The sequence below is a fragment of the Theropithecus gelada genome, chromosome X, assembly GCF_003255815.1.
Source record: "Theropithecus gelada isolate Dixy chromosome X, Tgel_1.0, whole genome shotgun sequence".
NCBI classification, from domain to species: domain Eukaryota; kingdom Metazoa; phylum Chordata; class Mammalia; order Primates; family Cercopithecidae; genus Theropithecus; species Theropithecus gelada.
In genome coordinates, this window is record NC_037689.1 from 107,659,310 (window position 1) to 107,803,488 (window position 144,179).

Genomic DNA, 144,179 nt, shown 5'->3' on the forward strand with positions numbered 1-144,179 from the left:
AGAGCCCATTTTTAATTTGTGATACCCTTAGGAGTGTCTTCCAAGAAATGTTCTGATTCTATATCTCATCCTCTCAGAATCTCTCATTCTTTTTAGTGTTAAAGGAAATAGCTAGCTAACTTGTTGATATGGTTAGGCTTTGTGTCCCCACCCAAATCTCATCTTGAATTGTAATCCCCATAATCCTCATAATCCTCACATTTCAAGGGAGAGACCAGGTGGAGGTAATTGAATCATGGGTGGTTTCCCCATGCTTTCTCGTGATTGTGAGTGAACTCTCACAAGATCTTATCGTTTTATAAGGGGCTCTTCCCCCTTCGCTCAGCACTTCTCCTTCCTGATGCCTTGTGAAGAAGGTGCCTTGCCTCCCCTTCACCTTCTGACCTGATTGTCAGTTTCCTGAGGCCTCCCTAGCCATGCTGAATTGTGAGTCAATTAAATCTCTTTCCTTTATAAATTACCCAGTCTCAGGTAGTTCTTTTTAGTGTATGAAAACAGACTAATACACCTGCCAAAGTGAAAGAAAAATTGATCCTACCAAGAAGGAAGAGTTAGAAGAGCCAACAGTTAACTAGGAGCCTCCTTCCTTGGTTAACCGTGAAGACTGTCGCCTCCTCTGTGAATTATTTTATTATTTAATCCTAAAGATAAATGCTAATAAAGGAATTGAAATATCTAGCAGTATGGCCTCCATTGGCCAGTGAGGGAGGATGAGGTATCGAAATTGTTTTTCTGTTTTGTTGTTGTTTTTAACCTTCCCATGTGATTCCTAAGTGCAGCCAGGGTGAAAAACCACTGGGAGAGATGAGCTTAACATACTGGAGAACATACTGGACTAAAGATCACAATGAATTTATTATATCAACAACTTAAAACTCTTCTGCTGAGCACATCTACAGAGGTGCTATATACACCTCTGTTACACAAAAGTTATACATTTCTTAATTACTGCTATTGTTGTGGAAATACTGCTTCAGTCATCGTCTTCAAATATGTAAATACAAGGGAAATAAATTTATTCCAGACAGTTCCAGATTCAGAATGTGTTATTCCTCCCAGAACAATGACACCGAGGACATCATTTTTCCTTTGAGGCTTTTACCTATCCTGCTGCTGAGCCATTTATGTGCCCTCTTTTTTTTTCTTTTTTGAGGTGGAATCTTGCTCTGTCACCCAGGCTACAGTGCGGTGGTGCAATCTCCGCTCACTGCAAGCTCCGCCTCCCGGGTTCAAGCAATTCTCTTGCCTCAGCCTCCCAAGTAGCTGGGACTACAGGTGCATGCCACCACGCCAGGCTAATTTTTTGTATTTTTAATAGTGACGGGGTTTCACTGTGTTAGCCAGGATAGTCTAAATCTCCTGACCTCGTGACCTGCCCACCTCAGCCTCCCACAGTGCTGGGATTACAGGCGTGAGCCACCATGCCTGGCCCCTTTTTTTGTTTATTATTTTAAGTTCTGGGATACATGTGCAGAACGTGCAGGTTTGTTACATAGGCATACATGTGCCATGATGGTTTGCTGCACCTATCAACCCACCATCTAGGTTTTACGCTGCACATGCACTAGGTATTTGTCCTAATGCTCTCCCTCCCTGTGCCCCTCACCCCTCGACATGCCCCAGTGTGTGATGTTCCCCTCTGTGTCCATGTGTTCTCATTGTTCGACTACCACTTATAAGTGAGAATATGCAGTATTTGGTTTTCTGTTCCTGAGTTTGCTGAGAACGATGGCTTCCAGCTTCATCCATGTCCCTGCAAAGGACATGAACTCATTCTTTTTTATGGCTGCATAGTATTCCATGGGTTGTATGTGCCACATTTTCTTTATCCAGTCTATCACTGATGGGCATTTGGGTTGATTCCAAGTCTTTGCTTTGTAAATAGTGCTGCAATAAACATATGTGTGTATGTGTCGTTATAGTAGAATGACTTATAGTCCTTTGGGTATATACCCAGTAATGGGACTGCTGGGTCAAATGGTATATCTGGTTGTAGATCCTTGGGGAATCACCACACTGTCTTCCACAATGGTTGAAGTAATTTGCACTCCCACCAACAGTGTAAAAGTGTTCCTATTTCTCCACAGCCTTGCCAGCATCTGTTGTTTCCTGACTTTTTAATAATCGCCATTGTGACTGGCATGACATACTTTCTTGTATGACTCTCTACAATGTACTCTTTACTAAGCACTTTGCTACCTCTTGCCTTTTTAAACATTAAATTATCTAAATATATTGCTGTGGTGTCAATGTTTTTCTATCAATTTTCTCTCCTATCCCATACCCACCTTTGATTCATTTGAATTCATTTGAAAAGACTTGAGAAATGTCTTACTACTGACACTGCTGCATGTAGCTCTTGCTTATTTACCCATCTGGGGAAACAGGATGTATTTCCTTTTTTAGAAAAGCCAATTTACAGATTACACTAAAATACTCCTCCTTTTGCATCACTCAGCTTTTTAACTTGGTAAGTTTTAAGAAATTTCAACAGCAAAGTTGTTATTCAAGGGGCATGATGGACTACAAGTGCCTTGAGTTACGTATATCTGCCCTAGATGTAAACTTCATTGTTTTTTGTTGGATGATATTTTAAAAGGATATAAAATAAATTGGTCTAAAGACAGAAGAAAGGGAGGGAGGGAGGGAGAGAGGGAGGGAGGGAGGGAGGAAGGAAGGAAGGAAGGAAGGAAGGAAGGAAGGAAGGAAGGAAGGAAGGAAGGAAGGAAGGAAGGAAGGAACGAAGGAAGGAACGAAGGAAGGAAACTAGAATGGGAAGTTCCTGTTGGAGAGAGAAGATGGAAAGTTTATTGACAGTGGAATAATGCTTTCAACATGGAGAGGAAATTTTCAATCCTATACCCAACCAAATTATCAGTTAAGGTCTCCAATTATTTCCCATTTATCCCTTCTCAGTAAGGTACTGTAGAATGTATTCTATCAAGGAGAAGTGATAATCCAAGTAAGAAAAAGACATGGGATACAGAAAACAGGAGATCCAACACATGACGAAGGTAAAGGGAAGTCTCAGGATGAGACCCTGCACCAGGGAAAGGAGGGCAAATGATCTGGTTCTAGGAGAGATTTTTTTCCAGATGAAATTGTTAGAATTCTTGTTATCTGGAAGTCGAGAGAGATTTAAGCAATTAGTTGCAGAGCCTGCAGTAGAATTAGCAGTAAGTGCATAGAAAACCAAGCAAATGAAAGAAAGACAATTATTAGTTCCAGTGGTTTAAAAGTGCAGAAGAAAATGAATCATTGTTTTCCCACTACTTTTCAGCTCTGAACAGCAGTTATTATAATGTAAAGACTTATTGATCTAACTATGCATTTATATTGAGAGGATGAGAAGTGTCCCTGTGTACACTGAAAAGTTGATAAAATTAAGAAGCAGGGATACAAGCATGTTATTTAGATACAAGAGGGTAAATACCAAAATAATCAACTAAAAGTGGTTGCCTCTGAGGCAGAGGAAATGGGGAGGATGAAGGCAGTGGATAGCTGTTTTTCAGCGACTTTGTGTAACAGCTGCCTTTAAACCTGTGCTTTTCAAACCGTGACTTACAATCTCTCTGGAGTGATGCTGTCCAACATGGACATAAAAATAAAAATCCAGGTCCTCAGTCATACTAACCACATTTTATTTTTTAAAAGATCTTTTACATTTTTGTTATTTTATTTTTATTTATTTATTTTTTTAGAGCTGGGGTCCCACTGTGCTGACCAGGCTTGTCTCAAACTCTTGGCCTCAAGCGATCCTCCCATCTTGGACTTCCAAAGTGCTGGGATTGCAAGTGCGAGCCACCGGGCATGGCCAATAATAACCACATTTTAAATGATCCACGGCCACATGCACTACAGTGGATAGTGCCGATACTGAATCTTTTCAACTTCACAGAAAGTTCTACTGAGCAGCACTATTTTACAGGGTAATTAAATCAATTTAGTGAGTCACAGCCAACATTTAAGTAAACGAAATAGAATAGAAAACCAGTGTGCACCTCATTAGTATTGTTTTTTCACAAAATATTTTCATAAAATGTGTGTACAGCATTGTGGATCACAATAAAAAGAAGTTTGGAAGCACTCCTTTACATTATGTGTGCAAAACCCTGATTAAAATTTTAAAAAACATAAGGGTCAGGCACTTTGGCTCACATCTGTAATTCCAGCGCTTTGGGTGGCTGAGGTGGGAGGATTGCTTGATGCCAGGAGTTCAAGACCAGCCTGGGCAACATAGCGAGACCCCATCTCTACAAAAAAAAAAAAAAAAATTGATTAGCTGGGCATGCTGATGCGTGCCTGTAGTCCCAGCTACTTCAGCGGCTAAAGTGAGAGGATTGCTTGAGCCCAGGAGAGTTCAAGGCTGCAGTGAGCTATGATGGAGCCACTGTACTCCAGCCTGGGTGACAGAGTGAGACCCTATCTCAAGACAAAAATACATAAATAATTAAAAAATAAGAGTCACAGACTCCTTATACCTAGTAGAATCCTCAACTTCTTGTGATTCATAGTCTCACAGCCCTATAGGAAACTCAGAACCTAGGGCACCATTTAAGAAAATAGAGCTTGGAACAGTAAGATCACAATACTAAAGCTAGACATGATGGACCATAAGGACTATCGTGTTCCCTATTTCTTCTGTCATTTGTGTTTCCCTTTTTGCAAAAGGCATCATTTTTGAAGTGTGTGTGTGTGTGTGTGTGTTTTTAATGGGAAGAAGAAACTGAGGCTAAGGCTAAGAATGAGATTGGCCCATGGTTACAAAGCTGGTGTCAATAAACCCAGGTCTCCTGACCTCTAGATCTAGAACTTTTTTCACAAAATCTTCAGGGGAAGTCAGTTCTTGAAGGCCCTGAGTATGCTAGTCAATACTTTAAACAACCTGACTGATGAACAGTGTCTAGATACAATAATTATTATGATAACAATAGCTAGCATAAGCTATTTTTCTAAACACTTTACATTTTAACTCTCACAACAATCCTATTAGGCAGATCCTATCAACCCAATTTTTCCAGATGAAGAAATGCAGCTCCAAAATGTTAATCAATTTGCCAAAAACTACAGTGGCAAAGCCAGGAAATAGAGCTCTTAATGCCATTTTATACACACCCTCATATAACTCAAATTAATTTCTCTCTAAAATATTAATTAGCCTAAAAGTAGCAGTTATAATTTGGTAGCACCTACTGACAAATCCATATTTTGTCCCAAAGTATCAGTGTTACAAAGGGGTTTTACTCTATTGACTGGATCAAAGTAACAGTTTGGGATTCAAATACTCTGAACTAAAGGATGGGACTATACAAGCCTGTTTAACTGCTTAATGCAATTCCACAAACTTGGAGATGAGTACTTTAAAAATATGTGTTTAAAACGTTGGCTAATAATCTTCAGACTTGGAGATTTTCTCTCAATGCATAATGAAGTACAAATTGGCTTGATAACATGGGTGAATTTATTTCTTAAGATTTGAGTGCAAACTTAAAAACAAGAACAAAGCTTTTCATCAAGAATAAACACAAAATCTCAACAATTCTGCAATCGTGCATTTTAACAGAAAGTACAAATATGAATACATTACAATTTGTAACTGCATTTAAAAATTAAAATATTTCTCTCCAAATCCAAAACACCACACAATCTTTATCTGTTCTCATCTTGTTACCTTAGAAACATTTGTCATATGCTATCAGGAAAATATAGGCAAGAATCACTAATCAGTTATTCATGATCAAAGAAACATGAATCTCCTTAACTGTGACTTTTTGAATCATTTATCTATATTTCTGAAATATCACACAATTATACCCTCCACTCTAGAGAAAAAAAAAGAATAAATACAAATATCAAGGAGGCAGGAACATTCACGGAATTAAAGCAAAAGTCACAAGTGTTTGACTTAGAAATGTCCATATTGTAGTAAATTTTTAAAGTACAACTTTATTTGATGGCTGACATGTATGTAATAATTGTGAGCAATTTAAACAGTATAAAAATGTGAGATCAAAATCTTTAGTCTTAAATACTTGAAAAGTCACTATGAATATGGAAAGATTTGCTTACATAAACATGTATATTTTTAGATGGAAAATCAAGGGGTAGTGGCATCTCCCTGGTCCCTTAACAATGTTTGGATTTTTGCAAAGAATTAGCAGCACCCAACCTTAAGTGTTAATGATGTGTTTCTACAGGACCTATATAACAGATCAGTTGGCAGTGTTCCAGCTTTTGGGAGTCGGGGGCGGATCGAGGGTGCAAATATCTGAGATAAGACAGTGCATGCACTCACACATTTAAAATCACCATTCTAAATGGGAAAAAAAAAATCACATATTGGAAAAGTCTAAGAAACTCATTCTTAATGGGTAAACAGCAGGGCAGGAATAAAAGCTGAATAGTAGTCTACTTGATGATAATGGTTTTTCACTCTTCAAAGGCAAGTTGGGAAGAATGAGAATACTCACATACACATAACTCCAGGGAAAACTTGCCTAAAATTTTACCTTGCAAAACACTGAACAGAAATCTTTACAAAAACCTTCATTCTTGTTTATAATACTTGATTTTTCCCTTATTACCACCATATGCATAACATTTAAGTATTTTCTTTATAAATATTTTAGAGCAAAAAGAATTTATTTTGTTGCAATGGTGGCCCACATCTGTACAAAACAACATAAGCAACTCACACACACACACACACACACATATATATGTATATATGCATATATATATAAAATGATTAAGAAAAAGTGCAAAGAGTAACAGTATTAAGATTTTTTGTGTTTTACAGTAACTATGGTTCAAGTGTGAATATTTATCAGGGATATATAATCCCAGGTTTTAATTAAAGATTCAAAAAGAAACCACACTCCCAAGTTACTGCACAAACATCAGTCCCTTATCAAGTAACTCTGCCCTTCTCCCAAATCTAGTATTTCCAGTTTCTAAGCTCTTCCCAAACAGGAAAAAATGGTAACAGTGTTTTCTTCCCTTTAACTTCCCAAAACTCATCCAAGTTAATCACCTGTAACTTCAAGCAAGATATTGGGGAAGTCATTCATTATAACCCGCTTTGCTAAAATTAAAGCAAAATGAAAGGCTTCCTGAAATGCAAACTACTGATCAAGAATCAAATCAGCAACAGCAAACAGACCTTAAATTACAAATGTAATTTACTACATGTACATTTTAAAATCAATCCCTGTTATCAAAGATAAATTCAGAGTTTAAATCTCTTTCCCAGGTTCAGTGCTGTGCAAGGGTTCTAATTCCAAATACTTACGATTTTATCATCTTTTCTAAGAGAAAATGTTTGCCTGTTAACTTTTTACCTTCCTGTCATTTTGCTCTTGGTCTCAGCTTTTCAGTTTGAATAAACACAGAAAGGCAATTTTCAGCATTTCAAACAATGTCCTTTCCTCTTAAGTCATTCAAATAATTACAGTTATTTTTAGATCTCAAAGTTTCAAAAAAGCAGCTCAATTTCCCTTTAAATATATTACTAGATATTTTTTGGTGTTGTATATGTTGTTTTATTCTTACTTTAGGCACTGTAATTATTCACAACATTACAATGACTCTATATCTAACCTATGCAACAATTATAATCTTAATACCTTCTAAGGTATTATTTGATTTTGTGTATTATATTACTATTGAATTTTTCCTTCAAGATAAATGGTTGGAAGAGAATTTTAAAGCCCTGCAGCACTTTTGCTTTGAGTAGTGTTAATACATATTTTCTGTCATGCTTAATATTTAAACTTCTTCTGAAATAGGAAGACAAGAGGCATTGGAAGCTGCGAATTTCCTCAAACTACATTCTACTCCAACTCCGATTTATTTTGTTCAACATTAAATATTTTTCTTTACAAAAACAAGTATATCTTAGGCTAATTTTTAAAAACAGAATTTCTGCTCTATAATAACACAGCTAAAGGGAAATAACTTTTCAATTTCAGCTGCACTAGAACTATGCAAAACTAAGTTAAAGTAAACTGGACAACAATTTTAATAACTTTTGGTTTTGTTTTCTTTTTACTGTATCTTTAGAATGATATACCTTACATTCTAACAGCTCAACAAAGGCTTAATATTCTAGAAGTGAAAAACCACCAGGCTACCTCCTGCACAACTGTCAATAAGAGAGCATTTTATTTGCCCCCATACATTCGTTCAATGTCTTTGAGGTAATGGTTCTTCAGCTCCTTCCTTTTCAGTTTGAAAGCATCAGTTACCAAACCAGTTTCAGGGGTCCATGGCTCTGGGCTTAATCGAACCTTGATTGGAATTTCAAATCGCTCCAATTTCACTGAAATTAGAAGGGAAAAGATGGGAGAAAAGGAGACGGGGGAAAGAGAGGAGAAAGGAGTAGGGACAGGGAAAGAAGGGGAAGGAGAAGCAATTAATAAAATATGAGTTTTTCAGGATTTACCTAGATGATTCAGGTGCTGAATCACCAATCACCACAAACTTATTTAATGGTATACTAGATAGTTTACTAATGCTACTTCTACCTTACAATTTCATTTCATATTTCTCAAAGTATACATAAGTTGTTTCAGTTGGATAGTTTTAGTCTATGTGGTTTTTAATATACATGCATATACACATTATACACACAGACACACACACACACACACACACACACAAACACACACATCTTCCTCTTCAGAGACTTTATATTTGCCTGAGATGGTCTTTCTCAATACAGTTGTGTGTCACTTCCATACTTTATCTGTATGTCTGCTCAAATGCTACCTCCCCAGAGAGGACTTCCCTGATCACTCATAACAAAAGAGAAGTACCTTTGTCTCTCTATATCTTCTTAACACTATGCTTTGTTCAAAGTAGTTATCACCACCCAACATATTATATACTTGTCTCGCCATGGAGGTAAAATGTAAGCTCCATAAAAGCAAGGTCTTTGATTTTTTCACTGCCATCCATAGGGTTGAGAGCCCTCCATAAATACATACAAGTTTATTAATTCATTCTACAGAAAATTCTCTAGACAAATATTCTTTATAAATTTTAATATATATTCAAATACAGATAAAAAAGGGGATTGTGAATTTCATATATTTAAATGGTATAAAACTGATACAATGAATATTGTATTTGAGTTAGACAACCTAATACATATTGGAAAAAATATAAGGAAGGACATAAAGATAATTAATGTAGTATTAATACTTTCAAATTCCATAAATTATATGCCATCAAGTTATTTATTATGACTACAAGGGTAATTCTTTAAATTATGGAGGCCTATTAACAGTAATGTTAATCAATAGATGAGCCTTGTTTTATGTGATTATTTAAAACAGCAATTGCCAAGAAGCAAACATTGGCACATTTTTAAAAACTACTAAAAAATAGCCTAGATGACTTTAGAAATGATTTGGTTTCAGTGGCAAGCACAAAGAACTCACATTCACCGAAGTTCTTTTCTAGTACTAGTCTGTTTTATGAAAGGTTGGTTGAACTAGTGAGTTTCTCACTAAAATGACAGAAAAATATAAAGTTGAGTATGAAAATATCTTTTAAATCTAACTTAGAACCAACTTCCTACAAATAATGCCTGAATAGGTCATAAAGGAACATAAAACTTGCTTGAATTAACCAAGTCTACTCTGTTAATAAAGTACAGCTCAATTACACAGAGGTTCATAAAATAAGCCTATCTGCTCCCAAGGTCACATTTAGAACTCAAGTAAACAGTTAAATTCTCAGGTATAGATTTGGCCCCCCAATTTTTTATTTCATTTTACTTTTCTTACATACATAGGTACTAGTCCAGAAACACTGACAAGATTGGGACAAGGCAAGCACATTATTTCAGTTGCACACAAGCAAATGAAAGCAGGCTGAAAACAATCTTTCTATTTAGTTAAATTCCTGCTTTAAAGCCAAAGAAATAAAGACAGCTATAGAGGTTTCATCTTGAAAATTCCTAAACATTATCTAATACCCCAAGCCATAGGAAGCAATGGGCTATCACAGTTTCCCGTAAATAGAATAAATTGCCAACAAGTGAGAAAGGTTAGGGGAAGGAAAAACAAACAAAACCAACAAAAATGTGGCATTTTTATCTGAATTAACTACAACATTATGAAACGTGACCTGCAGGTGGCAGCAAATATCGATTTTCATAGCCATTGGAAGTCGCTCAAATCACCCAAAAACAAGTATTTTGCATTCTTATGATACTATGTATACCTCACACAATTATACTTAAAATATGAAGAGGCCTGCTATGAAAGATGTATAACTTCCGACAGATTTGCTGAATATAATCAAAACTATTTTACACTTTTTTGCATAAGTCTCCGATATTATAATTTGCAAAATGTTGGCAAGATAAATCCTTTGTGGCACAAAAGGCTTATGATTTATACATTTAGCTCATGATTACCACTCATTATCCAAATCATGAGTTACACGCCTCACTCCAAGCACAGGAAAGTTATGAGGACCTAGTGGGTCCTAGGATTTTATTCTGCCTTCTAACAAAGTGGGATACAGCTTGACTTCCCCCATTGTTGCTTTTACACAATTAAATATGCAATGGAAAATTATTCAAGTCACACTCTAATCCATTAATATATTCAGAGGATGGCTAAGAATAACGACAGTGCACCTCTGATGGTTAGCCTTTTGGTTGAAATACGATATATTTCTTGAAATACTATATTTAAAGAAAATACTGTATTTGAAATGCTATACTTAAATACTTAAAGAAAATACTATATATTTTTGGGAATACTATATTGAAGGCAAATCAGGCTTTGTATCAAAAAAGGTTCTGGGAGCTTGGTGTCATTAATATGAAAGTGTGTTATATCAATAATATTATAACAAAACCATCTTGAAGAAGGAAATATTATGTCACACTGTTTTTATAGGTATAAAATAAGTAAGCTTTTTCAATCTGATTATGTTAATAGGCAATTGTCATTTAAAACTTTACAGTATCTAGAATTCAGAAAATTATTCTTGGGGAGAAATTAGTTTTCAGATAGAAAAACTATTACTACGAACTATATTTTTAATCCCAAACGGAACCTAAGTAGTTAATATTTTTAATAAATAAAAATAATAGGAGTCCAGAGTTAGGGAAATAGGTATATTCATGTATCTCTGATCGGAATATAAACCAGTTCAGTTTTCCTGGGGAGAGGCAGCAATTTGGCAATGAGGAAAAAAGTCTTTAAAATATATATTCTCTTTGACTCAGAAATTCTGTTTCTAGGAATTCACACTAAGAAAATAATCACATAAGAAAATAATTGAGTATACAAGATTCGTGTTATATTTGTTTACAGTGATGGGGAAGAAGGTGAAACTCACCTAAAAATATAACAGGGACTTTAAATGGCTATTTATGTACTGGGACTATTTAGTATTTAAAATGATACTGTAATTTTCTATTTACTGACATACAAAAACTTTGATTATGTTGACAGGTTAAGTATATATACCAAAATGTAATCTCACCACCCAAAGATAAACTACTCTCAAGTGATTTTGACTTCCTCCTTTATAATATTCTGTTGTCCAATATTTTATAATGAGTATAGATAACCTATAATCAGAAAAAAATGGTATTTTTATTTGTAAGAGAAAAACAATGGGTTAAAACTAGGTTAAGAGCTTCCAACAGAACATGAAGAGTATACAGTTTTTCTCTGTTCTGCCTAAAAAAGAATTTAAATTGTTTAGAATAATTTAAAAATGAAAAAGGTATTAACCACCAGGCAAAAAGTGAAACAAGAGAAAAAGAGCACTGAATGAGAAAGTGCAACAAAATCTTAGAAGACAAAAAGCAAAGGAATGTTTGGTAATTAAGTTAAGGCTGAGGGATCCAAAGCAACTACCAACAAAAGAGGTTGCCAACAAGCAGCAAACTGCCCTCACAGTAGAGCCTGGGCAAGTGCCCTCTAAGCCTGTGCTTCTGAAGATAGAGATGAGGGGTAAAGCTGGAAACAGCAGCACCAGGCTCCAGCCTGTTTAGAGAATAGTTCTCCCTCACCCTGTGCTGCTCTTCCCAAAGCCATTTGTAGGCAGGTCTACTTTTTGGAAAAACTGAAGCAGAGACTCGGGACTCAAGGACATTAGGTACAACAGAAGGAGGGAGTAAAGCTGAAAAGAGAAGGATTCAGTGAGGGTGAGACCCACTGCTCTCCCATCCCCCCAGTAACTCCTTTACCTCTTTTGGGTACCAGAATTCTGGCAGTCAGGCTAATATCACCGGGGAAGAGACTGGAGAAATCTCCTTTGGAGAAATAGAATGACTTAAGAGAAAAAGACACTAACATTGGAATGCCTTTTCAGTGAAGCCCAGTAAGCTTTCCAAACAGTTTTTTAGTACCTGGTTCTTAAATACGGACATACAAGGATCAGCAGACACTTGCAACTCAATGACCAAAGCAAGCGTAAAGTGCAACTTGGAGGTAAAAGAGACAATAACAGGAGAGGAAAACTACATTAAAAGGATTCCTTTTAGTATCCTCAGAGGAATAAGAGACAATGCATTAACTGCATCCATGAAAGAGCAACAGGGTGCTATTAAAAGGAACACTGAGAGGACAGGAACAAGCTCTTGAAAATTAAAATTCTGATATTGGAAATTGGAAATTCAGTAGACAGAAGAGATGATAAAGTTGAGAGACTCTGCCAGAATATAAAACAAGAAGAGAAATAAAAAATTTTAAAAAGGATAATAAAATTAGAGGATGAAAGCTGGAAGTCCAACAGCCACATAAAAGTAGTCCCTGGCCGGGCGCGGTGGCTCAAGCCTGTAATCCCAGCACTTTGGGAGGCCGAGACGGGCGGATCATGAGGTCAGGAGATCGAGACCATCCTGGCTAACACGGTGAAACCCCGTCTCTACTAAAAAATACAAAAAACTAGCCGGGCAAAGTGGCGGATGCCTGTAGTCCCAGCTACTCGGGAGGCTGAGGCAGGAGAATGGCGTGAACCCGAGAGGAGGAGCTTGCAGTGAGCTGAGATCCGGCCACTGCACTCCAGCCTGGGTGACAGAGCAAGACTCCGTCTCAAAAAAAAAAAAAAAAAAAAAAAAAAAGTAGTCCCAGAAACAGACATACAGGGTGGGGGGAATTATGGGGAAAAAAGCAAATGAACAAACAAAAGATAAATTAACACTTCCCAGAACTGAAGGGCAGAGATCTCCATATTGAAAGGGCCCACCCCAAGTATGCGCAATGATAAATGATCAAAGACCCACACCAAGATATATCATTATGAACTATCAAAACACCAGAAATTAACATAATGACTCTGAAAGCTACGAGAGATAAAATAGATCACACACAAAGGAATGGGAATCAGGATGCAACACTGGAGTTGGAAGACAACAAAGCCAAGTCTGCAAAGTGTTCAGGAAAAATGATTTAGAATTTATCATTCTAAGCTATGCCAAGACACATCTCAAGGGTGAGGACAGAATAAAAACATATTCAGACATGCAAGCACAGTCTCAAGAATTTACCTCCCATGCACCTTTCTCAGGAAGCTGCTGAAGGATGTGCTCTACCCAAACTGGCGAGTAAACCAGGAAAAAGACAGATATGAGATCCAGGAAACAGGATCCAACATAGGAGAGAAGCAAAGGAAATTCCCAGGATGATAGTAAAGGGAAGCCTTGGGGAGCAAATAGTCTAAATTTCAGTACAAGGATAAAGGGCTCTAAGAAGTATGTCTCTGAAAACAAAAATACAGACACACTATCCTTTCCTGTATTAGGGAGAATTTTTACAATTTTATCAGAGTTTGGAGGAAGAGTTAAGAACAGGTATACAAAAATCTAATGAAGAGAGGAAATTTTAAGATCCAGGGAAACACAAAAAATTGTCCAAGAAAGGAAATATAATCATAAAACACTATGTAATTCAGCTGTGAATATTTTCATAGTCATAATGGAAACCTGGGGATAAAATGCGAATTGTACTATATATTGGAAAAGAAAAAGTGTGGTGGGGAAGGGGAGGAGAATGGTAATAAGAAAGCTAAATCATCTTCTATGGTTAGTGGTCCATAAAAGTCTACAACATCATAAATGAAAAATTCAAGAAGGAGCAATATAACCATTTTCTTTAGAAAAATGGAGACGAATGCCAGAAACTTTAAAAAAAACAACTAAAGTTGAAGACAGATGAGACTTGGGGAAAAGAGGGATACAATATGGGCTGCTTTTTGTTGCAAGTCCATAATACTGATATTTTTAAAACGATATATACTTGTTATATTGATAACATTGAAACTTAAAAAAAAAATGGAATCCCTTGTTGGGAAAAAGGGGGGAAAAAGCCTACTATTGAACTTGAGCATTAATTTTTAATCTCTTTAATTTTCCAATCAATGTTCCAATAAGCTTTGTCAGTCCTTTCTGCTAATGTTAAACTGCTGATTACTCTCTTTCCTGAAACTCTCTTAGCAGTGCTCTGCATGGGCATTGCTCTCCTGGCATCTTGCCAATCATGCTTCCCACACACATCTCTTTCTTCATCCATTCCTTATATGCTGGTGTTATCCAGAGACCCATCTGCAGCCTCCTGTTCTCCCTTTACAATCTCGCCCAAGGTTGGCCCATCTTCTTTCATGGTTTCAATTATCCCTGAGTCTATAGTATAGTCCAGGCCTCTCCCAATAAAATTTGGACTATACACAACCGCCTGCTGGGCATTTTAACTTTGATTATCCAAAAGATGTTTCAAACTATGTGTGTCCCATACTGACCTCATCATCTTCTTGTATATGCTGGCTCTTCCTCTTGTATTTTCTAGCTCAACCAGTAGTAGTATTTACCTTGTCACTTCAGCTACAAATCTGGGGGCTATCCTAGACTCCTCTTTTCCTTTATCTACATTATCCAATTAATAATTAAAGTGTGCCAATTTTGCTTCATAAACGTTTCCTGATTCCCTGCTTCCGGCCCTCATTACTCACCACCCCCCAGTCTAGGTATCTCCTACAGTCTTCTTCAACTGGCCTTCTGCCTCAGTCCAGTCCCCCTCAAATTCATCTTCAGCACGGCCTCCAGAGTGACTGCATCTCTCCAAAATGCAAACCTGACCACACCACTAACCTAGTCAAACCTGCCAATGGCTCCTCACTGCCTACAGGATTACATCCAAATTTCTGAACACAGCATAGAAGGTACTACACAACTTGGCCTCTGCCAACCTCTACAGCCTTACCTCATACTTTGTACTGTACCAGTAACACCAGACACCTTGAAGTTCCCTGCACACATCATCCTTTTCATACCTATTTGCCTTTACTCATGTTGCTTCTTGGCCTAGAATGCCCAACCTAGTTAACTTCTAATTAACCCTTAAGAATAAGCTTAAGTGACATCTCTTTCATGTCCTCCCAAGTAGGTTAGGCACCCCCATCTGTGGTACCATGATTCTCTGTTCATCTCTCTATTGCTGTTAAGATTGTTGTCTCTCTCATGTGCCGCTCTCACCTGATAATGAACTACATGAGAGCAAGAAATGAGTCTTACTACTTTCTGTATTCCTAGTGTGTAACACAATTCCTGGCATATACTATATAAGCAGATTTTCTCCAATTGGTTATTAACGTACCATCTGAGACAGTCCATTTACAGAGCCAAAGTATACACACAAAGCATAATCATGGTTATAACACTACTAAACTTAGAGTTATTAATTTCTGCTTTGCAGACACAAAGTAGATTTATATAACAGATCTACCCAAAGATGGACCATTCCAAACACAGGCTAGATGACCACTTTGGGAAAGATGTTGAAACATGCAATAAAGAACTAGATAGGTTATTTTACCATACGACACTGAAGGATCCTTCCAACATGGAAATCCATTATACATATTTAAGAAACAGGTTTCTTAAAATCCTGTATTTTATTATTAAAGCGAACATCTTGAAGAGCCTAATGCAAAAGACATCATTAGATGACTTTTAGGGACTACACCAGTCTAGCAATTTCTTACTTACTGGCATTTGCAGCTTCTCGAATTTCTTTCAGTATTTCAGCTTCCATAGCAGGATTATTGCAGATATCAACCCAAGTTCCTTCTACCCCTTTCTGTTGTGCCAAGAGTGTCAACCTTTTCTGATTAGGAACCACAAAACTGATCACATAGGACTGGTCACTAAAAAAATAGACAATAAAATAGAAATGAAAGCATTGAGAAAAGTTATTCATAAATTAGTCAATGAAACAGTACAGTACAGATAAAGTTTCATTAGGAAACAATAAAACCCATAGTACCAGCATAAAGACAGACATATAGACCAATGGAATAGAGAAAATAGAAGTAAACTCTTGTATCTATGGAGAAATGATCTTCGACAAGGGTGTTAAGACCACTCAATGAGGAAAGGACAGTCTCGTCAACAAATGGTACTGGGAAAACTGGATATCCACATGCAATGAATGAAGATGAACCTTTACCTTACAACATATACAAAAATTAGCTCAAAATGGATCAAAAATCTAAACATTGAAGAGCTATTAAGTTGGTGAAAAAGTAATTGACATTAATGGCAAAAACTGAAATTATTTTGCACCAATCTAATAAAACTATAAAACTGCTAGGAAAAAAAAAACACAAGAAACACTTTATGAGAATAGATTTGGCAATATTTCTTGGATGTGACACCAAAAGCAAAGGCAACAAAAGCAAAAACAGATAACTGGGACTGCATCAAAATTAAAAACTTGTGTGTATCAAAAGACTCAATCAGCAGAGTAAAAAGACAACCTATGGAATAGAAAAAAAGATTTGCAAATCATATATCTGATAAGGGGTTAATAAACAGAATATATAATTTCCATAATTCAATAACAAAAAACCAAACAGCTCAATTAAATAATGAACAAAGAACTTGAATAGACATTTCTCCAGAGATAATATATGAATGGCCAACAATCACAGGAAAAGGTGCTCAGTGGCACTAATCATTAGGAAAATGCAAATCAAAACCAAAACAAAATATCCCCTCACACCCATGAGGATGACTACTATATAAAACAAACAAGTGCTAATGAAGAAGTGGAGGAACTAGAATGTTTGTGTACTGTTGCAGGAATGTAAAAATGGTGCTGTTGCTATGGAAAACAGTATTGCTCTTCCTTAAAAAATTAAAAATAGAACTGTCATATGATCCAGCAATTCCACATCTAGGTATCTATCCACATAACTGAAAGCAGGATCTCAAAGAGATATTTGCATACCCATTTTCCTAGAAGCATTATTCACAACAGCCAAGAGGGGGTAGCAACCAAAATGTGCACTGACAATGAATATATAAACAAAATACATTAATGGATACAATGGAATATTGTTAAGCCTTTAAAATGAAGGAAATTCTGACATGTACTATAACATGGATAATCCTTGAGGACATTATACTAAGGGAATTAAGCCAATCACAAAAAGACAAAAACTGTATCATTCTACTTATGTGAGATTTCTAGAGAAGTCATATTCATAGAAACAGAAAGTAGAATGGTGGTTCCCAGGGGAAGGAGGGAGGAGGAATGGGAGTTGTTGTTTAATGGGTATAGAGTTTCCATTTTACAAGAAAAAAAGGTCTGGAGATTGGCTGCACGCCAATGTAAATATACACAACACTACTGAACTGTACATTTAGAAACTGTTAAGATGGTAAATCTTATGCTATATGCTTTTTACCACAATTACAATTTTTAAAAAAGAATAAAATCCATAAAAATAAGACATATCAACATATAAAGAAAATGGCTCAGTCTCAGGCTTTTGATTTAGAAAAACTTGGGTTCAAAATCCATCTCAACATGTAGTAGTTGTGTTACTTTTTTTGGGAAAATTACTTATGCTAAGTCTCAGTTGTCACGGATGTTAAACGAAATAACTTGTCGCATAGCTAAGTATTTAGCAAGATGCAGGTGTCCAAAAACATAGTTAACATGTCTGAGTTATCTCAAATGATCTTCGAGCTGTTGATTCAATAACTTTCATAAATGTACAATTCCCCAGATCTGATGAAAATTCTAAGAGGAGTCTATGTTACCCTTATGATAATACGTAATCACATTATTTTCTAAATATCTTTTGACTTATGAAACAAAAAATACAACTTTGGAAAGTTACCTTTTGGCAAAAGCACAGATGTTGTCAATAAGTGGACAATTCTTCAGTGCAGCTTCTACTTTCCCAAGAGATACATATTCTCCTGCTTGTAACTTCACTAGATCTTTCTTACGATCTGTAAGTCATAAAGAATGTTAAGTCAGCCATAGTTTGTTTTACTAAGGTATATGCAATTCTGACTGTCTTCTTTGAATATCATTGCCTTAATTGTTATTTACAAAACTACTTCTTCTAAAATTATTAGGTTGGTGCAAAAGTAACTGTGGTTTTTGCCATTACTTTTAAAATGGCAAAAGCTGCATATATATAATGCTTGCCCATACACACCAGTTAAAAAGAAAATGCCTAGTTAAATAAGTATTGGCTAAAAGTTACACCTTATACCCAAAGCTTTAGCATCTTATTATAATCTTAAATATTATAATCAATTTAATAGAAGGAACTAGGACTTTGGAACATTCGATTTTAATGGTAACTCTGCCTGATACTAGCTAAGTGATCCTGGGCATGTCAGTTAACCTCCTAATCCTCAAGTTTTATCAGAATAATGATGCCTACCTCATACAGATATATCCCACAATGTCTGGCATATAGAACACATTTAACACATGTTAATTCTCCTTCTCCACTTTTGACATTATCTTGTTAAAATGACAGTTCTCTAAGAAAGTGCTAGTACAGGATGGCACAGCTTGAATAATCATTACATGGCCTTGGAACCTTCGTGTGAGTGCTGATTTGCCTACCCATAGCCTGGGAACCCAGTCTACAGAAATAACCTTTGATTTCAGTGCAATTAAAGAACAAGGGGAAAATAAGCTTATTGTTTCTCAACTGAACCATGGTTCCTAGGAATTTCCCCAGCAGATCAAATTTCTAGATGAAGAACCAATTTTCCCAGGAAATCTCTAACTATATTCAGGTCAGATATCGTAAGGTCCAGCAATGGATTGAAATCAGTCACTGGATATAGGTGAGGAAACTCTATGTCTTAAAAAAGACCTGACTGGGCCGGGCGTGGTGGCTCACGCCTGTAATCCCAGCACTTTGGGAGGCCGAGACGGGCGGATCACGAGGTCAGGAGATCGAGACCATCCTGGCTAACACGGTGAAACCCCGTCTCTACTAAAAAATACAAAAAACTAGCCGGGCGCGGTGGCGGGCGCCTGTAGTCCCAGCTACTCGGGAGGCTGAGGCAGGAGAATGGCGGGAACCCGGGAGGTGGAGCTTGCAGTGAGCTGAGATCCGGCCACAGCACTCCAGCCTGGGCGACAGAGCGAGACTCCGTCTCAAAAAAAAAAAAAAAAAAAAAAAAAAAAAAAAAAAAAAAAAAAAAAAGACCTGACTGGGATCCTGCTGAGTGGTCCTCATCAGCAAGTTTTAACTTCTGCCTCATCCAAGTGAACAGCACATTCAGCCCATTTTGGAGTCATTTTTTGAACATAAAGGTCCACTTCAGTAAACTCAATAAGGACAATGCCAAAGTAACTGACATTCTCAGAACCGACTAGTGCTAAGAATTGATACTAATTTTCTAAGGTTCAGGCCTAGTTAGACCCATATAAATAGCCAACAGTAAAAAAAAAATATGAGCCCATGCTGCCCCATGGGTGGAGAGGTAAAGAATGAGGAAGGCCTAGCATAGAGTATGTTACAGGAAATAGTTATATAAAATCACATGTGGTTGACCAAGAAAGACCTCCTCTGAGCTCTTTTTGTTTTCTCATTACCAATTTGCTATTTCCCTGTCCATTCTCTCTACACTCAATGTTGCTGTGGCTAGTGCTGCTAGTACTTACACTAAGGTTCAGGCTCTGTTTAGAATTTTTACATCTATGAACTCATTTAATCTTAACAACAGCCCTATAAGGTTGGTATTGTCCCTGTTTTGCTGATGGAGAAGCTCATACATAAGTTAAATAACTTGTCCAGAGTTTGAACTAATGGAACCACCAACTTTATTAATGACTGATCAATACTACCTTTCATATATATTGAAGTTATAAAACTAAAGAAAACCATAAAAAGAAAACATTCTGACCTATAATCTGTAAACATCCATCGGGATGGAATTCTCCAATATCACCAGTGCAAAACCACCTTTGTCCATTTTCATCCACAGAATAATCCTCTGCTGTTTTCTCTTCATTTTTAAAATATCCCATGGAGATGTTCTGTCCACCAATTACGATTTCACCTCTGGGGTTTGGCTTGTCATTAATTGTATAACCGCCTGGAAATCATAAAAGTAAATTAGTTACTATTCTACAACAAATTTCATTAATTCTTAAAGCTTGTATGTTAGTATTTTTCTGCTGATCAAATTTTATACCACTTTATGAGAGAACATTAGTTTATATTTACTAAGATTTACATGAGGATACTGGGTGACTGTGATTTTAAAAACACCAAGAAAGGCTCAATGATAATCACTACCAACAATCACCCATCTCAAACCTTCCCATACCATAACATTTCACACTTAGAACACCATTAGAGCTTAGTGTTCATAGAGCTCTGTTAAGATAAAATCACCCCCAGGAAGAGTAACACTTGAAGCTGTTATATGTAAATTACTAACATACTGATATCAATGCATTTCAAATTTTTTCTAAGGAGGTTTTAACCAAAAAAAAACATGCAGTAAGTACCCAAAAATGGTAGCACCATAAAGTGAGAGGGAAAGGGGGGACTATGGGAAACAGTAAGAAAACTGTATTCATTTTACCTGCGGCCAGTCATGACTTTAAAAGTTCAAACACTAAACTAATTGACAATAACTACTAATATATTTTATCACTACTCATTACCTCTGTATTACTGAAGGAGGCTTACTTTAAGGAAAATATACAAAAATCTAAATTTGTAAACTAAGATATAGATTAGATTTTGTGTCATAAAAGGATTAAAATCAGGGTTCCTTTCAGCTGTTAGCTGCTCTGATAAAACTATTCAATATTTCAACATGATAAAACCCATTGTTGTATGTAAAAAAAAAAAAAAAACTGAGATCATTCCTACAGTATAAAGCCAAAGAGACTTCATAGCAAGGAAAACTCCAAATACATGTTCAACAATGGACCTACTCCCCAAAACTGACATTAAGGCCCAGTACCAGGAAATCAGAAAATAAAAATTATAGTAAAACTTGTCGAGGAGATTTTTGCCTTTAAACATTTCTGTGATTCCACTGCCTAACAAATAAAAACCTACCTAATAAAATAATTCTGATGTTGATGTCCAAAACACATACACACATACTATTTTCTTCAGATTTTCATGGTAAAATTGGAATGCCATTACCATGGAAGAAGGGAAGACTAAGTCTCAAGGTGTAAAACTCTGGCTTTTTAAAATGTGTTTTTAAAAAACAAATAGTCATTTGCTCATAGAGCACTGACAATAACACACATAAAAAAATGCTTTAGAAACTTACAGTTTATGTTAGATAAAAACGCATTCATTTTCTTAGGGTTTGGACAACCTAAGGGTTACGTCCTACAAGGTAAATTGTACTTTAAATTTTTAGTCTGTGGTTCCATCCTAAGGTAAATATTCTCTTTTAAAATCTTAAGCATTTTAATTATTATTCCTTTATCTGACATGGCTAGGCTGTTAATTATTTGTTTTATTTAACAATCTACTTTATTGTAGTTACTGTGTATGTTTAGTATCTTTCATTAAGAAGACTGGTTGATATTTGCCTTCAGCTAATTTATAGAAAGGATGATCCCCAATATCTCTAGGTTTCTTCTAAGTGGCTTGTCTCTGCAGGTACATATAAAAATTAAACTATACAAATAGCTGGACAGTTGAGTCTCAACTATGAAAATCTTTTCTGGGGTCAAGATCTAAGAAGTTGGTGTATGTTTGCAACCCATCATTCTATCCCCTAAAAATCTGGGGTTTCTTTCTCAGTCCAAACATTCTCACTAGTAAAGTCAAGTTTCAAGGATCCTCACCTTCTCTAAACCCAGAAAGCTCCAGTAAGAATTTTTTTTCTCTTTACCTTCAAGTATTGTCAAGCTCAGAATCATTAATCCTAGATTCTAGAGATTTTATTTTCCTCTTGGGAACCTAAAGATATCACTAAGGAAAAAGAACGCATGGGGACAGGCAATAGCAAACCAGCAGAGAATTATTTGCTTCCCCAGACTTTAACGAAATGAAAGTCATAAAGCTGACAGTAATTTTCAGCATATCTTGAATCACTAGAGCTTTTCATAAAATTCTTACCTTCCTGCCAGTCTTTTAGCTTAATTTCACAGCAAATAAGAGGGGCTCCAACTCTTCCAGTAGTATAGTCAGTTACTGTGAGGGAAAAAGTAACAGAGAGATTAACATACCACATTCCAGATTTGTACCAATGTACTGGGAATATTAGAGTTAGAGCCAGAGTCAGAAAAATGACAAAAGAAGGAGTGGAAAGTGTGATCATTTTTCAGTATTTCAACTCCATTTCAATAGTGCGATGGATTCCATTGTTGTTACATCATTTTTGCTTTTCATGGTTATATTTTATGTAATTAAGTACAAAGATCTGTTAAAGGAGGAGAGATGGCTCCACCGTTATCTACCTAAGATTGTCGTAACATAGATTTTAATCGGAATTCCTACTCTACCACTCACTGGCTGTGTAACATGGACAAGTAACTTAGCCTCTCTAAGCCTCCACTTCCTCATCTATGAAATGGAGATAGTAACAAAAGCTACTTCAAACAGGGATGTGCTGTGAGGATTAAATGAGATGATACATGGACAATGCTTAACACTTCTTGGCACAAGCTAATCTTTCAAAAGATGCTAGCTATTGTTATCAAACATCATCATGATGATGATATCCCTTTGCAATTTGTGATTATTGCTAGCAATAAACAAATATTTATGGACAGCCTATTATGTAAACAGCATTATATTAACTGTTGTGAAGAAAACACAGGAGAGATAAGAAGACCCTGCACTCAATGGCCTTAGGAATGAACTGGGAAGAAATGCATGTGAAACAATTCAGAGAACATTTAAATACTAAACTGCATGGCACTGAAGGTGAGCACAATAGCAGCTTAGAGACTCAAACAATCAATGTAAAATGAAGTAGTTGGGAAAGACATTATTGAAAAGTGGGCATTAAAAGATGGTTGTGATCAATTAGCAAAAAGGACATTCCAAGAGAAGGGAAAAGAAAATACAGAGCAGTGAGACCAAGAATGCCTTCATGAGAAACAGTAAGAAGATTGGCTGGTCTGGAGAGAAGAGCCAGGCATGTTTATATGTGGGGAATAATGGAAAATGATGTTGGATAAGTACACTAGCGTCAGATTAAAGATGTCCTGAAAGCTAGGTAAAGAGGTGTTTAGATTTGATACATCAGATATCAAGCAGTGGGTGAGGTGGATGTATCTAATAGAAGGATACAGGATACATTAGAAGTGATGTAATGTAGGCAGACACAGCTGTTAAAAGGCTGTTAGGTCAGGCCAGGCGCAGTGGCTCATGCCTGTAATCCTAGTACTCTGGGAAGCTGAGGTGGGTGGATCACCTGAGGTCAGGAATTCGAGACCAGCCTGGCCAACATGGTGAAACCCCACCTCTACTAAAAATACAAAACTTAGCTGGGTGTGGTGGTGCACGCCTGTAGTCCCAGCTACTCAGGAGGCTAAGGGAAGAGAATTGCTTGAACCTGGGAGGCGGAGGTTGCAGTGAGCTGAGATTGTGCCACTGCACTCCAGCCTGGGCGACAGAGCAAGACTCTGTCTCCAAAAAAAAAAAAAAAAAGGGTTTTAGGTCAGAGCAGAATGGAGCAATAAAAGGTTAGACGACAAAGGTGGTATGGAGGGAAAGGAGAAACCTAATGAAGGAATGATCTGATGACATTTAAAGATATTTTAAAATAAGCAATCAGATGACTTCAAAACTGATACCTGGAATGACTTTAAGGATGGTGATACCAGTCACACAAACAAATAATTTGTCAATAGAGAGACAGTTTAGAATAATGGCATTGATTTTGGACACAATGAGTTTAAAGTGAAAATAAGATTATCCAAAAATATAATTTCTATACCCCAGTGTTTCTCAACCTAAAGTGATTTTGCCCCCCAGGGGATATCTGGCAATGTTTGGGGATACGTTTCATTGTCACAGCTGGGGTGAGCCCATAAATATCTGCTTTGGCAACTAAATATCCTGCAATGCATACAAGAGTCCTCAACAACAAAGAATCATCGGATTCAAAATCTGAACATTGTCAAGGTTGGGAAAATTTGCTTTAGGCTGTTGAAAAATAACAAACAGGAAAGCAAAGAAGTCTGGACACGAACACAGATTTAAGGGGGAGCATAAAAGTGATACTTCATTTTTAATAGTACGGTTCTCCAAAGAAGCGATCATTTATAGAAAGAAGACTAAAGGACCAGGGTGACAGGATTTTGAGGACTGACTGTGTGGCATAAATATTTATAAGGCGACCGGGCATGGTGGCTCACCGCCTGTAATCCCAGCACTTTGGGAGGCCGAGGCGGGAAGATCACCTGAGGTCAGGAGTTCGAGAGCAGCCTGATCAACATGGTGAAACCCCATCTAAAAATACAAAAATTAGCCGGGCGTGGTGGCACACGCCTGTAATCCCAGCTACTTGGGAGGCTGAGGCAGGAGAATCGTTTGAACCCGGAGGTGGAGGTTGCAGTGAGCCCAGATCATGCCATTGCACTCCAGCCTGGGCAACAAGAGTGAAACTCCGACTCAAAAAAAAAAAAAAAAGGTATAAGGCTTAAAATTAAAGGGTCCACATGATACTTATAACTAAGAATTCATAAACTAAAACTACATTGATTTGCCATGAATCTGATATTAGTTAAGAGGTATTTTAAAGTTGCAATGAATCTGATATTAGTTAAGAGGTATTTTAAAGTTACCATGGTTTCCAAAGGTAATGCAAATATATTTTATTAGTAGCATCTGATACAGAATATTTACCACATTAATAATGCTTACCCTCAGTAACTGTCCCAGCACCACATGATTCTGTCAGTCCATAACCCTGGCCAATTGGGCAGCAGAAACAGACATTCATGAATCGGTGTGTCTGAGGAGATAGTGGGGCCCCTCCAGACAGCATCATGCGGACATTCCCTCCCAGCAGAGCCTTCACCTTTTTAAACAGTAACCTTGATAAACGGAGGATAAATGATTTTAATGTACGCATACATTATTCTTGGCAACGCACTAATTGATAAGCTCTGGGAAAGATTCCTCAACTGGTTGAACACCTCAATGTCAGAATCACGGTGAGAATGAGAGGTTAACAAGGCAACAACCAGTAACACCTTGAAAAAATGCCAGAAAAAACTCTTTAAAAATGAAGAAAGATAATGTGCAGTATCGGGAAACTATGCTGACACAAGTAAATGATCACTTATGTTATCTCGCTTCCAATAAAAAATGCTTCCCCATCCCCACTCCTCAGTATCACATTTAAAATAACGGTTATGTTCATACACTTACAACACTATTTTATGAATACAATAAATCAGAAACCTTCATGCAATGAAGGTCACTTTTTTAGTTAGAAATGACATTTTTTAAGCTCAAGTGTCTTGATTCAAAAGTCTATTTTAGTTTTTCTTCATGAGACTAAATGTTATAAATAAATCTTAAATACATACTCAATTATTAAAATCTGTTAAATTGCCAAGATCAGAGTCCTCTGCTTGCTGTATGAACAGTAAGACTTAGAATAAAAGAGAAATTCAACCTTATGATCATGGTGGTGATATTCAAATGAATTAAGTTTCCATATATTTATTCATCTTCTGGATTTAAAAGCATAAAAAAATTTAAAGGCTCAAACCACAGAGCCTATGAAATGTACTTACAGATTGCAAAGAGGTGCATCATATCCCTTTTTGATCTGTTCCAATTTGTAATCATATCCTATCTTGAACAGAGTTTTCTGAATATAATTCATCTCTTGGACTTTGCTCATAACATTCTTATAAATTCTATCCATGATTTCCTGAAAGTTAAACAAAATATTCAATAATCTGAAAAGAATGGAGACAGTCTTTAGTTGAAGATACCTTACTTGCAACATCTTGGGTAAAAGTCATTAGCATAATGGACATATTTGTTTCTTTAATTATATAATTAATTTCACTGACTACTTGTTCACTACTTCAGAAAGACTAAGGACAGCTATAGGGGTTTCTTTAGTTCTATACATTAAGTTAATCTAATTTTTTTTTTTTTTTTTTTTTGAGATGGAGTCTCACTCTGTTGCCCAGGCTGGAGTACAGTGGCAGGATCTCGGCTCACTGCAAGCTCCACCTCCTGGGTTCATGCCATTCTCCTGCCTCAGCCTCCCCAGTAGCTGGGACTACTGGCCCCCACCACCACACCCAGCTAAAGTTTTTGTGTTTTTAGTAGAACAGGGTTTCACTGTGTTAGCCAGGCTGGTCTCGATTCCCTGACCCCGTGATCCGCCCGCCTTGGCCTCCCAAAGTGCTGGGATTACAGGCGTGAGCCACCGTGCCCGGCCAAGTTAATCTACATTTTTAAGAAATGTTAGCTCGAGTTTAGAGAATTTACTCAGCTGTCACCAAAAAAAAAAAAAAAAAGAAATCTCTTTGTTACAATATATTCACTTATTGTCAAACAGTACCAAAATACCTATGTTGAATCTATTCATGATGCTTTTCTCTTTTTTTACTACAACTTTGTAATCTTCTTACAGCATGGCAGAAAGCATTAGTTTCTTAAAATCCTAAGTATCTATAGTTTAAGCATTTCTATTACATTTTAACAGAAGCAAAGAACATGATTCTTGCTCATACAAACTTGAAAAACTGGAGGTAGGACCAGGTTTAAGACATATTGACTCCAAGGTTAATACAAAACAAACAAAAAACCAAAGAGCCCAGACTACCACTAAATGATGTTATCTTGAAATTATTTAACACAAATTAACAAGAATTATTACATAAAGCACACCTGTTTATAAATACGTGTTTCCAAATACTTAAAATATCAATTATCAGTACAAATTAAGGTATGCTATAATGAATAACTTAATGGGCAGTTCTTTTAATATTAGAACAGAGCCACTCACAAATGAAGACAGCAGAACCATCCCTTAAAAAGGTTACCACAGGTCAGGCGCGGTGGCTCACGCCTATAATCCCAGCACTTTGGGAGGCCCAGGCGGGTGAATCGTGAGGTCAGGAGTTCGAGACCAGCCTGGCCAAGATGGTGAAACCCCGTCTCTACTAAAAATACAAAAATTAGCCGGGCGCGGTGGCAGGCGCCTGTAATCCCAGCTACTCAGGAGGCTGAGGCAGGAGAATCGCTTGAACCTGGGAGGCGGAGGTTGCAGTGAGCCGGTATCACACCACTGCACTCTAGCCTGGGTGATAGAGCAAGACTCTGTCTCAAAAAAAAAAAAAAAAAAAAAGTTACCATTACATAGCACTCAAGCATGGTACAATATTGTTTTCTCCATTTCCACAAGAGGAGTCACTACTATATAACTGAAATATTTCTCTACATCTGTGACAGAATCCCCAATCATTCCCTAGCAGGACTTGAACATCCTGTAACCATCCTTCTTAAAAAGCATATGAGATCTTTAAAAAGGGGGGTGGGGTGGGGGGAGGGGAGCGGGGGCAGGGGCTTGGGAATGAGACAGATGTGTGAGAACCATGTCTACTGTTCTTTCCAGCACTGGGTACTAATCAGAGACTTAGGCAAGGCCTTGATGAGTAAGGAACATAACACAGTTGTAACATGTTGGCAGAGTTTATGGTTAGCACATTAAGTCACCCTTTATCTCAACCTAACATTACATGATGTTCAATGGAGCCACAGCTGATAAGTAGTGACTTATTCTGAATTCTCATTGTGAATGTTATAGTATTCAATCAATCTTTCATTCTGACCCAGGAAAGAAACAAACTCAAATAACAGACTCTACCAAAAATAATTCTCAATAAAAAGTGTATTTCTTTTAAATGGCCTATTTCTGGAGAAATAGGAGGAGCTAAAAAGGAAACCCGATAATATTTGATGAGGTGCCAATGGACTAGCAACATAGGAGACCATTTACTATCTCAAGGCCTCAAGAAATAAGAAAAGTGTCATTGGAACCTGGATGAGGACTCTAGCCACGGGAAAGACCTGGTTACAAACAATGGGAAGGAGACTAACCAACAGAGTCTCCTGACAACTGCTAAAATTTGCAGCCCAGCAGGAAAGGAGCAAAGGTAATAAGTGTGCAGACTCTCTCTCTTTCTGCCCTCTGATCTCTCATGAGGGCCTCCAATTGGCCGAACCCAACCAGAAGTCATAAGGCAAGGACGCACTGGTAATTCGTGCATAGAATGTAGCCCCTCAAGACACAAAGTAAAGCAGGGAAGAACAGACAACGGGCAGTTAGAGGATAAGCAGCCTATGTGTTAACTGTGCTTATCCTTCAGGCCCAAAATCGGGGATCACTTCTTTTTTATTATTAATTTATTTATTTTATTATACTTTAAGTTCTAGGGCACATGTGCACAATACGCAGGTTTGTTACATATGTATACATGTGCCATGTTGGTGTGCTGCACCCATTAACTAGTCACTTACATTAGGTATATCTCCTAATGCTATAGCTCCTCCATCCCTGCACCGCACAACAGGCCCCGGTGTGTGATGTTCCCCTTCCCGTGTCCAAGTGTTCTCATTGTTCAATTCCCACCTATGAGTGAGAACATGCAGTGTTTGGTTTTTTGTCCTTGCGATAGTTTGCTGAGAATGGTTTCCAGCTTCATCCATGTCCCTACAAAGGACACGAACTCATCCTTTTTTTATGGCTGCACAGTATTCCATGGTGTATATGTGCCACACTTTCTTAATCCAGTCTGTCACTGACGGACATTTGGGTTGGTTCCAAGTCTTTGCTATTGTGAATAGTGCCACAATAAACATTCGTGTGCATGTGTCTTTACACCAGTTAGAATAGTGATCATTAAAAAGTCAGGAAACAACAGGTACTGGAGAGGATGTGGAGAAATAGGAAGACTTTTACACTGTTGGTGGGACTGTAAACTAATTCAACCATTGCTGAAGACAGTGTGGCGATTCCTCAGGGATCTAGAACTAGAAATACCATTTGACCCAGCCATCCCATTACTGGAGATTACTTCTTTAACACCTCAGCCCTTACCTCTTCCTATGTTATCTGATAAGGTTTGCTACGGAATTCTGTATGCTAGATAATAAAGCCAATGTATTGTTTTCCAAAATGAAATAATAACAAGAACATACAACAGTCCTAAATAGACAGCCATAGTGGTTAAGAAGACTGGTAGACTGATACTCCACCAGTATCAGATTGGTGGAGTTCAAACATTGATGCCATCACCTATGAGCTGTGTGGCTTTGGGGCAACTTTCCTTCTTTGTAAGATAGGGGTAACAGGGCCCACCTTGCAGTCTTAGAATTAAGTGAGATCATTTATCTAAGGCATTTCGCACAGTGCCTACCTAGCACATAGGAAGCACTGCACTAGCTATTATTAGCAACTTTTATTATGGTTTTAGTCCGAAGCCTCTTCTTTCTGTTTGAAAACTTTATGAATTATACAGAACCTCTAAATAAAAAGACAAAGTCTTCTCTGACCTATTCTACTTCTTTGTTATTTGGTAATTTTGCTATTAGAAGCTAAAACGACCATAAAGTATTTTCCATCTATAATTCTCAGAAAAATCTGGACTGAATACTTTCTTATCTAATCTCAGACTTTCCATATACCATAGTAATTCTGTGAAAGATACTGGGATAAGATTTCAAGTCTGATCATAATATAAGCAGTAGCGACACACAGTCTTTCTGGAGTTTCTGAAGCATAAAAAAGCTAGAAGATATTTGATTACACAAATCTGAAACATGGTGTTAAATGTTTCAAAATTCATCATTACAAGGCTATAAAATGTAACATCTTGTTGTTTTTTGTTTTTAAGGCAGTATTTCACATGAGGATTCTGAATATATAGAATTAAACATTTTTCCTTTGGGAGCTCTCTCCAATTTTCAGTTTACTTAATCACCGTAAGAGGGTTGGGAGGGCTTAGATCCTCGACCTTGTATATGATTCTTCAGCTCCCTAGGATGGCTTAAAGTTTCCTCATTTTTTAAATTAAGAGATTAAACAAGATGGTCTTTAGAGTATGTTCTATCTTAAAATGGTCTGACCAATTCTCACAGTAGGTAATCTGAACTAGGTCATTTTCATCACCTAATTTTCATGTATCAGCAAACTCAAACAGGCATACATTTCAAAAGCTTGCCATTTTGTCTTCCCCAGTACGGTACCTAAGATTTTAATGAACATATTTGCTATGATTTCAACAAGGTAAAATTATTTTAAAATGTAGACATATCTAAGAGTATTACTTTTTAAAAGGTCCAAGTACGAGCAATAAATTAAATAAACGATCCTCTTATGCTCATATTCATATTCTGTACTCACCGGAACAGCAGCCATAAGTGTGGGCTTCAGTACAGTACAGTCTCCTTTGCTTCCTTTTTTAATTTTGCTGGACTACATTAAAGAAAAAGTAAATATGATCAGGAAAACCAACCTTAAGAAAACATGTTGTAATTCAAGTATCAATAACAAATATAGAAGTTACACATGGAATTTGAGCTGTTATTGCTCTGTGATTATCTGTTAACAACTATCATAACCTACAAGTCTCAAGTGTAAGTACTTTAGTGCTACAGATAACTGCTTCTAGCACATTTCACCTTCCTTAGAGGAGAAACCTTGATCCAGGATAAGAAGAGAATGGGATATTTTGATGAATCAAACATTCTTATTAATAACACACTATCAAATACAGCACAGACTACTACTACATTTTCAAAAAAAAATTGATTAAGACAGATATAACACTAAAACAAACTTGAAGGTGATTTTAACTTTCTTTGATTAACCAATAGGCAAAGCCACATCTTAAAGACACGACTATATGGCCGGGCGTGGTGGCTCAAGCCTATAATCCCAGCACTTTGGGAGGCCGAGACGGGCGGATCACAAGGTCAGGAGATCGAGACCATCCTGGCTAACACGGTGAAACCCCGTCTCTACTAAAAAATACAAAAAAAACTAGCCAGGTGAGGTGGCGGGCGCCTGTAGTCCCAGCTACTCAGGAGGCTGAGGCAAGAGAATGGCGTAAACCCGGGAGGCAGAGCTTGCAGTGAGCTGAGATCTGGCCACTGCACTCCAGCCTGGGCGACAGAGCGAGACTCCATCTCAAAAAAAAAAAAAAAAAAAAGGAAAACTACTATGAACATCAATTAACATCATACTGAAACTCTAATTTGGTAATACCCTAGTTGGTAAGATACAGAGAACACTACCAGGGACAAAGTAGAGATACACATATATATACATAAATGTGCACATATTCTCTTTTTATCTTTCTTTCTTATACACATAAATACAATTTGGTATTTCAAATGTTAGATCAGTTGGTAGAAAAGTTGATAAAGTAACCCACTGAAAAAGCAAGATAAAAATAAAAATCTGCTATAACACAGTTCATTAGCCTGCAAGTTTAGGTGTTTGTCACACATTAGCCATTGCTAATACAGGAAAGAAGAAAACCAGCTGTTAAGCAGTGTAATCCATAAGAACTACCAGCTTGGCCATATAGAGGATGGTTCTCCTGATAGAACTAAGTTGCCTTTCTCCTACTTTTCTTTAATATGGATAAAGGAGATAAAATAACTTGTTTTACGTGTGTGCAAGGATGTGCAAATTTGCAAGTGGAAACCTACACAGAAACCAGGTACACCACACACAGGAGGGCTGCTCTGCAGAGACAAAATGGGCTCTCATGTCCTTCAGGTCAGAGTTGCCCTCTGCATGCTATTGACCAGTTCTTGCTACAGAGAGCAGTTCTAGGATAGCAGAAGCCACAAGAAGTCCTTCTTTGTTTTTTTTACTTAGTAACTTTATCAGTTATTTCGTCTTCTTGTGATCATAGTAATCCTGGTTATGACAATATTGCTATCATCAGTTGGCTCCAAATGTGGTGCTTCTAGTCTCCTGCGTCCTTCTGATTTCCTATGTGAGGGAAGTTCCTGTGTTTTAGATTCCTAAAGATTGAGAGTCTTTACAATAGTTCATTTAAAAAGTAGGTGTGAATTTTATTGAACAGGCTTCTAATGTACTAGCTTAGCCTAAGAGACAGCAAGAATTAAGTCAGACCAGCAACAGACTCCAACTGTCCCTCCTTTCCCACACTGAGGCTATTGTTCTCAGAAAGGCAGTGAAAAATCAAAGAGTGGCTAGTCCCGGCTTCCAAATTCACAAAGGGAAAAAAAATTATACTCGAAGTTTACTGAAATGTTTTCTACATTTTGATAATGTCTCTGAGCATAAGAAAAACCCATGACAATAAAACACAATCATCAGAGATTTTACTAAATTTTTTTTAGAGTTTAAGCCTCAATCTTATTGATAGGTCTACTTTGATTTTACTAGGTCAAGTTCTGTTTATCAACTGGATAGTGTATTTATTCATTCCATTACTATTCTAGCAGATTTTAAGTGTGAATTTATAGCTGAGTGGTATAGTCAAACACAGCAGCACCCTGTCATACAAAGATTGTGTTTCTTAAAGTAAAAACCTAGGAGTTGTTTGGAACAGAATGCTTTCTCACAGAAAAAGCCACTTTAAAAGGAGGCTGGATTCTTCTTTCAAAGAGAATCCAATGTGGTAATGACTAGGAGGGGACACAAGGGACATTCACGGGTATTGAAAATGTTCTGTTTTCCTAATCTAGATGGTGATGATCACAGAGGTCTATATGTATATATACTTATTAAATCTAATCAAGCAGTACATTAATATTTGTGCACTTTGAGTCATACATAAAAAAAAACACACAAAAAAAGGTGACTAGAATCTCAAGTTCAAAAAAAAAAACTATTTAACATTTTTTGTTTTAATAGTATACAACCTATCTAGCCTTTCCCTAAAATGGTATTTCTACAAATAAAGTATTACCATTTCTAACTGTGAACACCAAGGACATATCTTACCAACTCCATGCTCCATGGAGACTCAAACAAAAGGCAGCATTGCCGGGGTTGGGGGGGCGGGGCGTCTGAAAAACAACAGCTGGGCCCCCAGTGTTGAAGGAGCACAGCCACATATAGACAAGTCATTCCTACCTATACTCGCTTTATCTTTCAGCATCCAGAACCCCACAGCTTCTTTAGTGGCTTTTTTTTTCCCCCTATGCCTGGTTGAAGCTTTTCTACAGCAACTATTCCAAAGAAGACATAAAACAGAACTGTGGACAATAGTATTAGGTGTGTAATTTCAAATGGGTATAACATATATGAGTTAGCCCCACCCATTGTTGGGATTTCTGCTATGAACTACAGGAAGAAGGAAGAATCCTAACTTAGTATGGTGAGCTGAGACTACCTTTGGAGATGCCTCGGCCCTTACCAATAGAACTTTCTGTGATGATAAAAATATTCTTTATCTTTGCTGCCTAATATGGTAGCCATTGGTCACACCTAGCTATTGAGCACTTGAAATATGGCTAAAGCAAATGAATTTTTTTTTTCAATTTTACTTAATTTTTATTTAAATATCTGCCTAGTGGCTACTGTATCAGACAGCACTGCTCCAGAAAAATCTCAGAAAAACTGGGCCAAAACCCTAACATATGTCCTCCCAGAAAACCCACCAATGCTCCTGGGTAGTGTGTCAAAAAGGCTCACTGTATTTATATTCTCTATCATAGTTCTCAAGAGTAAAAATCTAGTAGAGAAAGATAAAAATAGTTATTCATTCTGAAATAATTGTAAGGCTGGGCGCAGTGGCTCACACCTGTAATCCCAGCACTTTGGGAGGCTGAGACGGGCGGATCACTGGAGGTCAGGAGTTCGAGACTAGCCTGGTCAACATGGTGAAACCCCATCTCTACTAAAAATACAAAAAAATAGCAGGGCGTGGTGGTGGGCGCCTGTAGTCCCAGCTACTCCGGAGGCTGAGGCAGGAGAATCGCTTGAACCCGAGAGACAAAGGTTGCAGTGAGCCAAGATCATACCATTGCACTCTAGTCTAGGCGACAGAGCAAAAGAAAAGAAAAAAGAAATAATTTAAAAATATATAGCTAAAGCAATGCTAACACATCCACAGGGTAATTTCCTATAGCTACATATTGTTCATGGAAGCTATTTTGATGTCAAGGAGAAAGCTTTAGCTGAATTAAAATATCTCGTGTCCTAGTATTATGTTCTCAGCCAAACTATGCAGCATCATATAATCATGCCAATATGAAAAGTTTGTCACCTGGTCAGAGAGTGTAAGTGGAGAAGAATATCCAATCCTGCAGCCATAGGTAAAGCAAGATATCTCTGCTGTCAGTTCTAGCACATGAGCCAAAGGCAAGTAGCCAATATATGTGTCCTTTGGTCTAAAACAAAATAAGAGAAATATTTTAACCATTCTTGAAAAGGCATTTGAAGTTAGAAATACCAAGAACTTTATCATTTTAATATAGATTGAGTTTAGAGAATGCTGAACATGAACTCTGATTTCTAAGAAGAAAGTTAAAGAACTATCTTACCCCAGTCCAGGTATTCTTTCACATTGGCCTGTCATTCCAGCTATCAAATTGCTATGATGCATCATCACTCCCTTAGGTCGGCCAGTAGAACCACTAGTATACATAACAATGGCCATGTCTGAAGGCGTTGGTCTACTTGGAGGAATGCCCACTAAATGAATGAATGAAAAACACCACATTTACTTCAGTTCAAAAGTTAAATTACTAAACAATAATACGATATTTAGATTTTGCATAATGATAAACTATCAATAGACAGCATTTGCTTTAAATCATCAAAATGAGCTGGGTGAGGTGGCTCATGCCTGTAATCCTAGTACTTTGAGAGGCCAAGGTGGGAGGATGGACCCCTTGAGCCCTGGATTTCGAGACCAGCCTGGTCAACATAGCAAGACTCTGTCTCTACAAAAACTAAAAAAGTTAGCTGGATGCAGTGGCATGCACCTGCAGTCCTTGCTACTCAAGAGGATGAGGCAAGAGGACTGGGTGAGCCTAGCAGGTTGAGGATATAGTGATCTATGGTCATACCACTGTGCTCCAGCCTGGGCTAGAAAACAAAAATGTTTATCAAATTCTGGTTACAGTGAGCATTTTGGACTCAATTTGGCCCATTTTCTGGATGTTTAACCTAATCCCTGTCTGTGCTTTGCCTCTCCACAGTGTTGTACACAGAGCAATATCGTAGAAAGATTTCTGGGACTTTGGAGTATCAGGAGGACAGAGTATTGTGTATAAACTTCTTAGGCCTCAGTTTCTCATCTCTAAAATAAGACAGTTGGACAGATTGTGGTTACTAACCACTAGTGGGTATCAGAATCACCTGCAGAACTTAAATAAAAGACTATTTCTGAACCCCCTTTCTGAAAATTCAGATTCAATATGTCTGGGATAGAACGAAGCTCCACAAGTGATTCTCATATATGCCCCTGATTGAAAACCACTGGATCTGATCTTTAAGGTGATTCCAATGCTAAAATTCGAAGGTGATAAGTTTTAAACAGCACCCTGGAGCTTCCACTTTCAAGACAGTGTATAGTGCTAACCTAGTAACCACTTTTCCTTCCAAGAATATACCAAAGTGGCTAAGAAGCCACAGATATATCATCAGAATTAAATACAAGTTTAACAGGGTTATCAGATTTTAAAATCTTTACACAAATTATTTACATTTTTATACACATTAAAATAAAATTATTTTAAAACAGTGAGCTATACCACTGAAACAAAGATAGTTACACTTAAACTGGCTAATTTTAATGCTTTTTAAAGATACAGTCATAGTTTATAAACCAAGCAAATAAGGACTGCATATTTCCTCTGATGATTAACCAAAGCAACAGCAGTAGCTAAATTCTTAATCTAAGCACATAATGTGATACTTTGCTTCTGCCCACTTTTAAGTAAATATGCAAAAAAGTGGCATCATAATAACTGTCTGTACCACAAAAACATATGTATCCTATCTATTGCAGAGATGAGTAGAACTAAGCGGGATATGTGGCCTATTACATTATTGCTCACACAAAATTATGAAGACTGCTGACCCCTTAGTTTGCTACCAACACCCTTTGGTGAATCAGCAGAACTGCAACTGATCCCTACCAATCAGGACTTTTCAGTCAAGTTTATCCCAGTCTTACAGGGTCAACCTGGTGTAGAGAAATAATTCTCTATGGGTCTCATGTTCCACACATCTTGCAAGCAGAGACATTGACTTTGTTCCAGACTATCTTTACAAGGATATTTGCAAAGAGATAGTGTCTCTCCCCAGAGCAAACAGCAGGCATGCTTACTGTCCAGTACAATAAGATAATAAGATATTCAGGCTCTTTAAGCTCAGAGTTCCTCTCTTATGACACAAATGTTGATATGATACTCTGGCTACTGCTACTGTTGTGAGTAAAAAACTGTCCCTCATCTCAGACCCAAAAGTCTATGGCCCTAAGAAGTTTTGCAGGCTCATCTGTTTGCCAGCAAGCAGGGTAAAACCTCAGACTCTCTGCCATTCTGGACACATGGCAGAAAGCTATAATCCATACCTGTTATTATAAACGCATGTTCATTCTCTAACAGTAAAATGTTCAGAAGCTGAGTAGTGGTTCGACCAACATTTTCTCCTGCAAAAATGTATCCTTTCCTCATTATAGTATGGTATTATGACCACCGCATTAAACATGATAAGAAAACTCTTCAAATGGAGTATTAATTTCCTCAACTCTCTGCCCTGATGGCCAACTGACATTTTGCTACAAGGTACACTTACTTGCTTTAAATGAAATACCAACTACCACTTCAGTGGTAAAATACATCCAAGCATTAATCTTGGTAAACAGTTTTGCATCCTCTGAAACATCCTTAAGATAACTAGCATTAAGCATTTATTTCAGAAAGTTTACTGAATGGAAGGCCTGAAATATTTTTCTTTTATGAGGCCCAAATTGGAAGGTTATAGTGGGTTATTTAAAAATGAAGAAACATTTGGCAGCAACTGCCATAAAGTCTGAACCACTGATTACATCTCAACCATTTAGTGAAATTTACTAACTTACTTTTTTTGAGGAGAAATGGAGGGAAAATCTTAATCATATATGGTCTTGATGGTTTTTAAAGAGTTTTAAACTTTTTTTTTTCAGTCAAAGAACTTTTGTGGATTTACTCATATCACTTGTTTCCCTAACCTACCGAAATAACTAACCTGGAATAGGTAAATAAAATTGTTTCTACTGCTGTACTTACAGTTTTCTGGGTTGGATCCCAACTCTTCTACTGATTGCATGCTGTGAATCTCAAAACCTTCCGGGTACTCTGCTTTATTGATAGTCTTATTGTCCACATAAATGATATGTTTTACACAACTGATATCTAACAATGCAGTCTGTTAGGCAGAAAGAAAAAAACCAGCTATTAAATTTGAGCCTGCAACAAAAATCCACTTACTGAATATTTTTCTGTCCTGCCAGACAATGCAACCATGAATTAAAAGAAAATTTCATATTTACCTTAAGTTTACTTTCCAGAAGTTCAACACTGGTAATCAGATAGGAAGCCTCAGATTCATTTAGCCCATGAACTACTGCTTCTTTGCCAAGTGTGGCATATAAAGTCACAACTACATAATAAAAATAAACAGAAATATTAAGTAATAAACATCTATTAGAAATGGATATTATTGAAGTCAGTCTTTAATAATAGGTACACTTAGAGACACAAAGACATTGTGTATTTTAATTTGATTTCATAGTCTCTGTCACCATCCTTCAACCTTGCTTCAAACTCCCTCGGAGCCCAAAGTTTTCCTTACAAATTCCCAGAACTCTCACTTCCTAAACCTGAAGAAACCCAGAAACACTCGCACTGCCACAGCTGATCAAAAATCTGTCAATTAAGATGCTCAAGGCCAATTGGTACTGGCTGAACTCTTAATTCAGGTCAGACTGGCCCAGCTAGAGCTTCCTCTTGATACACACTTTCATTGGCCATAGCCTCCAAAGAATGGATAAGTCCTTGAAAATCTTGAGGATCTTAAGTCATAAGATCAGCCACAGATAATGTCCTTACTCCTTCTAAGAAGCTGCTTTAGTGAGTCCAATGTCCAATGTGATTGGTGACCTCCACACCTTAATTAGAGAGATCAAGGAGATCTACTCCTTAGGAGCCACCAGAGATAACATAAACTTAAACCAAGATCAGTTGGAATCAAAGGGCATTTGCTAAACTTAGAAAGAACTGAAAATTCAGCTCTAGATTGGTAACTAGAAACAACGTGGTTAAAAATAGCCACTTTTCACAAGCTGTTGATCGTTGAAAGTGGGTAATGGGTACACAGGGGATCATTTTCATATTATCTATTTTTTGTTTGAAATTTAAGTTCTTCAATCCTACCCTACAGTGTTATATTTCATTCAACAAACAATGGAGTACTTAGTATGGAACAATACATTATTTACTTCTTAAACAGTGGCAACAACAAACGCTTGAGTATTAGAAACATACTCAATTTTACTTTCTAACATAGCTAATGCCAATTCCAGTTGTCACATGCATATTTCACATGTAAAATGGAGTAAGTCAAATAAGAAGTCTCAAAGTGTAGCAATGAACTTGAATTATCCTAAGAAATGGTTTTTTGTTCTTTTAATCATTACTCTTTGTATATCATCCCTGAAAAATACCCCCAAACTCCAACTCTTTCAGGTACAATTCATTTCCAATTGGAAAATAAAAGTGTAAATCATATCCCTTAAAGCTGCCAATTCCCATATTAGTTCTTACAAGTTATATTTAACAGCAGCTATCAGATATCTTTTAGCCGCAATATTACAAAATGTATTGTGGACGTAATTTCTGTGTAAAATGGCTAAACAACACCTACTCTGAAAACAGAAGCATCTCAAAACAATTTTCACATGCAAGCAAAGACTCTTCTCTCCCCGCTCCAAAAACACAAGGCACTTACGAGGAAAGTTATACTTAAAGCAGGTCTGTGCTGCAATCATCCACTCGGCCCTGGTCTCACAGAAGATGGCAATGGTGTTCTTTGGTTTTAGTCCCAGTGCAGTGAGTCCACTACCAAAGTTATTCACTCTGCAGTTCACTTCAAGGTAGTTCATCCATTTATAATTCCCAAGAATTAACTGTTAAAGTGATACATTCCCTAATATTAGTATATTCAAACAAGCAATTAAAATACTATCCAAAGCATAAAACTCTAAAAATGCTCTTAAGTGAACATAAAGAAGCTACGAACGGCTTCTGAGTAGTTTTACACAGCACTATAATAGAATGCCAGCATATTTAAAACGCACTCCATTTATAATAAAACAAATGTGTCTTACTTTTTAAAACATAAATGAAAAGCACCAAAATACTTTACCTTCTTAAAAACTTTTCCATTTGGCTGCATTTCATTTTCTTCACTTAGGATTTCCCTGGTCCCAAGGCTGTCCTTCTTCCCAAACTTGGATACAGCATGGTCAAATAATTTATCCAGAGTATCTGCTCCAGGGATGTCTATTACAGCTAGTGAGTCGAAGTGTGTGACAGAGCGATATGGACTTCCAGGTTTGTCTGAAGTGGGCTTAGCTTTTATTCTCTTTGCCATAGCGTTTTTCTTCTTGGCATTGGTAAGAAAATACCATGGAATAAATATAAGGGCACTGTATATTGTTATTAACAAGTGGACAGGCAGCAAAATAATGGTGAGTACATTTAGCTTAAGTTTCATAGTGGAAAGGCTTCTAAAATGGTGCTTATTTCTTGTTATTCTTTGGCTTTTGAAAGCCTTATTTTGCTGAAGAAGGCAATAATAGAAGCAGCAGTAAGAATAGCAGTACAGCCAAGGCAGTTCAATCTCAGTGATACAGATAAGTTAGTAATCTTTGGAAGCCGACAATAAAGTACGCCTGTAGGTGATGACAATGAATCAAGCAGAGAGCAGGAGAAAAAAAAAAAAAAAGAGTATTAACAAGTTGATAGCACAATTGATTTAAATACTCAGGTCTTTATTAGTTTACACAATTAATTACAGAAAGCTGAAATAACTGGTCTGAAAGGCTGGCATTTTCCATTTGTAATCATTATTGACATAAATGTCTTTGAGCACATCAACTTCTGAATTTAATTTTTTCCAGATTTCTAGGTGTAGTGGTACTCTGGCATATCATTCTGTGAGTTGAACAACAACCTTAATGCTTACGCAAATGCATGAATATGATATTTAAATCTGGCAAAACTTTGGTAGAATAGGGTATGCCAATGAGATTTTTCTTAAACATGTGCATGTAAACTAGACATCTTTAAATAGTGTTAAGTTTATATCCAAAGGCGGGGGGTGGGGGGCAGAAACTACCAACTTAGATTTACTTCTCAAAGGTCAACCCAGAAACATTATTCTGAGTTCTTCATTAAGGTACATTTCTCAGGTAATGCTATTTACTATCTCCTGTTTCCCATATGGGATCAATACAGTTGTAAAATCATTTCCTGTATGTCCACTTTGTGCTCAAAACTGCACCAGTTGCCTAGGAGTGGTAATACAAGTATGAAGTTGTATTAATTCCTGGCCCTTGGCCATTATAAGTTAACATTTATGAGTCAACTATCACACAAGATAGATCCAGTGTTTTTGAAACTGTTTGGGGGCATGGGGACAGGGGGTGCAACTAAACCATCTCTTCTAATAAACACTACTACAAACTGCCCATACATAACACTAAAAAGTGGAGTTGCTCTGGCCAAAACAGGGTTTGGGGATGTCTAGAGTCCTGCACCAGAATTCCCTGAATCCCAACTCCCAAGGTGACCACTAAAGCACTTCCACTGAAAAGCCTTGTGGTAATACATAACTAATACATAACTACCACATGCAGTATAGGCAGTAGTATAAGCAATAAACGCAAAAGGAGTTCACAGAAAGTGCAAAATGGCCAAGAGTAACTAGGAGAGGTGTTGTGGAGATTAGATTTAAGCTGGACCTTATGTTGGGCATCTAGAAATGAAAGAGGAATGGAAGGCATTCCAGGCTTAGGGACTGTACGAAAAAAGATACGAAGGTGGGAATGAAAGGACTTTGGGAGAATAGGAAGTACCAATAGCAAGGACACTAGTCTGACTGGGGCACAGCATACACTAAATACGCTAAATACACTTGACTAAATATGCTACGGTAGTTACAAGATTTAACAAATTAGGCAAAGTAATTTTGATTGGAAAACGCAGAAAGCTGGGGGCTGCTGCAGGTTAGAAAAACAGTGCCATTGGAAAGAAACTACAGAAACAGGCTCAAAAATAGTAATTTTACTTTTTTTTTTTTTTTTTTTTTGAGACAAGCTCTCATTTTGTCACACAGGCTGGAGTGCAGTGGTGTGATCTCAGCTCACTGCAACCTCTGCCTCCAGGGCTCAAAAGATCCTTCCCACCTCAGCCTCCCGGGCAGCTGGGAACACAGATGTGCTAATATCACCATGCCTGGCTAGTGTTTTTGCATTTTTTGTAGAGATGGGGTTTCGCCATGCTCCTCAGGCTGTTCTCAAAATCCTGGGCTCAAGTGATCTGCCCTCGATGGCCTCCCAAAGTGCTGGGATTACAGGCGGGGGCCATCACACCCGGCCTAAGAATAGGAATATTTTTCAAAGAGTTTACCTTCAACTGAGAAAGCTACTTTGGTGAGTCGTAGCATATTTCAACAAGAAAAATCAAAATATTACTTCACTTTGCAGAGACAAACTGAAGCCCAACCTTCCGCAACTTTTGTAGAAACAGACTGACAGACTTAATTCAATTGACCCCAGGCTAGTTGATTGTTTTTATGCCATCTAATATAAAATCGTAGCTTAATCCTGCCTGTGCCTTTGTTCATGTAGTTTAGCTGAGTATAGTGAAATCAGCAAGAAACTAGAAGTCACTGGGTGTCAATCCTCATCTCTGCCCCTAACTGGCTGTGTAACCTTGAGCAAACCATCTGTCTGAATCTGGGACCACACTAGATCAGTAGGCCTTAACCTCTTAGAGATGATGGGCCTTTTTGAGAATGAGAACTAGGAACCCAATTCCCCTCAGAAAGACATGCTAAATGATAGACACAATTTCAAGTGATTCACAAGTTCCTTGAAATCCATCCATGAACTTCAAAGGGCAACAATCCTGAACTAAAAATGTCTGGCCTAGGTGATTCTTAGGGCCATTCCAGCTTTAAATTCTATGATATACCTTACCTGGAAAGTACTTTCTCAGTCTCTTGGACAAGTCTGGTCATTCATTTCTTCAAGATAAGGTGTGTCATGTCAAGTGTTTAATCATAGTGCTGAATGTAAGATCCCCTCTAACTGAAGATTTCATGGCTACCCAAGTCCAGAACAATCTTTAATTTTTCTAATTTCACACATCATTAGCAGTATCGACCATTCAATCTGATATATGATTATACTACCATCACTTCCAAACTTCTGGGTGCCTTAGTACAGAACATAGACCAGTAGTTCTCAACCATATCAAACCCAATACCTCTTTCTTATGACAAATATTTTGTGATACCTCTTCATAAACATCAAAGGATAGTCATAATCTACCAACACACCATTTTTAAAAAATAATTTCTTACTGGTACTATAAAAGAGTACCATAAAGAAACTAATTTAAAATTTTAAAAAATAGTTGTTTCAAAACATACATTCTCAGAGACAATATTAGCAGACATAAAAGCATGTCTTCAGATTTATAAAATGCCCCTAAGGGGTGAGTACCACCTTATCCTCAATTGAGAACTCTTCAGACTTAAGGCTGAAGATATATAAAGAAATAGAAAATAGCTTTTGAAGAGCCTATACTTTAGTTGGATTTAAACTGCACTGTATGTTTTTTAGTTATTGATGTTACATAAATTTAATCTTTTATACATATTTGCCTTAAGTCTTGGAGAAAGAGAAATGCTTACTAGGTAATCCTCATAATGGTTAGTACAGACATACACACATTGCATGCACACACACACACACACACACACACACAGTAGGCAAAGCTCAAAGAACATTCAGGTGAGAAGAAACCAGAGAGATCATTTAGTCTAGAGGTTTTCAAATTCTTTCTGCAGGTAGTGAGGGGGTCATGGGTCATCCATTTGAATAGAATCTTATATAAAAACACAAGTGTAGATGAAAGCAAAAAGCATAGCTGCTCTGGTAGGGGAGGCTATGACAGCCCCTGAAGGTACTCCTTGGAACTTCCAGTTCAGCTGAATATTTGAACAACTGATACTGTCTGATCCCTCATCTTACAGAGAAGCAAATGAATGGTAGAGCACAAATCGAGCACCCAGTGCTCTTTCAAGTACACTAGCCAGCCTCTGCCCAGTTTTGCCTATCATCATAAACTATAATACTTCCTTGTCAGGTGTTATACTCAGTCTATTGATAAATTCATTTCAAAAAACATTTAAACATTTCATTTTACTTCCAAAAAAAAAAAAAGAGTTGGTGGTAAGGGTATGATGCTGAGCATCGTACCCATCATTAGGCAGAATATAATGTCTCATAAGAGAAACAACAAAAATTTTCTAGGCTCACAGATCTGGGTTTAAAATGTGGTTCTATGCAGCCACAAAAAAGAATGAGTTCATGTCCTTTGCAGGGAGATGGATGAAGCTGGAAACCATCATTCTCAGCAAACAAACACAGGAACAGATAATCAAACACTGCATGTTCTTACTCATAAGTGGGAGTTGAACAATGAGAACACATGGACACAGGGAGGGGAACATCACACACAGGGGCCTGTCAGGGAGTGGGGGGCTAGGGGAGGGATAGCATTAGGAGAAATACCTAATGTAGGTGACGAGTTGATGGGTGCAGCAAACCACCATGGCACATGTATACGTATGTAACAAACCTGCACATTCTGCACATGTATCCCAGAACTTAAAAGTATAATTTAAAAAAGAAAGGTCTATATTAGTGGCTTCATTTGTAAAACAGGAATACTGCTTATATTACCTCCTTTATAGTGCTTTTGGGAGAAACCTTTGTCTTCTTCCTCTTAAATTCCATAGCTAATCATGCTTGGTCCCTGATAAATACTCTCATCTCTCTTGCCACGCCCTCACTTGGTTGTACTTAATCATCTTAACCACAGCCTGGTTCTATCCTATCCAATTCTCCACCTCATCTGTACCTGTACCTATGCAGCTGAATTTGCTGTGAGAAACACACAACTGTGCTGAATGTCTCACTTTAAACTTGTGATTGCTACCTCAAATGGCCTCTCCCTGATGCAGAGAGACCACACTGCACTAGTCCACTCACTGGCCCACTCCTCTGGATTTCATACTTTACTCTCTTCAGACCACCAACATTCCTCATCCAGACTCATTCTCAGCAGCTGACCTATTCTGCAGAAAAAACAGCAACAATCCAAAGAGAATTTCCACAGACTCTCACTGCTACATCTACCCACCTAATCACATCTGTGGCCACATGCTGTTTTTCTCTCCTGTGACTATGGATGAACTGCTGATGCTCCAAGCTGAGGCCAACCCCTTCACTTGTACATTACACCGTCTTTATAAGGACATGGAAGTGCTACTCTACCAATTCTTCCCTCTCTTCCTTCCTCATTAATTTTCCCTGCTCTTCTGAACTATTCCCTTCAGCATCATAACCAGCTGTTATTTCTTTCATCTTAAAAATCATTCCCTCCCTTGCATCTTCTTTTCAGCTATAGCCCATTTATTTTCTATCTCTTTGGCATTCCTTGAAAGACATGTCTATGGCTCTCTGTCTCCCAGTTCTTTCCTATTCTCTCTTGAACCTACCACAATCAGGCTTATGTCTCCTACCACTCTATAAACTTGTTCTCCTCATCTGGGTCTCCAATGACTTCCATGCTATTAGATCCAGAGGTCAATTAAAGCTCAGTTCTCTTCTTCCTTGACCCACTGGCAGCCTTTAACACAGCTGAGCCCTCTTCTGCTTTAAACTTCTTCACTTAGCTTCCAGGAGACCATATTCTTCAGGTTTTCTTCCTACTTCCCTGGCTATTCCTTTTCGGTCTTTTTTTTTTTTTCCCCCCTGCTTCTTCCTCATATTCCTGGCCTTTAAATGGTATGGGGCTTGGTCTTCGAACCTCACAATTTTAAATACCACATATATGTTGTGATGACTTCCAAATTTTTCCCTCAAGCCTGGAAGTCTGCCTTAAACACTATATTTGTATATCCAACTGTTTCCTCAACAGATCCACTTAGATGTCAGTTAAATACCTCAAACTTAGCGTGTTTAAAACTGAGATCATCTTTCCACAATCCTATCTCACCCAGTCTTGCCCATCTCTATATATTCCACTTGCTTTGACCAAAAACCTTAGATTCACCCTTTTACGCCCCCTCTCTTTCTCACACATTCCACAGGCAATTTATCAGCAAATCCTAATGGTTTGACTTACAAAACAGTTCAATCTAATTCAACTACTTCTCACCACCTCCACTGTTACCATCCTGGTTTAAGCCACTATCATCTCTCAAGTGCATAAATGGCATAGCCGATCTAGTCTCCCTGCTTCCACCTCATACCCCCACAATAAATTCTAAACTCAGAAGACACAGTACTATTCTCAAAATGTAAGTTAGATCATACCATTCCTCTGCTCAAAATCTTTTAAAGAATTCCCATATGACTCACCCAGAATATAAGCTAAAGTCCTTACTATAACCTGTAAGACTATATAATCTTTCCCCTACCCCAAGGTTATGACTTCACCTCCCAGTACGCTTTCCCTGGAACACTGTTCTGCAATCCCATTTGTTCCTGCCTCATGGCCTTTGTACTTGATGTTCCCTCTGCCTGGAATGTTCTTCCAAGACACCTACATAGCTTATTCTCTTGCTTCTTTTTTTTTTCTTTACTCAAAGAACACCTTCTCAGTGAGGCATTTCTCCAACCACCTTCTTTTAAAATTGGACTCCCCACACTTTATGTCCCTTACTTGCATTATTTTTTGTCCACAGTACTTTTCACTAATATACCATGTTTTATTTTTCATGTTTACTGTCTATGCCCCCAGTAGAATATAAGCTTCAGAAGGCAGAGAGTTTGTCTCATGTGATGCTGAATCTGTGACTGGAACAGTGCCTCCATGTGTTAGCTTCAAACTGTTTACTGAATTAAGAATGTACCGGAATTCTTCTGAATCTATAAGGTAAAAATATATGCAAGTATAATAACATGAAGGTAGCTAACTTTAATCATCTTAAAAACAATTACTTGTCCATGTCAACATCCTAGGAAATACTATACTCTTAAAATCCCTGGTAATTAAAATAAACTTGAATGTGTTGTTAGTTGCTTAATAGAAAATATGAAACTGGAAAAACTGCCTGTTGCACAGAGGAAAAAGATTGGTGTTATAAAAGCATGAAGATTACACAATTTGCACTATGTGCATCTTCACTGATACTTTTCACAAAGGTATGCTGTCCTTCCATGTATGAAGAGTGATACTGCTATCCCACCATTAGGAGGACATGGACTTTGGCGCTTCCTTGAGATCATGTATTTGTATGTCAGCCAGAAAAAGGCAGGGCATTATCTTCAGTCACTGGATAGTTAATTGCTCCTGTTGAACTTCACCATTCCATATGGGAATCATAGTAATAACCAGGTACTGAGCATTTACTACAGGCTAGGTACTATGCTAAGTCCTTCAGATCTATTATCTCATTTAATCCTTCAGAAAACTCCTTTGAGGTAGTACCTTCATTTTAAAGATATAACAGACTCAGAGAGATTAAGTTGCCCAAGATAGCACAGCTGAGTAGAGATTTGAACCCAGGTCGATTTGATTTTAAAGTCCATGTTTTTAGCTCAGTTGTCTGTGATCCTAGTCATACTGGTATAATCTAAATAAGTGAGAGTGACAAACTTTGGGTATGAAGAAATACTGGCAACAATTTTGAGCAATGATCTGTCCTATATCCTAAGACATTTCGTTTGGGGGCGGGGGCTGTCTAGATGTCCAGTAAGTACTAGAAGTTTTAGTGAAAATCAGATTCAATTTTATATTTTTGTTCTGAGGTGAGATTTAATAAGTATTTCATTCCAGTTACTTCAAACACTCCAAGATAGGTTAAACACAAAAAGCATTAGTGATACATTAAGCTCTAGTACACAAAGTAAACAGACACTACATATTAATTAAAGTCTGAATTTAAAAGAAGAAATCGTCTTACCCAGAAGCATGTGACACAACACCAGTTTGAGAATGAAAGAGAAAAACTACTGAACTGCAGTTGGTTAATGCCAAGACATTTTTTCAAAAGTTTTAGAAAATGAACTAAACCAAGCAAGGATCCATGCATCTGCCACGCTGAAACATACAGTAGTGACAAATTAACTTTGTCCTTGATATAAGATCTTACAATAGTTTTTAAATCAATTTGAAAATCAACAATTAACAATATAAGTGCTACTTTTTTAAAGTTTCATTTTCAAGTTACACATTATTTAAGAGTAATTTAAACACCAAATAAAAAGACAATTTGCCTTCTGAAACAGATTAGTTGTAACTAGTAAACATTAAATCAGGAAACAATTATAAAAGCTCCAAGAGATTAAACAGATAAGAATATCTGCTGTACTTTAAAAGATCATATTTCTAAATAGATGTTGCACCACAAAGACTTTTGTAAAGGGGCGGAGTGCTTCCTTAAAATCTTACTTTCTTTCACACACTATTAAAAACTTCCAAATTGTTTTTGGAATGATTGTAAAATATACAAGAGAAAGCTCAACTACTAGGTTAAGAATGAAATGAAATCCAACTTTACAAGAGACATTACAATTAACTTTATACTTTAACATTAAAACTTAGAGAATGACAATACCTTAAGAAAATAAAGGCATTAAGAGTTGCTAACAAGATCTTTCATCAGTCTGCAAGATGAAATAATCATGTAAAATACATGTATCATTATAGCACTTGTCTCATCTGATTCAGATTGTTATATTGCAAATAACAAGCAGTCTATTCAATATAAAATAACTTGTGCAATCAAACCTTAAGCTCAAATACACAGTAATTATAATAAATACATTTTAAAACCAAGAAAAGCAAAACAAAACCTAAGATGACTATATAGATGCTGTATACCAACACATTACACCTGTGCCTGGCTAGTTTGACTGAAAGCTTTTCACAATTATGACTGATCTTTGGGTGCGTCTCTCACAAGATAAACTGAACCTGTTTACTTCATCACCTGGAGAGGTATTAACTCCTGAATTCGCCATTCTGCCAGTCTCTTTGCAGCTTTTCCCAGCAAAGAAAGCACCTCAGCTGCCATGTTGAAGATACTTTTAATGCTCTACAGTGAGTTCCCTCCCATCATGCCTTAAGAAGATCCCCAGCATGCATCAGATAATGTTGTTTCTAGGTCATAGGATGTTATAATCGGTATCCTATCTGTATATGTCAAAATGAGGAGCTCTAGGAGTCAATGCTGCTGCCTACACACTTCACCTACACTGTGTATAATTATACATCTATTCCTCATTTCAAGTGATCAAGATATACTTGATTTTTTAAAATGTAGATTTCTAAAGCTGGGAATTGGTTGTATATAATTTAATCCAATAACTGGTTGTAAATAATTTAATCCAAAGCTTACATCTAAGGAATCTTGAGGATAAATCAGGCTAGAAGTGGCACCTGCTGGCTAAGCATGATGCTATAATCAAACTTTATTAAACATAATGAAAAAGGGACAAAAACTAAGTTCTGGGTGATATGTGTTTAGAGAGCAATACAAATGGTTCAGTGCTGTAGAAGGGCAGCAGATAGCACAATGACAATGTTAATGTTGTCCAACTGATGCTAAAGAGTAACTGCTGCAGGTCCCTGTACACAAAACCTTGCTGCTAAATTAAACTGCCCATTGTACCACAGTGGAGACTTAATTTTATCTACAAAGTCTTCAATTTACTGGGTGCTTTTTCTTTGTTGGGATATATAGATGATTTTAACAGAAGTTAACTAAAAATAATTGGGTTATAGAATTTAACTTTAAAGTTAACTTTTATAACAAATGTGTTTTCTTCAAGTGAAGAATATACAAAATATCTATAGGTTATACATCTATTTCCTGTAATCTTACATATTTATTATAATAAAGTAATACAACTTAGGGCTTTCAACCATGAGTGTAGGTTCCAAAAAAGTCTCTAAGCAGCAGTAGTATTTCCCATAGGAATATCTTCATGTTACAGGGAGAATTTTACAACTATGCCCTTTTTTGCCACATGATCTGCCCTCCCCATCTGCTAGAGGAGGAACCAGTTTAATAGGTTAGTTTGTGAATGTTCTTTCCAATATGTCAGACTGTTAATAAATTATGCAACAATGTAGTCTTAAACCATTTCTTATAAAATGGCCAAATAAATGACTATAATTCAGCTGCCTGACTACCATAATACAAAATTGTATCGTGATTAAAAAAACAAAAAACTCATTCTGCTTTTCAGTATTAAATGGATCTCAGAAGTGATTCTAATTAAAGAACTCAAAGACAGATTATTCAATAATCTGCTGGATATTGAAATTTTATGGCCATATAGTCAACGCTCACATATTAGCTGTAGTAAAGAACAGAAGGACACATATTCTAAAGACAGCAGGTAATTCAAAAATGCATTTTATCCTTATTAGCATTTCATTTTGAGTATGTCTGACATTTCAGAAATTAAAGAATTCCTACGTAAAGAAGTAAGTCACACAAAGCCAAATATAAGAAGCCATGGAAAAGTACCCCTAGAGTTAATGTCTCCGCATTAGGATTGGGAATACATTTCATTCCGTTCTCTCCCTCCACATTCATTTGTTTATCTGGCTTATGTTTCAGTAAGATGAGTGAGACAAGGGTGATAAGGAAGTTAATTATTTCCATTTTGAAACATACTTTGGGAAAGTTCAGACAACGGCAATTAATGGGGAGCCTCCAAAGTGTCACAGAGTACTATCTGCAATCTCCTGAACAGAACAACTGGCCAGATATGTTCATGCCAATGTTTCTGGTAACTTCTACTCTTCACCTTGGTAGTTTTTTCCCTTCCAAATCTAGATGGGCTGCAGATTGATTGGTATAAATATGTATGTGTGTGTGTGGGTGTGTATCTGTGAGAGAGAAAACAGTACTTTCTGTAATTAAATTAACTATAGAAGTTTGAATACTACACTCTTCACAGTGGCAGTATAGTCTGTCAACTTCCAAAAGGAAATAATAACTTTACTGATATTTTAACTTCTTTGTCAGTCATTGGGGAGCATGTAACACCTAAGTAGCTGAATTCGGTGACAGCTAATTCTGATCTGCTGATAAAAATCTTTGGCCATGTTTAAGATTCTTCTAATGCAGGCTAATCAGTGGACTTCAGCACTTAGCTATACAAGAACATGGTCTTTTGAATTTCTTTATACTTGGAAATCAAAAATAGTTATTAGCACATAAGAACTACTATATCTTCAGTTTCAAATTTATAACCTATTAAAATGAAAGCAATTTTCAGAAGACCAGGAATTCTAGAGAGACAGTATCACACATAGGGTTTTAGTCGTGGTTCACAAGCTGCTGAGCTGTAAGACCTGGAACAAATTAACCTCTCAATGTCTGTTTCCTCATCTGTAAAATGAGAAGTTGGGTTCATATTTTAAGATATCACAAAACAGTAAAAAATGTAAAAGAAAGAAGAATCGTAGGGGGAAATGACACAGAGCTACCAAGTTGTTGTTGTTGTTTTGCCGAGCATGAATTTTTTTAAAGCCCTACCATTTATTATCACCATCATTTCACGAGATAAAGAACATGTTTAATTCCCCTAAATTAGAAAGATATATTCCGTAAGAAGCACTCCTTTAAAGTGAAAATGTTTAGCTTTTAAAAACTCATGATCTTCTGTCCTTATTTTTCTCACCTCACCATGGACCAGTGAAAATGTTTTCACTAACCAGCACTGGTCTAAAAGTCGATAACTGGGGATTATAGGAATAGGTAAATTTCAAAGTCCAAGCCTCAAACACTATGATTTTAATTTTACGTGCTCTGTTGTATTTCTTTTACTCCATATTGTAGTCTAGAATAGATGCCTCAACGAAACATCTACTTAAAAATTTATGAAGATCAGAAATACACTTAAATCAGTTTGAGAGACAGCCTCTATGTATACTTGCCCCAACACATTGAAGTTTATTCTTCAATAAGCTTTGGCGCAGGTGCACATTGTGGCTGTCTCTCAAAGAATAAGCTTCAGGTTGGTATGGTGGCTCACGCCTGTAATCCCAGCACTTTGGGAGGCCGAGGTGGACGAATCACAAGGTCAGAAGTTTCAGACCAGCCTGGCCAACATGGTGAAACCCCTGCTCTAGTAAAAACACAAAAATTAGCAAGGCGCCGTGGTGGGCACTTATAATCTCAGCTATTCAGGAGGCTAAGGCAGGAGAATTGCTTGAACCCAGGAGGCAGAGGCTGCAGTAAGCCGAGATCATGCCACTGCACTCCAGTCTGGGTGACAGAGCAAGACTCCATCTTGGGGCAAAAAACAAACAACAACAACAAAAAAAAACAATAAGCTTCAATGCATCAGGGCAAGCATAAACTGCTATGGATGTAACTTCATCAACAATAACGAACCACTGAGGACAGGTGCGGTGGCTCACGCCTATAATCCAGCACTTTGGAAGGCGGAGGTGGGATAATCACTTGAGGCCAGGAGTTCAAGACCAGCCTGGGGAGCATGGTGAAACCCCATCTCTGCTAAAAATACAAAAAAAAAGCTGGGCATGGTGGCATATGTCTCTAACCCCAGCTACTCGGGAGGGGGAGGCGGAGGTTGCAATGAGCTGAGATGGCGCCACTACACTCAAGCCTGGAAGACAGAGCGAGACTCTGTCTCAACAACAACGATAATAATAATAATAATAATGAACCCCTGATTGTGTACTTACTATTAAACCCATTTTAAAGATAAGGCAACTGAGATAATGAGAGACTAAGTAGTTTACCAAAGACACATATTCTATAAGCCTCAGTAGTCAGAACTGGAACTCTAATCTCTGATCCAGTTTTGGGTAGGACTCAAATAGAAAGATGTTGCTTGGATTTTAATTACCACTTGCTCTTTTACAAATGAGTGGCAAATGGTTAAAATTTTAGAAGCTGCACAGGGTAAAATGTTTTCCTATTTTGCTGTATAAAATAGTGCCTTTTTAAACACAATCATAAATATTGGTGGAGTTTTTCCTCTATAAGAGTCAAGATGCCCATTAGTATGGTCACTTACTTTTCTCAAAAAGCTAATAAAATTACACATTTAGAATTTCTAAAGGACAAATACTTACAAATGTCCTCTTTTTCTCTTAAGAAGAACACGAATATCTTCTGTGATTTCAATCTGCAGTAAGAGACAGCATTTATGAGTACAATGACATGAGAAAAGTACCCCTTTAAAAGAAATATTGCGTGCTTATTCACATTATCTGCGCACCTTAGCTCGTAAGCTTTTCCTTTTTACTAAAGGAAAAGCAAGAAATGACTAGAGATGAGTGTCTGACTAGAATTAGTGCTATTACAATCTCAGAAAGTAACTGAGCTAGACTCTAAGTAACAGTAGTTGAAACTCTATGGAAAAATGACAAGAAGCAAGAGTCATGTTCTTAACGGTTTTATTTGTATCTCTGAATCCCCCATGGTCAGGACCAAAGCCATGTTCAGACACAGAGACAATGTCTGACCACAGCAAACTAGTCAGTCACACAAGACAGCCATCCCCACACGCAGATGACTGCAGGCATCTATTCTCCCATCGAAACCAAAAACGAGTAAGTTCCTCGAAACAACACAAGGTTCCTTCCCAAATACAAATACGATACTGGTCTAAGTAGAAACCTAAATATATTTCCATCTTCTTTCAGTCTGTAAACACACCATTTTTGTGACATTTTTCAAGATATACACCAAAAGGGCCAGGCAATGGTGGCTCATACCTATAATCCCAGCACCCTGGGAGACCAAGGCAGGCAGATTCCTTGAATCCAAGAGTTCAAAACCAGTCTGGGAAAAATGGCAAAACCCCATCTCTACTAAAAATACAAATAATTAGTCGAACATGGTGGTGCATGCCTGTAGTCCCAACTACTTAGGAGGCTGAAGTGAGAGGATCACCTGAGTCTGGGAGGTCAAGGCTGCAATGAGCCAAGATTGCACCACTGCACTCCAGACTGTGCAACCAGAGTGAGATCCTGTCTTAAAAAAAGAAAAAGAAAAAGAAAAAGAAAAAGGAAGGAAGGAAGGAAGGAAGGAAGGAAGGAAGGAAGGAAGGAAGNAAGAAAAAGGAAGGAAGGAAGGAAGGAAGGAAGGAAGGAAGGAAGGAAGGAAGGAAGGAAGGAAGGAAGGAAGGAAAAGAAAAGGAAAAAGATATATACATCAGAAATGTTTGTCAGTTTAGGGTTGGGGTTTGACCTATTTTGGACAATGCAGGAATAAACTAGTTACCATCTGAATACTTGGAATAGTAAAATAAGGCCCTTCAGTAATTTGATATTGCTTTCTACAGAGCTGGGGCTCCCTGGGCATGATGCTATACTCTAAATAACTGAGGCTTTATTCCATCCAGCAGTATTCACTACTACTTGCATATGATTACGTAACAAGAATAACCCTTCGAGTTTTTTGTTTTTTTTGTTTTTTTTGTTTTTTTAGTCTAGACGCCTCCATGGAAGTCATACAAACATCCACATAACTGTAATCATCACACTAACTAGCTGGTGTTAATTCAGACAGTTAATTTTCTCCTTGCTACTATTAAAGAGATGAAGGAAAGAATGATTTATACCCAAGCCTATTACTAACAAAGACTAGTTACTAACAGTGAACTACTTTCAACTTTATGTTAATATCCACAATCTACTTTTGTTGAGGGGTTACCAGGGACAGCATCAGTATATGTCTTAACACAAATAGTTAAAACTACTTATAAACAGAAGTCATGCCATTTCATATGTTCTTATTTTTCTTCCAGAAGGCTAACACTGGCTATTAACATGAAGGGGGGGGGTGGGGCACTTATATTAAAATAAGATCCAAAGAGCTCACAAGGAGAATGTTGGGAAAGAAAAACTTCATACTTCTATATAAAAACATACACATTTCCCCCATAGATAATTCCAATAACTTAAAAATAAATGACAAAAAAAACCCACCCATCCTTCTATAAAATCATCTAAAGATCTAAAGGTGGAAGTTGCAGGGGAGAGGGATAAGGGAAAACACAAAACTATCTGCTAGTTTGCTTAATTTGGAAAATAACTCCATAAATAAATATTTGCAAAGGATAGTCAACTCTTGACCCTTGGTACTAGAGAGTGTCAGGGAATTCTCCAAGCTGGATGAGAGCCCCAGCTTAAACCTTCTACTCATCTCCATTCTCGTAGCCCCAAATTGGCTGAGCAGGAGAAGCAACTCTCAAAGGTTCTCTAATGCTAAGGAAGTAATTTTTCTCAATGCCTATCACCTTAAAAGCCATTTCTTTCATCACAAAAAAATGAAAGAAAGTAGCAGCTACCCAGGAAAGAAAAGGAAACCAAATCACATTTTGTAACCTAGCCTAATTTAGTTCTACACAACAGAAAAACTGATCCTGCACTCTCCTCTCTCCTAGTCTCCTCCTACAAAATAGCACCTCCCTGTTAAAGTCATTATATTAAAACAAATTGAAGAAACAATTTAATATAAAAAAACTAGGCAGATTACCACCATGCGGGTTGCATTTACAGACGATCAGGAATTGGGATGATTTAGCTAAAACTGTAAAACAAACTTCAGACTCTTTCACTTCAGATATACGCAAGGTTTTTGTAACATAAAAAAGTTAGAAAGTCTTAGCCTAGCAAATTGTTAACAGACTGAAGCATATATTGTTTATTTTCAACCTAACAGTAACATGGTGGCATTAAAAAAAGAAAAAAGAGATAATACAGCATCAAGAGTTTATTATCTTACCATTAGAAAAGAAGGCAGCACTGAAAAAGCCCAACTCACCAAATGCCAGTGAGCAAAACGAAGTCCATGCAGCTAATAGGACAGCAAAAAGTGATATAAAAAAAGTAAAAACTGATAAAAATACAAGGCAGTGTTCAATTTCAGACAACCCTCATATCTGGGGACAGACTTAAAAACAAATCATTAATGTGTTTGGCTCTAGCCCTCTCTGCAAATAAGTTGGTCTCTTAACCAATATTTTGAAAACATTCTTCCACAAGCAAAGTCAATACTAAACTTGTGATAGCATCTGTTGGAAATGTTTCAAGCACGAAAAATCATCGTCCTGTACTTAATGTCTCAAAAATCGATCTTAATAAGTTTAAAATAGAATGTTTCAGAAAACAGTGGAAAAATATTAAGAAAGCTTTTGGCCGGGGGTGGTGGCTGATGCCTGTTATCTCAGTACTTTGGGAGGCTGAGGTGGGCAGATGACCTGAGGTCAGGAGTTTGAGACCAGCGTGGCCAACATGGCGAAACCCTGTCTCTACTAAAAATACAAAAATATGCTGGGTGTGGTGGTGCATGCCTATAACCCAGCTACTGGGAAGGCTGCGGCAGGAGAATCGCTTGAACCTGGGAGTCAAGATCACACCACTGCACTCCAGCCTGGGTGACAGAGTGACTCGGTCTCCAAAACAAAAAGAAAAAAAGAAAAATATTAAGAAATATAAAAATATTAGCACTTAATGTTCAAATCTAAAAGTAAATTCTGGCCAAGTCCTTTTCAAAACAATTCCCTACACAATGGTCCTTGATAAGTCTTATTTTAGATAAGTATACATAAATCACATATTGGTAAATAGTAGATTAAAACTGCCATACTAGCCGGGCGCGGTGGCTCAAGCCTGTAATCCCAGCACTTTGGGAGGCCGAGATGGGCGGATCACGAGGTCAGGAGATCGAGACCATCCTGGCTAACACGGTGAAACCCCGTCTCTACTAAGAAATACAAAAACTAGCCGGGCGAGGTGGCGGGCGCCTGTAGTCCCAGCTACTCGGGAGGCTGAGGCAGGAGAATGGTGTAAACCCGGGAGGCGGAGCTTGCAGTGAGCTGAGATCCGGCCACTGCACTCCAGCCTGGGCGACAACGCGAGACTCCGTCTCAAAAAAAAGAAAAAAAAAAAAAAAAAAAAAAAAACTGCCATACTAAAATACATTTCAATGTTTAGAAATGTTGTTATCAAGAAATAATACAGGTCAAAAACAGTATGTATGACTCCATTCTACATACATACATATATTTGAGTGTTACATATTCATAGAAAAATTAGCAAAATGTATTTTAAATACTAACAGTTATTGCTGGGTGGCAGGATTAGAGGTGAATTGTTTTAATATTTGCATATATTTTGGGTTTTTTCTGCTGATTTAGTGTCTTCCAAAATTTTCAAAAATAAAAATTGTATACTTAAAAGTTATTTTAAAAACCATAAAGGAACAAGAAAATGACTCATTAAAAACAGTACTAAAAAACTGTAGTAAGCCAAACTACGGAAGGTGTCGCTCACAGGCTAAGCTGTGGGAGAAACTTTTCTTTTCCCCTTAAGAATATATGTGAGCCAGGCGCAGTGGCTCACGCCTGTAATCCCAGCACTTTGGGAGGCTGAGGCAGGCAGATCACAAGGTCAGGAGTTCGAGACCAGCCTGACCAACATGGTGAAACCCCGCCTCTCCTAAAAATACAAAAATTAGCCCGGCGTGGTGGTGGATGCCTATAATCCTAGCTACTCAGGAGGCTGAGGCAGGAGAACTACTTGAACCCGGGAGGCGGAGGTTGCAGTGAGCTGAGATCACACCACTGCACTCTAGCCTGGCTGACAGAGTGAGACTCCATCTCAAAATAAATAAATAAACAAACAAACAATAAAATAAAAATATTCAAACATTACAAAATATATCAAATGAAGTGAAAGTGTCCTTTTATATCCAACCACCTAGAAATAACAGCTTTTACGTTTGGTGGGTAACTTTGAAGCCCTTTTTCTAAGCATATTCTAATACACACATACTTTTTTTTTTTTTTTTTTGAGATGCTGGAGTCTCACTCTGTCACCCAGACTGGAGTGCAGTGGCATGATCTCGGCTCACTGCAACTTCCACTTCCCAGGTCCAAGAGATTCTCCTGCATCAGCCTTCTGAGTAGCTGGGACTACAGGCGTACACCACAGCGCCCAGCTAATTTTTGTATTTTGAGTAGAGACAGGGTTTCACCATATTGGACAGGCTGGTCTTGAACTCCTGACCTCAAGTGAACCACCCACCTCGGCCTCCCAAAACGCTGGGATTACAGGCATGAGCCACCTCGCCTGGCCAACACATAAAATTTTTAAACAAAAATTGAATCATACCATCTATACATGTCTGCAACTTGCTTTAAAAAAAAAAAAAAACACTGGGCCAGGTGCAGTGGCTCACACCTGTAATCCCAGCACTTTCAGAGGCCAAGGTGGGTGGATCACATGAGATCAGGAGTTCGAGACCAGCCTGGCCAACATGGTGAAACCCCATCTCTACTAAAAATACAAAAACAAAATTAGTCGAGCATGGTGGTGGGCGCCTGTAATCCCAGCTACTCGGGAGGCTGACACAGGAGAATCACTCAAGCCCAGGAGGCAGAGGTTGCAACAGCAAACCTCTGTCTCAAAAAGAAAAATAAAACAAAAAACTGACTCTCTTACATGTCTTTCCATGGCAGAATACACAGATCTACTTTTTAACCATTCCATGGCATTCCATTGATTATATGACCACATCACAATTAAGTCAACCCATATTCTCTGTTGGTAGACATTTGGGGTTTTTCTAATTTCTGATCATTCGAAAGATCACAATGAACATCCCTATCAATATACTTATGCTAGTGATTCTAGAGGGTTTCTATCTAGTAGAATTGCTGATTCAAAAGGGTATGATTTTATATTTAGTCTATTAAAAATTGCCCTCCAGGCCTAGAAGCAGTGATACCCCAATAGCAATGAGCATATCTAGCACACAGATCTTGGGTTCCAAATACAATTCTCTAAGAAAAGGAACCAGAGCTCTTTGGAGCAGTTGATTCCAGGTCTGAGGCAGGAAATAGTCAAGATGAAGTTAGTGTCATCTGGTGCCAAGGAATAAAGGAGGGCTGAATTTTTTTAAATGGGGTCATGTGAAAAGGACACAGGGGTCAACCCAAAAAGAGCTCCCAATGGCCAAAGCTGGTATTAACACAACCTGGGCAACAAATAACAGTAATACTAGATTATATCCCACAGAATAAAATAATATCCATGAGTCCATACTAATATACATGAACGACTGAATAAGTAAATGAGGGAGAAGAGACTAATCATCCTTACAGAAAAATTCTAATAAATGTAGAAGGAATAAAGGAAATAGAAAATCTCCATTACAGCACCACAGGAATAATTACTACAGGCAAAATCCATCAGTGAATGCTAATGCTGGTGAGCAAAAGCTGAAACTGGACATTACATGGTCTCAAAGTATCTCCCCCAAATATGTATTAATAAAAAGTGTATTGATATTACTTCATTGCAAAAGGGAAAATAATAACATTACTGTAGAAAAACAGTTGATAGCATCTTAACTAGGTGATCAGAGTTACCATCACCAGTAATAAGGTGCATCTATACCATGTAAGCCCTAGCTTGATTCACTGAGAAGAACACAGCATCATTTTTGTGGTATTCTTGCCCGAATTGCATAATCTCAATCAAATCATGAAAAAACATTAGATTAACTCAGATTAGGAACATTTTTAGTTTTTATAATTATACTATAATTGTGTAACATGTTAACATTAGGGGAAATTGGGTAAAGGTCCCATGGAAATGGTGTATAATTTTTGCAACTCTATTGTAAGTCTAAAATTTTTTTTATAAAAATGTAAAAATGCCTTCTAAAAAAGAGTATACTATTTCATATTCCCACCAGCAGTATATTAATATGCCCATTTCCCCATACCTCCTCCAATACTAGATTGAACTGTTTGACAGATACCAAAAACACTGTCTTAATTTTTTGCTTTTCACTATTAGCCAATGAACATATGAAAATATTTCACTGGCTGGATACGGTGGCTCATGCCATAATCCCAGCACTTTGGGAGGCCGAGGCGGGCAGAACACTTGAGGTCAGGAGTTTGAGACCAGCCTGGCCAACATGGTGAAACCCTGTCTCTACCAAAAATACAAACATTAGCCAGGTGTGGTGGCAGGCACCTGTAATCCCAGCTATTCAGGAGGCTGAGGCAGGAGAATTGGTTGAACCCGGGAGGTGGAGGTAGCAGGGAGCCGAGATCGTACCACTGCAGAGCGAGACTCCATCTCAAAAAAAAAAAAAAAAAAAAAAAAAAAAATTTCACTATGTCTGAATTTCTTATATAAATTACTTGCTCAAGTTCTTTGCCCATATTCAACTTGGTTTTTCATTTTTTTCTTATGATTCATAAGAGCCCTTTGTATATTAAGGAAATAAGCCGTTTGAGATATTGCAAATATTTTCTCCATTATAGCTTTTCTCTGTTTTGAGTGCTTGTTTTGGATAAATATTGTGGGGTTTTTTGTTGTTGTTGTCTGGTTTTTAGTTTTTAGTAGTAAAATGTATCTCCTTTATGGCTTCTGGGTCATTTTCCCACTTCAAGACTATAAAATTATTCCCTCGCATTTCTTAGAAGTATGAATACTAGGTCAAAGATCTTATAAACTATGCCATATTCACATTCTCTGATGCCTTCTTGCTTGAGACACCAAATTACATATCCATGACAACAGTCATATTTCTTTGCATAGATAAATATGCAGTATTCTGATAGTTTTCACTTTATCCATTTTGAAGCAGTTTATTTATTTTTCTTATCTAAGTAAGGTAAAAACTAAAGCAAATAAGCAATGCTTATTTATCCTAGACCCATTCTCTTCATCTAAACTCAAAGACAGAGTCTAGTTTGAATGCCAAGAGAAATATTCCAATCTTAGCTAATAATTCTATTATCATTCATTTTGTTACATAAATTCTCCCCTATCATTAGTATGGAGATATATAAATACTGATGTAGATCTATCAAGTGCCTAATGAACTGCAAGCACACAAATTTCACTCCTGACATACCAAGTTGTAGACTCTTAGAACCAAAATAGGCTTTAAAGTGAAGATAATGAGCCTGTCTCTAAAAAAGAAACTCTTCTCTTGGGCAAACCTGGAGGACACTATGCTAAGTGAAATAAGCTAGACACAGAAGGACAAATACTACATTATACCATTTATAGGAGGAAACTAAAATAGTCAAACTCAAAGCAGCAGAGAGCAGAAACCAGGGTGACCAGGGGCTGGGTAGAGGGAGAAACAGGATGGTATTAGTCAAATGATACAAAGTTTCATAAGAAAGATGAAAAAGTCCCAGAGATCTACTGTACAGCATAGTGCCTATACTTAACAATATTGCATTGTGTATTTTAAAATTTGCTAATAGGGTAAATCTTATGTTAAGTGTTTTTATCACACATACACACAAATAACAATACAAAAGAGGGCAGAAGGAAACTTTTGGAGGTGATGGATGGGTTTATGGCATAGATTGTGGTGATTATTCTCTCCAAGCTGTTTACATTCCATTTTTACAGCTTTTTGTACGTCAATCATACCACAATAAAATGGTTTTAAAAAATGAGGGATGGGTGGTTAATTATTGTCCATTTTGGTGCCAATAGTTTTCAAAGGCAACTTTTTAATTATATAGGTGTAATCATTCTTCAGGGAAAAATGAATACAAATTAGAGTGTGCACACAGAGGTTTCCAAATGAATCCATCCATCTCTCTTTAGGAAGTCTCTGCAGTATACATTTCTTAGGACAGTTTTGCTTAAGAAGTTTAGCTTGTTCTGCTACCAGTGACAAAGAGCAGGGTAAAAGACACAGGGAACCAGTGAGATGCCTACTAAAATAAGAAATGGAAGATGCTCAAGGACAAACATTGCCTGGTTTGACATTTTGTCTGTGTGGTTTATTCTGCCTATTTGCTTCCTTTACCTGAGGCTTAATTGAAATCTCCAGTTTCTGAGCCATACTTTTTATCTCAGCTTTGAAATTCAGTTTAAATATGTACCTTCTGGGAAAGTGTTGTTATTTATTTATTTTTTTTTAACGACAACCCCACCCATCCTTCATATTTAATGACAAATAGAAAGTTTTTTAAACGCCAGAAAATTCCTTTTTTTTTTTTTTTTTCTGAGAAGTGGAGTTTCACTCTTGTTGCCCAGGCTGGAGTGCAACGGCACGATCTTGGCTCACCACAACCTCCACCTCCTGGATTCAAGTGATTCTCCTGCCTCAGCCTCCCGATTAGCCAGGATTACAGGCATGCGACACCAGCCTGGCTAATTTTGTATTTTTAGTAGAGACGGGGTTTCTCCATGTTGGTCAGGCTGGTCTCGAACTCCCAACCTCAGGTGATCCGCCCGCCTCAGCCTCCCAAAGTGTTAGAATTACAGGCGTGAGCCACCGCGCCAGGCCCCATTTACTTTTTAGCAATAATATTTAAATCTTGACTTTTGAATAGAGGTATATACTAGCTTAAAATAACTTACTATAACACAAATAAATTATGGAGTGAAGTACAAGGTTGACGTTAAAATTTATTAATCTACTCTTTACCTTCCTCACAGAGTGTTGTAAGAATTTTAAAAACTGAACATAACGATAACTGTAAATAATTTTAAAGAGAAAGAAACAGTTCCCCCTACTCCATGACTAAGAAGCTAAAATAGGGTCTGCTTTCTGGAACATTAAGAAAGCACTCTTTGTACTTCCCTCTATACTAAAATTAGGAAATTCTTTCTAATCAGTTATAATTACAGCTTTACTCTTAAGATTATCTTGAGACTAGATAAAAGATGAATGTGAGAATATGAAAAAACAGCAAGAAAGTACACCATTCCTATTCTTTCAGTTACCTAGAATTAAATTAGCAGTGGTATCAACAGTGAAAGCACATTCTCTTTATGAGCTCTCAATATATCAATTGCATTTAAGTTAGAATTTTTCAAAGTCATAAAAATCAACAGATCATGCTTTTTTAGGTCCACACCTAAGAAACAGCTTGATTATTATGAAACAACTACTGGGGAAAAAACTTTCAATATATGAAAATTGCTGTCACACTGGTAATTCTTGACTCAGAATCAAGAATCTTATGATACTGATTTTTAAATATTTTGGACAAACAGATTACATAACAGCAAACACTGACCTTACCACAACTCTCCCTCCCTTCCAAGTTTAGTCAACAAGTGTGTTGATACATGGATGAATCTGAATTTACAAGGCATTCATTAAAATACTAGAGACCTGAACAATACTTGAAGAAATTGTTTGTTACCTTAAGTGTTCTTAACCAGAAAGTACTCCTGTGTAACAATCAAGACTTCCCACAAAATTTGTACAATTTTTGCCAGAAGGTATGTTTTGTTTTTGTTTAAAATGACAAAAACATAAGTCTTACACACAGAGAAATGCCTAACATTATGAGCAGAAAGTACATATGGAATTATAATTTTAGGAGAAAAAATTAGCACTTTCCTCTACATTAGAGACTGATAAAGTATTTCAGAAACGAAAAATATATTTTTAGAAACACAGACTCTTAGAGTTAAAATATGGTCCGTTTAGACAATTCTCAAAGTACCAGCTGGGGTTACCAGTTCCTTGCAGGACTACTACTTATAATATTGCATCCTTACTTTCATTTCTGCCATGAATAACTTTTATTTACTAAAACAGATAGCAATGCGCTGGGGGTCCATAAAAACTAGTGCCAATTAAGAATAAAGAAATTACTCAGTGCTGCCAAAAGTATACAAAAAGGCACTTTATATACTGTTGACAGAAGTAGAAATTAGTACATGCTAAATAGAAAACAACTTGGCAATATGTGACAACAGGCCTTCAGTTACACTTCCTGCACTTGTAATTTCACTTTCTATTTCTGGGAATATCCTAAAGCTGCAGTTCCCAAACTTTTGGGCACCAGGGACCAATGGTGGAGCTCAGGCAGAAATGCTCACTTGTCGCTCACCTCCTGCTATGCAGCACAGCTCCTAAGAGGCCATGGACCAGTACAGGTCCGTGGTCTGGGAGTTGGGGACCCCTATCCTAAAGGAAATCATTAGAGATTCACACAAAAAATAGAGGACAGTCATCATGGTGGTACAGATAACAGAAAAAAAAATAGGAACAACTTCAAATGCCCAATAGGAGATTGGTAAAATAATGTATCCATGTGATCAAATACTATACAGCCATCAAATGCAGTATTGCCAGATTTAAGAGTATGAGAAAATGTTTAAGATATATGAAGTAAAATTGGTTTAAGATGAAACTTCATACTCAAGATCAACTTCCTCAAATTTATGTAGGCTATAAACCAAAATGTCAATCTCTAGGTTGTAGAATTACAGGTGATTTTTTTTTTATAGAGACAAGGTCTTGCTCTGTTACCCACGCTGGAAAGCAGTGGTGCAATCTCGGCTCACTGCAGCCTCGACCTCTTGGAAGCTCAAGCCATCCTTCCACCTCAGCCTCCTGAGTAGCTGGGACGACAGGCATGCGCCACCACATGCTAATTTTTTGTATTTTTGGTAGAGACAGGATTTTACCATATTGCCCAGGCTGGTCTCCAAATCCTGGGCTCAAGCGATCCATCTGCCTCAGCCTCCCAAAGTGATGGGATTATAGGCATGAGCCACTGTGCCCACCTAGAGGTTATTTTTAGTTTTATCCTTATAATTTCCCTACATTTTCTAAAACTTCTACAGTGAATGTCACTTTTATCATTTAATAATAAAGTAGAAAATATAGCACCAGCCTTCCAATTAATTCTAACGTGCGTCTCTGTATTGATAGTAACAATGAATATGGTCCAAAAGGTGTTTAGCCCTACTCAAGTGGCAAAGTAATACTGTAAAAGGAGCTAAAAGTTGGATTTACCTGTACTAAGGAAAGCAGGTTAGACTCTTCTGTTTTTAAATTAGGCTCAAAGCAAAATAAACTCTTCTTTTGCTCATGTAATATAATCTATAAGCTAAATAAAATGAGGGTTTTCTTCCTTACTATAACTACCATGGTTAACTGTTTCCTGAAGCTAAGCATCCTTGTGGTCCCCTATGTCAAAACGTGACTAACAAAAATTGACTAGTACAAGCTGAGTCTCCCTAATCTAAAAATCCAAAATCTGAAATGCTCCAAAATCTGAAACTTTGTGTGAGCACCAACATGACACAAAGGACATTCTCATTGGACTACTTGAGACTTTTGGATTAGGGATGCTCAACCAGTCAGTATATAATGCAAATACTCCAAAACCTGAAAAATTCCAAAATCCAAACACTTCTGGCCCCAGGCATTTTGGATAAGGGATACTCAACCTGTAATAGCAAGTGAACAGACAGTATCAAAAAGCCAGACAATCATGACGGGTTCTGCACAGATGAAAGTATAATTTCTTTAAAGCTAAGAGTTCTACTTACTTATCCTATTAAAACAAAACAAATGGGAACTCAAATGCCAGATTATATCTGCACGAGATTGAATAGGTACCATGCCATACTTGCAACCTTCTGCCCCATAGTGAAAATGTTTTTCAACTGACCAGAATTAGTCCCCTACAGGAAATGAAGCCTGCCCCAGGAGAAGGTAACTTAAGCAAAAGGAACCAAATGAGTATCATTCCTTTGATGTCTGTGATTAGTAGACCCAGAGGGCTACTTTCCACACGGGTGATCAGAGGGCCTGTGAAAGGAGGGTATTTCAGAAGTGAGCTTTCCATCAGTACTCTCTTCTTTACAACCTGGTTCTGGGGCCAAATACTCAAACTTCAGAGGATATCATCTTACCCGTCTAGCTTCAGACATTCCAATCAATGGTGCTATCACATTACAAATGTGTACTAACTGATTTCAAAAAGTAGGAGGCAGAAAAGGCTGAATCATTTCTTTCTCTCAAAGTTTTTATTTCAAAATGTTTCAAGCAGTGGTAAAGTATCATTAGGTAATTTCACTTCCTGTAAGGCCCACACATCTACAAATGTGTCCTGTAATAACCCCAGCACGGTCTGGCAGCATGGAGTTCACAATGCTAGAAAGTATAAAAAGAATACAGCTGCTATGCATACAATTCAAGTATAATAATACAATAGAATATTTACTCAAAAATTAACATTTTTACTCCAAAGGGAAATCCCTCTGTCGTTGATGGTTCACTAAGTTGATGGTTCACTAAACGGGGTTGAGCCAGTACTTCTGAAGCTAGAGTCACAAACTTGATCCCCAGATAAACTGGTTAAAATGAAGGCAAGGCCGGGTGTGGTGGCTCACGCCTGTAATCCCAGCACTTTGGGAGGCCACAGCAGGCGGATCACCTGAGGTCGGGAGTTCAAGACCAGCCTGACCAACACAGAGAAAACCCATTTCTACTAAAAACACAAAATTAGCTGGGCCTGGTGGTGCATGCCTGTAATCCCCTCTACTCGGGAGGCTGAGGCAGGAAAATCGCTTGAACCCGGGAGGCAGAGGTTGCAGTGAGCCAAGATCAGGCCATTGCACTCCAGCCTGGGCAACAAGAGTAAAACTGTCTCAAAAAATAAAATAAAATATAAAATAAAATAAAGGTGAACACATTTCCCAGCTTTCCAAGGACTGTCCTGTGGTTGTCCCAGCATAATTATCAAATCCCTCTTTCTTTTGCAAAAATATCCTAATGATGACCCTAGTTGTATCCTAACTTTCGTCCCACAGAGAACAAGGCAGTATAGGTATGGCATGGGTATATTAGCAGAAGCCAACCTTCACTCCTGGAAAAACACTTCCAAGTAAAAACTCCTGTTTGAATCCACAGTCATATACGATGGGCAAGTAAATGAAAGCACCAGCTGCACACCATTAATCACATACACACAAGACTCTTTATTCCAAGTGTTTCAATGATATCAAATTACTACAATCTTAGTTTATGTGCAACATTTATAATCTAATTTCTAAAATCTAGATTAACACCTTAACTGATGACTTCAAACTGAAGTCAATTTCTCATCTCACAAAAAACACACTTGTATCTTAAACACATATAGGATAAATCACATGCATTGTAAGAAAATATCTCCGTGTATAGGTATTTAATTTGTGACTTTAAAAAAATTATAGTCCTATTTAATAAGTTACGTTCACCCTTTAACTAACTTTATTTTTTAATTTTTTATTTCTTTTTTTAGAGATGGGGTCTTGCTTTGTTACCCAGGCTGGAGTACAGTGGTACAATCACAGCTTACTGCTGCCTTGAACTTCTGGGCTCAGGCGATCCTCCTGCCTTAGCCTCCCTATAACTAGGACTTAGGAACTCACCACTGCATCCGGCTAATTTACTTTTTTTATTTTTGTAGAGTAAGCATCTCACTATCTTAACCAGGCTGGTATTAAACTTCTGGGCTCAAGTGATCCTCTGGCCTTGGTTTCCCAAAGGGCTGGGATTACAGGCATGAGCCACTGCACTCAGCCTAACTAACTTTAAAAATGAGAGAAAAGGATATTGCCAAGTTAACTTTAATAATCAAACAAAAACCTTAGCCTTGCAGGAAATACATATTTCACACTAATTTTATTTTTGTAATAAAATATGTAACCAGTTATAATTTCCCATCTATGATTTTCTGGAAAATATGTGTCAGTAGCCTCAGAGTTGCATATCAAATGAAGCAGTTCATTCCCAATCAAGAATAAAAGACTCAAGCAAACCTGTATTTCTAAACTAATCCAGATCCTATAAGCTCCAGCTCGTTTTATGATATGTAGTACCAGACAGACCATTCCATTTACTAAGGAAGACTATGCCCCAGCTGAGAGGCAATCCAGTATGGTAGTTAGGAGCCAATATACTACAGCCAGATGACCTGGGTTCAAATCCTGGCTGTGCCACTTTACTAGAGACGGATGACCTAGGGCAAAATATTTAACATCTTTTCCTCATTTGCCACAACCATAAAAATGGAGGGCATAATATTATTACTTACAGGTACTGTCATGAGGCTTAAATGAGTTGATCTTACAGTTCTAGCCATTATGAACTTGAACTTCTTTTAATTTCTCAAAAGCATCAAGCTTAATCTCTCATCTCTGCTTCTAGCATATGTTTTTCCCTCTGCCAGTAACATTCTCTTCTGCCTTTTCTTGCTTCCCTTTAGGTCTTCATTTAAATGAAATATGTAGAAAGCCTTCCTTGACCTCCTGTTATATGAGGTGCCTCTACTATTTGACCTCAAAGTACTCTACAGAATAGCACTTAAACTTGTCTAAGTTTTTGTTCCCCTGCTAGGCTGTAAGCTCCTTAGAGGCAGAGGTCATGTCTGTCTTGATAACCACTGTAATACCTGGGGCCTAGCACAGTACTGGTTCACAGTAGGTGCTGAATAAATATTTTTGGAATTAAGTTGGAATGAAATAACAAGTCACATTATGTAGAAAGGAAACCAAAAAAGGATTTCCAAGCTAAGTCTTTCAATCTGAGTAGAAGTATATGCCTCTCGGCCGGGCGCGGTGGCTCAAGCCTGTAATCCCAGCACTTTGGGAGGCCGAGACGGGCGGATCACAAGGTCAGGAGATCGAGACCATCCTGGCTAACACGGCGAAACCCCATCTCTACTAAAAACACAAAAAATTAGCCGGGCGAGGTGGCGGCGCCTGTGGTCCCAGCTACTCGGGAGGCTGAGGCAGGAGAATAGCGGGAACCCAGGAGGCGGAGCTTGCAGTGAGCTGAGATCTGGCCACTGCACTCCAGCCTGGGCGACAGAGCGAGACTCCGTCTCAAAAAAAAAAAAAAAAAAAAAAAAAAGAAGTATATGCCTCTCCACATTTGAAATACATAGGAGAGCCTCCTCTCATATATTAGGAGTCTCACCATTGAACAGGAGAAGTGGCATTTTTTTTTAAAGAAATGGGGTCCTGCTCTGTTGCCCAGGCTGTGGCACAGTGGCACAATCGCAGCTCACTGCAGCCTCAAATTCCTGGGATCAAGCAAGCTTCCCGCCTCAGCCTCCTGAGTAGCTGGGACTACAGGCACTCACCATCATGCCTGGTTCGTTTTTAAAAATTTTGTAGAGACAGAGTTTCACCATGTTGCCCAGACTGGTCTCAAACTTCTGGGCTCAAGTGACCCTCCCACCTCAGCCTCCCAAAGTGCTGGGATTACAGAGGTGAGCCACCATGCCTGGCCAGGAAGTGCCATATTCTGACCAAGAACAAACTTGATGCCAATTCTGGGTAAGAACCATGACTTCATAAGCAGAGTAAGTGATAGTGTGTTCAGGGTGTTTATACTTATTATTTCACATCCTATATTCCAAAGCTTTATTAAAATAAGGGTGTCACAGCAAAATTATGTGGCTAGTGTAGCTCCCTGAATATTATCAGCTGGCCAAAATGAAGCGCATAAATACCAGTGGCACAGGTAGGGAAAATAAAAGGAAAGTGAGACCATGAATGTGGAAGAGCATACAAGAAAGAAAAAGAAAGACAGGTGCCATGGCAGGTGCCTGTAGTCCCAGCTACTCAAGAGGCTGAGGTGGGCGGATCATTTGAGCTCAGGGGTTTGAGACTGGCCTGAGCAACATGGGGAAACCTTGTCTCTACAAAAATTTGCAGGCCGTGGTAGCACATGACTGTAGTCTCAGCTACTCCAGAGGCTGAGGTGGGAAGATTGCTTGAGCCTGGGAGGTGAAGGGTGCAGTGAGCCGAGATTGCGCCACCGCACTCCAGCCTGGGCGACAGAGTGAGACTCTGAGAAAGGAAAGAAAACAAAAAGGAAGAAGGGGAGGGAAGGAGGAGAGAAGGGAGAAGGGGAAGGGAAGAAAGGGAGAGAAGAAGGGAGGGAGGGAGGAAGGGAGGGAGGGTAAAAAGGAGGGAGGGAGGGAAGGAAGAAGGGAAGAAGGGAAGGGAAAGGGATGGGAAAGAAAAGAAGAATTTGATACAGCGAAGAGTGCTAGAGCAACATCAGCAGCTTGTCTACAACGTGCCACTGGGTGGCACCACTGTCCTTAGCTAGTCACTAGAGATATGGAACCAGGATAGAGGAACATCAGGCTCTCGTGCAGAGCTTAGGTGAAAACTCAGAAGTCTATCTCCATTGTATTGACACACAGATGCAAGTCACTATAGTTAAAGTTATCTGCCTATGTCATCAACACAAGGATATGTCTTCAGGATGTTGTGTTTATCAGAGACTCCTGGAAGGTGAGTTTGTCAACATTGTTGCCTAGTCCAAAGGCTTCAGAAACAGCTCACTATTCTAAGTGCAGATTCTCAGGGAAGTGAGAGATGGGACAGGGGTGCAGGGTGGTCAGAATAACCTAGAAAGCTTTTTTAAGCTATTAGGTTGAACCACATAAAATTGCCAATAGTAAAAAATTTGCTACAGACAAAAAAAAAAAAAAAGGCAATTTCAAGTGGTTCAACATAATATACATATATTTAGAATCACTGGCTTATTGAGCCACTGTAATGATGACTGTCATATTTCTCATTTGTTAGGGAGGAAAAGATTGAGAAGACACATACAGTTGGCCTTTTACTTAAAATCATGAAGAATTAACTGAGCAAAGAGATGGAAACAACAAAATATCTAAAAATAGCGAATAAACTACAGTCATGCACCACACAGTAATGTTTCAGTCAATGACAGACTGCATATACAGTAGTCTCATAAGAATATAACGGAGCTGAAAAATTCCTGTAGACTAGTGAAGTCACAGCAGAGCACATTATTCATGAATAGCTATGATAAAAAAAAAAAAAAAAAGGAACAAATCTAGCAAACCACCATGGATGTATCAATATTTCTGAAAAGAATGACACCTTCTCAAGAAGCGCCTCAGGCAGGTCCTCGAGGAGGCATTCCAGAAGAAGACACTCTTCTTATAGGAGATGACAGCTGCATGCATGTTACTGCCCTTAAAGACCTTCCAGTGGGACAAGATGTGGAGGTGAAAGACAGTGATACTGATGATCCTGACCCTGTATAGGCCTCGGCTAATGTTTGTGATTGTGTCTTAGTTTTCTTTGTTGTTGTTGTTTTAGACTGTGTCTTAGTTTTAACACAGAAGTTTAAAGAGAAAAAAAATCAATTTTAAAAATATAAAAATGCTTATAGAATAAGGACATAAAGAAAAAAATATTTTTACAGCTGTACAGTGTGTTTGTGTTTTAAGCTAAATGTTACAAAAAAAAATCAAAAAGTCAAAAAAATTTAAAAGTTTATAAACTAAAAAGGTTATAGTAAGCTAAGGCTTATTACTAAAAAATTCTTTTATAAATTTAGTGTAGCATAAGTGTACAGTATTTATAAAGTCTACAGTGGTGTACAGTAATGTCTTAGGCATTCACAGTCAGTCACCACTCATTCACTGACCCACCCAGAGCAACTTCCAGTCCTGCAAGCTCCATTCATGCTAAGCACCCTATACAGCTGGACCATTTTATGATCTTTTATACTGTTTTATAGTACCTTTTCTATGTTTTTAGATACATAAATACTGAGCACTGTGTTATAACTGCCTACAGTATTCAATACAGTCACATGCTGCACAGGTTTGTAGCCAAAGAGCAATAGGCTGTACCATACAGTCTTGGTGCACAGTTGGCTATACCATCTAGGTTTCTGTAAGTACGCTCTATAATGTTCACAGTGATGAAATTGCCTAACAACCCATTTCTCAGAACATGTCACTGTCATTAAACAACCTATGACTATGTAACTCCATGTATTAAAAACAGCAAACATGGCAAGAGGTTCACAAAAAAACTAAATGCTATATTAAGTATTAAAAAAGTAAAATGTGGGTCAGGTGTGGTGGCTCACGCCTCAAATCCTAGCACTCTGGGAGGCTGAGGTGGGGGGGGGGGTGGGGAATCCCTTGAGCTCAGGAGTTCGAGACCAGCCTGGGCAACATGGCAAAATCCCATCCCTACCAAAAAACACTAAAAAAAAATTAGCCGGGTGTGGTGATGAGTGCCTGTAGTCCTAGCTACTTGGGAGGCTAAGGTGGGAGAATCACTTGAGCCTGGGGAGGTCGAAGTTGCAGTGGGCTATGATTGTGCCACTGCACTTTAGCCCAGGTGATAGAGTAAGAACCCATCTCAAAAAAAAAAAAAAAAAAGCAAAATGCAAAACAGTACATGAAATAGGTTTGAAACCTGTCTTTTAGGGAAATCTCAACAGTTTTGGGGGGAATGGATTTATATTCTCCATGTAAAAAAGTATGGAAGGTCTCGATCTCCTGACCTCGTGATCCGCCCGTCTCGACCATCCTGGCTAACACTGTGAAACCCCATCTCTACTAAAAAATACAAAAAAAAAAAAAAAAACTAGCCGGGCGAGGTGGCGGGTGCCTGTAGTCCCAGCTACTCGGGAGGCTGAGGCAGGAGAATGGTGTAAACCCGGGAGGCGGAGCTTGCAGTGAGCTGAGATCCGGCCACTGCACTCCAGCCTGGGCGACAGAGCGAGACTCCCTCTCAAAAAGTATGGAAGGGCCAGGTGTGGTGGCTCATGCCTATAATCCTAGCACTTTGGGAAGCCGAGGTGGGCAGATCACCTGAGGTCAGGAGTTCGAGACCAATCTGGCCAACATGGTGAAACCCCACCTCTACTAAAAATACAAAAAATTAGCCAGGAATGGTGGCACAAGCCTGTAATCCCAGCTACTCAGGAGGCTGAGACAGGAGAATCGCTTGAACCTGGGAGATGGAGGTTGCAGTGAGCCAAGATGATACCACTGTACTCCAGCCTGGGCAACAGAGCAAGACTCCATCTCAAAAAAAAAAAAAAAGGAATGAGGGATATATACTAAAAATATCAGTAGTTGTCTCTGGGTAGGAAGATTACTGTATTTTGTTTTACACTTTTATAAACATACATTTTCTAAAATAAACATGTATAATAATTTTGAATTCTGAAACCAAAGAAAAAGATTTTGGTAGAAAAACAAGGGAAATCCAAATAAATTCTTTAGTCAATAGTATCACACTAGTGTTACATAAAATGTTAACATTAGGGGAAGCTGGGTGCACATTACACGGGACCTCTGAACTATCTTAAACAAATTTTCTGTAATTTAAAATTATAAAAGAGGCCATGCACAGCGGCTCATGCTTACAATCCCAGCATTTTGGGAGGCTGAGGTGGGAGGATCGCCTGAGGTCAGGAGTTCGAGACCAGCCTGGTCAACAAGGTGAAACCCTGTTTCTACTAAAAATACAAAAATTAGCCAGGCGTGGTGGTGCACACTTGTAATTCCAGCTACTTGGGAGGTTGAGGCAGAAGGATCACTTGAACCCGAGAGGCTGAGGTTGCAGTGAGCTGAGATCATGCCACTGCACTCCGACTGCATCTCAAAAAAAAGAAAAAATATATATATATATATAGAGAGAGAGATCAAAAAAATAAATCATATAATAAGATCATATTTTTAAAATCTAGAGGGCATGAAACTAAAACTTTTAAAAAATCTAAACAAAAGTATCCATCTGGTTAAGTGGTCCCTACATATAAGCAAGAATATGGTGGCACAAACCTTTTCTGGTAGTAAGTCACTATGCTCTTTTAAATTGCAACAGAAAGTTATAAAGGCAATTATATCATCTGGCCTCTCCTAAATATGACAGTGACGTCACCCCACTGGGTACAGACTCCCTGAAGTGGGAAATGATTAATTCTGTTTTATTTGGTTTTGTAAACATCATTGCTGAAGAATAACATGTTGATTTAAGGAGAGAAAAAATTAAAAGTTAAGTATAGCCAGTAACAACCCTTTTCCTTCAAAATATTTTTAAAAATCTAGTTTCCTAAACCCTGGGTAGTTACAGGTACATGTGCAAGCATTTGTTCAAGAAATACTCAGTAAGTATATACTATGCCCTGCCCTTGTGGAGCTTACCGTTCAACTGATATTTTAAGTGGACAGTAGACTAACAGAGAGAACTAGACATGTAGGTAGAATAGGAAAGGAAGGTCACACACGAGGCAATCCTCAACCCTATAATAATTGCCCAACCTGACAATTATATGCTTTTTAAAAGTTAAAAATAATAGTTACCCTCTGGAATTAACCAGTTATACCTGTTACTACTTAGGTATCACCTGGCTTGCTTTGAAAATGAATGTTATTTAAAAACTTCCTTCAAATATTGGGGCAAGGAAGAGTATGCAAAGCCAAAGGATGAAAGTGAGGTTCTGAAAGAACAGACGAAGAAAAATGCAGAGTCGAAAAGCACCAACTGAGAAACTAAAACATCTTGATCAATTTCATCTACAGACTAGCCAGCTGTTACAAACAACACTGCTGCTGTCTGGTTATAATAATACTCCAGCAAGTGTAAAGTTTGGAATAGGTTAGTTCCACTGTGTAACACAGCCAATGGAAGTTTCATTCTTTAAGTACTTAAAATGCCTCAGTATAAGGCACTTTTGCATGGTGCCAAAACAAGAACTCTAAGAACAGATTTAAAGAGAAGAGCCAGAGCACTAAAAAAGCCCAAGCAGAGCAGGAGTCTTTTTTCCCATCTCAATGAAATACTATTTAAGGAAGAAGAGTTATGTATCCCCATACAAAGGTCAGCCAAGAAAACTGCTGTAATCCTAACAGTGTTGATATTTCCTACTAGTAGATATTGCCCATGTATCCTAATGCATTTAGCTTCTGTTGCATCTGCAAAGTAATGTACCTTTAAGATATCCTTTTGCAGCTATTTCTATGATTATTTAAGATATATCACCTTTAAACTAGGCAGTAATTCAATCCTCCTTGAAGCAGTTGCAACCAATATGAATAGCAATAAAATATAAGAAGGTAGTTTGCTTTTTCATCAAAGACAAAACTAAGGCCAACACAGAGGGCAGTTTTGAAAACAAAACTGTTCTCTCTTACCATACATCTTTAACTCTGATTGATGGCTATGTGACCGTGTCTTACAAGCCAGATTTTTTTTTAAGAATAAGAAAAGATTGGCTCACGCCTGTAATCTCAGCACTTTGGGAGGCCAAGGCGTGCGAATCACCTAAGGTCAGTAGTTCAAGACCAGCCTGACTAACATGGTGAAACCCCATCTCTACTAAAAATACAAAAAATTAGCTGGGCGTGGTGGTGGGCACCTGTAATCCCAGCTGCTAGGGAGGCTGAGGCAGGAGAATTGCTTGAACTCAGGAGGTGGAGGTTGCAGTGAGCCGAGATAGCGCCATTGCACGCCAGCCTAGGTGACAAGAACAAAACTCCATCTCAAAAAAAAAAAAAAAAAAGAACAAGAAAAGATTAATACCAAAATGCTTTCAACAGCCCCATCTTATAGTTTTCAGGGCTGCTAATACCTGAAACTAGAAGGGAATGACATTGAGGTTCAGAGCCTTGTGCCAAGCCCAGACAGCACCCTGGTCTTTCAGCAGCAATGGGGCAGTACTAGTAAGAGCAAGGGAAAAAAAATGGTCCAGCGATAGCAGGACATGGCCCCAATCCTGGACAAAAATCAAACTCAACACAATTGCCAATAGTTTATACTCACAGTCGTGTCCAACCCTTTGAATGCGAGGACTTTTTTGCTTATCTCTGGTGGTAGATACTGTGAAAATTATGTACACATCTTTTTTTTGTTGTTTTTAGCTCATGAGTTATCATTAGTGTTAGCATATTTTATGTGTAGCCCAAGACAATTCTGCAAACGTGGTCCAGGGAAGCCAAAAGGTTGGACAACCATGGTTTAGAGGATCATTCCACAGAACAGTTTTATGCAACTCAAACAGGTAACTGTGCAACTTTGATTTTAACTAAAGAGGTAGACGTCATAAGCAAAGTCCACAATTCTAAGATCTGGTTTTCTGTCCTAAACAAATTCCTACTCACTCCTCACAATGCAAAAGTAACATTTTCCCATGATTTCATGACAAAACATTACAGCATTTAGAAAAGACTGGACAAATGATATGACCTTAATGTTACAATTTGCTAGGAATGATGCAAAATTGGAGAAATCAACTCCAGGTTGAAAAATAATTGTTTCACCCAAAGTCAGCTGCTTCAAAACGTGTTGCTTACATCTCACTGAAGTCATTAAGGTAACAGGTAAGTGTTATATAACAATAATCCCAACTTTGAAAAAGAAAGACAAATTCAGTTTTGACTCAATTTTGCAAATCTTCACTGGAGACTGATCATCAAATGAAATATTGCAGACTTCTCAATATACTACTTAGCTTAAGAAATTCCATTGTCAGCCAAGTGCAGTGGCTCACTCCTGTAATCCCAACATTTTGGGAGACTGAGGGAGGTAAACTGCTTGAGCTCACGAGTTGGAGACCTGCCTGAGCAGCATGGCAAAACCCTGAGTCTACAAAAAATACAAAAATTAACTGGGCATGGTAGCGCGCACTTGTGGTCCCCATACTTAGGATGCTGATGTGGGAGGATCACTTGGGCCCAGAAGGTGGAGGTTGCAGTGAGCCGAGGTCACACCACTGCACTTGGGTGACAGAAGTGAAACCCGGTCTCAAGAAAAAAGAAAAGAAATCCCATAGTCTACAATTTGTTGTTTAAATATGTCTCTTAAGTAGAGACTAGATCTCAGATTCTTGGTTTTTAAAACTCAATGTACACTCTGGCTATAGACTGTAAGTTCACTGCCACTCCTCCTCATCTTTGGTAATATGCTAGTATGGCATCCACCTCCTCTTTTAAGCTGGCAGGGCCCTAAACAAGGTGATCCTTCAATCAAAGGGGGTGTAGGAAGACAGTCAATAGACTTCCTCGGTTGAAGACAACTGGAAACAAAATTATAAGGAAGCACTTTATCCCTATGAGGCTAACGAACAAACAAACAAACAAAAAAGCATGGTCTTTAGGGTTAGGGGTTTTTCAATAAAAAGATCAGCTCTGTAAAATGTGTGTTAGGAACAAATCTTCTGTTTTACTAAATATTGTCACTGCAATCATAGGCCAATCACTCCACAGAAACATTTTATGTAACCAAACAACAATGGCATAGATGGAGGGTACCACAGAGATAAGACAGGGGTTAAGGAACTATCCCACCATTAGAATGTTCTCCAAAGTGCCAGAAGTGCCACCTATGTAAAAGTTGTTATGCCTACCGCAGCTTAAGAGTGACCCCTACTGAGCTAGGATTCAAGACAGCTGTCAGGGCTGGTGCAAGTGTCAACTCCCCTATTTTGTACTCCTCGCGCTGAAAATCAATCATTCAGTTCTAACCAAGTCCACAAAGAAATGCAAAGATATGGCTGAGCTGTAATGGTGATGATGGGGAACTCCATTTCAAAACAGGAATAAAAAAGAAGGTCGGGAATTCACCATGAAAGTTTTCATTCTGCTACTGTCTCTTCTGAAACAGTCTGTACTTTAAGGGATACCACCTGTAATGAAGTAAATTCTTTGGGGGAATGTTTCCTTTAAAAAGCTACTTTCCACCGGGCGCGGTGGCTCATGCCTGTAATCCTAGCACTTTGGGAGGCTGAGGTGGACGGATCACCTGAGGTCGGGAGTTCGAGACCAGCCTGAGCAACATGGAGAAATCCTGTCTCTACTAAAAATATAAAATTAACCGGGTGTGGCGGCACATGCCTGTAATCCCAGCTACTCAGGAGGCTGAAGCAAGAGAATTGCTTGCACCTGGGAGGCAGAGGTTGCGATGAGCTGAGATTGCGCCATTGCACTCCAGCCTGGGCAACAAGAGCAAAACTCCATGTCACAGAAAACAAACAAACAAACAAACAAAAAAGCTACCTTCCTGGCCAGGCACAGTGGCACAGGCTTGTAATCCCAGCACTTTGGAAGGCCAAGGCAGGTAGATCACTTGAGGTCAGGAGTTTGTGACCAGCCTGGCCAGCATGGTGAAACCACTCTTCTACTAAAAATACAAAAATTAGCTGGGCATAGTAGCACAGGCCTGTAATCCCAGCTACTCAGGAGGCTGAGGCAGGAGAATCACTTGAACCCAGGAGGCAGAGATTGCAGTGAGCCGAAATCGCGCCATTGCACTCCAGCCTAGGCAACAGAGAGAGACTCTGCCTCAAAAAAAAGCTACTTTCCCACAAACATTTTAATACTTAATCTCTTGATGATCAAGAGGATGTTAAAATTAAGTCAATGTGTATATAAATTTTTAAAAAACTGCTTCCACATAAAAACCCTGGCCTTAATACTCGACACTAAAAAATAAAATCTTAGTAAAATAGTCGAAAATTTTCTGGGCGGAAATCTGAGCTGTATAACATACTTAGGTCAGTCATTTTGCTTAAAAGTTTATAACATGTAACTCTATTTGAATGAATATGCTAATACTCACATTTCTACTTGAGTAAATAAAAAAACTACACAGCTTCCCATCTACGGATTGCTATAATTTACCAATACTGTGTGCCTGAGCCCTGCCTTTTGTAGTTTCCATGTTATGGAAACAACTTGCTTCACAGAAATTCTAACTTATTCCTATAAGGAATTGTCTGGGTATAGAAGGGACCCCGATGCCTTCTGAAATGGGTCTTACCTTAGTTCCTGATACTTTCTGAACTCCAAATATTCCACTAAAGACTTTAAACCATCCTAGACTAACCATGCTATTGACTGTTGACCAAATTTGGGAAGTTTCCGTGGTTCCAGGTGAAGAAATATCATTATCCTAGGCCTTCTCTTCTCTTTTCTACTCGGTCTGAAACATATTCATCTAACAATTGCTACAGCTACTTCTGCCCAGTTCTACCCTTCAGTAAAGTTGTGATTTTTCAACTATTCTTTGAAGCTGCTTCTCAACTTAGTATCTTCAGTGGTCATGTGGAACACAGGATCTTTTACTTGGATTCATGCCATGCGGTATTAGTGCTAGTTCTTCTTTTTCTTCTCAAAACCATGACTGAATCTTATCCTCATTCACCAAGTTCCTGTCTCCTGACTGAGGGAAGTTTTCAGTTTTCAGTTCATTTGAAAAGCAGAAATTACTAACATATCCTGAGCACAGTGAATTTTCACCATCTTAGCAGTGGCAGCTCTGTCTATTTCTCCAGGTTTTCTTTGATAAAGCATCATTCAGGTATCCGCAGGAGAGTTGGTCCTTCAAAACCCTATCATTATTTATAGTATTAAAACACTTTCAGTCCACATTAAAGGTAATAAAACAGAATACCTAAGAAAAAACACGGGCCAGGTGTGGTGGCTCATGCCTATAATCCCAGCACTTTGGGAGACCGAGGTGGGTGGATCACCTGAGATAAGGAGTTCGAGACCAGCTGGGCCAACACAGCGAAACCCCATCTCTACTAAAAATACAAAAATTAGCCAGGTGTGGTAGCACACGCCTGTAGTCCCAGCTACTCGGGAGGCTGAGGCAGGAGGACCGCTTGAACCTGGGAGGCAGAGGTTGCAGTGAGGCGAGATCCCGCCACTGCACTCCAGCCTGGGTGACAGAGCAAGACTTCGTCAAAAAAAAAAAAAAAAAAAAAACAGGTATTTCACCATACCTCCCCACTGCATTAACCTCATAACTACTACCACAAGAATCCACCATTAACATTTTCAATACCTCTCTAAAAGTTTAATCTCACATGCCCTCTCATTAATCAAGTGAGAAATAGAGAAACTCTATCCTGATTCCCTTTAAAATCTGCTAACTTGATTAGCACCTAAAATCCTCTGTACTGTGAAATCAATTCCAAAAAGGCCTAAATGGCTTTGGAGAATAGGGACACTGTTTCAATCATCATAACAAAAACCTTAGTATAGCTATGTTGGGCTTTCACATTAACACCATTGTCTACCAGGTAGAATCTTCTTCTGTAAAAGGCACTGTTGAATTCATGGAAAGTCATAAGTAACAAAAAGCCTTCAACAAAAGTAAGATGTTTTCACCTCTAAATCCTACAGCATAAACCCAGAGGAAGTTATAATGGGTCTTCAGCAAATTTGTTTAACAAATACTTCTAGATAACAAGAGAAAGTAGCATACATACTTGCCCAAATCAAACTTAATTATCTGACACAGTTCTCCTAACAATCAATTTGATAAACTACAAACTGAGATACCATAGAAAAAGATTAATGTTGCTACAGATACCTAGATTTTCTTTACTTTTATAAGTTGTAAAAGAATACAACTACACACACCTCTACCAAAAACTAGCCACAGCAGTTGGTTTTTCTTTGAACAAAAATAACCATTCAGGTTCAGTTTTTAATTCTTCGTTAAAATCAAACTCCACCCAAAAAAGCTTCCTAATGATATTTTAATACGCTGCACTTTTACATCGTCATTGGTAACTGCAATATAAATAACACGTTCATAGTTAAATTCAAAACAGAACTGAACTAATTCAACATTAAAGACTTTAAAAATCCTTGGTTATTTACTTTGGTGACCATGACTTTTTTTTTTTTTTTTTAATTATGGTTTGTCCTAGAAACCAGTTATTTTAACTAAAACACTATATTTACATGGCACAATGTTGGTCTTTTCCCAAAAAAGTCTTTTTCACTTACTTGAAGTTACTGATCCTGCAAGATGCTCACAATATAGTGTCGAGTTAAAGAAGCAAGTTACAAATCAGTATGTACAGTAAAAACCCATTTTTGTAGAAAGGTGATATATGTGTGCACATGTGCATGCAAGTGTCCATACATATAAGCACAAGCATATATACCAAAAAGTTGACAATGGATGTCTCTGGGTATGACATTACTGCTTTTATTCTTTTTTATACTTAAATTTTTGGTTTCAAAAATTTAGAAAATACCAATAGTACTTCATCGATAGCAGAAAACATCATTTTTTTAAAAAACCTGAGTGTTCAGTACAAGGCTTAATTATATTTATAGTAGAGTGTTGTTGTAGAATGAAGGAATCCTATAATAAGCATCCTCCAGTGTGCAAATCTCTCATATTGGTAATCTCCATACCTACTATCAAAATAGTTATTGTAAATTATAACATATAATATAGAACTGTATAGGGAAAAAGTAAAACTATACTGCCCTCCTCTAACACCATTCCCTTTTAATCTAGGGATAATTACTCTTGATGTGTATCAATCAGATTGTTTTGTATTACCCATACATATGATGAGGGTTTATTTTTAGATAAGTGGAATTATGGTATATAACAGTTCTTTGACTCCCTCCCCCTCTCTTCCCCTGCTTAACAGCATACTTTGGAACTCCTATGTCAGTGTATATGGGTCTAACCGAAAGGCTTTTCTCCTTTTTTTATTTAATACCTCAATGGTATTCCACCGTATAATGTATCATTATTTGAATTATTCCCGTACTGATGGCTATTTAGGATACTGCCAAATTTTCAGTTACACTTTCACTGCATCGAAACCTTATACATAGATTTATACACATGTGATATTTCCCTAGAATTGTTTTCTAATAAAACTATTGGGTCAAAATGTATGCACATTTAAAAATGAGATGATTTTGGTATTCTTCAGCAAAGAGTTATACATGTGAACTCTCATTAACAGTGTATGTGAATGCCTATTTGTTAAAAGTGGATATTATATTAAGTTCTTGCCAATTTGTCTGGTGAAAAATGGTTTACATTTCCCTAATAACCAGAGTGAATTTGAACATCTTTTCTTTTTTATTCACCAGTACTTATTTTCCTAGGAAATGCCCACGTATAATCTTCTGCCACTGTTTGCTTTTTGTAGTGGGTACCTTTCTCTTATTGATCTGTAGGAGCTCTTTCTCTATTATGGATATTATGCAGTAGAAACCCTTTTAATCTAATGTGATTTGGAACAATTGGTTACATAATTTAAAGGGTTAATTTCAGGTAAACGATCATAAAAAATATGTATGGCAAACATTTCACCTTCCTTTCATCAGTGGTGTATATATATACACTCATTCACCAAACATTTTGTGTGTATGGTTTTATTTTTGGGGAGCTTTTTTGTTTGTTTTGTTTGTTTGTTTCTGAGACAGGGTTTTGCTCTGTTGCCCAGGCTGGAATGCAGTGGCGTGACCTTGGCTCGCTGCAACCTCTGCCTCCCGGGCACAAGCTATCCTCCTGCCTCAGCCTCCCAAGCAGCTGGGACTACAGGTGTGCATCACTATGCCTGGCTAATTTTTGTTTTTGTTTTTTTTGAGACAAGGTCTCACTCTGTCACCCAGGGTGGAATGCAGTGACGTGAGTGATCACGGTTCCCTACAACCTCCACCTACTGGACTTAAGCAATCCTCCCACTTCAGCTTCCCCAGTAGTTGGAACCATAGGTACATGCCACCATGCCCAATTAATTTTTTGTATTTTTTGGGTCAGGCATGGTGGCTCATGCCTGTAGTCCCAGCACTTTGGGAAGCTGAGGCAGGCAGATCACTTGAGGTCAGGAGTTTGAGACCAGCCTGACCAACATGACAAAACCTCATCTCTACTAAAAATACAAAAATTAGCCAGGTGTGGTGGTGAGCACCTGTAATCCCAGCTACTCGGGTGGCTGAGGCAGGAGAATCACTTGAATCTGTGAGGCAGAGGTTGTAGTGAGCCAAGATCACGCCACTGCACTCCAGCCTGGGTGACAGAGCAAGACACCGTCTCAAAAAATAATAACAACAATTTTCCTTAGAGATGGGGTTTCACCATGTTGCCCAGGCTGGTCTCAAACTCCTGGCCTCAAGAGATCTGCCTGCCTTGGCCTTCCAAAGTGCTGGGATTATAGGCGTGACCCACTGTACCTGACCTGGGTTTTTTGTTTGTTTGTTTTTGTTTTGTTTTTTTATTTAAAGACAGGATCTCACTCTGTCTCCCAGGCTGGAATGCAGTGATGTGATCATGACTCACTGTGACCTTGAACTCCTGGCCTCAATCAATCCTCCTGTCTCAGCCTCCTGAGTCACTGGGACTACAGGTGTGTGCTACCACGCCCAGCTAATTTTTTTTTTTTTTTTTTTTTTGAGACAGGATCTTGCTATGTTGCTCAGGCTGGTCTTGAACTGGCTTCAAGCAATCCTCCTGCTTTGGCCCCCAAAAATGTTGGGATTCCAGGAATGAGCAACCATGCCAGCCTCAAACTTTCCATATGGGGCCAAGAGGCCAAGACCTTTTTCTCTAACTCCAGGCCCATTGATTTTACATTTGAAAAGTAATGTGAGTATAAAACCCTTTTAGATGGCCGGGCGTGGTGGCTCACGCCTGTAATCCCAGCATTTTGGGAGGCTGAGGCAGGTGGATCACCTGAGGTCAGGAGTTGAAGACCAGCCTGGCCAACATGGCAAAACCCCATCTCTACTAAAAATACAAAAAAAAAAAATTAGCCAGGCATAGTGGTGGGCACCTATAATCCCAGCTACTCGGGAGGCTAAGGCAGGAGAATTGCTTGAACCTGGGAGGCGGAGGTTGCAGTGAGCTGAGATTGCACCATTGCACTCCAGCCTGGGAAATAAGAGCGAAACTCCATCTCAAAAATAAACAAACAAACAAATACAACCAACATATACAGGTTTAGTAACAAAAAAAATTTACTGTACTGGTAGGTACACAAGCACACTGGAGTACTGGAGATCCACCAACTAATACCAAGTATTCAGTGTACACTGTATTTTACAAAGGAAATAAGAATTATTCAATGTGGTGAGTCAGTGGAGGTCAATTAAAGCTTCTACTGCATATGTAGAAGCTTTTTCAATTTTATTTATTTATTTATTTATTTTTGAGACAGGGTCTCACTCTATCACCCAAGCCAGAGTGCAGTGGTGCAATCATAGCTCTCTGCAGCCTTGACCTCCCAGGCTCAAGGGATCCTCCCACTTCAGCCTCTGGAGTAGCAAAGACTACAGGCACATGCCACCATGCCTGGCCTTTTTTTTTTTTTTTTTTTTTTTTTTCCTGTAAAGACAGGGTCTCACTATGTTGCCCAGACTTCTGGGCTCAAGCAATCTTCCCACCTTGGCCTCCCAAAGGCGTGAGCCACAGGGCCCGGCCATCACTTGTCTTTTTAACTGGGTTATGATGTCTCACGCTTTCCAGAAGACTTTTTTTTAATATATACTTAGATTTTTAAAATATATCCTTAAGTTATTTTTATGTATGATGAGAGATGGAGATGTATTACTTTCTAAATACACAGCCACCTGTCTTTACGCAACTTCCATTTTCAGCATCACACTTAGAACACTTAAAAGAACTAAAGTGTCAACTGCTTAGTTATAAGAAAGGAAGTTGTACAAACAAAATAATAAACCAACAGTCTAAGTTCAGTTTGATAGGCTCTTACTACATGTAGTTAAGGATCACATAGCAGTTTCAGGAGCAAAAACATGACTATGCCTGGCTCTCTCATTACCGCTATGGCTCACAACAGGGTCTCCAAAAGACATCATAGACTGCGTATTAGTCTATCTGCAGCTTACTGGTTGCCACACATGTAAATTTACATTCACATTTAAATAACCCACACTTAACAACAAATCAACCGCCTCAATTCTCTGTGCATTCCTTATTGCTGCTCCTAGACCACAGTGCTTTGGAGACTTAGTAAAGAAAATGAATGCACTCTCCTGAATCACAGTATCACCTAGAAATGGAACCAGAAGATATAAAAAGTCAGGATAGTTTGTTAAATTGTGTGTGTGTGTGTGTGTGTGTGTGTGTGTGTAAATCAACAATTTATAAGGTTACCTCATCTCTGGGGTCAGCAAACTTTTTCTATAAAGGTCCAGAGAGAAAATTGGCTTCACAGACCATAAGGTCTATTTTTCAGCTCTGATGTTGTATTGTGAATGCGGCCAGAAAATACATAAATGAATGGATGTGGCTATATTCCAAGAGAAGTTTATTTACAAAAATGGGTGGTGGGCAGGATTTGTCCACAGGCAGTATTTTGCCAGCCCCTGCCTTACACCAATGTTTTATCTTTTTCAAATAAGAATCTACTTCCCTCATTGCACACGTATTTGAGTAAATATAGTAACACTAAAGGGACAAATAATGATTTCAGTACTGCCTTACAAAAATGAATATTCTCAAAATTAATCACTAACCTTTTCCTATAAGTCCTTCTCATATGAGCACATACATTTTTCAAAATATAAAACTGTAATCACCTTGAAACTAATACTTATTTCAAAAAACAGTTACAATGAGTGTTATGTAGCTGCTATAAAAGGAAAAATGCAGTCTAGACAGTCAAATACAATGATCTTTTATTCATTATTCTCATAATCAACAGTGAGTAGAAAAGAGTGCTAAATACATGGTCATGAATCATAACTTCACTACTGAAAATGCAGAAGTAGACTTTGCATTTAAATAAGAACACAAATTTGTTTTTTGGATTACTTACCAAAATCCTTGATGGAAAATGATACAGCTTTGCCAAAATATTTTTAATTTAGAAAGTGAGACCAAAAACCTTTTTAGCATATCATACATCTATTTAATTTTAAAATACAAATTTTAATGTTTCATTTGACAGCCTGGTGAGGTAGACATTATATTTTTAAGGCAGCCATTTTAATATAGTGAGAGCATGTGTGAATATGTATTGACATTCTAAGCCATTAAGGCCACTTGTTCACAGAATATATTTGAGCTCTAAAATTGTTGAAAGAGAAAATGCTCAAGTAGCTTGCAGAAATAATGGATGTTATACAGAACAGAAAGGAATAAAATTAAACAACAAAAGTTCATAAGATTTCTTGACACCAAAAGCACAGTCCATAGAGGAAAAATTAAAACTGGACCTCATCCAAATTAAAGTCTTTTGCTCTGTGAAATTCCCTGTGAAGAGGTTGGAAAGATAAGCTACGGACTGGGAGAACATATTTTCAAACCACTACCTGACAAATGATTAGTATTAAGAATAAAAAGGCCAGGCGCAGTGGCTCACGCCTGTAATCCTAGCACTTTGGGAGGCCGAGGCGGGTGGATCACGAGGTCAGGAGATCGAGACTATCCTGGCTAACACGGTGAAACCCTGTCACTACTTAAAAAAAAAAAAAAAAATTGGCCAGGCGTGGTGGCGGGTGTCTGCAGTACCAGTTACTCGGGAGGCTGAGGCAGGAGAATGGCAAGAACTCGGGAGGTGGAGCTTGCAGTTAGCCGAGATCGCGCCACTGCACTCCAGCTTGGGCAACAGAGCGAGACTCCGTCTCAAAAAAAAAAAAAAAAAAAAAGAATAAAAAACTCTTAAAACTCACCAGGTTAAAAAAAAATCCAAATAGAAAATGGACAAAAGACATGAACCGACATTTCACTGAAGATACAGAGATGGCAAAGAAACACATGGAAAGATGATCAACATCATTAGCCATCAGAAAAGTGCAAATTAAAACTAGGAGGATATATTACTACACACCTATAAAAATGGCTAAAATAAAAAATAGTAACACCACTAAATGCTGTCAAGGATGAGGAGCATTCACACATTCCTGGTGGGAATGTAAAATGGTACAGCCACTCTGGAAAATGGTTTGGCAGTTCCTTAGAAAATTAAACATGCAAGTGCTATACCACCCAAGAAGTACACTCTTGGGCATTTCAGAAACAGAAATTTATGTTCATACAAAATCCTGTAGACAATTGTTCATATGAGCTTTATTCAAAACAGGCAATAAATAAATAAATAAGTAAAACAAACAAAAACCCTGGAAACATCAGATGCCCTTCAACAGGTGACTGGTAAACAAACTGCAGTAAATCCATATTATGGAATACCACTCGGCAATGGAAAGGAACAAGCCATTGATAAAGGGTACATTCCTTGAACTAATCTCCAAGGAATTATGCTGAGTGAAGTAAAGCCAGTCTCCAAAGGTTATATACTATGTGATTTCATTTATATAAGCATTTTTGAAATGACAAAATTATGGACATGAAAAACAGATCAGTGGTTGCCAGGAGTCAGGGATGAAGGGAGATGGCTACATCTATAAAAAGACAACAAAAAGGATCCTTGTGGTGATGCAATTGTTCTGTATCTTGAATGTGGTGGTGCTTATATGAATATACACGTGATAACATTATGTAGAATTAAATGCACACATGCAAATGACTGCATTAAAGCTGACGAAATCTAAGTAAGGTTGATGGATTGTATCTATTTCCATTTTGTAGTTGTGATGTTACACTATACTTATGCATGAGATTACTATTGGGGGAAATTAGATAAAGCGTATTATTTCTTACAACTGTATGTGAATCTACAAGTATCTCAAAATAAAAAGTTAAAAGGGAAAGAAAGAGTATATAAGACCAGCCAATGGTAGAAGTGGAAAAACAAAGCTTTTACTTTTGCTAAAGGCTCAGCAATTGAAAGTGAAAGGATGGAGAAAAAGGTAATGTCAAAGAGTCTACACGCTACAATAGAATCATATCTTCCTTCCCTATGGAGCCTTAACTTCTCCAGAATTTTGTTTGTCCTTGATTTGACTGTTGTTCTTTTTAATAAAAATAAACTGCATGTACATCTGTCTCTCCACATGCCTCACAACCATCTCCATCAGCCCAAAGTATAAACTCATAGAATAGGGTTTGTCTTCTTAACCATCATGTACTGAGGGCCTGACATTAAGTGACAGATGAAGGAAGAAGACAGTTGAATGAATTAATAAATGAATGAGATGCCCACATATTCTTTTAAAGTTCCTAGCCAATTACAGTTGTAAGGCAGTATATGAGTGCAGTGGCGCGATCTCGGGTCACTGCAAGCTCGGCCTCCTGGGTTCACACCATTCTCCTGCTTCAGCCTCCCAAGTAGCTGGGACTACAGGCACCCACCACCACGCCTGGCTAATTTTTTGTATTTTTAGTAGAGACGGGGTTTCAGTGTTAGCCAGGATGGTCTCGATCTCCTGACCTCGTGATCCACCTGCCTCGGCCTCCCAAAGTGCTGGGATTACAGGCGTGAGCCACCGCACCTAGCCATTCCCTTACAAATTTCTAAAAGCCATGGACGTTTAAAAAATAGTGCTGTATAACACACATTTCACTTGTAAGCAGAAATTAACGTAATACCCAACATTTGTAAAATGCTTCTGAGTTTACAGATTTTCACATATAATAATTTATTTAATCAGGATGAATTAAGAACTAAGTATACCTAAATTGAAACCACTATACACAAACCTTTGAGAAAAACATTCTACTCAACGGGTATAACAGGATTTATGACAGCCTTAATGCAAATTGCATTATATACGTGTGTGTATACATATATATTTGTCATATATATTCATTTTAAGAATATATCATTCAAATTGGGGGACTTGTGGATCATTTCAACAGCCATAAAGACACTTATTTTACAGACGCAAACACTAAGAGAGGTGAAGTGACTTGTTCAAGGTTATATATCTAACTAGAGCTGGGTCTAGAACCTGAGCCTCTTCAGAGTTCATTTCTCTTGTCTTTGAATTGAACAAGACTCTTGTTTCTTCACCCATCTCACCCCTACCAAAAATACTGAAAGAAATATCTTAATCTAAATCACTTGTTTTTAAATAGGGGGTTTTCCAAAAAAAAAAAAAAAAACCCCACAAAACTGAATTTACTCAAGCTTTCAATTGCTGTATTACACCTTCCATGGATTTTTAGTTGTCAAATTATTTCTTATATCAGGACAATAAGGTACTTTATTCTAAGGTACAAGTATACTGACAGTTTAATGTTTCATTCCCCCACCTAAATGGCAGAGTGTTAATTCTAACAGGAATCTTACATGTCTTACACTTTAGCAGTTTCAATCAAAAGATGAGCTATTTTACAATTTAAGGAAGAGGCCTTACATTATTAAAATCTTGATTGATATGCTCAATGGCAGTACCATCATTGAATCTTCACCTGCTGTCTTATGTATCAAGAACATTTAAAAGTCTTTCTTTTTAGAGACAAAATAAAAGAAAAACTAAAGTGACAAGCAACTATGAGAAGTAAGGCTTTAATCAGGTTAAATTTGCATTACGCAGCCTGCATGAATTTAGAGGTCCTAGAATCAAAACACTAGAAGGAACCTTAGTTATGCTCTAGTTCAACAGACTGATTTTTGCAGAAGAGGAAACTGAAGCGCTGATGAGACCATTAACTAATAAAGCAAACCGCTTACTTTTTCAAAGGGATTCATTTCAATGCCATCTTACCCTTATTTTGCATCTCACTGTTGTTTCTCAGGGCGACGGTTGACCTTTTTTTTAGGTGAAAAGAGCTAATAGAGCAAATTAATTTCAAGAGGGTGAAAAATGCCTTTGAAGGAGGAGATGCTGGAGTGAAGAGGAGAAATGACGTCTTATTTAAAATATGTAACCCCTTGATGGGGTTAGACAATGAATCATATTCTCCTAGATTTTTCTATGTCTATAGACATCAGCCACAGTTCTTTCGGGCACTCAAACGAGAGGAAGAGGAAGTGAATAAAGCTCATACTAAATATATAGCACCCACTGAAGGCAGGGATGTAGACAGAAAGAACGGGGGTGGGGGAAGGAAGGAAAGCACGCGTCGCCAGGATCCAGCTGTTTTCTAACATACCTAATCCTGCGGAAGCTAGGAAGATATCGGAAGCAAGGAAGATATCGGAAGCGAGGGCATCCCTCAAATTCGAGAGGGCGGATGCCTCTAGGGTTAGAGAGACTCCCTGGCCCTCTTTAAAAGAGCGACTGGGAGGGGACAAAATGGAGTTGAGGTTTAGGGGCATCCTAAAGGTCGTTTGGAGGTCTAGCAAGCACTTCATGGTCTCCTCTGGAAAGGGCCGTGGCAAAACCTACTACCCCGATCAGGAAGATGACTTCTAGCCCTCGGGATGCGGTGAGCGGCAGGAAGAGGCAGGCTGGGGTTCCGAGGACCCCAGACTCCATCACAGGAGGTTACTGTAACCTAGGGAATCTTCCCGGCCCCAGCGGAGGCGAACGGATAGATAGCCCTAGCTCAAGAAAAAAAGCGAGCCGATTCCAGCAGCTGGAATGCCCACCCAACCTCCTCCCGGCTCAGGTGAGGTACGCCAGTCCCCACCCTGGAGATGGGGCCCTGGTACCGACAGGGCAAGGGTGCCGGGGCCGCAGCCTCCCCAGCCAGGGATACTCACCGGAGGGGCGGCCCACCGCGTCTTCGCAGCCGGCTGGCGCCTGGCACTCGGGAAGCTCGCAAAAGAGACCGCGTGCCCGCTAGCGTTGGGACGAGGAGGAGCGCGCCGCGGAGGCCAGAGAAAAAGCCGCAGCGGCGCGCGCGCACCCGGACAGCCGGCGGAGGCGGGGCTCAGCGCGATCCCGGAAAAGACGCGCCCGGAGGGGCGGGCGGAGCGGGGGCGCGCGGTGGTGTGGCAGAGCCAGCCGAATCGCTGGCTGCAGACGGCTCGGCCCACCCACGCGCCCGCCCCCGCTCGCCCGGGACGTCAGCCGAAAAGGCGGAGCCGAACGGGCTTCCCGGGGAGAGGGAGGGGCGCTGCGGGGAAGGCGAGGCGGCTAACGGCTCGCCTCAAGTTGTTGCTCCCGCTGGCGAGCCGCTTCTGTCAGGCTCGCTGCTGGTGTCGTTGAGTGTGTTTCCGAATGTCCTTGCGCCTAATAGCAGTGAGGCGCAGGACTGGCCCACGCCCTCACCTGCGGCTTGCTTCGCAGGACTCCACCCCAGGATAAAAGTTCCCCTCGGGTCATCTTCCAGCTGCCCTCAAAAGACACTCGTTTTTGTATTTCACTGCTCCAAGTTTAGAGAGCTATCTTAAACACTCTGACTAAAAACATCTTGCTCCTGTAAGCCTGAGCTGATGCCTCTCATCCATTTATCTTGCCTCTCACTGCGTTAAGATCCCCGCTGACTCCCACTGATGAAATATCACAAGGACGCAGGATTTTCACGTTGTCTTCCATTTCCACGATGGTTTCATGGCAAAAGAACCCCCAACTGATAAGGAAAAGTCACCGCAGCTCTGTGACATCTTACTAGCCCTGATCATTGCTTATAAGCTGGTCATACGAATGCTGTTACAATAGATGCAAGAAATTGCCATTAAAATTAAAATTCCAGCGAACTATCTGAGGGCTTCAAAAGGGAAAGACCATAATTGCAAATGAGCCCTGATAAACTGCCAAGAATATATCACCCAAAAAATTAAATCTCAAGAATTCTTCCAGTTCCCTGATGTGTAATGGTGAACTAGCTTCCTGTTCCTGATGGCAATCGACATTTCACTTCACCTGCTGATTTCCATTTTCCCATAGAATTACCATTTCTGCTTGTGTGTGTATATCTGTGTATATATGTGTGTGTGTGTGTGTATATATATGTATATATAAAATGCCTTACCACCTGAGATTACAGGCTAGAGTAGTTCTTAAACTTCAGTGTGCATCACAATTATCTAGGGTGCTTGTTAAAATGTAGGTACCTGGAGCTACAACCCCCTGGTATTTTTATTCTGATCTGGGTAGGGATAAGAAATTTGAATTTTTAATAAGCAGTCCAGATGACACTAAAAGTGGTTAGCTGAGAGCACAGAGCTACAGTTTTTGTGTGTTACTACTCTAAAGCCATATTACCATTTCAATTTCCAAGAAACCTACCTACTTACATAAAATATACCTATAAATATTGCTAAGACAGTCGTGTAGCTTCCTTTTTGAGGATTGACCTACCAAGTTCAGTACTTCAAACAACTAGTTTACTTGCATTGTTTATTTTATGAAATCTTGTTTCAATACCAGAAATCAGCAATCATTTTTCAGGTAACTATGATGTACAGAGCACTATCACCTACAGTTGGCTTAACACAAATGAAATTGAAGAAATGAATATCGCTGCTCTCAACAAAGTTAGTGTCTACTTGTGGAATTAAAATATAGACATAATACAAACCCAGTGTAGCACATAAATCAATGTGTTGGATGAAGATGAAAAAGAACTTGTAATTAAAGAGTACTTTTGCCAGTTTCCTTTATTGTCAGTCTCTTAGCCCAGACATTTTCAATTAGGTAATTTCCTCTGAACAGTCTTCAGCTTACTGAAGTTCCTCCAGCTCTACAAGACATAAAGGAAAGAAATCACTATAGCCTGAAACTATCCGTTTTTCGGTATACGAATGTGTGTATGATATACATATAAGTATGTTTATCAGACCAAGAAGCTACTTGGATTTTCAAGATTTCTTATTACTTAAACTATTCGTTAGTGTGTACAGTTCTGGCTGTCTTCATCACCTACCACATCTCACCTTCTTCCCCATTTAACTGCACCCAAGTTGAAGAGGAAAGAAGAACTATATCTCCAAAAAGGAAACCAAGTATAACCACGCTATTTCCAGCTTTCCTTTTTCAGAGTCAAAACAAACCTTGCTTAATTTCTTGTCATCAGAAACCTTCCAGAAATTACTGCCCAGGAGCAAAATATTTCCCAAGCAGCTGTCTGACATTTTAAAGAGAACATTTGCAACGCTGTTTATTAGGAAGATAGGGTATTATTATCCCCATTTCACAGATGAAGAAATAGATGCAGGTTAAGTGTCTTGTCCAGTCACACAACTAACTAGTAACAGAGCCTGAATTTCCTACTACACTGCTTATGACTCCTAGACCAGGGTGCTTGCCACTACATCAAGCTGCCTCTGTAATGAGTCCTACCCAGAACTACCAAACCAATTAGAAATGGAGTAGATAAACGTATGGAAATGGAAGAGTTAGGGAAATGTACAATGCAACTGACAGATTCAAAATGCAATGTAGTAAGTACTAAAAGCATGAGAATTAGTCTGTTAGAAGCTAAACAGAATTTAAAGGACAGCTCTGTTAAGAGGCACTGATATTTAGGCCTTGCCTGTTTTATTATTCTGTAACAAGAAGCTGAAACAGATAGCCAGGCTGCTCTTGGCATTAGTTATTTATGGAAGGGCAAAAAACAACTGTTCTTCATTGACTGTGTAACAAGCCTTTGCGTGTTAAACTTCACGGGTTTGTAGAATAATAATAATTTTCTCTTGTGGTCCAAATACAAGCAGCAGGACTTCATAATAATATTTGCATTGACAAGTTGTGTTAGATTTTGTCATTAACAAACCTTATTTTTGGCAGACCCAACAACCAGGCCAAATATTGTCTTTAGTGGCTTGTGTTAAACAACCAGTGAAATCAGAAACCTAGGCAGAAGATGATCTCACTGTGAACATAAATAATAACCTAAGCCACTCCTTTAAAAAATGATCAAAGGCATAGTAGCTACATCTAAATGTTATTTTTGAGAAACGATTTGTTTTTTCAAAATAACTATTTCTTTTCATTCTGGCACATTTTTCAGGTTTTTAAATTAATGGAAACACCAAAACAAACAGACATCTAATGCACCCAGATAGGAAGACACAGTATTGTATGGAGTCAAGTCTTTGGAAATTAATCCATCAGGACATTGTGGTCCACGTCAAAATCACAGCAGGATTTTAATGGAACTTAATTTCAGTTTCTCTCATGAAACTCCTTATTTGTCCTTTTTAAAGATAACTCCAACCCCCCCTAAATAAAATCCTCCACAGTTATCCTTGAAATTGTTTGTGCAACCTTCCTATAAAGGATCAAAAATAACAAAATATTTTTATTATCCATAAGGCCATAAGTATGCGAAAAATCTGCTGTGGTTGTCGTTGAATCTGTAAGAACGTTGCTTTTCGTATATTTTTGCCCACTCTCTGTAGTGATTCTAGCCCAGTAATATTATGAAAAAAGATAGGTCATCGATATCATAACTTGCCTTAAATGTCTCTTTGTTATCCTTTCCCTTTAACATACAAAAAGCTTCCAATATGTCCTATTTTTTAAAAGACCAGTAAAATAACAAAATTTTAATGTGTCCCTTACTCAAAATCTTCCACTGTTAGTGCTGGGAAGCTACTTAGATGCAGAGTAGCAGGATGGAAACCATATGGGTTTGGACTTAAGCCAACCACTCTAGACCAAGTTATATAACATTTTCCTGAGCCTCAGCCTCTTCTGTAAATTGGGGATAATAATGGTACCTCATTCATAAGACTCTTCTGAGGGAATGAAATCATGCCTATAAAATTCCTGATTTATGGCAAGGGTGTATAAAATGATGGCTATTAATCACCAAGTTCAACCTCTTCATTTCACAGATGAGAAAAAGGAAGCTAGAACCAGAAAAATCTTTCTCCAGATTCTCCTACTTATTCAGTGACTTTCTTTACAGCTAAGGACAAATTCCTTGAGAAGTGGTCTATAGTCACTTCATTCACTAAATCACTATCTGACCTCCAAGTTAATCTCCATTCCCATCAATCCTACAAAAAAAAATATATATATATATATATTTTTTTTTTTTTTTTGAGAGGGAGTCTCCCTCTGTTCCCCAGGCTGGAGTGCAGTGGCACGATCTCAGCTCACTGCAAGCTCCGCCTCCCGGGATCATGCCATTCTCCTGCCTCAGCCTCCTGAGTAGCTGGGACTACAGGCGCCCGCCACCGCACCCGGCTAATTTTTTTTGTATTTTTAGTGGAGACGAGGTTTCACCGTGGTCTTGATCTCCTGACCTTGTGATCCGCCCGCCTCGGCCTCCCAAAGTGCTGGGATTACAGGCGTGAGCCACCGCACCCAGCCAATCCTACAAATATTCCTATTGCTAATGCCTTCTATGAAATAGACAAACCCCATAATTATACTTAAATAATTATGGGACTATTTCACTCAGACCGAGTGAATAGTCCCACTGGGACTATTGGACAGATTAAACCTTTGGATATTTATTCAAAGCATCCCTCTTCAAACCAAAATTCTGTAATAAAACTGTCTGCTTCACTTGGATCCTACATGGCACGTGGTACAAGCCAAGTTACTGTTATTCAAATAAAACATTTTTTAACAATATGTTTGAATGAGTAATTATTACTTTTAGAAATAGATATAAAAGGTTATTAAATATATTTTATTTTCCCCTTCAAGTTGGTAAGATTTTTAGATTGATAATATTCAATTTTGGCAAGAATATGAAGAAACTTGCACTCATATATTCTTTTTTTTTTTTTCCCAAGATGAAGTCTCACCCTGTCACCCAGGCTGAAGTGCAGTGGCGCCATCTCGGCTCACTGTAAGCTCCGCCTCCCAGGTTCACGCCATTCTCCTGCCTCAGCCTGCCGAGTAGCTGGGACTACAGGTGCCCACCACCACGCCCGGCTAATTTTTTGTATTTTTAGTAGAGACAGGGTTTCACAATGTCAGCCAGGATGGTCTCAATCTCCCAACCTCGTGATCCGCCTGCCTGGGCCTCCCAAAGTGCTGGGATTACAGGCGTGAGCCACCGCGCCCGGCCTGCACTCATATATTCTAAGTAGGAGTGTAAATAGTTTTGGTCCCTTTATTTTATTTTATTTATTTTTGAGACAGAGTCTTGCACTCTCGCCCAGGCTGGAGTGCAGTGGCACGACCTCAGCTCACTGCAACCTCTGCCTCCCGGGTTCACGAGATTCTCATGCCTCAGCCTCCTGAGTAGCTGGGATTACAATAGGTGCCCGCCACCACACCCAGCTAACTTTTGTATTTTTAGTAGAGATGGGGTTTCACCACGTTGGCCAGGCTGCTGTCGAACTCGGAACTCAGGTGATCCACCTGCCTCGGCCTCCCAAAGTGCTGAGATGACAGGTGTGAACCACTGCACCCAGCCTGGCCTTTTTAAAAGACAATGTGGCAGTATCTTTTAAAATTTAAAATGCATATACTCTTTGACATTTTCATGTACAGGGCTCTATTATACAGAGAAACTTGAGCAAATACACAAAGATATATGCACAGGAATAGTAACCAGAGTATTATTTTAATAGTGAAAAATTAATCAAAAATCTCAAGTGTTCATTAATAGGAATATGGTTAATACCTTATGGTATATCCATACTATAGAATACTGTGTTAGGTTAAAAAAAAAAAAAAAGAATGAGGCACAATTATTTAAATATCTATATGCAAACATAATGACATGAAATGATGTTTGTGATATATTATTAAGCGAATAAGAGCAATAGGCAGTTCGTACACATAATTCATTCTCATTTTGAAAAAAAATAAGTATATGTCACAGTAAGTGTGTGCAGCAAACATCTGGAAGGGTCTATACTAGATAATGAACAGTTGTTATCTCTACAGAAAGGGATCAGAGACTTCTTTATATACTTCTATTTGAGCAAAAGAGGTGAAGTGACTAGGCACTTCTTTTGTAATATAAATAAGAATAAAGAGACAATCAGTAGAAAAATGAGCCTTACTGAAGGAAAATTTGCTTTACAAATAGCCTTTCAGCTATGTATTTAGTCTATGTACAGTGATGTACAGCTACAGAGAATTCGGAAACCTTCACATAGAGCCTATTTGCACCATGGCTCAATAAAGAGAGTATAGTCTTAGGGAGGACCAATTCCTAAGCTGTTCTAGATCATCATACCTAAATTATTGCCCTTTGGCAACAAAATTAGATTTGTTGAACTATTTCATAGGTACCATTGAAACAAGCTTGTAAAAAGTTGAGGTTAAGACCAGGTGTGATGGCCCATGCTTGAAGTCCCAGCTACTTGGGAAGCTGGGGCGGGAGGATCACTTGAGTCCAGGAGTTCAAAATCATCCTGGGCAACATAGTGATATGTCATCTCTTAAAAAAAAAAAAACAAAAAAACAAAAAAAACTATTAATTGGGTGTGGCAGCATGCACCTGGAGTCCCAGGTACTCTGGGAGGCTGAGGCAGGAAGATCCCTTGAGCCCTGGAGTTCCAGGTTACAATGACCTATGACCACATCACTGCACTCCAGCAGCCTGGGCAACACTGTGAGACCCTGGCCAAAAGAGAGAGAGAGAGAAAAGAGAGAAGAAGAAGAAGGAAAAGGAGAAGGAGAAGGAGGAGGAGAAGAAGAAGAAAAGAAGAAGAAGACAGCAGCCTGGGCAACACTGTGAGACCCTGGCCAAAAGAGAGAGAGAGAGAGAAGAAGAAGAAGGAAGAAGGAAGAAGGAGGAGGAGGAGGAGGAGGAGGAGGAGAGAGGAGGGGAGGGGAGGGGAGAAGAGAGGAGGGGAGAGGAGAAGGAAGAAGAAGAAGAGAGGAAGAGAGGAAGAAGAAAGGAAGAAAGGAGGAAGAAAGGAAAGAAAGAGCTGAGGTGAGCCACAGATTCTGGGAGCTGCCTGTATAGAGACAGTCTGTATTAGATACATATAATTGCTAAAAATGAATTTCTTAAAATCTGTGATTCACTCTCAAGGTATTTGCTATAAATGTCTTCTCTTGGGAGAAGTTCACCCTGGGTTTGATTCTGGGTAGAGAGAGAGGTCATTTCTTTTGTTTGGTATTTGAAATTGGGGAGGTTTTTTTGCAGGAGACTATTTTAACATTCTATTGGGAAAAAAAGAGGGAGGAAAGACAGCTTAATTGAATAGAACACATTAACCTTAAAAGACCCTGCAGCTTCAGCCAGGTGTGGTGGCTCATGCCTGTAATCCCAGCACTTTGGGAGGCCGAGGTGGGAGGATCACGAGGTCAGGAGATCGAGACCATCCTGGCTAACACGAAGAAACCCCGCCTCTATTAAAAATACAAAAAAAAAAAAAAAATTAGCCAGGCGTGATGACAGGCACCTGTAGTCCCAGCTACTCAGGAGGCTGAGACAGGGGAATGGCGTGAACCCAGGAGGCGGAGCTTGCAGTGAGGGAGATCACACTCCAGCCCGGGCGACAGAGGGAGACTCTGTCTCAAAAAAAAAAAAAAAAAAAAAAGGCCCTTCAGCTTCAATCATACCTCCCTTATCCATATCCCATACTATACCTTGTTTCCCAGCGTTGCAGAAGTTGCTATTTAAAAAAAAAATTAAGTTAACCTAAGACTGAAAGAAAGACTAAATACAGATACAAAGGAAAGCACTGATGCAAAGTACATTTGTAAATTAAGAGAAAAGAAATAGCCATGGGGTAATAAAAATATCAAAATCAGATTTTCAGATAATCCAGATCAGATCAGTTCCCTGATAAAGTCATCTGATAGTGAACTTTAATAGAGCCTTTATCTGCTACAGTGTTCAAGATGAGAAAACCTCTAAAATTGAAAAAAAAAAATACTAATGTATCGACCATGTCAGCAACATTCATCTGAGATTGCTAGCCTTTCTCTTTCCATTGACTTTTTGTATTAATCCCAGGATTATGAACAAACTCATGCTGTGCTGTACCTAAATGCAACATAATATTTCCCAGGTAGATCTTAAACTCCTGACTCCTCATCATAGACTAAAGTTGCCAGTTGTACTCTTGTGGCAATGAGATGACCCAGAGCTCACTGGGGCCTATGTTAGAAGAAAACCCCTATAGTGGCAGGGCAGAATGACCTCACCATTTATTATGACTTTTCCTACAAATGGAAAAACAAAGGGGGGAGTTTCAAAACCCAGTACCTTCCTGTAGAAAATAAAATGCGTCATCAGATTAAGTGAAAGTCAAAGTGTCCTCATTTGAGATCATCACAGAAGTTACGGCATGAAAGATTGGAAAAATGCAGAAGATGAAAAGTGTTTTAGCCACTGAACAGGAGGCAGTGCTATGTCCTGTCTGAGCCCGTTGCACCATGTTTGAAAAACAAACATCTATGACACACATTGCAAAACCTAGATTAAGAAACCTCAGGGCAGAGGGCAGATCATCACATGTACAAGTGTACCCAGGCACTTAGCCAGTACACAAAGAGGTGCATGGCTTCAGCACTTCGAAGACTGTGTCCTTGGGCCTCTTTGTTTAAAAAAAAAAAAAAAAAAAAAAAACAACTATTTTCATGATACAGGTTTGATCAAGGCAACAGTTTTACTTTCTGTAAATGTAAACAAAGAAAGGATATGCATTTGCCTGTGAAATTTGAAGTACCTAACACAGGAACTTTTCAAATAGAATGATAGAGCAATAAAGAACTTTAAAGATCATCAAAAGGCCAGTCATTTATTTATTTAAAAATGAGGAAACTGGGGCTCCAAGAGGTTAAATAATTTACCCAAGGTTACAAAACTTGTTATTTCTGAACTGGGGACTGCAACACAGATCTCCTGACTCTCAGTTCAGTGATCACCCCACACTGACACTGATACTGACCTCATACCATTTTCTAGAGATTTTACAATATAACCATAAACAAAATTATCATAACCACACTTACTAAATTACCCTGATTTGCTCGGATTAAAAAATCAACAGGAATATCTAAGGAAACAGGAAAAGATGGAATATGTCTGAGGAAGCAACTGGAATTTTTGAAGAGAAAGACTATTTCTTCTCCTTTACATCATTTGTTACGGAAACAAATCTAAACTTTTCTAATACATTTGTTATCATCTGGATGTGCTTAATCTACCCCTCAACAAACGTCCACTCCAGGTTGCAAACTCCTCCTTACCCAACGTGCTGATGGAGTTGATAGCTTGCTTTTCTTATTTCCTATCTGCCACTTTTTGTTTGTTCGTTTGGTTTTTGAGATGGAGTCTCCCTCTGTCGCCCAGGCTGGAGTGCAAGGGTGTGATCTCGGCTCACTGCAACCTCTGCCTCTTGGGTTCAAGCGATTCTCCTGCCTCAGCCTCCGGAGTAGCTGGGATTACAGTCACCCGCCACCACGCCTGGCTAATTTTTGTATTTTTAGTAGAGATGGGGTTTCGCCATGTTGGCCAGGCTGGTTTCGAATTCCTGACCTCAGGTGATTCGCCTGCCTCAGCCTCCCAAAGTGGTGGGATTACAGGCGTGAGCCACCGTGCCCGGCCCATCTGCCACTTTTATGACATTATTGCTATTTCATTTAACTATATCAGCAAATATTCCAAGCCTGTAGACTTGATATCAGAAAGGAACTTCCCATTGTAACAGAAAATGTAACACTCTCAGGGATTAGGGCCGGGAAGACATTTGGGGCATTTGACAAATATAATTTTGTAAAAACAGCTTTCCCATTCTTGTTTGCTTCTGATCTTTCCATCTTCTGTACTATATAACAGAAGCTGTAAAAGTTCAGAAATACCCAAACGTAAGAAATAAGCTACATTAGGCCGGGCGCGGTGGCTCAAGCCTGTAATCCCAGCACTTTGGGAGGCCGAGACGGGCGGATCACGAGGTCAGGAGATCGAGACCATCCTGGCGAACACGGTGAAACCCCGTCTCTACTAAAAAATACAAAAAACTAGCCGGGCGAGGTGGCGGGCGCCTGTGGTCCCAGCTACTCGGGAGGCTGAGGCAGGAGAATGGCGTAAGCCCGGGAGGCGGAGCTTGCAGTGAGCCGAGATCACGCCACTGCACTCCAGCCTGGGCGACAGAGCCAGACTCCGTCTCAAAAAAAAAAAAAAAAAAAAAAAAAAAAAAAAAAAGAAATAAGCTACATTAAAAATGACCACGAAACACATGAAAAGATGCTCAGCATTACTAGACATTAGGGAAAGGCAAATCAAAATCACAATTAAGTATCACTCCATACCCGCTTATGGCTATAATGATAATTTTTTTAAAAAAAACACTGGAAAATAAAAAGTGTTAGCAAGAATATGGAGAAATTGGAATCCTCCTACATTGCTGGTGGGAATGCAGAGTGGTGCGGCTGTTGTGGAAAACACTTCGGTTCCTCAAAAAGTTAAACATAGAGTTACTAATAACCCAACAATTCTACTCCTAAGTATATACCCGAAATAACTGAGGCTGGGCGTGGTGGATCATGCCTGTAATCCCAGCAGTTTGAGAGGCCAAGGCAGGTAGATTGCTTGAGACCAGGAGTTCGAGCCCAGCCTGGGCAACAAGGCAGACACCATCTCTACTAAAAATTTTTTTAAAAATTAAAAAAAAAAAACTAGGTGTGGTGGCACACGCTTGTAATCCCAGCTGCTCAGAAGGCTGAGGCATGAGAATCGCTTGAACCCAGGAGGCAGAGGTTGCAGTGAGCTGAGATTGTGCCACTGCACTCTAACCTGGGTGACAGAGCAAGACTCTGTCCAAAAAAAAAAAAATTGAAAACAAGTACTCAAATATATGTACACTCACGTTCATAGCAGCACTATTTACAAAAGCCAAAAGGTGGAACACTCCAAATGACCATCAGTATATAACTCGACAAATAAATTTGGTACATCTATACAATGGAATTTTTTCATCCATAAAAAGGAATGAAGTACTGATACACGCTACAACATAGATGAAACTTGAAAATAGTATATTAGGCCAGGCGCAGTGGCTCACACCTGTAATTCCAGCACTTTAGGAGGCCGAGGCAGGTGGTTCACCTGAGGTCAGGAGTTCGAGACCAGCCTGGCCAACATGGCAAAACCCCACCTCTACCAAAAATACAAAAAACAAAAAACAAAAAAAATAGCCAGGTGTGGTGGCACGTGCCTGTAATCCCAGTTACTCAGGAGGCTGAGGCAGGAGAATCACTTGAACCTGGGAGGCGGAGGTTGCACTGAGCCGAGACCACCCACTATGCTCCAGCCTGGGCAACAGAGCAAGACTCCGTCTCAAAAAAAAAAAAAAGAAAAGAAAGAAAGAAAAAAAGAAAATGATATGTTATTTAAAAGAAGCCAGACACAAAACATCTCTTATTGTACTATTCCATTTAAACGAAGTCTCCAAAATAAATTCGTAGAGACACAACGCAGAATAGTGGATGCCAGGAGCTAAGGAGAGGGAAGACATTGCTTAGTGGATAAGGAGTTTTATTTTGGAGAGATGGAAATGCTTTGAAACCAGATAGAGGTGGTGGTTGCACAACATTGTGACTGTCCTAAATACCAGTAAATCATTCACTTGAAAATGGTTAATTTTGTTATTTGAATTTCACCTCAAATTATTATTAAAAAGAAATAAACTGCATCGAAACAATGAAGCAAAAGATTCTAAACTTTCAATGTTCAAAAGTTCATGTAATGAAGCATTAGAGAAGATACTGCAGAAAATAATATCTCAGAAAATAAAATGGAGTAGACCAAGTTCCCTTGGGGTAAAATTTAGGTTTGAAGAGTTATGAGGTATTTTTCTCACTCATTTAACTTGGCTAATTTTCTAAGAATTTTTTTTTTTTTTTTTTAGACAGAGTCTCGCTCTGCCGCCCAGGCTGGAGGGCAGTGGTGCGGTCTCGGCTCACTGTAACCTCCGCCTCCCAGGTTCAAGCGATTCTCCTGCCTCAGCCTCCCGAGTAGCTGGGATTATAGGCACCCGCCACCATGCCTGGTTAATTTTTTGTATTTTTAGTAGAGACAGGGTTTCACCATGTTGGCCAGGCTAGTCTCAATCTCCTGACCTCGTGATCTGCCCTTCTTGGCCTCCCAAAGTGCTGAGATTACAGGCGTGAGTCACCGTGTCCGGCCCCCAAATTTCCATTTTTAAGAGGCTAAGGAAATAACAACAACAAGAAAAGTGTTCCACAAATTTAGAATTTCAAAAAATTTTAAATCTTTACCTCAAACTCATTCATATAGTCATTCAACAAATATTTATTTAACTGTGACTTTGTGACCAACTGGGAGTGGGGAACACAGATATGGTGCCAAACTCAAGAGACAGGTCACTTCCCGTAGGGAGCTTATATGTTGATGTATAAGGCAACCAAATGAGATAACTTCAGAAAATGATGTGTCATAGACAACATAAAACGTGACTATGAGATTAAAAGTACATTTTTGTGTAAAGCTGTACTTTTTTTTTCTTTTAGTCTAGTGTAGTAGTGAGAAGGTGTGAAAGAGTAGAACAAGGAGTTTGATCTGTAACTGACTGTGAACAATCAATTGAGATAAATTACTATCTTTGGACCAGCCTCAAGGTGTAATTTTTATTTTTATTTATTTTATTTACTTATTTATGTATTTATGTGAGGCACAGTCTTGCTCCGTCACCCAGGCTGGAGTGCAGTGGTGCAATCTTGGCTCACTGCAACCTCCGCCTCCCAGGTCAAGCAACCCTCCTGCCTCCACCTCCCAAGTAGCTGGGATTACAGGCATGTGCCACCATGCCCTGCTAATTTTTATATTTTTAGTAGAGACGAGGTTTCACCAGGCTAGCCAGACTGGTCTCGAACTCCTGACCTCAAGTGATCCAGCAGCCTCGGCCTCCCAAACCACTGGGATTACAGGCATGAACCACCGTGCCTAGCCTTAAGGTGTACTTTAAATAGGGTGATTTGGAAAGACCTAGCTGTCAAGTCAACATTTGAGCTAAGATGTGAATAATAAAAAGGACCCAGTCAGGCCCAGGTCAGGGGGAGAATGGTCTAGTTAGAAGGATCATCAAGAGCCAGATATGGTGGCTCACGCCCACAATCCCAGCACTTTGGGAGGCTGAGGTGGGTGGGTCACCTGGGGTCAGGAGTTCCAGATCAGTCTGATCAACATAGTGAAACCCTGTCTCTACTAAAATTACAAAATTAGCCAGGTGTGGTGGTTCATGCCTATAATCCCAGCCACTTGGGAGACTGAGGCAGGAAAATCGCTTGAACCCGGGAGGCGGAGGTTGCAGTGAGTCAAAATCACGCCATTGCACTCCAGCCTGGGCAACAAGACCGACCACTACTCTAAAAAAAAAAAAAAAAAAAAAAAAAAAAAAAAAAAGGGCATCATCAAGAGCAAAAGTCATAAAGCCAGTCTGGGCTTGGGCCTTGTACAACTGGACGGACGGATCATAGAGAACTAGAGAACTAAGGGCAGAGGTGACATGGAAAGAAGTCAGAGAGGTGAGGAGGGACTGGTTTTTCAGGGTAGTATAGTCCAGCGTAAAAAGTCTGATTTTATTTAAGTACACATATGCTCTGCAATGTTTACAACACCAAGAGTAATCTGGTCAAAGCAGTAGATAAAAGGGATTGGTGGGCCGGGCGCGGTGGCTCAAGCCTGTAATCCTAGCACTTTGGGAGGCCGAGACGGGCGGATCACAAGGTCAGGAGATCGAGACCATCCTGGCTAACACGGTGAAACCCCGTCTCTACTAAAAAGTACAAAAAACTAGCCGGGCGAGGTGGCGAGCGCCTGTAGTCCCAGCTACTCGGGAGGCTGAGCCAGGAGAATGGCGTAAACCCGGGAGGCGGAGCTTGCAGTGAGCAGAGATCCGGCCACTGCACTCCAGCCTGGGTGACAGAGCGAGACTCCGTCTCAAAAAAAAAAAAAAGGGATTGGTGAAACACAAACAACACACACACACATTTAAGAGGGGATATACCAAGACATATACTTCCCTTTGGTTGTCAGAAATTAATTTGATCAAACTGAAAGATTGTTTTCTTTTCCTTCTAGTCCAAGGTTTCTCAAACTTGGCACTATTGACATTTGGGCTGGATAATTTGGGGAGGAGCTTCCTTGTACATTGCAGAATGTTTAACAGCATCCCCGATATCTACCTGCTAAATATTAGTAGCATCCCTCTCCAAGGCTGTGACCACCAGAAACATGTCTAGAGATTGCCAAATGTCTTATAGAAGCAAAATCGACCTCGGTAGAGTACAATTGTTCTAATGCAAGGCAGGAAAGTGAATAGATGCCATGTAGGGAGGTAGACTTTGAAGGAAGTGGCATTTTCTTTTTAATTTTGCCTTTCCCACCTCCAGCTTCAATCCAAAGCCTCTCCTGATTCCTCAGCCTCTGGAACACATACACTGGTGTTAAGTAAATATTCAGTAAATTCTTCCAATACCGACTGCCAATCTGTACACACTGAGCCAAAACTTTTCTTCAATAACAGGGTGGTAGGTGGAGGATACCACTGGATTTGAGTAGTCTGGGTAGCTGCCTCAACTTTGCAGCTCATTTTGTTTATACAGAGCCTTAAAGAGACAAAACCTCCTACTGGATGTCTACAGAACACCAAAAGAATTATTCATTTTCTAAATTCCAACCAAGTTTTCTGAAAACACAACTTTTATTCACTGACTTCAATTATAAACTTAGAGTTGCATTTCCATAAGCAGCACCTCCTAACAGAGTATGAGACTGTGAGAGTAGCAGAGAGAGTAATCAGAGACTCTCGGGAACTATTGGCATTTGGGGCCAGATAATTATTTTTGTGAGGATCTGTCCTGTGCATTATAGGATATTGAGCAGCATCCCTGGTCTCTGCCCACAGGATGCCAGAAGCACCCTCTCCAGTCCTTTTGCAAAAATAAAAAAATGTTTGTAAAGAATATCCAGCCGAGATCGCACCACTGCACTCCAGCCTGGGTGACAGAGCAAGACTCCGTCTCAAAAAAAAAAAAAAAAAAAAAAAAAAGAATATCCAGGAGTCCATACTGATGTAAAGAAATGATGGCTCAATGAATAGATATGGGAGAAGATACAAATTTCCCACAGAGAAGAATTCTAAGTAATTTATGTAGATACACTTCCCTCAAGAAGGTAGTACATAATTCCTCACCCTTTGAGTAAAGGCTGCACATACTGACTTGTTTTCAAAGAGTATAGTATGGAAAGGCAGGAAAATAACTTTACAATGAAGAAACTTTGGCCAGGTGCAGTGGCTCACGCCTGTAATCCCAGCACTTTGGGAGGCCAAAGTGGGCAGATCACCTGAGATCAGGAGTTCGAGACCAGCCTGGCCAACATGGTGAAACCCCACCTCTAATAAAAATACAAAAATTAGTCAGGTGTGGTGGCACATGCTTATAATCCCTGCTACTGGGGAGGCTGAGACATGAGAATCGGTTGAACCCAGGAGGCAGAGGTTGCAGTGGGCCGAGATCACACCATTACACTCCAGCCTGGTCGACAGAGCAAGACTCTGTCTCAAAAAAAAAAAAAATCTCACAAACGCTACCTTGGATAAGTGGCCAAGATTAACATCATCAGTGATGTCATGTTGATAGTCTTAGATATGATATAATGAGAATGGCAGTTCACCTCTACGGTGCCTCCCCTCAAACACCATATCAGAATAACATTAGACAAATTGGCCGGGCATGGTGGCTCACACCTATAATCCCAGCACTTTGTGAGGCTGGAGCCGGCGGATCACCTGAGGTCAGGAGTTCCAGACCAGCCTGGCCAACATGGCATAACCCCGTCTCTACTAAAAATACAAAAATTAGCCGGCCGTGGTGGTGGGTGCCTGTACTCCCAGCTACTAGGGGGTTGAGGCAGGAGAATCCCTTAAACCCAGAAGGCATGGTTTGCAGTGAGCCAAGATCGTCCCACTCCACTCCAACCTGGGCAACAGAGCGAAATAATAACATTAGACAAATCCCAACTAAAAAATATTCTACAAAATACCTAATCAGTACTCCTCAAAACTGTCAATGTCATCAAAAACAAAGAAAGTCTGAGAAACTGTTATAGCCAAGAGAAGTCTAGCTAAATACAATGTGGTTTCTTGGATGGGGTCCTGAAACAGAAAAAGGACATTAAGTACCAACTAAGGACACCAAAATAAAGTATAAATTTTAGTTAATAATGTGTCAAAATCTGTTCCTTGTAACAATACATCATACCAACGTAAGACGTTAACAATAGGGGAAACTGAGTCAAGATATAGGCAAGTGTTTGTACTATGTTTGCAACTTTTTTTGTAACTCTAAAATACTGTAAAAATTTTTTAAGTTTAGTTTTTAAATGTCTTCAGATATTGCCAAACTTCCCCTAGGGAGCAAAATCTCCTTCAGTTAAGAATCACTGTTCTAGGTCAATCTAGACATTTGCTTTCTCATTATAACACTTTCCACCTTTTACAATATTTTTACTAACTCCCAGCTCTCCTCTATGTTGTCAGCAACTCTTAATATTCAAGAATTCTTATGATTTTAAGATCTCCTTTGTTCTCACCCACAGCTTCTAGAACTTTCCTCCTCTCCACTTTTGTCTGTCTATTCACTACATACCAATTGAAGTGGAGTTCAATGTCATTTCCCTCATAGGTAATGCTATCTAACAAATCAAGTCTGTAAATTCTTCTACTTCAAGACATGAGGTAATAGTTCAACTACTTTTTTCAGCCTGAAAATCTGCATATTGTGATTACAATAAAAAGGGCTACTTGCACTTCATCAGTGTTGCAAAAACTTCAGTTCAAGAGTGATACTGTCTTAATATTAAGAGTGCTTTGCCCTGAAAAGATATTCCACCAATATATGGAACAGAGGCTTCAGCTGCAGATATGAAATATAATTATTTTAAGGAGAAATGGTCTGCCAAAACCAACACTATCAGTCACTTTCCATAGCATTTTGTGATTTAAAAAATTTTTACCTAGTAGTTGTTCAGCCATGAATATGAATTTCTGCCTTCTTCTGGGTCTAAATATGAAGGAACAAAAGAATTTGACCCAATATTGAAATTAAACCTGAAAAAATTAAAGATACCAGTAAAAAGAAAGACAAGTGGAGCCACTAACATAATTTATTTTAATTTTTTTTTTATTTTGAGACGGAGTCTCGCTCTGTCACCCAGGCTAGAGTGCAATGGTACCATCTCAGCTCACTGCAACCTCCACCTCCCAAGTTCAAGGGATTCTTCTGCCTCAGCCCCCTGAGTAGCTGGGATTACAGGCACGCACTACCACGCCCAGCTAATTTTTGTATTTTTAGTAGAGACAGGGTTTCACCATGTTGGTGAGGCTGGTCTCAAACTCCTGACCTTGTGATCCACCCACCTTGGCCTCCCAAAGTGTGGGGATTATAGGCGTGAGCCACCGCGCCCGGCCGCCACTAATGTTTTCAAAGTGTAATCCTCTTTCTGAAGTGATGGTTCCTTTTACACCACTATTTCCTTCCTCTGAATTGCTGTTCCTATTCCCACCCAGCTCTAATAGAAACACAGCCTATGTTTTATTATATGTGTAGCAGTGTCTTGGCTGAGCTGAAGGAAGGTAGTGCCAGAACCTTGTCCGAGAGAAATTAGATGACACTTCCCCCATCCCTTCTTTTATCTATTTGCATAAGTTCATATACATGGAGACTGGGGGTTGGGCTGAAGGAGTGATAACTTGGTTTTCATTTGTTGTTATTTGCTGGAGCACACAGAAAAAGAGAATGAAAGCTGGAAAGAAAAGAAGGTAAGGTAGAGTGCTGGTGCTATGGCTGAATCTTTGGATTTGAGGCCTGGTGGGGGAGAAGGGTATATGGCCAAAGCTGAAGGAGTCTTTTCTTGAAGGACTTTATGTGGTTCTGGGCTGAAATAATGCTGTTTAAGTACAAAGTTAGAAAATTATTGTAGCGTTGGGTGACAGGCCTAGATCCCAGTACCTCAAGGACTGGAAACTTTGTGAAAATAGGGAGCCAGTACCCTTGATACAGACAATGCTGTTTGCACAAAGGGCATCTGCAGCAGAGGCAGTGATAAGGTGCTTTGGCTAGCAGGCTGGAGTATAAGTGGCCGGGCGCGGTGGCTCACGCCTGTAATCCCAGCACTTTGGGAGGCCGAGGCGGGCGGATCACGAGGTCGGGAGATCGAGACCATCCTGGCTAACACGGTGAAACCCCGTCTCTACTAAAAATACAAAAAATTAGCCGGGTGAGGTGGCGGGCGCCTGTAATCCCAGCTACTCGGAGGCTGAGGCAGGAGAATGGCTTGAACCCGGGAGGCGGAGCTTGCAGTGAGCCAAGATCGTGCCACTGCACTCCAGCCTGGGCAACAAAGCCAGACTCCGTCTCAAAAAAAAAAAAAAGAATGTAAGTGAACTTGTTACAAACACATGTGGCAAACAACTCTTCTGAAAACAGCCAGAAATAACTAGAGCGTCCTTGGAAGGGGTTTAAATTCCTCTGTGAGCAGGTGAGGGCTTGCAGCTGATGAAATTTGGATACAAGTGTACATGTGATCTCATCTTACCAGCAGGAAAAATCTGGAATATTTGGGTTATATAATTTTTGTTTTCTAGGATTCAATTCTAATAAGATCTGAGATTTCTTAAACCTGTCTCCATCTTAGAAGAATACTATTCCATACCTAAGCCATCATTTACCTCCCAGGTCTAAAGACACACTATTATAGTTTCCACTGAGAGTCCTTTGAGCAATCTTGTCTAACAGCATAGTAAGTGGCTATAGGCTCATTCTCTGGAAGTTCCCTAGAGTTAGCCTTCCTTAGTTACCCCTAAGTTAACGAGGATACTCCTCCTTCAGAAAAGTAATGTAGCTTATTTTTACTTTATCCCCCTTGGTAGCCTCTAAATATCCTTTTAAAAACACTTACCACAGGGAGCCACATGCTCCTTTCAATAACCAGTGTTTCTTTCTGTGAAAATAGGCCTCTTCGGCCGGGCACAGTGGCTCACGCCTATAATCCTAGCACTTTGGGAGGCTGAGGTGGGCGGATCACGAGATCAGGAGATCGAGACCATCCTAGCTAACACGGTGAAACCCTGTCTCTACTAAAAATACAAAAAAAAAAAAATGGCATGAACCCGGGAGGCAGAGCTTTCAGTGAGCCGAGATCACGCCACTGCACTCCAGCCTGGGCAATGGAGCAAGATTCCGTCTCAAAAGAAAAGAAAGAAAATAGGTCTCTTCAGACCATTACTCTTTGCTGAAAATCCAGACTTTTGTATCCCAGATAACTACAATAATTATCTTGCTCCTTTTCTATTTTTCTTTGTACTCTTTAGTTAATATGGAAAAATAGACACTCATGTTCTCTGCATGTGGCAAGTACAGAAAAAAATTCAATGAACACCAAGACATTTAGACTATATTACCAACTAACAAAAGATTTACAAAGACAAATTTCTTGGACTGTAGCCACGTCTTGTTGCCTAAGAATTTAAAGATTCATTTGAGATCCACTTAATATTCCATAATAACATGATTAGTTAGGACACAGATGTTGGCATCTTGAACATTTTCCCCATTACTAAGGAAGTGAAAGAAGATTGCATAGTAAGTTCAGTTTTATCTTTGGCTACAAAAGCTAATAACCCAACAAGAAACTTACAAATTGGTCTTTGGACTAAGCTTCCAATCTGCCTTTCAATTAAAATGAGTTTATATGAGATCTAAGTACTCTTGTAGACTGACTATGTGCCATGGAAAATATTCACAAGATGATGTGCAAAGGATCCAGAAAATAAATATAGTTACTACCGAGGTCATGTACCAGTCCATATCATGGAAATTTAAAATAGCACCCTAAGATATTCCTGTAGATAGGCAACGGAACACTATTGCCAAATCTTACTTTCTAGACAAAGCAGGAAACCAAAGTTATAGACTCAATGTGTGAGGAGATTTAGGTAAGCAGAAATAGTGTTAAAGCAACATGAATCCAAAGGTCATCAGAGTTGAATGTCAGGTTTCTTTAATAGCTACATGACCACTGCTTTTTTTTTTTTTTTTTTTTTTTTTAATGAGTTTCGCTCTTGTCGCCCAGGCTGGAGTGCAATGGTGCAATCTCGGCTCACCACAACCTCCGCCTCCCGGGCTCAAGCAATTCTCCCACCTCAACCTCTCGAGTAGCTGGGACTACAGGCATGTGCCACCACACCCAACTACTCTTTTTGTATTTTTAGTAGAGACAGGGTTTCGCCATGTTGGCTAGGCTGGTCTCAAACTCCTGACCTGAGATGATCTACCTGCCTTGGCCTCCCAAAGTGCTGGGATTACAGGCGTGAGCCACTGCACCTGGCCAACCATTGCCTTTAAGAAATCCTTGTTGGGAGGCAGAGCAAGAGGGCTGAATAGAATTCTCCAGCAATTAGGCCAGGTGTGATGGCTCATGCATGTAATCCCAGCATTTTGGGAGGCCAAGGTGGGTGGATTGCTTGAGCTCAGGAGTTCGATAGCAACCTGGGCAACATAGTGAAACCCCATCTCTACAAAAAAAAAAAAATACAAAAATTAGCTGAGCATGGTGGCATGCACCTGTAGTCCCAACTGCTTAGGAGGCTGAGGTGGGAGGATCACTTGAGCCTGGGAGGTGGAGGTTGCAAAGAGCCATGGTCGTGCCACTGCACGGCAGCCTGGGTGACAGACCAAGACCCTATCTCAAAAAAAAAAAAATTATCCAGCAATTGTCTTTCCCACAGGAACAACAAATTGAACAAATATCACCACAAAATAAAAACAAAAAACAAAAAAAAAACTGAAAAAGTAGGAGAGGGAGACGACGTTAAAGTGTAGAGTTTTTGTTAGTTTTCTCTTTGTTTGCTACTTTGTTTTTGCAGAGTTAAGTTCTCATCAGTTTAAAATAATGGGTTTTAAAATGTTGTTTTCAAGCCTCATGGTAACCTCATATCAAAAAACCTATAACGGACACACAAAAAATAAAAAAGCAATAAATTAAAACATACCACCAGAAAAAATTACTTTCAGAAAAAGAAAGGTGGGAAGGAAGGAAGGAAGATAATGCCACCACACAAGCAGAAAACAAATAACAAACTGGCAGGAGTAAGTCCTTACTTATCAATAACAACACTGAATGGAAATAGACTAAACCCTCCAATGAAAACACATAGAGTTGCCGGGTGTGGTGGCTCATGCCTGTAATCCCAGCACTTTTGGAGGCCAAGGTGGGCAGATCACTTGAGGTCAGGTGTTCGAGACCAGTTTGGTCAACATGGTGAAACCCCATCTCTAGTAAAAATACAAACAATTAGCTGGGTGTGGTGGCGGTTACCTATAATCCCAGTTACTGGGGAGGCTGAGACAGGAGAATCACTTGAACCCAGGAGGCTGAATCTGCAGTGAGCCGAAATTGTGCCAGTGCACTCCAGCCTGGGTGACAGTCTCAAAAAAACAAAACAAAACAAAACCATATAGAGTGGCTGAATGGATGAAAAAAAAATAAGAACCAACTATCTGCTGCCTACAAGGAATACTCCTCACCTATAAAGACACATATAAACTGAAAATAAAGGGATGGACAGAGATATTCCATGCAAATGGAAACCAAGAAAGAGCAAGAGTCACTCTGTTTATACCAGATAAAATAGATTTCAAGACAAAAACTATAAAAAGAGACAAGGAGGGTCATTGTATAATGACAAAAGTCAATTCACCAAGAGGATATAACAGTTGTAAATACATATGCATTCAACACCGGAGCACCCAGATATACAAAGCAAATTTTATTAGAGCTAAAATGAAAGACAGACCCCAATACATAAATAGCTGGAGACTTCAACAACCCACTTTCAGCATTGGACAGATCATCCAGACAGAAAATCAACAAAGAAAGATCAGACTTAATTTGTACAGTAGGCCAAACCGACCTAATAGATATTTACAGAACGCTTCATCCAATGGCTGCAGAATACACATTTTTCTCCTCACCACATAGAACATTCTCAAGGATAGGCCATATGTTAGGCCACAAAATAAGTCTTTAAAATTTCAAGAAAATTGAAAGCATATCAAGCATCTTCTCTGGCCACAATGGAATAAAACTAGAAATCAATTAATAATGAGAGGAACTTTGGAAACTATACAAACATATGGAAATTAGATAATATGTTACTGAATTACCAATGAGTCAATGAGGAAGTTAATAATGAAATCAAAAATGTATTGAAACAAATGATAATGGAGACACAGTATGCCAACACCTATGGGATACAGCCAAAGCAGTACTAAGAGGAAAGTTTATAGCAATATAAACTACATCAAAAAAAAAAAAATAGGAAAACTTCAAATAAACAACCTAACAGTGCATCTCAAAGAAGTAGAAAAGCAAGAGCAAAGCAAGCCCATTAGAAGAAAATAATAAAGACCAGAAGATAAATAAATGAAATTAAAACAAAAAAATACAAAAAATCAAGGAAGTGAAAAGTTGGTTTTTTGAAAAGACAAAATTGACAAACTTTTAGCCATACTAAAAAAGAGTGAAGAAAAGAGAGAAAAAAAAGAGCAGAGGCCTAAGTCAATATAATCCTAAATTGAAAAGTAGACAGTACAACTGATACGGCAGAAATTCATTAATGACTACTATGCTCATTAGAGACTACTATGAGCATCTATTTGGCAATAAATTATAAAACCTAGAAGAAATGGATAAACTCCTAGACACACATAACCTACGTAGATTGAACCATGAAGAAATCCAAAACCTGAGTAGACCAATAACAAGTAAAGAGATTGACGCTGCAATAAAATGTTTCCCACTTAAGAAAAGCCTGGGACATGATGGCTTCACTGCTGAATTCTACTAAACATTTAAAGAAGAAATAACACCAATCCTACTCAAACCATGTTGAAAAATAGAAAAGGAGAGAATACTTCTAAACTCATTCTATGAAGTCAGTATTACCCTGATACCAAAAACAGACAAAAGTACATCCAAAAAATAAAACTACAGGCCAATAGCTGATGAATATTAATGCAAAAATCCTCAACAAAATATTAGCAAATCAGATTCAACAATACAATGCATAAAGAAGATCATTCATCAGGACCAAGTAAGATTTATCCCTGGGATTCAAGGATGGTTCATCATATGCAAATCAGTCAATGTGATACATCATATCAACAGAATGAAGGACAAAAACCATACCATCGTTTCAATTGATGGTGAAACAGCATTTGATAAAATTCAACATTCCTTCTTGATAAAACCCCGAACAAATGGGGTATAGAAGGAATATACCTCAACACAATAAAAGCCATGTATGACAGACCCACTGCTCGTATCAAATTGAATAGGGGAAAAAAATGAAAGCCTTTCCTCTAAGATCTGGAACAAAGCAAGGATGCCTACTTTTACAACTGTTATTCAACACAGAACTGAAAGTCCTAGCTATAGTAATTACATAGGAGAAAGAAATAAAGGGTATCCAAATGAGAGAGGAAGAAGTCAAATTATATTTGTTTGCAGATGATATGATCTTATATTTGGAAAAAACTGAAGACTCCACACACAAAAAAAAACTGTTAGAACTGATAAATTTAGAAGAGATGCATGATACAAAATCAACATACAAAACTCAATAGCATTTCTGTATGCCAACAGTGAACAGCTGGAAAAAGACATCAAGAAAATAATCTCATTTGGAATAGCCACAAATAAAACAAGATATCTAGGACTTAACCAAATAAGTGAAAGATCTCTGCAATGAAAACTATGAAACGCTGATGAAAGAAATGTTTCATCATTTTAAAATGTCCTTTGAAGAGGACACCAAAAAATGGAAAAATATTCCATGTTCACGGATTGGAAGAATCAATATTGTTAAAATGTCCATATTACTCAAAGCAATCTACAGATTCAATGCGATCTTGATCAAAATACCAATTACATTCTTTTTTTTTTTTTTTTTTTTTTTTTTTTGAGACAGAGTCTCGCTTAGTCGCCCAGGCTGGAGTGCAGTGGCGCGATCTCGGCTCACTGCAAGCTCCGCCTCCCGGGTTCACGCCATTCTCCTGCCTCAGCCTCCCGAGTAGCTGGGACTACAGGCGCCCGCCGCTTCGCCCGGCTAATTTTTTGCATTTTTAGTAGAGACGGGGTTTCACCATGTTAGCCAGGATGGTCTCGATCTCCTGACCTCGTGATCCGCCCGCCTCGGCCTCCCAAAGTGCTGGGATTACAGGCGTGAGCCACCGCGCCCGGCCCAATTACATTCTTAACAGAAATTTTAAAAAAAATCTTAAAATGTATATGGAACCACAAAAGACCTAAAATAGCCAAAGCTATCCTGAGCAAGAAGAATAAAACTAGAGGAATCACATTACCTGACTTCTAATTATACTACAGAGCTACAGTAACAAAAACAGCATGCTAATGGCATAAAAATGGGCACATAGACTAACAGAACAGGACAGAGAACTCAGAAACAAATTCGTACATCTACAGTGAACTCATTTTCAACAAAGGTGACAAGAACATACATTAAGGAATAGACAGTCTCTTCAATAAATGATGTTGTGAAAACTGGATATCCACATGCAAAAGAAAAAAACTCTCACCATATCTCTCACCATATACAAAAATCACCATATACAAAAATCAAATCAAAATGAATTAAAGACTTAAATCTAAGACCTCAAATTATGAAACTACTACAAGAAAATCTCCAGGACATTTGGAGTTGGCAAAGATTTCTTGAGTAATACCCCACAAGCACAGGCAACCAAAGCAAAAATGGACAAATGGAATCACATCAAGTTAAAAAGCTTCTGCATGGTAAAAGAAACAGTCAACAAAGTAAAGAAACAACCCACAGAATGGTAGAAAATGTTTGTAAACTACCCATCTCACGAGGGATTAATAACCAGAATATATATGGAGCTCAAACATCTCTATAGGAAAAAATCTAATAATTCGATTAAAAAATTGGCAAAAGATTTGAGTAGACATTTCTCAAAAGAAGACATACAAATGGCAAACAGGCATATGAAAAGGTGCTCAATATCATTGATCATCAGAGAAATACAAATTAGAACTACAATGAGATATTATCTCCCCCAGTTAAAATGGCTTAAATCCAAAAGACAGGCAATAACAAATTTTGGCGAGGATGTGGAGAAAAGGGAACCCTCATGCACTGTTGGTAGGAATGTAAATTAAAATAACCACTATGGAGAATAGTTTCGAAGTTCCTCAAGATCCAGCAATCCCACTGCTAGATATATATCCAAAAGAAAGGACATCAGTATATCAAAGAGATACCTGCACTCCTATGCTTGTTGGTATACTGTTCACAATAGCCAAGACTTGGAAGCAATCTAAGCATCCATCAACAGATGAATGAATAAAGAAAATGTGGTACCTATACACAATAGAGTACTAGTCAGTCAAAAAAAAAAAAAAAAGGGAATGAGATTCTGCCATTTGCAACAACATGAATGGAACTGGAGGTCATTATGTTAAGTGAAATAAGCCAGGCTCAGAAAGACAAGAGGGTGGTTACCAAAGGCTGGGATAGGTGGTGGGGGGATTAGAGGGTGCAGACAAAGTGGGGATAGCTAATGGGTACAAAAAAAAGTTAGAAAGAATGAATAAGAACTAGTATTTGACAGCACAATAGGGTGACTACAGTCAATAATAATTTAATTGAACATTTTAAAATAAGTAAAAGAATATAGGCCGGGCGCGGTGGCTCACACTGGTAATCCCAGCACTTTGGGAGGCCGAGGCGGGCGGATCTCTTGAGGTCAGGAGTTCAAGACCAGCCTGGCCAACATGGTGAAACCCGTCTCTACTAAAAATACAAAAATTTGCCGAGCATGGTGGCCGGCGCCTGTAATCCCAGCTACTCGGGAGGCTGAGACAGGAGAATCACTTGAACCTGGGAGGTGGAGGTTGCAGTGAGCCGAGATTGTACTACTGCACTCCAGCCTCGGCATCAAAAAGTGAAACTCCCTCTCAAAAGGAAAAAAAAAAGAATATAATTAGATTGTTTGTCACACAAAAGATAAATGCCTGACGTGACGGATACCCCATTTATCCTTATGTGATTATTATGGATTGCATACCTATATCAAAATATCTCATGTAACCCATAAGTATACACACCTACTATGTCCTCACAAAAATAAAAAATAATTTTAAAAAATCAAATGACAAACCGGAAAAGTCTTTGAATGAAGGTAAGTGGAATTATAATAGTTTTGATACCCATTCCAACAATTTTCACATAGCAAGCACAAGTTGGGTAACTATATACAGGTAGCCCCTATCCCCAAGAAAATGCCATACAGTCAAAGTAAAGCAAAGTTTTGACAATTTTTTCATAACTATAGAATTTCAGACATCCATAGCAGTAAACACTCCAATGTGTCAGACAACAATTAAGCAAGTCATCAACAAGCAAAAGCTGCTATGTGCCTTCCACTGTACTAAATGCTGTGGGGCATATGAAAGAGACAAGATATAATCTCTTATTGAGGAGACAGGCTCTGAATACATAAGACAAAGGAAGCCATACAACAAAACAAAAAGGCTAAATGCTATGGAGCAGACTAGAAGAGTCAAGATAAGTCCAAAAAGGCCAGAATAGTGGAGGGTTTCACAGAGAAGTCTGGATTTGAACTGGATGGCACAGAGCAGGGCAGAATGCATCCTTGGAAGAAAAAACAATATGAGCAAGGGTAGAGACTGGGAATAAAGAGGGCACATTGGGAAGAGTCCAGAAACTAGACTAAAAGGAGCAGAGGATTCTTGTCAGGGAAGAATGATAAGGAAGTTTGGGAGAGACAGTCTGCAAGTTGCAACAGAACTTCAGAGCTCTAAACCCTGAAAAACCACAAAAACGATTACTGGATGTTTTTACGCACACCGGTATAGAGAGGGCTGCATCACTAATGAGACTCTTCAGTCACTCTTTCACATGCGGAGGTCTCTACCCATAGTGTCTCTTTGAATAATACAAAAGGAACAGATGATGATGTAGAAATTGGGTAAACATAAAAAGTAATGTTTTGTCTCTGTATTCTGAAAGCAAACCACTATTACATGCTCCACCCATTGATGTTGAAATTCTTTTCTTACAAAAAAACTTAACCTTTGCCTATGGAGAGTAATAGCTATTTAATCTATTGACAGTTAGTGCACAATTAAGTGCCTACCTTTCTACCTTGCCAATATTTCAGTAAGCAATTCACATTTTAACACAGATCAGATTACTTTCTTTTGTGTTTTAAATGTTTATCTAAGAGTTGCAGAGATAACATCTACATTGAAAAGTGCCATTAAAAACCCAACAGACATTTCTGGTTTCCTGTCCAGTATGTAAGGAGCTTAGAAGTTGCCATTCCATCCTAAAAATAAGTAAAAAACCGAACAAACTGAAAAATCAACAACTCTTCTTACATCTGTCAGGGAAGTAAGGTCACAGTGCAAACTGCTGCCCCCAGAATTGGAGAGACAGGCAGGGGAATCCAGAGAATCACAACTTACCTGAGCAGAAACATCCACAGGAACCAGCACAGGGTAGGAAAGCCTAGACTGTAATTGATGAATTGTTGGAGGCTCAGTGTGGACAAGCCTGTGAGCTGAAAACTTCTTTGTTTTACCTCCTGGGAGTTCTACCAGGTTCTCACAGTAAAGATCAGAGAAGAACTCCTTAGGGTTTCAAGTAGCCAGAGGAAAGTAATTATTTTGAAATATGCCAGAGCATTCTGTTCTTAACAAGGCCTGCCATCAAGAGAATCTATTTTACCGGAACCTAACCTATTGGGGTTTCATCAGAGCCTGACTGACCTGGCTGAAGGGAAATGGCCAACTCCAGTCTGCTCTAGCCTTCTGCCTGTAGGAAGGGAAATACCCAACTTCAGCTCCAGTCCTCTCCAGCCATTCTGTCCCATCTAAGGTAGGGGGAAGGGAGGACACAGAGAGGCACTTTTGAAGTCTAGAGCCCAGGGGCACAGCATCACTAAAATAGTGAGACCTAATTATAAAATTATAGAATGCTTCCCCTCTCCCAAAACCTTAGCACCATATCACTAAAGGCCTATTGAACAGTTTCTTTCACCCAGTACCTGTACATCATGACCAGTTTTCAACAAAAAATTATAAGGCATACTAAAAAACAAAAAAAATACACTTTGAAAGACAGAGCAAGCATTAGAACCAGACTCATACATGGAAGGGAAGTTGGAATTATCAGTTGGTAGATTCAAAGAAACTATGTATGATTAATGTGATAAGGGCTCTAATTTAAAAAGTAGATAATGCACAAGAACAGCTGAGTAATGTAAGCAGAGATATGGAAATTCTAAGAAAGAATAAAAAAAGAAATGGTAAAGATCAAAACACTGTAACAGAAATGAAGAATATTTTTATTGGACACGTTCGTAGACTGCACACAGCTGAGAAAAGGGTCTCTGAGCTTGAGTATATGTCAATAGAAACTTTCAAAACTGAAAAGCAAAGAAAAAAAATGAAAAAAAGAAACAGAATGTCCAAGAACTATGAAACAAAGATATAGCATATGCATAACAGAAATACAAGAAGACTTCAACAAGTTTGTGGAAAAAATAGAATTAAGAGATAAAAATAGGCAGCATAGCAAGACCCATATCTACAAAAGAAATTTTTTTTAAAAAGCCGGGGTGATGCTGCATGCGTATAGTAGTAATTACTCAGAAAGCTGAGGAAGGAGAACTGCTTGAGCCCAAGGGTTTGAAGCTTAATTGAGCTTTGAATGCACGACTGCATGCCAGCCTAGGCAACAAAGCAGGACCCTGTGTAAAACAATTTTTAAGATAAAAATAAAAATACATAAACTTTATTTCTCAATACAAGTTCCGTCAATGTCCAGACACTTTTATAAGCAATAATACCAGCTATCTAGTCTATCCCTGAGGGCCCTGGGAATTTGGTTATGTCAATGTAGTCTTTTTTATATAACTAACAGAAGAAAAAAATAGGTGCCATTTAAAGAATTTGTAAAATTAGGAAACAAAAAGAAGTCAGAAAGAGCCAAATCAGGGCTGTAAGGTGGACGCCTAATGTTTTCCCATCAAAGCCTTCACAAAATTGCCCTTATTTGATGAGAGGAATGAGCAGGAGCATTGTTCTGGTGAAGAAAAACTCTCTGGTGAAGTTTTCCCGGGAGTTTTTCTGCCAAAGCTTAGGCTAACTTTCTTAAAACACTCTCATAATAAGTAGATGTTATTGTCTCTTGGCCCTCCAAAAAGTCAACAAGCAAAACGCTTTTACCATCTCCAAAACCCATTGCCATGACCTTTGCTCTTGACTAGTCTGCTTTTGCTTTGACTGGACCACTTCCACTTCTTGGTAGACGTTGCTATGATTGTGCTTTGTCTTCAGGATCATACTGGTAAAGCCATGTTTCATCTCCTGTTACAATTCTTCAAAGACATGCTTCAGGATCTTGATCCCACTTATTTAAAATTTCACAGCAAATTGACACAAGAACAGAAAACCAAACAACGCATGTTCTCACTCATAAGTGGGAGTTGAACAATGAGAACACATGGACACAGGGAGGGGAACATCACACACCAGGGCCTGTCGGGGGCTGGGAGGCTAGGGCAGGGATAGCATTAGGAGAAACACCTAATGTAGGTGACGGGTTGATGGGTACAGCAAACCAACATGACACATGTATACCTATGTAACAAAACTGCGCGTTCTGCACATGTACCCCAGAACTTAAAGTATAATTTAAAAAAAAAAACCAAACAAACAAAAAAGTAAACAGAGCCAGAGCCCAGGACCTTCTAAATCAGGATACTTCACAGCTATACAGATGGGACATTCATGGAGCCAGACTTACCCTTTCAAAGTATCTCATCACAAAATATTTAGATGTGTGGGGAGCTGAAAAAAAAAAGTTTTTAAGAAGCGAACTCCCTACTAGCGAAGTTGCACATGACCCCCTAACCACACAAGACTCAGCTCTAAGAATTCAAAACCACCAAGTATGGTGCACTTGGACACATACGAGACTAGTTGAAACACCTGGTTCTAGTCCCAACCTTTACTGATTCTAGTCCCAACCTAGTCGTCACTTTGCTATGAGACCATAGGCAATGCATTCTCCTCATTTGTAAAATGAAGGGATTAAAGTATATGATGAAAATGTCAAAAAAAATTTCAATTGAGCTTGAGAGGATGGATACCCCATTCTCCACGATGTGATTATTACTTATTATATGCCTGTATCAAAATATCTCATGTACCCTATAAATATGTACACCTACTATGTACCTACAATAATTAAAAATAATTTTTAAGAAACATAATACAATCTCCATCGAAAGTTCTGCTCTTGTCTGAAGCTGATCTGGGTGCAGTGGTTTCAACACTCGTCAAGTGGAAAGTTTGCTCACCTTTAATTTTTCAGTCAGAACTGTGTATGCTGAACCAATTGAGATGTCTATGGTGTTGGCTATTGTTTCTGCTGTTAATCGTTGGTCCTCTTCAATTAGGACACGAAAAAGTGAATTTTTTCCTCACAAATTGATGTGGATAATCTGCTGCTACATGATCATCTTCAATATAATCTCCCTTTTGAAAATGAGTTATCCATTTGTTAACTGATGATTTCTTTGGGGCATTGTCCCTGTAAACTTTTCATAAAACATCAGTGATATCACCATTATTCCACCCGAGTTTCATCACAAATTTAATGTTGGTTCTTGCTTCAATTTGAGCAGAATTCATAATGTTCTAATAGAGGCTGTTTTCAAACCGACGTCTTATTCTTCTTAGTTCTTCAAACTAGAACCTGTTCAGACATGTTAGAACAAGTTAGGATGACTTTAGTTTGGTGCAAAAAATTTTTAAGTCATACATAGTTTTTCATAATATACACCTTCCATGAACTTTTAGAAGACCCTTTCTACAACAAGGAGAAGTAAAAGGGAAAGGAACAGAAACTATTTGAGGGAATAATGGCTAAGAATTTTCCTAAATTAATGTCAAACTCCATCCCACAGACCCAGGAGGCTCAGAGAATGTCAGGCAGGATAAATATTTAAAAACAAAAACAACAACAACAAAAAACTACACCTAGGCATATATTATCAGGAAATCAAAGATAAAGAAAAATGCTTAAAAGAAGACAGAGGGAAAAACATCTTACCTATAGAGGAGTGAAGATAAGAATGACATCTGATTTTCTTTCTTTCTTTTTTTTCGATGGAGTCTCACTCTGGTGCCCAGGCTGCAGTGCAGTGGCGCCATCTCAGCTCACTGCAACCTCCACCTCCCGGGTTCAAGTGATTCTCCTGCCTCAGCCGCTTAAATAGCTGGGACTACAGGCACACACCACCACGCTGGGCTAATTTTTATATTCTTTAGTACAGATGGGGTTTCACCATATTGGCCAGGCTGGTCTCGAACTCCTGACCCCGTGATCCACCTGCCTCGGCCTCCCAAAGTGTTGGGATTACAGGTGTGAGCCACTGTGCCCCGCCGCCTGATTTTCTAAGAAACTATACAAGCAAGAAGAGTGGAGTTAAATATTTAAAGTGTTGAGAGAAAAAAAAAAAAAAAAAAACCTAGAATTAAGTATCCTGTAAAAAGTTTCTTCAAAAGTGCAGGATAAATAATGACTTTTGCAGACAAGAAAACATTGGGAAAATTTGTTGAAAGTGATTTGTAAAAAAAAAAAAAAAAAAAGGTTTAGGCTGGGGGATGGTGGCTCGTGGCTGTAATCTCAGTACTTCAGGAGGCCGAAGCAGGTAGATCACCTGAGGTCAGGAATTCAAAACAAACCTGGACAACATGGCATAACACTGTTTCTACTAAAATATATATATATATAGACACATACACACAATATATATATTTTTTGTGTATAAATATGTGTCTATATATATGCAAAAATTAGCCACATGTGGTGGCACATGGCTGTAATCCCAGTTACTTGGGAGGCTGAGGCACGAGAATTGCTTGAACCCAGGAAGTGGAGGTTGCAGTGAGCCAAGCTCGCACCACTGCACTCCAGCCTGGGTGACAGCGCAATACTGTCTCAAAGAAAATAAATAAATAAATAAAGTTTTAAAGGTTCTTCAGAGGGAAAGAAAAGTATATACATCAGAAACTTGGATCTATATAAGGAAATAAAAAGCATTAGAGATGAAATAAATAAAAGTAAAGGAAAACTTTTATTTACTGATTTTTAATTGATTTAGCAGGTAATAGTTGTTCAAAATAATAAGAGCAACAAGGGTTAGATTACATATGCACATTTATGTGTGTATAGATATATAGTTACGTACACTTGTGTATTAGTGAAATAAATGATAGTAATAATGCAAGGGACAAGAGGGAAGAAATAGGGATAATTCATTGTAAAGTACTTGCACTACATGTGAATTAGTGAAATGTTATTTGAATGTGACTTGAATTAATTGTAAAAGTATATTGCAAACTCTAAGGCAACCACTAAGAAAGCTCCAAAAAATGTATAATTGATATGCCAAGAGAAGAAAGAAAATTGGATCATATAAAATACTCAATTAAAACCAAAAGTGGCAGGAAAAGGATAGAGGACAAAACCAGAAACAAATAAAAAGGGCAACAAAGAGAAAACAGTAATACATATGGCAGATATTAACCCAGATGATTAATCAATAGTGATTTTAAATGTCAATTATCTAAGTATACCAATTAAATAACAGAGATTGTAAGAATGAGTCAAAAAAACAAGACCCAGTTAGATTATTTCTACAATATGTCGGTTATAAATATAAAGACACACATAGATTCAAAGTGAAGGGATAGAGAAAGATATACCAAGCTAACACTAATCAAAAGTCTTGAGAAGCTATCTTAATTACAGACAAGCAGACTACAGAGCAAGAAAAATTATCAGGGATACAAAGGGGCATTGCATAATGATAAAAGGGGTCAATCTTCAGGAAGAATAACAATCCTTAATGCGCATTTGTCTAATAACAGAGTATTAACATAAATGAGGCAAAAATTTATAGAATTACAAGGATAAACAGAGAAACCCACTATTATAGTTGGAAACTTCAACACCCCTCCATCAGAAATGGACACATGCAGCAGGCAAAAAATCATTAAGGACATAGCTGAACTCAACAGCACCATCAATCAATTGGTTATAATTGACATCTATAAATGATTTCATCCAACAACAGCATAATACACATTCTTCTCAAGCTAAATTGAAACATACATCACATTCTAGCCATAAAACACACATTACGTTTTTTAAAAAATAGAAATCATTCACCGTGTGCTCTCAGACCACAATGAAATTAAACATCAATAACTGAAAGATAACCTGAACATTCAAAATATTTGCAGATCAAACAACACACTTCTAAATAACACATGGGCTAAAGAAGAAATCTCAAAAGAAACTTAATAATATTGTCAACTAAATGGAAATGAAAATACAACTATTAAAATGTGCAGAATCCAGCAAAAGCAATGTACTTAGAAGGAAGTTTATTGCATTACATATGTATATTAGAAAAGAAGAATAATCTAAACGCAATTATCCAAGCTTGCACCTAAGGAAACTAGAAAATGAAGAACAAATTAAATCCAAAGTACACAGAATAAAAGAAATAATGACAGACCAGAAATCAATAACATTGAAAACAGGAAATCAATAAAGAAAATCAACAAAACCAAAAAGCTGGCTCATTGAAAAGACCAATAAAATTAATAAACGTCCTTCCAGGTAAACCAAGATAAAAAAGATGACACAAATTACTAGGATCAGAAATGAAAGAGGAACCATCACTAAAGATCCCATGGACATTAAAATGATAATAAGAGAGGTCAAGTATTGTAGCTTACACCTGTAATCACAGCATTTAGGAGGCTGAGGCAGAAGAATCACTTGAAGCCAGGAGTTTGAGATCAGCCTGGGCAATAGAGACCTTGTTTCTACAAAAAAAAAAAAAAAAAAAAAAAAAAGCCAGGTGTGGTGGCATGCATCTGTAGTCCCAGCTACCTAAGAAGCTAAGACAGAAGGATCACTTGAGCCCAGGATTTCAAGTCTGCTACGGTCACACCACTGCCCTCTGGCCTGAATGACAGTAAGACGCTGTCTCAAAAAAAAAGATAATAAAGAAATACTATGAAAAAATTATTCGAGAACCTTGGTGAAATAGAGCAATCCCTTGAAAGCTACAATCTGCCGAAACTCACACAAGAAGAAATAGACAATCTAAATAAGAATAGAGAATTTCTTAATCTATTAAAGAAATTGAATCAATAATTAATAACCTTCCACAATAGAAAGCACCAGGCACAGATGGTAAATTCTATCAAGGTGAATTCTACCAAACATTTAAGAAAGAAATTATACAAATTATCTACAATATCTTTCAGAATATAGAAGCAGAAAGAATACTTCCTAACTCATTCTATGAGGCCAGCTCTTCCCTAATACCAGAATCAGACAAAGCCATTAAAAGAAAATAAAACAACAACCAACATCTCTCATGAACATAGATGCAAAAATCCTCAACAAAATTTCACCAAATCAAATCCAACAAAGAATTTTTGAAAAACTATGCACCACGAACAAGTGGGATATACCAGCTGTACAGGGATGGTTCAACATTTGAAAAATCAATCAATGTGATCCATTACATCAACAAGCAAAAAAGAAAAGTCTCATAATTATATCAACAAATGGAGAGAAAGCAATTAATAAAGTCCAACACCCATTCATGATTAAAAAAAAAAACTCTCAGCAGAATAGGAATAGAGGAAAACTTCCTCAGCTTGATAAAGGACATCTACAAAAACCTACAGCTAACAAAAAACCTACAACTAACATCATAGTTTATGATGAGAAACTAGAAGCTTGTTTGCAAAGATATGGAACAAAGACATCTTTTGTCACCACTTATTTCCAACATTGTATCAGAAGTCCTAGTTAATGCAATAAAACAAGAAAAAGAAAAGGTATGTAAGTTGGAAAGGAAGAAATAAAACTTTGTTTGCAGATGACATGATCATCTATGTAGAAAATTCTTAAGAAACTACAAAAACAGGGAAACGGGAGTGAACGGAGAGCTTAGTGACCATCATGAGCCTCCTCAACAAGCCCAAGAGTGAGATGACCCCAGAGGAGCTGCAGAAGCGAGAGGAGGAGGAATTTAACACGGGTCCACTCTCTGTGCTCACTCAGTCAGTCAAGAACAACACCCAAGTGCTCATCAACTGTCGCAACAATAAGAAACTCCCGGGCCGCGTGAAGGCCTTCGATAGGCACTGCAACATGGTGCTGGAGAACGTGAAGGAGATGTGGACTGAGGTCCCTAAGAGCGGCAAGGGCAAGAAGAAATCCAAGCCAGTCAACAAAGACCGCTACACCTCCAAGATGTTCCTGCGCGGGGACTCGGTCATCGTGGTCCTGCGGAACCCGCTTATCGCCGGCAAGTAGGGGCTGCCTATCCATCGACAGAACTCACTCTCTTGTCCTATGAAGACCGTTGCCATTGGTGTTGAGAATAATAAAGCTCTGTGGTTTTTTTCTTAAAAAAAAAAAAAAAAAAAAAACTACAAAAACAAAACAAAAACAAAGTCCTCGAACTAATAAACAATTATAGAAAGGTTGTAGGATATGAGGTTAATGTACATGAGTCAATCATTTTCCCATACACCAGCAATAAGCACGTGGAGCTTGAAATAAAAACACAATACCATTTACATTAGCATTTTCAAAAATGAAATATGCAGGTATAAATCTTGTGAAATATGTACAAGATTTATATGAGGAAAGCTATTAACCTCTGATGAGGCCAGGAGCGGTGGCTCACACCTGTAACCCCAGCACTTTGGGAGTCCAAGGCAGGTGGATCATGAGGTCAGGAGTTCCAGACCAGCCTGGCCAAGATGGTGAAACCCCGTCTCTACCAAAAATACAAAAAAATTCGCTGCGCGTGGTAGCCGGTGCCTGTAATCCCAGCTACTCAGGAGGCTGGGGCAGGGAATTGCTTGAACCCGGGAGGTGGAGGTTTCAGTGAGCTGAGATCGCGCCACTGCGCTCCTGCCTGGGAGACAGAGGAGACTCCATCTAAAAAAAAAAAAAAAAACTCTGATGAAAGAAAGAGAACTAAATAAGAGGGATAATCCATGTTCAATATTGTCAAGATATCAGTTCTTCCCAACAACTTCATGAGTAGATTCAATGCAATCCCAATCAAAATCCCGGAGAGTTATGTTGCAGATATTGGCAAATTGATTTTAAAGTTTATAAAGAGAGGCAAAAGTCCCAGAATAGTCAACATAGTATTGAAGAAGAGCAAAGTTGGAGTACTGACACTACCCAACTTCAAGACTTACTATAAAGCTATGGTAATTAAGATGGTATGGTAGGCCAGTTGCGGTGGCTCAGGCCTGTAATCCCAGCACTTTGGGAGGCTGAGGCGGGAGGATCATGAGGTCAGGAGATTGAGACCATCCTGGCTAACATGGTGAAACCCTGTCTCTACTGAAAATACAAAAAATTAGCCAGGCGTGGTGGCGGGTGCCTGTAGTCCCAGCTACTTGGAAGGCTGAGGCAGGAGAATGGCATGAACCCGGAAGATGGAGGTTGCAGTGAGCAGAGATCGGGCCACTGCACTCCAGCCTGGGCGACAGAGCAAGACTCTGTCTCAAAAAAAAAAAAAAAAAAAAAAAAAAACGATGGTATGGTATTGGTAAAAGAAAGACAAATAGATTAATTGAATAGAATAAAGAGCATAGAAATAGACTCACATAAGTATGGTCAACTGATCGTTCACAAAGGGGCAGGGACAATACAATTGAGCAAAGAAAGTCTTTTCAACAAATGGTGCTTCAGCTGGGCATGGTGGCTCACATCCATAATCCCAGCACTATGGCAGGGAGGATTGGTTGAGCCCAAGAGTTTGAGATGAGCCTGGGCAATAGAGCAAGATCCCACCTTTAAAAACAAAAACAAGAAAAAAAATGGTGTGAACAACTGAACATCCACATGCACAAAACAGAATCTAATCACAGACTTACACCCTTCATAAAGATTAACACAAAATGAATCATAGAGCTAAACGTTAGATGCAAAAGTGTAAAACTCCTAGAAGGTAACATAGGAGAAAATCAAGATGACCTTGGGTGTGGTGATGACTTTTTAGATACAACACCAAAGGTAGAGTCCACGAAAGAAATAATTGATAGATGAGATTTCATTAAAATAAAAAACGTATGCTCCTCAAAAGATACTGTTAAGAGAATGACAGGACACATCACAGGCTATAAGAAAATATTTCTAAAAAACGTATCTGATTTAAAAACTGTAATCCAAAATATGCAAATAACTGTCAAAACAGAGCAATAAGAAAACAAACAATTCAACTGAAAAATGGGCAAAAGACCTGAACAGACACCTAGTCAAAGAAGATATACAGATGGCAAATAAGCATGTGAAAAGATGTTCCACATCTTACATCATTAGGGAAATACAAATTGAAACAATAATGAGATACTACTACACTCCTATTGGAATCCCCAGAATCCAGAACACTGACAACATTAAATGCTGGTGAGGATGTGGAGCAACAGGAACCCTCAATCATTGCTGATGGAAATGCAAAATTGTACAGCCACTTTGGAAGACACTTTACAAAACTAAACATATTCTTACCATAAAATCCAGCACTTGTGCTCTTTCACTTTTACCCAAATGATCGAAAACTTCTGTCCACATAAAACCTGCACATGGATGTTTATAGCAGCTTTATTCACAATTGCTAAAACTTGAAAGCAACCAAGATGTCCTTCAGTAGGTGAATGGATAAATGAATTGTGGCAAATCTAGACAATGAAATGTTATTTGACTCTAAAAACTAATGAGCTATCAAGCCATGAAAAGGCATGGAGGAAACTTAAATGCATATTGATAAGTGAAAGAAGCCAATCTGAAAAGGTTACATTCTGTGTGATTTCAGCTATATGACATTTTGGAAAATAAAAAAATATGGACATAGTAAAAAGACCAATAGTTGCCAGGGGATAGTGAGGAGGAAGGAAAGAATAGGCAGAGCACAGAGAATTTTTAGGCAGTGAGGCTATTCTGTATACTGTGCTAATGGTGGGTACATGTCATTATACCTTTGTCCAAACTCACAGAACGTACAAAACCAAGAGTGAACCTTAATGTAAACTATGGACGTTGGGTGATAATGATGTGTCAGCATAGCTTCATCAATTGTAATGAATGTACCACCCTGGTGCATGATGTTGATAGTGAGAGACTGGGGTTGGGGGTGGTCAGGGGGTATATGGAAACTCTCTGGAATTTCTTGCTTAATTTTTCTGTGAACCTAAAATTGCCCTAAACAATAAAATGTATTTAAAATAGAAAAAAAAAATGCCAGGTGTGGTGGCTCATGCCTGTAATCTCTGCATTTTGGGAGGCTGAAGTAGGAGAATTGCTTGAGCCCAGGAGTTTAAGCCTAGCCCAGACAACATAATGAGACCCCATCTCTACAAAAAAAAATATTAGCCAGGTGTGGTGGCTTGCGCCTGTGGTCCCAGATACTCAGGAGGCTGAGATGGGAGGACTGCTCGAGCCTGGGAGGTCCAGGCTGCATTGAGCCATGATTGAGCCACTGCACTCCGGCCTGGGAGACAGAACAAAACTCTCAAAAAGAAAAAAAGAAAACCAAAATGGAAAAACAAAACACAACGGAAAAATGTTAAAATTTAAGTTATTCTAATGGCACTATAAGGTGACATTCTTTTCAAAGATTCACATCAGAAATTCCAGTTGCAAAACTCTATTCATTCCTCTCTTTAAACTGGTATTTAAATTTATGGGAGCCATGACTAGATCTATTTTTCTACCATCATAGAACATACTGTTATAAAATATACACAACTATTTGAACATGGATATGGAATCCAGTCAGTGGTTTAAAGAAGGTGAGAAAATAGCTGGGCGCGATGGCTCACGCCTGTAATCCCAGCACTTTGGGAGGCCCACGTGGGAGGATCACTTGAGGTCAGGAGTTCGAGACCAGCCTGGCCAACATGGCAAAAACCCATCTCTACTAAAAATACAAACAATTAGCTAGGTGTGGTAGCGGGCATCTGGAATCCCAGCAACTTGGGAGGCTGAGGCAGGAGAATCACCTGAACCCTGGAGGCGGAGTTGCAGTGAACCGAGATCACACCACTGCTCTCCAGCCTGGGTGACAGAGCAAGACTGTCAAAAAAAAGAAAGAAAAGAAAAAAAAGGGAGGGAGGGAGGAAGGAAAGAAGGAAGGAAGGAAGGAAGAAGGAAGGAAGGAAGGAAGGTAGGAAGGAAGGAAGGAAGGAAGGAAAGAAAATAAAAAGAAGTTGAGAAAACTGAAAACTTTTAGTACTTTGCTCCCAGAGAAAACAATTACTGACCTAATGTCCTTAAACATGTTCAGTCATTCATGCAACATATATCTATTAAGAGTGTACTATGTGGCCGGGCGCGGTGGCTCAAGCCTGTAATCCCAGCACTTTGGGAGGCCGAGGCGGGCGGATCACGAGGTCAGGAGATCCAGACCATCCTGGCTAACATGGTGAAACCCCGTCTCTACTAAAAATACAAAAAACTAGCCGGGCGTGGTGGCGGGCGCCTGTAGTCCCAGCTACTCGGAGGCTGAGGCAGGAGAATGGCCTGAACCTGGGAGGCGGAGCTTGCAGTGAGCCGAGATCGCGCCACTGCACTCCAGCCTGGGTGACACAGCGCGAGACTCCGTCTCAAAAAAAAAAAAAAAAAAAAAGAGTGTACTATGTGCAGGCTGGGTGAGGTGGCTCACGCCTGTAATTCCAGCACTTTGGGAGGCCAAGGTGGGTGGGTAAGCTGAGCTCAGGAGTTTGAGACCAGCCTGGCCAACATGGCAAAACTCTGTCTCTACTAAAAATACAAACATTAGCCGGGCAAGGTGGCAGGTGCCTGTAATCCCAGCTACTCGGGAGGCTGAGGCAGGAGAATTGCTTGAACCCAGGAGGTGGAGGTTGCAGTGAGCCAAGATTGTGCCACTGCACTCAAGCCTGGGCGACAGAGTGAGACTCCATCTCAAAAAGAAAAAGAAAAAAGAAAAAAAAAAAAAAGAAATGAGTGTACTATGGGCTGAGCACTGTGATAAACACTAGGAATACCATGGTGAGCTCTTGCTCTCAAGGAACTCACAATTTAGTGAGAGGTGACAGATGATAATCAAATAATCAGGAAGTGGGATGCTAGTCTCCGAGGTCAGCTGCTCCTTGGCATACCCTTGGAAGGTCAGCCCTTCTGAAGGAAGGTTGATTCTCCGAAGTCAAGAAGCGCTCAGTGGTAGGCAGGCTGGAGGGGCAGCAATGAGTCCTCGTAACAGAGGAGCCCCATTGCTCTATTCTTTGGATGTTTCCAGAGAGTAAGCCCAAAGCCACGTAGAAAGAAAGGCTTCAAGCTGAGCATTGTGGTACATGCTGTACTTCCAGTGATTTGGGAGGCTAAGGCGGGAGGATCATTTGAGGCCAGGAGTTTGAGACCAGCCTGAGCAACATAGGGAGACCTCTACAAAAAAAGAAAAGAAAAGAAAAGAAAAGGGCCGGGTGTGCACCTGTGGTTCCAGCTACTCAGGAGGCTGAGGTAGGAGGATCACTTGAACCCAAGAGTTAGAGGCTGCAGTGAGCCATGTCTCAGTGAGCCATGCTTGCACCACTGCATTACAGTGTGAGCAACAGAGCAAGACCCTGACTGTATAAAATAAGGGGTGGGGGTGGCAGGTGGTTGCTAAGGAATTAGCGTTGTGGCCCCTGACAAGCAAGAGGGCTAGGGCACTTTCCATGCAGGCTGCCACTCCCTGTGTTGATCAATAAATATTTTTTTAATGAAAAAACATAATCAAGTAATCACACTAACTAATGTAAAAAGCAACTGTGACAAGTGCTCCAAGGACATAGGATAGTGCTATGATACTTTATAACAGCTGGATTGACCTAGTGAGGGGGATCAAAGCTACCCTGAAGGGATTGCTCAAAATGTGATCTGAAGCATGAATAAATGTTAGGTGAGAAAAAAAGGAGAAATGGTTCCATCTGAAAAAAAGAAAGCTCAAAATATGCAAAGTCCCCATATCAGGAGGAAGCATGGTGACATGAATAACTTAGAGATAAATGTAGCTGTGGTGTAAATAGTAATAGGGTTTCAGGTGACGTTGGAAACAAAACATGTGCCAGATCACACAGGGCCTTGTAGGCCACATTAAGGAGTTTTGTGTTTTACTGTAAGGGTGGTGGGAAGTCATACAGGTTTTAAGTATGAAAGCATTCCTTACAAAAAGACCTTTCTGACTATAATCAGAATAGATTGGAGGGGAGCCAGAGTAGATATGTGTAGACATTAGGAAATGCTGCAGTACTCCGGGTGAGAGGTGATGGTACAATAGTGATAATGGAGATGGAAAGAAGTAGATAGATTATGAATTTTGTTAGGAAGTAGAATAAGCAGAATTTGGCAAAACACAAGTGTCAAGTTGAGGGGAGGAACAGGAGGTATCAAAAGACTCCTAAGCACAACTAGACAAAATGGTAGGGCAAGCCACTAATATAAGAAAGGCTGGAAGAGTACCAGGTTTGGAGAGTGAGTTGAGTTTGAGGGGGCTTTAAGACATCCTACAGGAGAAATCAAGTAGATGGTTGGATATACAGTCTTAAAGGTCAGAGGAGCAGTCCGAGATGGAAATATAGATTGGGCTCATCTGTATGACAGTGGTAATTAAGCTGTGGTTATGGGTGAGCTTGCTAGGGAGACAGTATAGAGTGAGATGGGAGAGAATTGAGGACTTGGCCTTAGGAAAAGCCAGCATTTGTCATGGGAAAGGAGTTGCAACAATACATGGGTTATTTCTCTACTTCTGGAATTCAGAAACCCTGAATTTTTGTTTGTTTGTTTGGTCACTCAATTACTTGGCACCATCCCAAAAAACAACTATCCTCTGTTTAAATCAGCATTCCAGTTGTCTAAGGGGACTGTGTCATTTTTGAGGAGTACTTTAGTTTTTTACCAAATACCATTAGGAAGATCATCATAAATATACTGTAAATTGAGCATACGGCAGTAGAGGTTTAACTTGTTAGAATATTGAGCAAAACAAGTAGGACTCACAGTGACTGCTGTACCCTTCTACAGTGGTGGGAAGAGGGATGGCCCCTCCACTATTACAGTCTTCAAGACGGGTTGTGGTCCTACATGCGCAGTCATTCTCTAAGAATACAGCTATGCTTTCTAAGTATAAAGGCTGTTCTGGAAGAAAGAGAAAGAAAAAGAAAAAGCAAGGGCTTCCCCTCCACCTTTGTTCGCTTGATTCTGTAATGCATACTTTTATGCCCTTGGGAAGTGGAAGGGAGGAATGAGCTAATAATTTGGTTGATTCAACCTTTTGACCTCTGAGTCAAAAAATTACCCAACAGTCCTTTTAGCAGGCGATGAGGGGGTAATACATTCAGAGTCAGCAGTCTATGCCTCTGATAATGATTCATATGCTGAGTGACCTTTGGGTAAGCCATACAAACTCTCTCTGTTTCAATATCAGTAATACCACATGTCCCCCCTATCTCTTGGGGTTGTTATGAGAGTGTGATGAGATCACAGATTTGAAAGCATTTTTTAAATGTCAGACATTATCATGCCAAAAAGGAAGCCGTCCACCAAGAGCTAGTCTGTCTTGATATAACTTCGTTACACCATTGATGTATTAATTCCTGTTCTATTTTTCCAGCTAGCTGCTTCTACCACTACAAAGTATCAAAATATCTAAATAAGCAGTTATATTAATCAGTGTTCCAGTTTACAAATGGAAGCTCTGCAACAAAAAATGTAAAAACCAAGATTACTTTTTATGTAATTCTTTTTAAGTAATGTGAATTCAAAGGTCTTGACTTAGCCCACTGGGCCCTACATTATCTAGTTCCCAACTATGTCTTTGCCCTCATCTTTGACCTTCCCTCACTCTGCTTTAGCCTTTTTGGCCTTCTTGCTGTTCCTTGAATAACCCAAGCACTGTCTTAACCAAATGTCTTTGTACTGCTGCTATTCACTCAGAATGCGATCAATTCCCCCTGACATCCTTCATTTCATTTGAGTCTCAGCGGCCTGAGATATGATGCAGACGCCTTCTCTAACTACCCTATTTAACTACCCTAAATACTCCTATCTTAAAGTAGCACATACCCCTAACACTTGCCAGCCATGTGTCTGTTTCCCTCCTCTTAGGTTTGCTTTATTATTTTGCATAGCACTAATCACCACCTGACATCCAATATTTGTTTTTCAGTTTTCGTCCCAACAAGAATGTAAGCTTTATAAGAACAGGATATTTTTGTTTGATTTGTTCCACTGCTGTATACTTAGCACTTATAATATAGCCTGGCACGTAGTAGGCACATGATAAACAGCTGTTGAATAAAAGAATGGAGGAACATAAGTATACTACTGAACTAGCCAGAGCTCATAAGAACAATGAAAAAAACACAGAAAGAAAAAAATAGAGCTAACCAATTGTTGTGGATGTAGTTGTGATAGAACCGTTCTGATGAAGTCTGTTAAATCACATGAGAAAGCTGAATAAAATAGGTCAGATTTTGCAGTCTATTCTTTTTAACCTCTATGGAGTATAACTTATTAATTTATTTCTATAGTTAATTAATTCCTGCCTGGCTTTTGTTTACAAGGTATAAGTAGTTAAAATATTGAGATATTTCTACTACTTCTTCCATGCTTAGAGGGAGCCAGATCCCTAAGTACTATAACCAGTATCTACAACTATGTCCTCATTCATTGGCAATGACCTAGGATGAGACAAAACTCCTAGTAGAGATTTCTTTGTCTTCATCCTCTTCCTCCTTGACATCAACTCACTTCTAACAACAATAAAGACATTTGTTGATTGATTTTTTGTGTGTGTATCTGGCACTCTGGCAAGCATTGAGATTTTAATAACCTTTCTATATCTTACCCCCAACCCCAAAACTCTAAGTTGTCTCACTTGGAAACAATAGCACATAAACTGTTTTTGTATTTAGAAATCAGAAATAAGATGGAGCTTTTGAAGTAAAGGATTCATACAAACAGGATAGTGGAATGGTTAAGAGCATAGGTCCTGTCTGGAATCAGAGTGCTCAAATCAAATTCCTGCTCAGGAACTTCCACAAGCTGTGTGACACTGGCATGCTGTACAACCTCTCTGTTCATTACTGTCTTCATGTGTAAAGCAATACTAATAATAGTATACCACAGAGGAGTTGTGAGGAATAAATGAGGTAATTCATGTAAGGTGCTTAGAACTGAACCTGGTAAATTGAAAATGCTCAATAAATGTTAGCTACTATTGCACAAGGGACTCAAAATTTGCAGAGTCTAAAAAAGGCAACTCTGGCTGCAAATCAAAGAACATCTTCTTTTGTGAAAATGATGGAATGACTATCGTTTTGTGTCAAGCCCTCATACACAGTGATCATTTTAAGTTTATAACTAGGAAGTCCAGAAATATATTGGAAACACGGATACAAGGCTTTCAAAAAACCCATACATTTTTGTAAATCAGGAGTTGGCAAACTTTTTCTATAAAGAACCCTATGGGAGATATTTTAGGCTTTACAGACCAGACAATGTCTGTTGTGACTACTCAACTCTGCTGCCATGGGGCGAAAACACTCATCAGCAATGTGTAAATGAATGGGAATAGCTAATGAAACTTTATTTACAAAAACAGGCAATGAGCTGGCCCATGAGTCATTATTTGCCCACCTCTGCTCCAAATAATGATCCTAGTCTATCAGGGTTCTAATGGCCACTTAAGCTCAGTAACCACAGAAAGCAAATACATTAGGGAGGAGAATATAAGGAATGAGGATAATTCAAGAAATGTAAGAATAAACAATGGGTCATTTAATGCTTTTCCTCTCCCATCCCAAGTAGTAGTAGATGCCTTAGATGACAGGGGAACAGTGAACTTCGTTTATTGTCTCCTTCATTTAACATATAATTGTGAAGCACTTATGCCCCAGGCATTGTGTTGTGATCTATGAGGCAGAGTGAAAACAGATCTAGTCCCTGCCTTCACTTAATGTACAATCTAATCAGACAGGGATGGGGATAAACATCAAATAATCGCAGGAACAAACTTAAACCTGTACCTACGCTAGATCCTGCAAAAGCTTATAAGAGGAGGATGGCTCTAGTCATGGAGCTCATGGTTGGCTTCCCTGAGAAACGTGAACCTAAAACTTGAGCTGAGATCTGACAAGTGAGTTGCTCTATTAGACAATAAAACAACTATTTGGAGCAAAGGGAACAGCATAAGTTCTTTTCGAATAGAAAGTATGGTGCATTCAAGGGATGAAAATAAGGTCACTATGATTGGAGTCCAGACAGAGCATGGTGAGAGATGGGGCTGGGAAGATAGGCACAGGTCAGACTATAAAGGACCATGGCAGCAATCAATGCTTTATTTATTCAGCAAATATTTACTGAACACTACTCTACATCAGGCTCTGTGGATACTGTGGTGAATGAGAAAAGCAGACATTGAACAAATAAACACTCAAATCTTTAATTACAAAGTTATGCCTTTAGAAGTTCTATGTCCTGGCTGGGTTGGTAGCTTACGCCTGTAATCCCAACATTTTGGGAGCCTGAGGCAGGCAGATCATGAGGTCAGGAGATTGAGACCATCCTGGCTAACAAGGTGAAACCATGTCTGTATTAAAAATACAAAAAAACTGCTAGGTGTGGTGGTGGGCGCCTGTAGTCCCAGCTACTCGGGAGTCTGAGGCAGGAGAATCACTTGAACCCAGGGGGCAGAGGTTGCAGTGAGCCGAGATCGCACCACTGCACTCCAGCCTGGTGACAGAGCAAGACTCCGTTTAAAAAAAAAAAAAAAAAAAAAAGTTTTATGTCCCAAAACTCTGTCCAGTGGTTTGATTTGTTTTTTAAAAAGTTACCTGGCCTGTTCCCACAATGCAGTCCCAATTTAACAAGGCGCCCACGTTAGAACTACATTCAGGCCGGGCACAGTGGTTCATGCCTGTAATCCCAGCACTTTGGGAGGCTGAGGTGGGTGGATCACCTGAGGTCAGGAGTTCGATACCAGCCTGGCCAACATGGTGAAACCCCATCTCTACTAATAATACAAAAATTAGCCAGGTGTGATGGCGCACACCTGTAATCCCAGCTACTGGGGGTGCTGAGGCAGAAGAATCACTTGAACCTGGGAGGCGGAGGTTGCAGTGAGCTGAGATCACACCCTTGCACTCCAGCCTGGGTGACGAGAGGGAAACTCTGTCTCAAAAATAAACAAACAAACAAAAACAAAACAATAAAAACTACATTCAAGTGTATTACTCTATCAATATCTTTTTGGCAATCATGAGTGGATTTGATATGAGATCCCCAGTACTCAGCCTGTGAAACAGCATGCCAGATTATTATTATTATTATTATTATTTTTAAGACTGGATATTGCCGTGTCGCCCAGGCCGGAGGGCAGTGGCACAATCACAGCTCACTGCAACCTCAGTGAGCCTCGCTTGAGGGATCAAGTGATCCTCCCACCTCAGTCTCACAAGTAGCTGGGACTACAGCTATGTGCCACTATGCCTGGCTAATTTTTTTCTATTTTTGGTAGAGACAGTGTCTCACTTTGTTGCCCAGGCAGGTCTCGAACTCCTAGGCTCAAGCAATGCTCCTGCCTTGGCCTCGCAAAGTGCTGGGATTACAGGTGTGGGCCACCATGCCCAATCCAATTCCAGATTAATAATGAGCCACTGATAGTCTCTTTTTTTGGGATGTGGGCTTCCAGACAGATGTGGCCTTTCATGCTGTCCATAGTGAGAAGTCTTTATAACTTGCTATTGAGGGTGGTATCATGGACAGGTCTGTGACAATAAACCAGATCTAAGTATCTGACATACTAATTCAATTGTTTAAATCTGGGGTGTTTTCTTTTATTTTGCTATCTACTTTTTAGACAGATTTATTCCTGTGGTGAACTGTGTAGATATAGACTAGCTTACATTATAAACTCTTAGAAGGGGCAGAAAACTTCTAGGGAATTGCAAGATTAACAAATGTTTTTCCATGTTGATTGTGAAAACCTAACAAGACTTTTAAACAGTTTCAAAGTGATTTCACTACAATGATACTATTTCACTCTTAACTCCATGGTCCATTTTTTTCTTTCAAATAAGAAAATTAAAATGTCATAGGATGGGCCGGGTGCAGTGGCTCACGCCTGTAATCCCAGCACTTTGGGAGGCCAAGGCAGGCGGATCACCTGAGGTCATGAGTTTGAGACCAGCCTGGCCAACATGGTGAAACCCCGTCTCTACCAAAAATACAAAAATTAGCTGGGCGTGGTGGCAGGCGCCTGTAATCCCAGCTACTGGAGAGGCTGAGGCAAGAGAAACGCTTGAACCTGGGAGGCGGAGGTTGCAGTGAGCCGAGATCTTGCCATTGCACTCTAGCCTGGGCGACAAGAGGGAAAAACCATCTCAAAAAAAAAAAAAAAATGTCATAGGATGATTTGCTTTATATGAACCTGGACTGACTGCTATCCAGTACTTGATGCTAGTCTCTATGGGTAAATGAATTACATGATGATCTCCACTGCGGCAGTTCTGGTTCTCGACATGTTGTCCACAAATACCTGGGGGTTCTTATGACCCTTTTAGGGAGCTGAAGATGTCAAACTTATTTTCAAAATAATGCTAAAATATTATTTGCCTTTCCAGAGTGTTGGTAATTGTATTGATGGTGAAAAAGCAATGGTGGGTAAAACTGCTGGTGCTGTGGCATGGATTAAGGCAGGGGTACCAAACTATGCTACTAGTTATTGGGTGCTTTATTACCACATATTGGCAGAAAAAGAAATGCCATTTCACTGAAGAATGTCCTTGATTAAGCAGAAGAAATTATAATTATTATTCATTAAATACTATTTAACACACAATGGGTTGTTTTTTATTTTTAAATAATCTAAATATTTTTAAATGTCAGTTTTAATTTCTAACTTGATAAATATAGATAGTGATAGCACATAAACAAAATATCTTTTGGGTCCCTAATAATGTTTAAGGGTATTAAGGACTTCTTAGACCAAAATGTTTGAGAACTACTGCTCTCTTAGTTTTCCCAACATCACTCTTTTCAATCATGGGTTGTATGCAGACTTTTCATTTCACTAGGTCTAGCTATTCTTCATGACTTCTCAAAAATAGTGACTAAGACCTCTAAAACAAACTTCTAAAACTCCTTAAATGCTATCCTTTGTGTTTGACCAGTTTGTTTCACCTCATTCTCTCTCAGCATGGTGTTTTAGAAAGAGCCACCTGGACTTTCCAGAATTTGGGTGTAGTGGGCTGCGATACTTGCTGTTTTTGCCTACCTCACACACATTCTTCTTTGTCCAGTAACATCATCCCTTTGCCTTTGAATAACTCTTTCCCCATTCCTTGTCTTCTAGGTGAAGCTGGCAATCATGGTGCACCCACCCTTACCCGACTACAAGGGTGGGCACATGATCCAGGCCTGGTCCTACCATAGTGACGCAGGAAAATAGGGTCTGGAGGCAGGGAACATAAGGCCAATTCACACTTCAGCTATGACAGGAAATATCCTCTCCATAGGGCGTAGGCCAAGTTAACTTTGTAACTTTACTTCATCCTCTTCATTTACATAGGGCATATCCCAAGTAACCAATGGAATCCTCGAGAGGGTATTTAAACTCTTACGAATTCTGCAACAGGGCCCTTGAGCCCCTATGCTTAGGCCCCCTCCCGTACTGTGGAGTGTACTTTCATTTTCAATAAATCCCTTCATTCCTTCCTTGTTTTTTTGTGCATTTTGTCCAATTTTTTGTTCAAGACACCAAGAACCTGGACACCCTCCACCGGTGACAGTAGCACTGCACCTCCAAGGAAACAGTTATTGGTCCAAGAGAGAGATTTCATGATCTAAGCTAAGTGAATTTGAGTCTTACCCAAAAGTGTCTGAAGTAAGGGTAGCCCTCACTTTGATCATGAATCGTAAGGGTACATCTGTAGGCTACCACCCACCATCTTTCTCACCATATATAGGGAAACTGTCTACAGAGTGAATCCAAGCAGAGAAAGAAAAAATAAAGATGAGTAGAGAGAATGTTCTGGCAATTTTGAATCCTTATTAAAATCTCTGAACCTCAGGTTTCTGGCAATGCTTTCTCTGTTCAGTTCTGCCAGGTACCATGTAGTCATGTGAAAAAATTCCCTTTTGTGCTAAAGTCACCCTTCTAGTTGAAAGAGTTTGGCATACTACATTTGAGGAACTTATTTAATCTTCTGACTTTAGTTTCCTTGTGAGAATATCATCAACTCCCTCACCACACAGGTTGAAGGAATTTAGTAATACAATATTTAAACACAATGAAAACTATAAATCATTATACAAGTGTTGAATACAAAAAATATTTTCTCTCTACATGCAAGTAGCATAGTGGTTAGCCTCTGTTTTCCAACAATCATTTTTAGATCACTAAATATACTCATCCCAAATCCTTGGGCCCAAGAACAGCTGAAAAGATTCTTAGGCCGGGCGCGGTGGCTCAAGCCTGTAATCCCAGCACTTTGGGAGACCGAGACGGGCGGATCACGAGGTCAGGAGATCCAGACCATCCTGGCTAACACAGTGAAACCTCGTCTCTACTAAAAAATACAAAAAAAAAAAAAACTAGCCAGGCGAGGTGGCGGGCGCCTGTAGTCCCAGCTACTCGAAAGGCTGAGAATGGCGTAAACCTGGGAGGCGGAACTTGCAGTGAGCTGAGATCTGGCCACTGCACTCCAGCCTGGGCGACAGAGGGAGGCTCCGTCTCAAAAAAAAAAAAAAAAAAAGATTCTTAAATTTCCTCTGGAAGTCAAGTTAGATTTAGGAACACTTTCTACCATAGTTACCCTATCTAGAGGGCTCACCCTGCACCTAGGCAGTTTGCTTTGGATTAATTCTCAGAGAACTTCAGAATATCCAGACCCAAAAGAGAAGTGGCGGTTGGGGGTGGGGGGCGGCTGTGGGGGGGTGGAGGGAGAGAGAGAGAGGAGTATTAAAACCATTGACGCTTCCTTACTAAGAACGTTCACACAACCAAAAATAAATAAGACTAGAAAGACTTCAGGGGATTGTCACACGTTAACCAAAAGGATTCCCACACAAATAAATGCCACTTACCAGGAAGCATAAATGAATGAACCCCATCTCCCCCACAAAAAACTTAAGTTGCGGGAGAAACAAAGCCAGGTGCATCACTGTGGCATATGGAATTTGGGGTGTAGGTGGGGACTAAATGCCATGGGAGCATTAGTGATTTTGACAGTGTACTCAGCAGCTCTAGGTTTCAAAGGTATTTTAGCCAAGTATTTTCTCACTGCGGCCTAAACTATCCAAGGACACTACTGAATCAGAACCAAGATATTCTCATTCACTAGTGGCTTGCTATGCTGTGCTGTTTTAGAAAATGACACAAGGCGGCCAGGCGCGGTGGCTCAAGCCTGTAATCCCAGCACTTTGGGAGGCTGAGACGGGCGGATCACGAGGTCAGGAGATCGAGACCATCCTGGCTAACACGGTGAAACCCCGTCTCTACTAAAAAAATACAAAAAACTAGCCGGGCGAGGTGGCGGGCGCCTGTAGTCCCAGCTACTCGGGAGGCTGAGGCAGGAGAATGGCGTGGACCCGGGAGGCGGAGCTTGCAGTGAGGTGAGATCCGGCCGCTGCACTCCAGCCTGGGCGACAGAGCGAGACTCCGTCTCAAAAAAAAAAAAAGAAAGAAAAGAAAATGACACAAGGCAATGTGATGCCTCCTGGGGAAAATTCTTTGGTTCTGTCTTATCAATAGACTGACTTCCTCCTCAAACGAATCTTCTAAGATTTCTCATTGTCTCTGTAACTACATTTGATTATGTGACTACAGAGAGCACAATTTTCCAGGTGAGGCTTCCCACCAAGAAGTGGATCATTTCGACGCGAATGCTTGATAAACCACACAGCAAGAGGGTGACAGCAGCAGAGTCACTGAATTTCCATTGTTAAAATAGCAACCCTCCCTACTCATTTCAAAAAATCCAAAGACAGTGAGACAAGCATTTGCAGTTTATATTCCAGGTAAATATGCATCATTTTTACTCATTAGATGAGGAACAAAATAGCTTTTAACTTTGAACAAGGACTCGAGAATTAATACTTTGTTTCATTTTCAATTCTGCCAAGGACCTGCCGGATGGCCTTGTTTCTGGAGGTGGAAGGATGTCTTACTCATCACTCAGCTTACTTTTTAATATAACAATCTAACAAACTTCCTTCCGTTCTAGTAGCCTTTATGGCCTCTTCCCTGCCCCGCACACACCCACCATTGGTGGGAAATCATGGGGCCTCATAATTGTTAAATTCAGAGATGAACATAATATATCACCGGTTGATGCTCTGAATTTACAACCGCCCCTTCCCCTGCAAATGTGGTTGAGCCTACTCCTTCTGCTAAAAACCAAATTGAACCTCTGAGAAATTTGTTTTGCCTTTCTCAATACATAGTATTCCCTTTACAACTTCACAGGAATAGACTTTGCAGCAACTTGAAGTAAATTTGGAACATGAAACTTGTAGCTTTACCAGACTAAACTGGAAAAAGTGAAGTCAGTTCGGTTCACCACAGAGAAGGAAACTCAGTACCCTAGTGAGGCCGGAGGCAATGATCTAAACAGCCCCCGTGACCCAAACTGCCTCAGTTTTGGCCCTACATCCTGAACAGACCAGAACAGTGAGAGTGAATTGGATTTTTATGAGCTCTGCCTTAATGAAAAGTGTGTTTGCTTGATATGGGGAAACAATCGGTTAATGTTCTATGCCATTCAGGTGTAGGTTTATCGGTTAATGTTCTATGCCATTCAGGTGTAGGTTTATTATTACCTTTTTTACAATCAAAAGAAGTGGATTTAGCTGGAACTAGAAAATTGCATAATAGGAAACACCAAGATGGGGGTGGAGGTTAGAACAGTTAGCCACGTCTCTGACAAGTATAAATCTTTGCTTAACCCTGTTACAAGGCCATTTGGCACACTTTGCTTCCTGATCCAACTCAGCAGGTACATTCCGGCCTCCAGGGCACCCCCAACCCACCCCTCCCAACTCCAAGTTTTTCCAGTACTTTGAATGCCTTCCAGGCCTTCTTCTCTTATATAGGAAACATAACCGAGATTTTAGGAGGCAGTATTCAGCAACACTAGCTTTGCAAATGTTCACAGAGACATAGACAGTGATCTTACTGAGGCTAGACCTTTGACTATGACTATTTAGCTTATGTGGAATCTAGAACTTAGCTGGAAAAGTCATGTTTCTATTTCAAGGATAAACCAATAGAGCCTTGAAAGCAAAAGTCTTCAAGCTGCTTGGTTCACTTGTACAGATTTGGTCAGCTTCTGGGTGTAAGAAAACACAAAGACCAATTGCCCCAATTATTAGAAGATAATACAATCTGATTCATTTAAAGAACAGGGTATGGAAATATTTATTTGTACCCACTGAGGTACAAACACTAAGCAGAAGTGTACCTCCCAGCATGTATACTGGTCCAGAATAATAACAAGTTATTGACACTTACAAGAGGCTCAACATAGACAAGTGCTTTAAACAAATTCCTATTTAATCCTTGTACCAACCCTATGAGGCAAGTATTGACTTCACCACTCATTCACTGGTAATTGAAAGTCTGTTGGTAGAACCTGTACTCTTAACCACTGTGTCCCATTTTTAGAGGACAATGATGAGTATTCTGTGAACTTAAATTAACTAGATCAATCACACTAAAAGTGTGTGCTACAGACCTTTGCTGGTCTGTGACGAGATTAGTCAGAAACTGAGAGTTAGAATTTTTTAAAAATGTATAGCAATGTAACAGAATATTCTTGTCTGTTGAACCTAATTATTAAAAAAAAATTGAGCTTGTATTTTTACAAGTTTGGTTTTTATTAAATATCATTTTATAACTATTTTTATTTTTAAAATAAAGTATCAGTCTATGACAGATTGGAATTTTCTTTTAAAGAAAGGAAAACTGTTCCTTTACTAAAATAGTTTGGGAAGCACTGGACTAAATATATCTTAGTGATGACCACTGGAGAAAGGAAAATGGAAGATAGTGAAATTTGGCCTTCTGCATGAGGTTCATGGGGGTTTTCTGTCTTTCTTATCAGCCGTCTCCACTCCTTTCTGATAAATCTACTCATTTCTCTGTTGGATTTTAAGAGATCAGTAACGTCCCCTTTCCTCGTTCTAATTTAAAAGCAACTGAGACACGAACACCAGAATCAGATAGCAGCTCAAAATGTCAGTTATAAAACTGAACTGGGGACGTAGCTGAGATGTGCAACCTCAACGGTCTTTCTAATACTTCCCTTACCTCTCTGAATCAGGGAGCCTCACACACCTATTCACCAAATTTAATCTCTGAGAAATTTGGGACAAGATTCTGAGAAAATTAGGAAACAGAGGGACAAGCTAAGGCCTGCCTCACAAGCTAACAGCGGACCACAATAAAATTTTTTTTTTTTTTTTTTGAGACGGAGTCTCGCTCTGTCTCCCAGGCTGGAGTGCAGTGGCCGGATCTCAGCTCACTGCAAGCTCCGCCTCCCGGGTCCACGCCATTCTCCTGCCTCAGCCTCCCGAGTAGCTGGGACTACAGGCGCCCGCCACCTCGCCCGGCTAGTTTTTTTTGTATTTTTTAGTAGAGACGGGGTTTCACCGTGTTAGCCAGGATGGTCTCGATCTCCTGACCTCATGATCTGTCCGTCTCAGCCTCCCAAAGTGCTGGGATTACAGGCTTGAGCCACCGCGCCCAGCCTCACAATAAAATTCTTAGAAAGACTACTTGAAAATGGCAGAGCATTCTCAATTTATTCTCAAAAACTCATTACTCAGATAAATCTTTCTTCACTCAGTAGGATGTAACGGAGGGGCAAGGAGAGAGACTACGTCCCTCTAGTGCATTCCCTCAAGGACATGCAAGTCTAAGGGAATGTTGGTTCCCCTAAGTTGTCATTTAACCATTTATTTAGTTCCCACCTCCGAATATTATACAAAAGCACACCCAACCCAATTCTACTAGCTTTTTCTCCCATCATTTAAACAGCTCTTGAAATCTATCACAAGACAAGCCTTGAAAAAGTGGCAGTAATTCCTTGTTCTAGCTCCTTTGCTCAACTCTGGTAAATGCACTTTCCCTCCTATTTGCACTCAATTAAAATATGTAATTTACTAAATGAATGTAAGTTATTAATTTTTCACATTCTACATGGGTTTACTCTACTTCCACCACAGAATTGCCAACACCATTATAAATCCCATGTTGGCAGGAGATCATGCACGTGTTTACTCATTTGCTACAGCTCAGTGCACCAGCAGGTATTTGATGACTGCTTTAATCTCAAGGATGATGAAGATGCAAATGGCAGTAAAAACATCTCTCTTG

At 39.0% G+C, this 144,179-nt stretch overlaps 1 protein-coding gene and 1 pseudogene across 5 annotated transcripts; one reads left to right on the forward strand and one right to left on the reverse strand.

Annotated features, from left to right (window-relative positions):
* Positions 1-5,438: 5,438 nt before the first annotated feature.
* On the reverse strand, positions 5,439-89,734 carry ACSL4 (acyl-CoA synthetase long chain family member 4). 4 transcript variants are annotated; one of them, XM_025372214.1, is made up of 17 exons: positions 89,471-89,723; positions 52,663-52,715; positions 41,929-41,946; positions 39,662-40,190; positions 39,245-39,422; positions 37,788-37,897; positions 37,525-37,663; positions 34,789-34,939; positions 34,512-34,635; positions 30,662-30,733; positions 26,031-26,170; positions 25,150-25,322; positions 22,393-22,467; positions 20,198-20,389; positions 18,157-18,271; positions 16,016-16,173; positions 5,444-8,320 (listed from the first exon to the last, which is right to left on the reverse strand). In XM_025372214.1, exons 4-17 carry the CDS (start codon positions 40,010-40,012, stop codon positions 8,163-8,165), a joined length of 2,136 nt encoding a protein of 711 aa, XP_025227999.1. In that variant the 5' UTR covers positions 40,013-40,190; positions 41,929-41,946; positions 52,663-52,715; positions 89,471-89,723; the 3' UTR covers positions 5,444-8,162. The 4 variants fall into 4 exon arrangements, with proteins under 4 accessions (XP_025228000.1, XP_025227998.1, XP_025227999.1 ...); XM_025372215.1 differs by lacking the exon at positions 41,929-41,946 and having other exon boundaries at positions 5,439-8,320; positions 39,662-39,901; positions 89,471-89,734; XM_025372213.1 differs by lacking the exon at positions 41,929-41,946 and having other exon boundaries at positions 5,439-8,320; positions 89,471-89,734.
* Positions 89,735-124,703: 34,969 nt separating this feature from the next.
* Positions 124,704-125,188, forward strand: LOC112615869 (annotated as a pseudogene). Its single transcript, XR_003117492.1, has one exon. The product of XR_003117492.1 is annotated as a small nuclear ribonucleoprotein Sm D2 pseudogene (transcript).
* The last annotated feature ends 18,991 nt before the right edge of the window (positions 125,189-144,179 follow it).

Bases quoted from the DNA above. Each gene is read 5' to 3' on its own strand.
- ACSL4 (XM_025372213.1), bottom strand. From the start codon at position 40,012: ATGAAACTTAAGCTAAATGTACTCACCATTATTTTGCTGCCTGTCCAC. The intron at 18,272-20,197 runs GTCAGAATGTTT...TATGACTTACAG, and splicing joins TGGATGTTTACAGATTATAG to ATCGTAAGAAAGATCTAGTG. The intron at 16,174-18,156 runs GTAACTTTCCAA...CTATTTTTTTAG, and splicing joins ATCTGTGCTTTTGCCAAAAG to TGACCAGTCCTATGTGATCA.